At 43.5% G+C, this 144,179-nt stretch overlaps 2 protein-coding genes across 7 annotated transcripts; one reads left to right on the forward strand and one right to left on the reverse strand.

Moving 5' to 3' along the window:
- The first annotated feature begins 209 nt into the window (after positions 1-209).
- On the forward strand, positions 210-71,875 carry NTAQ1 (N-terminal glutamine amidase 1). Of its 5 annotated transcripts, none has more exons than XR_014255503.1 (7): positions 210-515; positions 5,599-5,698; positions 6,489-6,539; positions 11,056-11,204; positions 11,833-11,957; positions 14,118-14,269; positions 17,189-17,879. XR_014255503.1 is itself a non-coding variant. In XM_082433273.1 (7 exons), exons 1-7 carry the CDS (start codon positions 427-429, stop codon positions 70,979-70,981), a joined length of 672 nt encoding a protein of 223 aa, XP_082289399.1. In that variant the 5' UTR covers positions 210-426; the 3' UTR covers positions 70,982-71,875. The 5 variants fall into 5 exon arrangements, 4 of the variants coding, with proteins under 4 accessions (XP_082289399.1, XP_082289400.1, XP_082289402.1 ...); XM_082433273.1 differs by lacking the exons at positions 14,118-14,269; positions 17,189-17,879 and adding exons at positions 70,515-70,571; positions 70,881-71,875; XM_082433275.1 differs by lacking the exons at positions 210-515; positions 14,118-14,269; positions 17,189-17,879 and adding exons at positions 1,206-2,906; positions 70,515-70,571; positions 70,881-71,875.
- Positions 55,491-90,169, reverse strand: FBXO32 (F-box protein 32). Of its 2 annotated transcripts, XM_082433225.1 has the most exons (9): positions 88,752-90,164; positions 82,788-82,900; positions 81,880-81,929; positions 80,610-80,702; positions 69,077-69,170; positions 68,049-68,233; positions 62,352-62,534; positions 61,269-61,412; positions 55,491-60,860 (listed from the first exon to the last, which is right to left on the reverse strand). In XM_082433225.1, exons 1-9 carry the CDS (start codon positions 88,865-88,867, stop codon positions 60,771-60,773), a joined length of 1,068 nt encoding a protein of 355 aa, XP_082289351.1. In that variant the 5' UTR covers positions 88,868-90,164; the 3' UTR covers positions 55,491-60,770. The 2 variants fall into 2 exon arrangements, with proteins under 2 accessions (XP_082289351.1, XP_082289352.1); XM_082433226.1 differs by lacking the exons at positions 68,049-68,233; positions 69,077-69,170 and having other exon boundaries at positions 88,752-90,169.
- Positions 90,170-144,179: the final 54,010 nt, after the last annotated feature.

Genomic DNA, 144,179 nt, shown 5'->3' on the forward strand with positions numbered 1-144,179 from the left:
GTCGCCCTGGCTCCACCCTCACGGGACCAGCACTGCGCGCCTCGAGCTCCGCCCACCTCGTTCCAAGCTTCGCACGCCGGGACTTTGCGTCGCTCGCCCCGCCCAGGCTCCGCCCAACAGGACTTGCCCCACCAACCCAGGGCAGCTCGCGTCCGCCCACTGACCACCACCACCCCCGCCTCCCCGCCCCGGCTCCACCCTTCCGGGCGCCTCAAACTCCGTGCGCGGGGATCCTGCGCGCCTGCTCGCCCAGGCTCCGCCTACCCTGCCCTAGGCCCCACCACCCGGGGACGCCACCAGCGGCCTCGAGCTCCGCCCACTCCGTCCCCTGAACCCTCGTTGCGCGTAGTGCGCCGACGCCTTCGCCGAAGCCCGCCCGCGGGGCTGGTCCAGTCGGTCCGCCTCAGGCCTGTGCCGAGGCCCACCATGGAAGGGGACGTCTCCGCCGCCGCAGCCGCCCACTACCAGCCGGCCAGCCCCCCGCGGGACGCCTGTGTCTACAACAGCTGCTACTGGTGAGGGGGCGCGGGGCCGGCTCCCGGCATCTCCCTGGCCCGCTCGACCGCGGCGTCGCAGCCGGGCCCCGCCTCTTCCCGGCCCCTCCCCGGGGGCGCTTGGGGCCTTGGCTGGCGAGTTTTCCGGTTTGAGGGGAGGAGGGAGCGGGAGTTGCAGCCCTTGTTCCTTGAGTCGAGTGTGGGCGTTTGGGTGGGTGAGTGGGTATTCGCTAGAGTGGTAGGGTCGGTGGTGCGTTACTTCTGCCCGGCTCCTTTCGCTTGGACGTTTGTCAGCAGATCTCAAGGCTTGGGCGACCAGGAAGGGGAGTTGGAGGTGGAGGGTGGACCGCAGAGAGCCTTTGGAAATTATTCTGCTGAAGCCTGCGTGGTTTCACACTGATGTGAAGGTCATCTTAATTTTGGAAGAGAATGAAAGCGCAAAGATCTTACAGTAACATTCCCAAGATCACCCAGCTAATAGCAGCCCGTCAGGCCCTTTTGTACCAGAAACCAGGATCTGAACCGCCGTGTCGTCATTATAATAGTGATTACATTTACACGTAGCACTTGATGTATGCCAAGCATTGTTCTGAGAAGTTTATGTAAACGAAGTCATGTGAGCCCCACAGTTACACGAGGAGGTCGGTACTGTTGTCCCCATTTTAAAGGTGAGTAAATTGGAGCACAGAGGGATGCAAGTAATTTGCCTAAGGCCACATAGCTTGTGAGTGAAGGAATGGGGATTTACACGCAGAGTTTGGCTCTGGAGTCCACACACTGTACCCCTGTCCTAGGCCACCTCTGTGGCTGAATCACCACTCTTATCTTGGTCCTTTTCACTCTCACACCTACCTTTCCCTTGCTTGAATAATGACTTCTAACCCCACTTTCCAGTCCCTGCACAAAAAACCTTAGGGCCCTCTAAAACTACTTTTCCCTCCTTCAGATGGTCACCAAACCGATGCTATGAAGAGCTCCCCATTTGTTCAGCTCTGACTGCATGTCAGGCCTAGTGCCCAGTACTTCCATCCATGCTTAGGAGATAGGTCTTTTGTTATCATTCTCCTCATGAAAAGACTGAGCCACAGAGAGGCCTGTTGTTTGCCCAAGGTCACACATCTAGCCAGTGGTGGTGCTGAACCTGGAACCTCTGCAATGGTGGGACCATGCTTCTTCTGCACTTTACTTCTGCCCTGTCTCTCACCTCAGTCCTGTTAGTTCTTGTCCCTAACATCCATTGATTGTTTTATTCATTCATTCAGTAAGTGTTTATTGGAGCATGTGATGCATGATTCTAGGCACTAGAGATACAGCAGTGAAGAAAATAGACATGTTCCCTGGTAAGATCTCGTACTTCTTACATTTTGGTTGGGGGAAAGCAGACAAAACCAAGTTTAACCATGTTTGGGAGTGTTAAGTGCTATGAGAAACATAGAACGAGGTAAGGGATGATGACTCACTATATTATTAGGATATTTAAAGATTTTATTTATTTATTTAGTACTACAGTAAAGATGTTAATGAAAAAAAAATCCCTAAGAAATTCTTTTGTATTCCAGAAACCACAAAAGATATTATTTATAAAATGACATTTGAACAGAGAGCTGAAGAAAAAGAGGGCGGGAGCTTTGTGGGTATTGGCAGGAGATCATGCCAGGCAGGGGGAACAGCAGGTGCAGAGGCTCTCAGAAGGAAGCGTGCGAGAGTATTCTAGGAACGACAAGGAGGCCTCCACGATTCGAGTGGAGCAGTCCGGTGGAAGAATAGGAGGAGGTGAATGTCTCTTTAATAGAACGTCTCCTTATAGTTCCTTCAGCCATGGGCCAGACCCTCCTCAGCTGGCCGTTGGGGCCTGTTTCAGTCCTTCCTAACAAGCATCTCTGCCCAGCTCTCCACTAGCCCATTAGGTCTTTAACTTCAGCTGGCTTCACACTGCTCAAAGCCATTCTAAATATGAACGTTCCAGAGAATCACCTGGAGCTTGTAAAACATGCAGATTTAGGGTCCTACCCCAGAGAGTCTGGATATGTGAGCAGCACGGTAGAGGAGTCTGAGTTTGGTCCATCAATCACGTTTCAAGGAACTCAGGCCTAGACAATAAAGTCTGTCATCTGAGTGTAGCAAGCCGTCTGAAGATCTGGTCACCACCTGTTCCTTTGACCTCATTGTGAACCTGCCGTCTCTGCTCTACCCGAGGGTTTCTCAGCCTTGCCTCTGTTGACATTTTGAGCATGGAAATTCTTTGTTTGGGGGCCTGTCCTGTGTATGGCAGGCTCTACCCACTAGATGCCCATACCACCCTCGCCCAGTCTATCACAATCCAAAATGTCACCAGACATTGCCAGATGTCCCCTGGGGGGCAAAATCGCCTCTCATGGAGAACCAGTGCTCTATCCTGTCTGAACACATTAGGTAGGTGCACCTTTCTACGTTTGCTCCTGCGGATGCTTCTAACTTGAAATAAATGCCTCCCCTCTACTACTGTTAGCCTCTGTCAGATGTTACTTATCTTTTAAGACCCAGCTTAATGATAATAGTGGAAGCCAATGTTTGTGTGGCTCTGTGCAGTTTGCAAAGCATTTTTGATTCTCTTGTAATTGTTCTGGATTTTTTCAAACATTTGTTGAGCACTTGCTGTGTGCTAGGGATTCTCCCCTTCTGCATGCTTCTCTGACCTCAGCCCATCACCGTTAACCCTTGCAGAATCCCAGCCCTAATACTGCTTTGTCAGCATTTCTGCTACCCAAATAATCAACTGACAGCCTGGGGCATTATTATTATCACCCACTTTTTTTGTTTTTTGTTTTTTTTAACCAGTTAAATGAGTTCCAGGACTCACACCCGATCCAGGGCACTTTCTATTCCAACAGTGACTCCCAGCATTTCCAAAGATAAGGCCCTCTTATTTTTATTAGCATCAAAAGTCTCGAGATCCTCCTCCATAATATTGATTGTACTCTTGCAAAAAAAAAATCCAGAAAAAGGGATTGCAAATTCAGTAACTCATGTTTAATTTTGCTTTTTCTCTGTGTAACATTCACACATACTTGAAAAGTGATAGCAGAGTATGTCCAGGCTACATGTGTATTCAGCCTGCCACTAGTGCTTGTGGTACATATGGATTCAAGAACTTTTTGGATTAACTCTGTGCCCATTCTTGGGAGGGGGAAGGGGAACATCAAGGAGCACCCACTGACCTATACCTCCTCCATCTTCCTGTATCCCTCAGAATTAATGACTCCCTCCTCTGTGTTTGCTCTATGCATCTTCTGTGGCCTTTATGACGCTTACTTATTTGTGGATCTGCAGGGCTCCTCTGAACGTCTGTGAGCTCTAACTTATCATTACATCCTCCAGGCACTTAGCACAGTGCTTTGTACATCACAGGCTCTTTGTGGTCAACTCTGCAAAATGTCTATAGGATGGGCAGACAAGTGTTTTCTCAAAACTTGGCCTGAGAACATCCAGATTAAAAAAATTTTAGCTACTACGTGTTACATGTCACATTGAAGCAGTAAAATTTTGTTACTCCGTGCTACACATCCTGTAGAATTAGTAACAATCTCCTGTTGGTACCTCTACCACCATTTTTTTCTGTTAAGGCTTCTTAGGTGTTTTAGGGAAAAACAAAATCATAGAAAAATACAGACGCTCAACTTCGGTACTTTAAGCCTAGTTGTATGGAGCGTTGAGACAGGTGGACGAGAGCAAGACTGAAGGGAAAGTGTGTCTTTCCACAGAAAGGTGCCAGTCCTCAGTGCCGTTTGTGTCTTGCCTCATTTTCGGGTAGCATGGTGTAGGTGGCTGGAAATTAGGTTTTGACAAATCGAGTCAGTTGTGTGAGCAGGGTGTTGGTGTAGCTCATTTTGAGCGGAGGTGCTGTGTGACTCATTAGAAGAAGACAGGACCCCAAAGCCTGGGCTGTGAATACTGCCAGGAGTGACTGGGCTTGCCCATGCTGGAGTGTGGCTACCAGTGTGGCTTGGTTTGATGCACTGGACATTGCTTTACTTGGAGGGCTCTACCACTGCTTCAGATAGCTGAAGGCCTCTCATATAGAAGAGATTCATCTGGGGCAGAAGTATAAGGAAGGTGGATTTCAGTTCAGTATGAGGAAGAACTTTCTAAAAGTCAGGACCTCTTCCGTACCGGAGAGGCTCAGGGAATACCACTCACAAGGGGCTCCATCCAAAAGAATTCCTGGACATATCACATCGCTGTCCCGATACTTTCCAGTCAGGAGTCCTCCTACAAAATACCCATCCTGCCCCATTCCAAAGGGGAGCAGGAAACCAATGTTAACTAAGATTTCTTGAGTGTTTATGATGTGATTATACCCATTTTACAGAGGAGAAAAGCAGACACTCAGGGAGGTCAAGATGTCCAAAACTTCTTACCTTGTGAGTGGCTGAGTTGGAGTTCCAGCTGTATCTCAAGTCCCTGGACTCAAAGCTTATGGAATATTGCCATAGCATTTGAGTAGTTTATTAAATGCCTCCATATCCTAGTACTGCTGACAGAGGTAACGAGCTCTGCGTCTGCAGAGGGGTCCATGCGCAGTTTAGGTTGGTAACAGCTTACTGGGGATTTATTTTTTTAAAGCTTTTTAATTTTTTATTTTTAATTTATGTTTGGCTGCGTTGGGTCTTCGTTGCTGCGCGCGGGCTTTCTCTAGTTGCGGCGAGCGGGGGGCTACTCTTCGTGGCGGTGCACGGGCTCCTCAGTGCTGTGGCTTCTCTTGTTGCGGACCATGGGCTGTAGGCGTGTGGGCTCAGAAGTTGTGGCTCGCAGGCTCTAGAGCGCAGGCTCAGTAGTTGTGGCACACAGGCTTCGCTGCTCCGCGGCACGTGGGAATCTTCCCAGACCAGGGATCAAACCCGTGTCCCCTGCATTGGCAGGCGGATTCTTAACCACTGCGCCACCAGCAAAGTCCCTTGCTGGGGATGTTTTTGAGAAGGTTCAACTGTTAGCCAGTTGTTGGATGAGATGGTGTTTCAGGTCTCTACCAATTTTTTTAAATGTCATTATCAGTCTTTTGTTCAAATTTGAAAGACATAGAGCGTTCTTGCTTAATTATATTGATTAAACAATTACTTTATTTCAGTGAAGAAAATATTTGGAAGCTCTGTGAATACATCAAAAACCACGACCAGTATCCTTTAGAAGAGTGTTATGCTGTCTTCATATCTAATGAGAGGAAGATGGTAAGTTGGGGAGTGATTGTGGAAATTTAAGATTACATTAGAAGCTAAATAGACCATGGGTTTAGCACTGTTCTAAAATGTGCTTTACAAAATACAGCAACATTTTAAAGTTTGTTTTTGAATGAGATTTTTTTCCTACCAGGACATGGTTGAGTTAGTAGAGCTTAGTCCCTTACTTGCAGATAAGGAAATATGTGATGGTATGTTTATGCAAATAAAATCTACTTTCTTTAGGTATTAAGTTAGAGCATTTTAAATTAAACTTAATTTTTAAATTAAGTTAGAGGCACATATTCTCAGGTTTGAAGTAAAGGTTTCTTTGTTTCTGGAGTTTTAATGGAACTGTAGTAAACGTCTATGAAGTATTAAGAAAAGTAAGCCCTTAATATTTTGTAAAGCACTTTTGCGAGCATCATCTTGTTTGATCCCAATGGAAACCCTGTGAAGTAGACAAGGTCCAGACAGCTGTCTCCGTTTTATAGATGAGGAAATAGAGACTCAGGGAGGTCCCATGAATAATTAAGTGGGAAAGCAAGATTTGAACCTGCCAGGAATTCAAATTCCTAGTTTAGGTCTCTTTCTACTCTCCAGAAAACATATTGTAATTAATTATTGCTCCTTCATTGTTAAGGACACTTGGAAGGATTTGGATTTCTTCTTATCCATTCATTCTTTCACCTTGATTGTTGGTTGCCTAGAAATATTTTATTTTTCATGTATATATTGCTTTAAAGAATTTAGTAGTGGTTTAACTGAAGTTGTGGCTCAGGAGAGTTATTGTATTTTGTAGATACCTATCTGGAAACAGCAGGCAAGACCTGGAGATGGACCTGTGATCTGGGTAAGATGGTCAACACAGACAGCTTCTGATGCAATATTACTTGTAATCCATGAGTGGTCTTTATGTTTTGGTAGAGCAGAAATGATGGGGCAGTAGAGAAAGACTATGATAATTATTAATAATTTGACTTCTTGACGATAGATGTTATTTGGTCTAAGGTAGAAGCACTTATGGGCATGTTTTCTTTTAATTTTGAAATTATTATAGGAATGATTTTTTTTTTTTTTTTAAATTTTTTATTTATTTATTTATTTTTAATTTATGGCTATGTTGGGTCTTCGTTTCTGTGCGAGGGCTTTCACTAGTTGTGGCAAGTGGGGGTCACTCTTCATCGCTGTGCGCGGGCCTCTCACTATCGCGGCCTCTCTTGTTGCGGAGCACAGGCTCCAGACGCGCAGGCTCAGTAATTATGGCTCACGGGCCCAGCCGCTCCGCGGCATGTGGGATCTTCCCAGACCAGGGCTCGAACCCGTGTTCCCTGCATTAGCAGGCAGATTCTCAACCACTGCGCCACCAGGGAAGCCCTATAGGAATGATTTTAAATGGCTGATGTAGCAGATATATTTGTTATCTAGACTCTTGTCTATTTAGCACTGGAAGGAACTTGAGCAGTATCTAGTCCAGCTGCACAGTAGAATTATCCAGAGACTGTTAAAAATACAGGTTTCTGGGAATTCCCTGGCAGTCCAGTGGTTAGGACTCAGGGCTTTCACTGGCAGGGGCCTGGGTTCAATCCCTGGTCGGGGAGCTAAGATCCTGCAAGATGTGCGACATGGCAGAAAAAAAAAGAAAAAAGAAAAAAAAAATAAAGGTTTTTGACCTAGTCGATCTAGAGGTTCAGGAATTAGTGTTCTTAGTAAACTTCTGAGTGAATATGACTGGCATTTGGAAAACATGGATCTGCTCCAACCCCTTCATTTTTCAGGTGAAGAAACAAGCCAAGAAAGGCAAAGTGAATAGCTCAGGGTCATTTAGCTGATCATTGTCAGGGCTGGGTCCTTTCCAGTACACATCCATATGTCACCTTAAACTGGTCCCCTGAAGAATGGAATTGTTTATGCTAAGAAACATGAAGATAAAGTAAAACTCCATTCATGATAATGCAACAAACATCGGGTTTCTGATGCTTATTTAGAATAAGGTATCATTTGAATTGGCTTCATTCATTTACTTAACATATATTTATTGAGTGCCTCTTATATGCCACGCTCAAAATAGACTGAAATCCTTGGCCTCATGCTCTTGCTTCCTTCACCAGCAGGGGATCCGCTGCTCTAACATTGAAGCCCAAATCCAGCAGTGTTGGGTTAGGAGTGCAGGCTGAGTCGGACACATTGGGGTTAAACCCCAGTCCTCACATTGGTGGGCTGTGTGAGCTGGACAGGTTGTTTACGCTCTTTCTTCGGTGTCTTCCTCTGGTCACTGGAGGCTTTGGTGAGATAATGCATTTGAAGCATTGTCCTGGTATCTGGTACCAGTGCTCTAGAAGAGTTAGCTGTTATTGTTAGCAGAGCTACAATAACCCCAGTTGCGTACTGTCCATCTGCTCTAGCAATCATGCCCATTGCTGAAGTGCTCAGCTGATTTTGAGTCACGGTCTTGCTTCCTGTCTTCAGGAAACTCACAGGGAAAGGACCTGTCCCCCTTTACACAGCAGCTCATGGCGGCTCAGGGTGGGGAACCTTGTTTCAGGAAGTGTCCCCACAGATTTTCTATGTGGAGTAAGTCTCTGGCAGATTGATCTGGGTCTCACTGCTGTTCTGTTGCAGGGAATGGGTAGGCTTCCCTAAGTGGGTAGAGGCACGATCCCCGAAGGAACAGATCACTTTCTAAGTGGACATCCCTGCCTCTAGCCCCACTGGGTCTTTTCCAGGCTTTTGGACAAGCTCTGTACCCAACTCAGAGAGTGAGGCTATTGCTGGAATCTGCATTCCTTGGTTCCCCATCTCTGCTGTGAAGGTGACTCCTAGTTGAGACCTGCTTTCCCTCTCGAGTTCACCAACCATCTGTTAAGTAGGAATATGGACCCGAGCTAACCAGAAGGATATTCCTTGTTTATGCTTTTTCCTCTCTCTTTTTTTTTTGGGTTGCACCTCGTTCCCTGGTCTTAGTTCCCCGACCAGGGGATGAGCACACGCCCCCTGCAGTGGAAGTGTGGGGTCTTAAACGCTGGACCGCCAGGGAAGTCCCTGTTTGTGCCTTTCCACAAGTTGTGTCCTCCTTCTGGGAAGCTCTCCCCTTCAGGCAAGAGGCAGTGACGGCGGCCTTTCCTCAGTGAAACGCTCCTTAGCAGTTGCCTGCCTTTTCCTCCCCGCCCACACCCACCCCCCCACACCTTGGTTGGCTTTTTATAAGGCTGATTATTTACATAGTAGTCTCATTAATTCTCTCAGCAATACTGTGAGTAATACTGTGAGGTAAACACCGCAGTTATCTCCGTCCTGTAGAGGAGGAAGCTGGCTGGTGGTGGGGCTGAAGCTGAGCCAGGTGGCCCCGCTTCAGGTGCCTTTGCCTGCGTGCTCTCCCACCTCCGCTGAATTACCTCATCATCTCGTTGGTCTGCAGCAGTTGACTTGTGTTTCCCACTCGCTTCTCTAGGAACTCCTTGAGGGTAAGGACCTATCTTTCTCATCTTCGTATCTGTATTTTAATAGCATAGTTTCCCACAAAAAAATAGGGAGTACATATTTCCAACAAAACAGTAATACAGCATAGAAGACGTCAAGAGAGAAACAGATTTTGGATACGGCGGAGACTACTTCTGGCAGGGGTGGGAGAAGATCAAAGATGGGCTCATGGGGAAGAAAGCATCTGAGCCGGAGCTTGAGTGATAGATGTGCGGAGAGCGGAGGAGAAGGTGGTGCAGATGGAGCCGAGTAACGAGCACGCCTGGGGGAAGGGAGTCGTGGACTGTTACCGGGGGAGCGGCGCTTAGTTCATGTATCTGGAGGGTAGGATGCATTAAGGGGAGGACAGGGAATAAGCTTTCGTTTCCGATGCTATTCTGCTTTCTAAGATAGAACTGGAGCCAAAGGAAGCACTTTCAGCTCTGATGGTGCAACATCTCCAGTCTCAATTATGTTCCCCACCTCACTGGGTCAAATGAAACATCGTTTGAGAAAGTGCTTTGTAAGCTCTGAAGTACTAGAAATGTAAGATGGTATTTCTAACATTGTATTAATGTGATTGAACTTTTTATCTCGCAGTGCTGTTCTCTGTGAGCGCGTTTTTCTTCTGAGGAGCTCTAAGCATCATACTGCCCTCATGTCCATTGATAAACCTCCCTGACGTCCCTTCCAGCCCTTAGCTGGTTTGGGCAGTGCCCCATGTCCGGGAGTGAGAGTGAGAATTCACATGTGCGCTGGGACCCAGCTGTGCAGGAGAAGCTGTCTGTATTCTTCTTCCTTAATGGCTACAGATTAGGGCTTGGCTGACTTAAAAACAATAACAACCACATTTTAAAGTCCTTCCCCTCTCCAGGCTCACCTCAAGCTGTCCCCTTTGTTAATGGTTTGGAGAATATCCTTGTAGACTTGTTTCTCTGTACTCATATGCATGCATGTGTACTTCTGAATGCACATGTCTGTCTTTATATACACATAAATTTAAAAAATAAGGTATAATACATAATCTTCAATTTGCTTTTTCCATCCAACTGTGTAACATGGACTTAGTCCAATTTCCACAAAAATTTACCTACTTCTCTTTAGCAGCTGCGTAGGACTCCGTCCTATGGCTGCATCGTGGTTTGTTAACCATTCCCCTCTTGGTGGACTTCTGGTTGTTTCTGAATTTGCAGTGTTATAAACAGTGCTGCAGAGATTTTCTTTGTTTATATACCTTTACATGCATGTGGCCATACTTCTATAGGCTGGATCCCTAATGGTAAAATTGCTGGATCGAAAGGTGAACATTTAATGTACATGAACATTTCCACTATTTGACTGTTCCCTGTCACTGGACATTTGGTCTGCTTTCAGGGTTTTGTGTTTGCTTTATTTTGCTATTATAAGGAGGACTGTCTTAGTCTTGTATATGTTTTTTTGTTTGTTTTTAAGGCTTCAACTTTTTTTTTTTTTTTAAGATTTATTATTTATTTTTGGCTGTGTCGGGTCTTAGTTGCAACACGTGGTATCTTCGTTGAGGCATGTGGGATCTTTTGTTGGCGCACGCGGGCTTCTCTCTAGTTGTGGTGTGCGGGTTTTCTCTCTCTAGTTGTGGTGCCCGGGTTCCAGAGCGCATGGGCTCTAGTTTGCGGCACGCGGGCTCTCTAGTTGAGGCGCGCGAGCTCAGTAGTTGTGGCGCGCGGGCTTAGTTGCCCTGCAGCATGTGGGATCTAGTTCCCTGACCAGGGATTGAACCCACGTCCCCTGCATTGTAAGGTGGATTCTTTACCACTGGACCACCAGGGAAGTGCCTTGTATCTGTTTTTGATGATATATATGCATTATTACTATAACCTTGGAATACACCATCATAAGGTAACCTGGTTAACTTCAGCAACTTTTACTTCTAGGATTACCATGTTGTCTTGCTTCATGTTTCAAGTGGAGGACAGAGCTTCATTTATGATCTTGACACTGTTCTGCCATTTCCCTGCCCCTTTGATACTTACGTGGAAGATGCCTTTAAGTCTGATGAGGACATCCATCCACAGTTCAGAAGGTGAGGAAATTCAGGGTGGATTTACCTACTTTCTGAAGTTGGACCTTGACAATTAGACAGCGTTACTTTGTGTGTTTGTTTTTGCATTGGTTTTGTAAAGATCACTTGTCTTGGCTTCACCATTGAGTTGATGTTTGAGAATCATGTGCTCTACAGAAAATTCAAAATGTTTTAAAGTTTTAAAGGTTGTCCGTTGTATAAAAGGTTGGCAGTCTTTAAAAATTTGTGTGATGAGATCCAGAACATTTTCTAACAGTCGTTTTGGGGATTTCTCTCATACTCTTCGTTTTGGGTGGGTGGGTGGTGGGGTGGCGGAGCTGGATGCCTGGTGATGACAGAAGTCTGAGGGCTGAGATGGCAGCACCTGGAAATTACGCCCTTTGCCCCTCATATATACACTGAGTAAGTAAAGGCAACCGGGTACATTTCCATGCCTTTGTAGTTTGGGATTTCAGCTGATCATTTCTCATGGCATCTTTAACAGGTATTAAAGCTACATATATACTTGTGTATCACTAATAGTACAAAAATGCCTGTCTAGTTTTGTGCATGTCATAGAAAATGAGTCTATATGAGAATTGAGTTAGAATTTCAACTGTGATATAAACGAATGTTGGTTTATGTACAGGAAATTTAGAGTGATCCGCGCAGATTCCTATTTGAAGAACTTTGCTTCTGACCGATCTCACATGAAAGACTCCAGTGGAAACTGGAGAGAACCTCCTCCATCATATCCCTGCATTGAGACTGGAGGTGAGCCAAGGACGCCCTCTCACAGGGGTTGCCCATCACTGTGCAGATGAGCGTGGCCCCTTAACCAGGGACGAGAAGCGCGTTGTTCTTCGGGTAAGACTCCCTGAGTGGTGAGAGGTAAGAGGGAGTGTAGTTCTTACATTTATCAGATGCAGAAATGAAGGCACAGGGCGCAGGACCGGAAGGTGCCAGAACTCATGGGAGAGGAAAGGCGTGAGGGAGCCGAACCACGACCCCGTTGCCGGAGTGCTGGGTGTACCTGCTGCTCGCGCCCTGGACTTGGGGAGATCTGCGTGTTTGTGCCGCTTAGCGGTGGGACTGGTAGCGCCTTGCCATGGTGGGTGTCACGTGATGGTGAAGGAAATCCCCAGTGCATCTTTGGGATATGTGAAATGTCGTTTCACTGGCTCTGTGACAAAATCTGCATTAGAAGGAGGTGAGAGCTAGCAGGTTTTATTGCCCCACTCATCTCATTTATGTGCTTTCTCGAGACTTAAGTAGGTAAAAGATTCTTCACCATGTTACTATTGTTTGGCATTCACCTGAGTTGGAAACATTATTTATGGTGGGAATTAATTCGCAACGTTGCCATTTATTGGTGGAACATCCCCTCACAAGGATGATACCGTCTGAGTGAAAATGCTCTGTAAGCCGTGAAGGATGCCAGAAAAATAGGACATTAGTGTTCAGAGTTCAGCACGGGAGAAAGTAAAAAATATATTTGGTGTATTTGAAGTGAGTGAACACTGAAAGAGGATTCCAACTCTGAATTTTGAGGCTCTCTGTGAAAAGCTCTCATGATTTTTAAAGTTTATATTGGAGTTACTTTGGGTTCACCAACCTGGTTCCCAGCCTCAGCATTAGAATTGGGATAGCTCAGGTCAGGAAAGGGCATCATGGGTCTTGCTTTCAGTCTCACAAACCCTGCTATGCGGCGTGGTCTGGACAATGCTTGCACGGCTCCCCGTTTCTCTTTTACACGTGAGCACTAACGCAGAGCCTGACACGTCGCGGACCTTCAGTAAACACCACCTTGTCAGCCCCGGTCGTTCCTTTGGGTTTTAATGACTGCTTCCCAGGAGGTGCCTGGCAAAGGTGCCAGGCTTTGTGCCAACCCCTTCACGTCTTATTTACACTTACTCTTCACTTGGTAGACGTGCACTGGAGCGCGTGAAGGTTCAGCCCTCCGCCTGCCCCCGGTGCCCAGCTGGAAGGAAGTAGGCTCCATTAGTACCCTGTGCTCAGGAGCGGGGAGCGCGGTATCTTTTTTTGCCTTCTATGTACTAGCTCATCAGGGGCCTCCTGAGGTTGACATTGGGACTCAAAGGAATCTGCTCTGAATGTGGGATAAACATACTGGTTTCTCGTGTAGTAATTTAACCACATGTTCATGGTCTCTTGTGTGGTAAATCCATTACTTCAAGCCCTGTATTTATCAAAGGAATGTATTTGAAGTTAGGAGACGGGAATTACCTTTAGCTAATTAGTATTGCTTTGTAAAAAAAAAAAAAAAGGTTAAAAAAGAAAAAAAAATGGTTCAAGAAGACATCAAACTTTAAACTGATGCAGCTTTGTTTTTTTCATAGCAGCTTTCCTTGGTCCCCTGCATTTAGTTATGGAATTGGCCTTTAGGGCTTAAAATTTAGTACATTTGATGTGTTGCACATTACAATTAAGCCTATACATTTAATAATTTTGGTGGTCATGTGTCGGCAGGCCCACTATTTTCAATTCAGCATTTAGTGTATTTTAAATAAAGGAACTCTTTTTTTTTTTTTCTCCCCTCCCTGAAAAAAGAAGGAAACGGAGATTCACAGTTTTGCAGCCTTGCTCTGAAGGCTCAGTTCCAGTACCAGCCACAGATGGTTCAGTTCTTAAGGACATTTCCCAAGTCTTGGGCTGAGTTATAGGGTCTACCATATTTGTTCCCTTCTCTTTCTGAGCCCTTTGCTGCCTTTTGTCCGCGTTTACCTCGCATCTCCTTGTCTCAGGTGACGTGTTATAGTAACACTGGCTAATTTGAGCCCAGCTGGAGGACCAGTGTTACGTAAACAGAAATGTTGTAGTGCCTCTTGGGGAGATTATAGGCAAGTGCTGATCTGTTATACGTTGATCTTTAAAAATTAAAAAAATTCTTATTTTATTTTTATATGTTATTAGGTAATGAATGCCTGCAGATCGTAATCATCTTTATTTACTTACATTAAAAAGCCCTAGAAAATGAATACAGTTGTATTTCAGAAGTTGAGGTTTCATTTAGCCATTTGTTAAAGATTTTAGCTGACTTGCATGGAGTCTGGCATCTACCCCAGGTAAGCAAGAACTTTTGCCCCATCTCTCCTGGGAGGTGCCTGTTTTTCCTTTATTTTGGATTCCTTGGTCATCGTGCATCCCTGGCTCTCTGATGACTTCAACAGAAGTCCTGCTTTTGCTGATTACCTAGCTTTTCTTGTTGTAAGGGTGGGAGTGACTCTGTTTCTAGTTTTCTGTATCCTAAGTGCTTACCTTCATTTTTGAAAGATATGTTTGTTGGGTAATGTATGCTAGTTTTACATGTTTTTTCTTTAAGTTTTTTAAAGGTGTCTTTCTCTTGTTCTCTGCTTGCTTAGTTTCTGATCAAGGAGCATGCCATTGTTCTTGTGTTTGTTTCTCTAAATGTAGTGTGTGTTTTTTCCCTGCTCCGGCTGCTTTTTAAGGTTTTTCTCTTTATCTCTCGATTTCAGCAATTTGGTTATGATGGACTGTAGCATAGTTTTCTTTAGGCTTATTCAACTTGAGGTTTGTTAAGATTCTTAGATTGGTGGATTTATAGTTTTCATCGAATTTGGAAACATTTGGCCATTATTTCTTCAAATATATTTTCTGACCTCTCCCCTTTTTTAAAAAAAATTCTTGTCCTTCCCCTGCATGTATGTTAGATGGCTTGTTACTTCTCTTAGGTCAATGATGTTCATTTTTTTTCAGACTTTTTCTGTATGTGCTTCATTTTGAATAATTATTTTGTCTATAAATTTATTGATCTTTTCTTCTTCATTAACTAATTCGCTGTTAATCCCATCCAGTGCTTTTTTTTTTCATTGTACATATTTTATTTTTTCATCTCTAGACATTCCATTTGGGGCTGATTTAATATCTTCCATTTCCCTCTTTGTCATGCTCATGTTTTACTCTACCCTTTTGAGTATACGGAGCATGTTTATAATAGCTGGTCCTTGTCTGCTGATTCTGTTATCTCTGTCGTTTCTGTCTGTGAATGTTGATTGATTTTTCTCCTGGTGTTGAGTCATATTTTCCTGTTTCTTTGTGTGATTCGTAATACTTGGTTGGGTGCCGGGCTTTGTGAATTTGAGGTACTTTTAAAAACAGTGTTGGATTTGCTTCTGGCATGCACTTAAATTCCCGGGGGTCAGCTGGATCCTTTCAGGGCTTGGTTTTAGGCTTTTTTAGTTCAAAGCAGCCTTTCACCCAGGGCTAATTTAGCCCCACTGCTCTGGTGTGACCCTTCTGAGGATTCTATCAAGTGCCCATGTGTTATGAGTTCTCTCTACCCTGGCTGGTGGGGACCATGGAAGTTCTGGGAGTTATTAGACTGACTGCTTTTTGGTGCTTCTTTCCTGGCCTCATGAGATTAGTCCTTAACCAAAGACTTAGGGGTAGAGGAGTGAGTTCCCTCTGCAGAAATCCGGGACACTCTCTGCGTAGTTCTCTCCTCTCCCACACTGTGTCCCTCACATGTAGCTGCCAGGCCCTCCTGAACTTGGATCTCTGTCTTCCCATCAGCGGGAAACTCCCATGCTGTTTGTGTCCCTGCCTCAGTGCTGTGGTCTGGAAACAGCCCCCCGGGCAGTGAGCTGGAGGGATCCTACAGCTCCTGCCCTTGTTTCTCTTTTCTTAGCAGTCAGTCGTGTGTTGCCCATTGTCTAGTGTCTGGAAACAGTCGCTAAATATATTTTGTCCACTTTTCTGACAGTCTGTGGTGGAAGTGCAGTTCCCATAACAGTTCTTTGATGAGTAGAAGCATCTCTGTACACACTTAAAAATTTGTAGTATGGAAAATTTAAATCATATACAAAACAAGGCAGAACAGTATATTAGACTTTCAACGGTTATCAGCTCACGGCTGATATCCCATCCACGTATATCCCATCCACTTTCCCCCTTCTTGTATTATGTTGAAGCAAATTCCAGATATTATATCCTTTCAACTCTAAATATTTCAGTATGAATCTCTGAAATATAAAAATTAGTTTAAAAAATATATGACCACAATGCCATTATTACATCTAAAAAAATTAACAATAATTCTTTAAAATCAACCTATATCTCTGTAGTCAGTGTTGAGATTATCGCAGTTATCTCATGAAGTCATAATCTTTTTTCATGTAGTTTGTTCATTTGAATCAAGGTCCAGATACAACCCCCCCATCGTGCTTGGTTGGCATGTCTCTTTAGAGTCTTTTTTAATATGTAGAGATTCCTAGTCCCACTCTCTGTTTTTTTTTTTTTCTTGTAATTTATTTGTTGAAGAAATGAATCTGGGAGAAACGGTCTGGATTTTGCTGATTGTATCTCTTTTTTATCCTCTGTATTTCCTATAAATTGGCAGCTGTATCCAGTAAACTGGCAGTTTGCTTATTTATGCATTTTTTCATTTAACTTTTTATTTTGAAATAACTTTAGACTGCTAGGGAATTGGTTAAAACAGTACAGAGAGCTCCTGTATACCTCTTACTCAGATTCCAGGGGGATCTGAGAAAACCATAGTGTAATTATCTAAATCAAGAAAATAATAAATCAGTATGAAAATATTGACACAGTACTGTTAACTTACAGACCTTACTTAAATTTTGTAACTTTTCCCCCTATTTCTGTTTTCTGGTCCAGAATCTAACCCAGGATATTACATGTAGTTGTCATGTCTCCTCATCTCATTCTCCTTCAATCTGTGACAATTTATTTATTTTTATTTTTATTTTTTTTCTTTACAACTTTTACCCTTTTGAAGGTACTGATCATTGACTATGTATAGTGTCCCTCAGTTTGGGTTTGTGTGATGTTTTGTCATGATTAGATTGATGTTATGCATTTGAGACAAAAATACCAGAGAAGTGATATTGACCCCTTATGAAACATTTGAATAATTTTCCCTACTTTCGGTCTTCTGGGTTGTTTTATTGCTGTTGAGCCAGAATTGTGCTTTCAGTGGACATTTCTTTCATGTATTTTTGTAGATTCCAAAATGAACCTGAATGATTTTATCAGTATGGATCCTGAGGTAGGATGGGGAGCCGTCTACTCACTGTCTGAATTTGTACATCGGTTTGGCAGTCAGAACTACTGAAATTGACCTCTGGATGTAGTGCCATGGAGAAATTCTAGGACGTGAACAATCCACCCCTTCATCTGAGACAGCAAACATTATGGTACATTTGGCTTGGAATTATGCTTTCCTCTTTTAATTCAATTGAGTTGAAGCATAAGTGAACAAAAGAATAAATAGAAACAATTTCTTTTTGGTATGTGAGGTTGAAACTTGATGTAGTTGCTCAGATATTCCTACTGCTCATTTGTTAAAAAAATGTGAAGACTTATGCCAGTAATTGCTTTTGTTATGATAAATGTGTGGACTTTGTGTCTGTTTTGGATGGTTCATGTCTCTCCAGCTATACTGTAAGCTCCTTGAGGGCAGGGCTGTGGCCCGTTGCTCTGTGAATCTCTAATGCCCATAAAAGGTGCCCATAAAATGTTTGCTAGTGACTGTGCTGCTGCCTGAAGAGGGCTGACGTTGGGAGCTCAGTCAGCAATAAGTATTAGTCTTTCTGGACCATTCATTCTGTTCTTAGCAAAGATCGCAGCCCTCTCAGGCTTAAGTGTTGTTTGGCCTATTTATATATGTTTTTAAATAAAATTGACCTAAATTAATTTTGTTTTGAAGATTTTGTGTCCCTCTTTGATAATCTGGGATACCCAAGAATGTCTCAATTATTGATGGGAATCATTGCTTTAAAATACATTGATCAGTCTTCCTTCCTGAAGATGTTTTGGAAATTTGGCTTTCATCATATAATTCCAGATAAAAGATGTTTGGTATTAAACCAGCATATAGCACTAGCTCTCATTCACGTCCTCCATGGTTCTGTTGTAAAAATGAGCAAATTTCTTATAACAGGGCTGCGCAAACTTTTGCTCTTAGATGAGTCTTCTGCTTACTCAGAAACTTCCACTCAAATCCTCTGCCTTGTGCTCTGGAGGGACACCTGCAGTCATTTCCTCAGGAGTCAGTCAGTCAGTCAGTCAAAGGAAAGACCATATATCCGTTTGGCTCGGCTGACCTGGAAGATGCTGGGAGAAAGTGAATCAACTTCGGTAAGAGGAATACAAATACAACCTAAATTATTTTTATAATTTAGAGTTAAATATAGACCCTAAACTTAGATAACTTTGTTGAGTTTCTGATGGTCATTTAAAAAGTATGTGACTACAATAAAGAAGATAGATTTTGGCAGGTTGTACCACAGAAATACTTTGCCCTGAGCAAAAAGAATTCAGAGACCCCAAAGGATTATGATCTGATTTACAAATTGCATTTTTTGGAGCTTTGGTTTTTGGTTTTTTTTTTCTCCTGCCAATTTATGAGCAGGTTTCCAATCTGGTATTCAAAATTATGTCTAGTGCAGACCAATCAGACAATCTTGTGTGTGTAAGTTTGAACTTTCCAGCCACCTTGCCTTGAAGTTGAAAACCCCCTACTTCTAATCAGTGTGATGAGCAAGGTTTATAGTTATGTTAACATATCCAGTGGCTGTTGTCATGACTTGTTAGAAGCAATAGAGGACATCTGTTATTTCTACCTACCACTCCTACAGTGCCCTTTGGGGAACTCTTCTTTGAGTATATCATATATTGTATATAGTCCTAGTGGCCCATAAACAGAGGCATGTAGCCTAAACCGGGCCAGGCTTGGACCCCACCCCTGGACAAGTCTAGGAATAGCCTGTCACAATGTTCTCTGGAATTGCTGTATTGACATTAAGAGAGGATAATTCTCTGTCCATCAGGACTGCTGGGCTAGGGCCCCTGGGAGTTTGGGGCTGCTGGTGGGTATCTTGACTGCCACAGAAGAAAGGCCTGCCTGCATAATGCACCCAAGCAGAGCAGGAGCCCCAAGGACATTTCTGAGTGCCTGGCTCGCTCTTTGCTTTCAAACCCCAATTTTCGAACTTGCCAGTTATACAAACCAGTGGGTTCCTTTTTCTCTTCAGTTTGTGTGAGTTGGATCACTGTCATTTTTAACTGAAAGGTAAGCTCCCTTGCAAGATTTTTCTTCAGAATTGTTGATTTTATCAGGAACTGTTTGTCTCTCTGTGCTTAATTTTTCTCTGAGGTCAGATTTGCTTCTCTTTATACTCAGTATGTGTGAGAGAACTGAATAAATACTGATAAATGCTGTTTGGAAAGAGGAACTTTCAAGAAAAGCAGGAGACTAAAGTAGAATTTGTAGTTGACTATGAAAATAAGAGAAATAAGGTATCTCTGAGAATCTGACGGGAAAGCAAAACACAATATAAAATGGCTCCCAGGTCAATAGAACTGACTATACCTGATTGTGGGTATTACCGTGGCTTTTACAAGTGATTGTGTCTTTCAGAAGAAGGGGTGGTTAGCAGTGGAAGTAAAGACAAACGCTTTTTGTGTGTGGTTTTTCTCAGTTTAATTTTTAATTATTTAAAAATAGATGGCACATGTACATTGTACAAATGCAAAAGATATAAAAAGGTATATAGTGAAAAGTACTCTTCCCTCCCATTCTTACCTTCAGTTTTCTGATTTCCCTACCCAGAAACAACCTGTTTTCAGTTTCTTTTCTATCCTTACAGGAATTTTTTTATGCCCATGGAAGCATATAGCATTATGTATTAAATTCTGGGGTTTTTTTCTTCCCACAAATGGTAACACTCTAAAAGTATTGTTCTGCATTTTACTTTTTAAAGTTAATATATTTGGATATTTTCCAATCAGTACATGTTGAATTTCCTCTTTCCTTTTAAGGGATACATTGTATTCTGTGGTGTGCATGGTCCATAATTGAACAGTCCTGAAGTTGTTGTAGTCTTTTGTTATGACCCAAAAAAAAAAAAAGGTTCCAGGAGTATTTTTGGCCATGTGTCTTTATAGCAATTTCTGAGATAAATTTTGGAGGTGTAGACTGCTAATTGTCCCACTGAATCCATTCTCCTTTTTTTCTAGAAAAAGGGATACAAATGTTTTCTATAAAGGGCCAAACAGTAAATATTTTAGGCTTTGCAGGCTATAAGGTCTCTGCTGTAGCTGCTCAACTCGGCCTTTGTAGCTAGTAAGCAGCCATAGACGATATATAAATGAATGGATGCGGCTGGGCTCCAGGAAAACTTTGTTTATAAAATGTGGGGGCTCGAGGATTTGACCCTTGGGCTACAGTTTGCTGTCCCTTGTTTCAGAGTCACAGAGGTGCAGCTGGCCTTGTGGCTGCTCTGCCAGGGACTACATTTCCCAGTGTCCTTTGCAGCTAGGTATAGCCATGTGACCAGGTTCTCACCGTAGGAAAGTAAGGGGAGGGGTGTGTGTCACTTACAGGGCTGACTTGTGGGACGTTGCCCACCCACTCCTTCACACCTTTCCCCGCTTTCCTACTGGATGATATGATGGTGACTAGAATGACCTTGGAAGCCACCCACTGAAGATGGCAGAGCCACCATCAACCTGGGTTCCTGAATGACCCTATGGAGCCGAGCTGCAGGCCTGCCTGAAAAGTATATTGTAGAACTGTTCCATAAGAGACACACTTGTGTATTTTTTTAAGTCACAGAGTCATTGGTGAGTCTTGATTCTGCAGTTTAGCCCTCCCTAGTTAATACAATGCCCATTCAGGACTTGTCACAGGGTATTTCTACTGGGTTGGAAATGAGACTTTGTGATGTTCCATGTGGAGTTAGATCCTCGGTGTTTTCGTGCAAGCTGCCCCGTAAGTGTCCTGGAGTGTTTGTGGGATTATTGCCCTTTGCAGAATGTTCAGGAACACTGAACACAGATATCCATCCATACCTCTTATTTTGCATGAGGTTCGAGAGCCTTGTGGGAAAGAAGCCAAATGAATCCTGTCCTCATTTACAGTTCAGACATGTGTGGGCCTGTCTGATGGACGAGGGGTCCTCAGAGCTAGCCTAGCTAGAGGAGAGGAAAACAGATTCCTGAGGGAAAATCACTCTTGAGTGAGGAAGACACCTGGCTGAGTGGACCAGATCTAGCAACGAGGCCTGGTGGTTAGAGGGACCACCGGTGGCAGGTACAGCGTGAGGTGTGCTTCCTCATTGCTCACCCTTCATGCGGTGCACCCCTTTCCTTGCTCTCTCACCCTCTTGAAAGCCCTGTCCTCTGGGAATGAAGGGAAAGAACTGTGTCACTAGGGGCCCAACACGGCTCTCTGGGAACCTTGCAAGTAGCTGGTCTTGGGCATCAAAGGAGAACAGTGGAGGCCAGTGGCCTGAGAGGTTGGAATTCTGGTGGTTGAGTGGTTGGCTCAGAGCAACAGAGCAGAAGCATGATAAAGCCTGAAGGCTGTGGCTCTGATTTTCTGTGAATCCCCATTTCATCAGGACTTTTTTTTGGTTGCTGTTCAATTCAAATAAACACTTATTAAGCCTATGTTAAATGGGGGCATGGTTAAGAGAGGCCCCTCTTCTGTCTGTGTATAATTCCTGCCACTCTGTTTATCATCATATGTCTCACTATTCTTTTATAGTTATTCAAACTCCTATAATGGAATGGTAACCTTGTTCAGAAGCTCAGAATCTTCTTAGAAAGTTGTTAGTAGAGTGATGGTCACAGCTAGTGGAGAATCTGCTTCATTTTCTGAAAAAAAAAAACAACACTGAGCTGGACTCGTTGCTTCCCATGAGGATGCTGGGCTCATCTGGGGCTTCAGTCATAGGCTCTTCAGAAACACCAGCAATGACGTCTTCTTTACTCCGAAGTTCTTTACTCCAATCTTTACTCTGAAAGTTCTCTGTGGGAAGAGAATGATAATCAACGGTGGCCTCAGTGACTTCTTCCTCAGAGCTCAGGGTGTTTAATTTCACCTCAGTAGATAAAGCAAAAGTCTGCATGTTCTCCAAATACAAGTCAGTGGTAGTTTCTTCATCTTCAGTGAAGCCTGCCTTGATCAGTGGTCAAGGCTAGTCGGTCAGTGGTCGACTCTAGGTCTGTGATGAATTCCGGGAGTCGTGTGGGGTTGGGCACAGCCAGGGTGAACCAGGCAGAGGGGAGGAGGGCCTTCCTGAGCAGGATGCTGATGCCAGCGGGGAGCATGGGGGCTTGTGAAGGTGAGGAGGCTGAGCGTGTCTCCATCTCATCAGGACTTCGAAGTAGAAAATGACCTTATATAGGATTCACAAGCTAGTGGGGGGCTTGCATACATTCAGTTTATAATAGCAAGCACCCCTGACAATTCATAGAAGTTCTTGGTGAAGAATGCTTATTAAAAAGCTGGACTTAGTTTTGGTGAATATGTGCTTAAATCATGAAGAGTTGGGATTACTATAAAAGTGAAAAGTTTGTACTCACTGGTGGTTGGAAGCCTGGGACATAACCAGGTACTTACCATTCGGGGAAGGGGAAGTCATAGTCATTTGCCTTGAATACATTTGGAGAACGGAGTTAGAAGATACAGGCAGGTTGCCTCCCTCCCTCCCTCCCTCCCTCTATCCACCCACCCAGCGTGTATTACATGCCTACTATTTGCAAAGTTAGGCCCTGATGAATAAGGCAGAACTGTCCTAAGAGAAGACATGCAGAGTGCTCAGGTTCAAGGGACAGAACCTCTGTCCTTTATTAGTATGTCTTTTATTACCTCACTTTCATTAGCATGTAAAGCAGAGGGCCGGCCTTGGAGGAGCCTGTTGTATAGAAATCTTTTGGTAAAGACATGGCACTTAGAGATTGCGCTTTGAACAAATATATAAGCCAAAATGAAGGACTTTTCTGTAATTATTTAAAAGGATCTTGAAGGAAGAAGTGATTATTCCAGTACAGAACCAGAAAATTTGGAAACACATGAGCATCCCTAGGACCAGAAAGACCAATCCAGCCTGAACCAGAATTATTCACTTAGAGTCAGTAGGCAGTCTTTCCTGTGGTTTCCATGGGGATCTGGTATTTTAGAGCAATTTCTGGGAAGAACATTGGAAAGAAATTGAGGGGCAAAATGTTAATAACGTTACTGTTCTGGCACACACCGTTTCTAGAACCACGGGCAATGGATGAGTCACTTCCCACCCAAGGCCCACAGGGTGCAGAGCTGCGTGTGACCTCCTCGGGGCCAGGTGTGGAGGAGACCTAGTGCCTGCACTCAGAATACAGGAAAAATCAGATTTGAGTCCTTAGTCCCCATTGTAGCTGTGCTTTTGTTAGTCACTTGCTGTGTGACCTTGAGGAAGTCACTTAACCTCTCTGGGCCTTCATTGCTTCACTTAAGAAAGAGTTATTTTGAGGCTCAGATGAGGTTGTGTGTGTGTGTCTGAGAGAGGGAGAGGGAATTTTTCATAACTCTGAAGGTAACATGTTTTGAATAGCTAACACTTACTGTGTGCCTAGTAGGTGCTAGATAGGCCTTCTAAGTCCTGTATGTGTATTAACCCATTTAATCCTTAAAACAACAATGTAAGGTAGATAACTGTTACTCTCCCCATGTTGCAGATGGGGAAACCAAGGCACAGTGAGTTAAAGTAACTTACCCAAAGCCACATAGCTAGTGAGTGGCAGAGGCAAGATTTGAATCCAGATAATCCCACGTTAGGACCAGGCTGCCATCATCTTTACCCAGTTCCCAGTTCACCTCCACATTCTGTAAGCAAATTCCAGTCGCTAGAGAGGTGTTCTCTATCGTGGGGCAGGAATGGGGCATCCAGTTTCCCCGTGGCCTGGGCAAAGTGTGTTTCAAAGCTATCTACCTGAATTAACCAACTTTGTAGTTACTGCAAACAATGTTTATCAATTAATTTCAAACTTTTTGAGCTTAAGATTTGTTGGCGAGTTTGTTAAAAAAAAAAAAAAAAGGCAGATGCTCAGAACCCTCCCTGAGGGATGCTGATTCAGTAAGCATACCAGTCAGGCTTCAGTTGCAGGTAACAGAAGTCACTCTTGCTGCTTGAAGCCGAAAAGGATTTGATTCAGAGTCACAGAGAAGGGAAACAAACATTTGGAGAGCAGGGTCATTGGGTGTAGCAGCCAGAGACGCTTCACTACTCTCCCTCGGTGCCTGGACCCATGAATTCTGGCAGCACCGTCATGGCTTACTGCATTCTTGAGGACAGGACCTCAATATCACCAGGTGGTGTCTCCCAGCTGGTACTGTGCCTCAGCCTTCAATAGGTCATCTATTCTACCATCCAAAAGATCACCTACTTCTGGGTTATGGGGAGCGTTGTAAAACCGGAGAATCCTGGGGGCACCACTTCATTGACTTACTTCTTTTGCTGTAAATAGATTCGTGATTAGAAGTAATGTTGGCTTTGAGTAAGTCACTTTAACTCACTGTACTTATTTACATGAATCTCCAATGCCAAATTCCAGAGGCTGTGACATTCCATTTCATAGTTTCCTATAATCTGACAGTGGTTGTATTTCCAGATAAATACTTTAGTTAATAGTCATCCTGCTTGTTCCTGATGCTATTGAATGTCAAGAGAACTTATATATCACAGGGATTTTTATTTCAAAATTTGGAACCCAAGATGTACTTCTTAAATATCTAAGGCATTAGGCTTTTTTTTTTTAATTAAAAATTTTTAAAAAAATTTTTGGCTGTGTTGGGTCTTCGTTGCTGCCCGCAGGCTTTCTCTAGTTGCAGCGAGCGGGGGCTACTCTTCATTGAGGTGCGCAGGCTTCTCATTGCGATGGCTTCTCTTGTGGAGCACAGGCTCCAGGTGTGAGGGCTTCAGTAGTTGTGGCTCGCGGGCTCTAGAGCGCAGGCTCAGTAGTTCTGGCGCCTGGGCTGAGTTGCTCCGCGGCATGTGGGATCTTCCCAGCAGGGCTCGAACCCATGTCCCCTGCACTGGCAGGAGGATTCTTAACTACTGCGCCACCAGGGAAGCCCCGCATTAGGCATTTTTTAGTAAACAAAATTACAAAGAAGTGTTGCTGAACTTGATTACATAATTACCTCATTACGGGAAATAATTATTTTGGTCAGTTCTGAACAATATTAATCCTTACAGGAATTAAATCAGAATAAAGTATATACTTGGACTCTTTACTGAGTATTGAAGGAGAAGCCAGGACTTGTTTTATATGATTACCTCAGGGTGAAACAAAAAAGATATTTAGTGCATCCTTTAAAAAAAAAATGTCACTTTAAAGTGACCCTTTCGCTTTCCCATACTCTTAGCTCTGTCACTTAAATGATGTTGGCACTTATTAAACTTCTAGGCATCTTGGAAATTTTCAAAAATAAAAAAATCAATTTGTTTCAAACTCTGTGGAAGGCAATCCAGATAATTTATTTGTAAAAATGACCTATGCGCATACCTTTGGCTTAGTAATTCCCCTTCTAGGAATTTATCTTACAGATATACTGTACATATGTAAGATGATGGATAAACAAGGCTACTCAGTGTAACAACAAAACATTGGGAACCACCTACCAGCTCACCCACTGGGGACTGATGAAATGAATTATAATATAGCTATGGAAGAAAACGCTATGAAAACAAATGAGGAAGGTTATGTTTCTTAAGCTGAGTAGTGGTGTTTTTATTCTTTATCTTAAGCTTATGTTATATTCTTTTGCCTGTATTAGATATTTAGTAAAATTAAATTTAAAAAGCAAGTGAAAAAGTGTGTACTAAAAGAGAAAAAATATGTATCTGTGCAGAATATCTGAAAGAATATCCAACATCCAAAACAAACTGGTAATGTTAGTGGCCTCTGGACAGGAGAACTGGGTGGCTGGTGTCAGAGGAGGGAGGGAAACTTCATCGTATATCCCTTTGTGTTTTTAAGAGTCGTGAGCCCCATGAATATATTACTCATTAAACATAAAAAATATATAAACCACACCTTGCCTCACTCACACATTTACCCACATGACTAGTTTTTTAATAAACAAACACAGCTTTTAACAGATAAAGCCTCAGATGCTCTCTGTAGTGAAAGCTGCATTGACCAGCAGCACAAAAAGCCGGGATGTGTGACACACACTTACAGAAATTGCCGGCAGTATTCACATGACGAGAGACTGAGGAACGAGGAAGAATTCCCCAAATTGTTTTTCTATTATACTGCTCTTAGCCTTTTGTCCAGCGGTTCTAACCTTTGATTTGACTGCTGTGAGTAAAGGTGAGACCTTTAAATGACTGGCTGACAAGCTGTTTGTGCACTGGTGAGGGGTGTTTCGGTGCCTTATATGGCTTTGAGCTGCAGTTTGGGTGCAGGAAGGCTCAGGAAGCGTGAGCTCATGCAGAGAGAAAACCTTCTTAGTAGATGTCTCTTGATTTCTCTTAAGAATCTTAAAATTACCCCTTGCGGGAACCCATAATGATAGCCAACATTTATTGGGCACTCTTTTTTTTTTTTTTTTTTTTAATTAATTGATTTATTTTTGGCTGCGTTTGGTCTTCGTTTCTGTGCAAGGGCTCTCTCCAGTTGTGGCAAGTGGGGGCCACTCTTCATCGCGGTGCGTGGGCCTCTCACTATCGCGGCCTCTCGTTGCGGAGCACACGCTCCAGACGCGCAGGCTCAGTAGTTGTGGGCACTCATTTTGTAGCAGGCACTGGTCAAAGCTACTGATTGTGTATAAAATGATTAATCCTTGGACTTCTCTGGTGGCGCAGTGGTTAAGAATCCACCTGCCAATGCAGGGGACACGGGTTTGAGCCCTGGTCGGGGAAGATCCCACATGCCGCGGAGCAGCTAAGCCCGTGCGCCACAACTACTGAGCCTGCGTGCCTAGAGCCCGCGAGCCACAACTACTGAGCCCACGTGCCACAACTACTGAAGCCCACGTGCCTAGAGCCTGTGCTCCGCAACAAGAGAAGCCACTGCAATGAGAAGCCCACGCACCACAACAGTAGCCCCCGCTCACCACAACTAGAGAAAGCCCGTGTGCAGCAACGAAGACCCAACACAGCCAAAATTAAATAAAGAAATTTATATTAAAAAAAAAGAAAAGATTAATCCTTACAACAGCCTTATGAAGTAGGGATTATTATTATCTCTGTTTCTCAGATGAGGAAACAGGCGTGGACAATGTTTCCAAAGGAGCACAGTTACTACTCAGACGAACGTGATCTGAACCTGGGTCTGACTCCAGAATTACTACCCCCTAAGATGACAGTCTAGTCACATTGGAATAAATCCAAAGGCGAAATTAGGGCATTGCTTCTCAATCTCTGGACTGAGATGCTGGGTGGATTATAGAAGTGAGAGCCTAGGGAAGTAATGGGGTGACCTGTCTTTGGAATGTGGGGTGTCTTTACTGCATGAGAGCCTCGAACCTCAAGATGAGATTCAGGGCTTAATCTTGTAGGAAAAAAAGGGGCCATGGGGACAAGCTCTTAAACAGGGGAGAGATGTGGGGAAACTAGCATTTTGTAGGGTGTCCTTGAACTGTGATTGTCAGGTGGGGGCTGGCAGAGGGGAGACCAGAGGGAAGAGGCCTCCGCATGCAAACAGATGGGGGTCAGGACTATGGAGACCATCATGGAAATGGGAGGAAGGATGGGTCTGGGAGATTTTGTTTTGGGGATTTGGTCGGGCTCACAGCAGTTGAAGGTTGATGAGGAAGCAAGGAGATAAGTGCGTGCTTAAGATGCCCTATCATGCAGGGGTGCGTAGAGGAGATGCTTCATCGTACTTTTACATTCGGGTGCGTTTAATGCATCTGCCACATACTCTGCTCAGGGCTTCCCGAGTCTCGCATTTGTCCGCCAAAACAGTTCTTCTAGAAGGTGTAGCAGATGCTGTCAATCCCTCCCTCCCCTATAGTGCCCATCTCCCCTTACTCTTCCTCACCCGAGTGAAGCCCTTGTGCGTCCGTGAAGGGCTTTCCCTGGTCCTAATGCACTTGGCCCTGGCTCAGGCAGGCTGGAAGCAGGCAGGACTTAACACGCCCGGAGCAGCCTTCAGCTGCTGATGTGCTGGAGCTGGTGGATAAATGCTTCTGGTTTTTTTCTCCTCAAAGGGTAGAGCTCTGAGTGGGGTGCTGCACCCTCTCCCAGGGGTCCCCAGCAGGGTCGAGCCCCTGCTACCCACTCAACACCTGCTCAGCAACCTGCTTCCTTGCCTCTCCTGACTCACTTCCCCACTCCTTGCTGGTGCTTCCTGGGATCCCCCGTCTCAAGGTCTGCTTTGGGGGAACCCAGCCTGAGGCAGTTGACAGATGATACTCGCTAGGCCCAGAGAGGTTATTTCACTTCTTCAAGCTTACAAATCCAGTCTGTAGGAAATCTAGGATTTTAATTCAGCTCTCCTAAACCCAGTGGGCTCCTGATGTTATTTTCTGCTAACCATGTTTTGTATCTGCTGTAACAACTCCCTGAGTCTTTTTACATGTCTGGCTTTCCTACTAGAGTCTGGCCAGTTAGACTCCAGTATAAACTAATAACAAGGCAGAAACTATGATCCCGATCATTTTGTAACCAAGATCAACAAGAACAGTGTCTTTCACAGATAGATGCTCAGGGAGGATTTGTTGAAAGGAAGAGATGGAGCAAGAGGAAGGAGGAGGAGGCAAAGGCAGTTGGGTGCCTGACACTGAAGCGAGGATGAGAGTCTCCAGGCGTCTTGGTCTGGGGCCTGAGGGTGACTTGCCTCGAAGGAGACCATGGTGAGAGGGTCAAAAGCAGAAGACCCAGAGGAGGCACAGCGGTGAGCAGAAAAATTGGTGGAGAACTAAAAAAATACTTTTTCTGGAAATCACTTACGAGGAAAGATAAACCTAACGAAATAGTCCTTTTCAGTGCATGTAAGGGGAGTTTCTTTTTTTAAATTTATTTTTTGTTTTTAATATGAGATGAGTAACCTTAGCTTTGTAGGAAAATCATAAGATGGGTTCTCGCCCCAGAGTAAATTCTACAAATGAGATACTCCAGTGCAGTATTTTTCAAACTGTGCTTTACAAGGCAGTAGGACTTCTAAGGATCTCTCAAGAAGAGGTGAGTAGATCATAAAAATTGATTAATACTTATACTGAACTTTAATTAGACCATGGGCCAAGCCCTAGGCTATGTCTTGGGCTGCATTATGGCATTTAATCCTCCCAGTTACCCTTTGGTAGGTACTGCTGTCATCCCTGCCTCACAGATGAGGAAGCTGATGCTCAAAGCGGTCACCCAGCTAGGAAGTGAACCAAGTGGGATTTAGCCCCCGGGTTATTTGACTCTGGAGCCCGTGACCTTCACAGGCAAGGCTGCAGGTACCCTCCTCCCCACCCCTTGGCCAACCACACTCTCCCTCCACCAGAACTGAAGCTCAGATTTTGACACGTGGACAGCAAACTGGGGAATGGGAACTACACTGTTGGTTAGGGGTTTGGAGAGAGTGCATTAAAATGTGCCCCACTTTGATTGCCTTCTCTAGAAGTCTTGGAGTTTTGCCTTCCCACTGTGCAGGGGCGTTTTAAAATGCATTTTGATGAATGCATTCTGCTCTCTTGGTACACAAGGGGGAGCGTTGAGCACAGGAATGGGAATAACACTGCTACAGGGAGTGAGTTCTTGCTCTTCACCGGAAAGAGCTTCTCTCTCTTTCTCTTTCTCTCTCAATAGGATTTCCTAAGAACAAAACCAGTTTTCTGCCTAATCACAATACTATTATTATCATGTCCAAGAAGTTAATATTGATGAAACCGTATTATCTAATACATTGTCTATATTCAGATTTCCCCGAATATCGCCAAGATGTCCTTTATTGCTTTTTCTTTTTCTTTTCTTTTGATCCAGAATCAATTTTGTATTCTCTTAATATTAGATCATGGTCATTTTCTGAAATATTTTGGTACAAAATGTTCATAATTTTTACTGGCTGTTTACTATCCCATGAAGCTGATTTGTCATGATTTATTAATAAATTTCTCTTTGGTTATTCCTGTTATAAGCATAACATGGTGTTAAGCGGGGCTTTTCCTTTCTCAATTTTGACTCAGGCACCAATTCAATAGATATCAGATTGCAAAGTGAGAGTGAAACTGATAATCATATATGGCATTCACCACGTGTCACAGGTCAGGTTCCCCGGAAAAGCCTCCTGATGGAGATTTTTGTACAGGAGGTTAATTGAAGAGTGTTTGGGGATCAACACCTATGGAGGAATAAAGGAAGTAGCGCTGGAAGAAGGAATAGTTGAACTTTGATGCAGTCACTACAAAGGCTTCAGCTGGCCCTCTGTTAGCTGTGGAGCTGAGATGGTCTTGCAGAATTGTTCCCTATTGGGGCAAGGAGATTGGGTCTTTTTACCTCTACACAGACCAGTCATTGGATGCAGATTGCCCCTGGGAAGTGGCCATGACCTTGGGTGAGATAGCTAGCTTAGACCAATTTTCAAAGAGACTCAGGGTGGCAGTGAGGGCCTCAGTCCTGTGGGGAGATCTGGGCAGAGAACACAGCATCCACTACACCAGGGGAATTCTCATGGACCTGTCGTCTAAGTCCTGGATCCCTGCAGCCAGACTGAATACACAAGTGGGCGTGTGGAAACGGGCGGAGGGTGGAGAGATGCTGTTGGAGAGAGCATTGCATGTTGGGACTCCTCCCTCCCTCCCCAGGGGAAAGGCCAGGGTGCTACCTCCTTATCTGAAGGTGTATGATGGGGGCTTCCTCAGGACCACATATTGAGCTTGAGATATTTTTTTCTACTGTTGGGGGCAAAGAGAAGTGGCTAGACTGGCCTGTGGCAGCAGGACACAGAGGGTGGTGTTTGGTTCTGCCCTCCCAGGGTTTGTTGGGGCAAAGGATGAGAGAGTGTTTCCTAGGACTCAAATGTGAGTCACTTGGGAGAGAGAGTACTAGGCTAGAGCTATTTTAAAAAATATATTAAAAAAAAATCCTCTAAGACTCACAAGAAGTTGCAAAAATAAAACAGAGAGTTCCCGTGTGCCCTTCACCCAGCTTTCCCCAATGATAACATCTTATATAACCATAGTGCATTTTCAAAACTAGGGAATTGACATTGACATCGGTACAGTGTCTTGGTTTTTATCATTTTTTACATGCACGTGTGTATGTGTTACTATGAAATTTTATCATGTGTATAGATTTGTAGATTTATGTAATTACCACCACAGTCAGGATACATAGTTGCCCCATAACTAGGAAGAAACTCCCTCACACTCCATCTTTGCAGTCAGACCCTCCAGTGGACCCTGTTCCCTGGCAATGACTAATCTCTTCTCCATCACTATAATTTTATCATTTCAAGAGTGTTACATAGTAGAATTATGCAGTGTGTAACCTTTTGAGATTGGCTTTTTTCACTCAGCAGAAATAACAGCCTTGAGTTCCAGCCATGTTGTTGTGCATATCAATAGTTCATTCTTTTTTATAGCTTAGTAGTATTTAATCGTATACCTATATATAGTTTATCCAGTCCCAGTGGGAGTCATTTTAAGTCCTGCCCAGCAGACTTTCTGGGAGGGTGAGAGGAAATCAAATGATGAAGTCTGAATGGAGAGGATTGCCAGGGAGCCCGGGGCAGAGCGGGTAGTGGCAGCTGGGAGGGAATGCTTCTCCTTTGTCCTGAGAATTAAAACTGGAGAGGTCCCCAGAGATGGGGATCTCCAAAGATCCCATGAAAAGTGCACAAGCAAGAGGCAGTTTTTTATAGCTTCGAAGCCCAGAGAGCACGAAGTCGGCTTACGACGGTGCCAGTCACAAGCCAATTAAAGTGTTTGCAGACGTAACCATTTACCTCTACACCATTGGTACTTTGACATGGGATCCAAAACAGCAGCTAGTGAGTGGGGGAGGGAATGTGAAAGAGTAGTGGAAGAGAGAAGAAGTTGCATATGAGACCCCCTTCCCCCCGACACCTGTCACTGAACTGCTGGCTCTAGCTGGGAAGGGGGAGGAAAGCGTTGGGATGACACTGAATTGTTGATTAATATAATGACCTGACACATTGAATTACTCTCTTAAGACCATGTTTGTGACTTGATGTGACATCAGACATCAGACTGTCATTACTTGGAAGCGACCAGAGCGGGCAGGGTCCTGCAATTGTTGTCATCTGGAGTCAAGGACAAGCTCCTTTTTCCCTCCTACTGGCACTCCCCCTCAAATGAATAAATTTTTGGAGGGATGGTGGGAGAAAAACAAAGTTTGTTTTGATTATGTCCACCAGCAGTTACATAAATAACTTGGAAATAAACATCTCTTATACATAAGCCTTTGTTTTCTTTTATAGTATACTTCGAGCAAATTCCTGGAAATGGGGTTAATAGGTTAAAGGGCATGGATATTTTTATGATTCTCAAAACATATTGCCAAGTTACTCTTCTAAAGGTTTGTACCAATTTACATTCCCACCAGATAATGCGTGGAAGTTAATATCATAAGATTGTTAGTATAATGGAGTTTAAATGCTATTTCATGTTTGGAATAATTTTTAAAGTGCTTTCGTAATATGGCACTTTTTGCATTAGGTGTTTTATCAATCTCTTTAAACTTGACATTAATATCTTGAATACAGACTATTGTTAAGGGTCTGATTTAATAAGTTGATTACTGGCTATTCACATTCAGCTTCCAGGGGGTTCCCGGGCGTACTTAGAAGAAGACCAAAACCTGTAGGATTTGTGGACAAGAAAGAAAGGGAGAGGTGAAGGCCAGATGATCAGTGAATACAAGAGACAGGTTCAAGGGCTATGAGTGAGAGGTAAACAAATGAAGCAAGGGACCAGGAGCAAGGAGATGGCCATGAGGTCAAGAGATGATGTGGAAATGGACCTTGGGAGACAAAGATTCTAGCACAGGCCCCAAACAAGGAAATATGCCTTCTCCCCAACCCCCAAATACCAATGAATTCAAAATTTATTTTTTTAAAAAACCGTAACATTTACTATCTTAACCATTTTAAGTATACAGTTCAGTAGTGTTAAGTATATTCACACTGATGTGAAATAGATTTGTAGAGCCTTTTCATCTTGCAAAATGGACATTTTTACCCATTGAAGAACAACACCCTTTTCCTTTCTCTCCCCAGCCCCTGGTAGCCACCATTTATTTATTGTTTCTGTGAGTTTGACTACTTTAGATACCTGATATAAGTGGAATCATGCTGTATTTGTCTTCTTTTGTGACGAGCTTATTTCACTTAGCATAGTGCCCTTGAGGTTCATCCATGTTGTATAGCACTTGACAGGATCTCCCTCCTTTTTAAGGCTGAATAATATTCCATTGTATGTATATACCACATTTTGTTCATCCATTCATCTATCAATTGATATTTGGGTTGTTTCCATTTTTGGCTATTGTGAATAGTGCTGAAGCATGGGTGTGCAAATACTTCTTCAAGAACCTGATTTCAATTCTTTTTTTTTTTAAATTTCAATTCTTTTGAATATATATCCAGGTGTAGGTTGCTGGGTCACATGGTAGTTCTATTTTTAATTTTTTGAGGACCTGCCATAACTGTTTTTTATGGTGTTTTACATGTTTTTTACCATTTACAATCCCATCAACAGTGCACAAGTGTTCCAATTTCTCCACATTCTCACCAACACTTGTTATTTTCTGGTTGTTTTTTTTTTTAATAGTAGCCATCCTAATGGGTGTGAGGTGGTATCTCTCTATGATTTTGACTTGCGTTTCCCTTAAGATTAGTGATGTTAAGCATCTTTTCAGATGCTTGTTGGCTGTTTGCGTATCATCTTTGGAGAAATGTTTATTCAAGTCCTTTGCTCATTTTAAAATCAGGTTATTTGATTTTTTGTTGTTGAGTTGTAGGAGTTCTTTATATATTCCGGATATTAACTCCTTATCAGATTCATGATTTGCAAACATTTTCTCTCATTCCATAGGTTGGCTTTTAACTCTATTGATTGTGTCTTTTAATGCACAAAATTTTAAAGTTTGATGTAATCCCATTTGTCTACTTTTGCTTTTGTTGCCTGTGCTTTTGCTGTCATATCCAAGAAATCATTGCCAAGTCCAATGTCATAAAGCTTTTCCCCTGTGTTTTCTTCTAGGAGTTTTACAGTTTTAGATTTTTAAGTCTTTAATCCATTTTGAGTTAGTTTTTGTGTATGGTGTAAGATAAGGTTCTAACTTCATTCTTTTCCCTTTGGATATCTAGTTTTCCCAACACCATTTGTTGAAGAGACTGTTCTTTCCCCTTTGATATTAGTAACCTTGTCAAAAATCATCAATTGTTATTATTTTTTAATCAATGGAAAAATAACAAGATCACGGAATTCTTTTGTGATGTATATTTGGGACATATAGTGACTTTTTGAATGAGGTGGAGAGGTCCAAATAAAAAACATAAAAATGTGAATAAAACTTTGAGACTGTTGGATGGGGACCTTGTAACACCTTTTTTTAAGATGTCATCAGTGCCAAGGGGCAGCAGTTGATTGATAAACTAATTAATTCACCCAATAAATGATTATTGAGTGCCTACTATACAGACACTAACCAGGCCAAGGGAATACAGGTGTATATAGGAGACAAGTCCCTGCTATGTGTGTTTCTGTGTAGAATCTCATTTTCTGTTAGCAGCATCAACAAAAATGTGTGTGCTGGCCCTACCTCTGCTAGGAATTTGGAGAGGTAAAAGAGACTGTGAGATGCTGTCCATGCTCTGAAGGGCCCGTGTGAGCTTATTCTTACCGTGGCCCCAGATACACTTCATGCCCACTGCTCTTTGCTAAGGGTTAATACCTGATGAGATGGACCCATTTTGTAGCTTGGAGAATGAAAGGGATGAGGGCTTAAGGCTGGGGCTTACGTCCAGATGTCTGAAGGAGTCTGTGTTCCATCTGAAGCTGCTCTCCGTAGGGCTATTTCTCAGGGTCTCCCCAGACGTATCCCACTCTGGTTGAAACCAAAGGTTCATTTCAATAACCTAAGTGCTCCATTCAAGAAACACAGAAAATAGAGTAATGTCCCTTTTCTGTTCTACAGTTCAGTTTAGGATACCACCACATTGAATTAGTTGTTGTGTCTCTTTAGTCTCCTCTAGTCTGTGACAGTTTCTCAATCTTTGTTTGTTTTTCATGACCTTGACAGTTTTGAGGAGAATTGGGCATGTATTTTGTAGAGTGTTGGGCCCAGTCACTTTTTTAAAAAATTTTTGTTGGCATATAGTTGATTTATAATGTTATAATCATTTTTAATGCATTATTTTGTGGCCTTCCTAGAGCCCAGAGTTAAAGCACTTCTCGAGTTATTCATAAAGGTAGTTTTCTAGGTTGGATGGACCTGAGTGGACCCTTGTAACTCATACAATAATTTAAAAAATCCATTTCCCAGAAGGGAAAACTGCAGGTATGAGTCACCCTGACAGAGTCCAGCATTGGCCAGGTTTATATCTGTTTGGTTTTACATTATGGCCGATCTGTTAGTCAGGGTCTTGGAAGGAAAATCTAAGGTACACTCAGCCAGGATTTTGAAGACAATTTAATGAAGAGACTGTTAACCCAGGTGAGTCAGTGTCTTAGCTTGAGCTTCTATAGAAGTATCATAGATTAAGTGGCTGAAAGTACAGATGTTTATTTCTCACAGTTCTGGAGGCTGGGAAGTCTAAGACCAGAGCCTTGGTGAGGGCTCTTTTCCTGGCTTGCAGATGACTGCCCTCTTTCTCCTTGCATGGAGGCAGAGGAAAGCTCTGGTCTCTCTCTTTTTTAAAAAAATACTTATTTATTTATTTTGGTCGTGCCGGGTCTTAGTTGCAGCACATGGGATCTTCGTTGCGGCATGCGGTATCTTTTAGTTGCAGCATGCAGACTTCTTAGTTGTGGCATGCAGACTCTTAGTTGCAGCATGCATGTGGGATCTAATTCCCTGACCAGGGATCAAACCCGGACCCCCTGCATTGGGAGTGCGGAGTCTTACCCACTGGACCACCAGGGAAGTCCCTCTGGTTTTTCTTGCTCTGCTTAAAAGGGCACTTATCCCACTATGCGGACCCCACCCTCATGACCTAATCTACACCTAAGTACCTCCCAAATGTCCCACCTCCAAATACCATCACATTGTGGGTTAGAGCTTCAACATATGAAATTTGGGGGGGGGGACAGAAAGAAGCAGCCCGTAATAGGCAGGGATAAAAGGAACCAATAAGAGTGTTGAGGCTCTCAGGGGCTGGCAGCAGAGGGAAGCTGTTCCACGCCAAGGCCTGAAGGAGCAGGGGAGGAAGTTGTATCATGGATCTCAGAGCTGCAGGTGGCAGTTGTGAGTTGGGCAGGGGGCCCAGCAGGAGCTGTAGTAGTAGAGAGATGAAGACATTGCCAGAACACTGGGGCAGGGAGAGAGCAGGAAATATCCAACCTTCCATATCCTTTCCTCCAGTTCCCAGTTGTTGTCACCCTTTGGCCAAACCCAACCCGAAGCTAAGGGCAAAGGAGCCTGGACACTGCAGTCCTTCAGAATCAGCCCCTCCAGGCCACACAGAAAGGTAGGGAATGGAGGAGAGTGTGTGTAAATGGTGAATAGCCAGCACAGATACTTAAAAGTGTACCTATGTTGACTGTATCTGTTTATTTAGTAATGCAAACTTTTGGAGGGCAGAAACATGACCTTTTTGTAAACTTAGCCTTGTTAAAGCAATTGTATACATTTTCTAGGGCTGCATGCATAACAAAGTACCACAAACTCAGTGGCTTAAAATAACAGACACAAATTCTAACAATTCTGGAAGCTCGAAGTCTGAAATCAAGGTGTCATCAGGGCCACGCTCCCTCTGAAACCGGTAGGGGAGAATCCTTTCGTGGCTTTTCTAGCTTCTGGTGGTTACATTCCTTGGCGTGTAGATGCATCATTCTAGTCTCTGTCTCCAAAGTCACATTGTTGTCCTCTCCCTGTGTGTTTCTGCTTCCTCTTCTTCTAAGGAGACTAGCCATATTGGGTTAAGGGCCACCCTACTCCAGTATGACCTCATCTTTTTCTTTAAAATTTTTTTTTTATAGTTTATGATGAGCACATCTCATCATATGTATAGAGAATTCCTATATATGCTTCACTAGCTTTCCCTAATGTTAACATCTTAATTAACCACAGTATGATGATCAAAACCAGGAAATTAAGATTGATATAATACTATTAAGTAAATTACAGATCTTACTTGAAATTGCTTGTTTTCCTGTTTAACTTTCCAATTTCCTATAGCAATCCAGTGAATTTATGAGACGAGACTAGCTTAGTCTTCTCTAATGTAGTTTTTTATTGTGTTTCATGATCTTGACACTTGAAAAGAACTCATCAGTTACTTTGTGGAATGTCCTTCAATTTGGGTTTGTCTGTGTTTTCTTTGATTAAACTGAGGTAATGCAGTTTCGGCAAGGATACCTCAGCAGTAATGTTACATCTTCCACCATATACCATATCAGGAGGTACATGACACCAATATATTTTATAACTGGTGTTGCTAACCTTGACCTCTTGGTTAAAGTGATACTTGTCAGGTTTCTCCATTTTAAGTTACTGTTTTACCTTTTGTAGCTAACAAATATCTTGGGGAGATACTTTGAGACTATGAATATATTCTGTTTCTTGTACTTTTGCACACTAGTTTTAGCATCTGTGGAGGATTCTTGCCAGCAACAATTACTAATGTGGTATTTGCTTACTGGAGATTTTCTGTTTCCTTCATGACTATATTTATTAATTGGAATTCCTCTCTAGGGAAGAGTTGTTCCTTCTCCCCCACTTATTTATATTAGAATGAGCTTATACACATTTTATTTTATGGGTTATAATCTAATACTATCATTATTAATTTTGTTGCTCAAATTGTTCCAGTTTTGGCCACTAGGAGCATAATCAGGTTGGCTCCTGTATCCTTTCAACATACTCTATCATTTGTGTGTACCTTCTTACGTTATGGCACTTCCTTCTTTTTCTAAGCTCATCTTGCATTTTCCTTGCCCCAACCCTGGAATCAACCTTTTTTCCGAAAAGTACTAGTTCCTTCTATTGGAGAATGGATTTAGAAACCACGATCTTGGTGGTGGGTGTGCTCATTGCTACTGGGGTGTCATTGTTTCTAGGTCCTCTCAGTGGACAGAGCTAGGAAATATGTGTATGTACACTAACACACACACATCTACGTTTATTTCAGTATGAATCTGTATAAATATGAAAAGCCATAATGAATATTTTCATTCTAAAGTAAATGCATGAGTATCTGCAAGCTACGCTTCTATTCGTCTCCCCCAAATAAGGAGAACATTACAATATTGCTTGTTTACTTGAAATAAAGTCAGTAGTACTTGTTTACTTTCAGTTTTATGTTATGATTCACATAGCTGAGGTTATTAGAGAAGAGACCTAACCTCATAGAATTCTGAAAACAGAAAAAAAAATCATAGAGGTATCCAGTTCGTGTTTCCTAAACTGGTATTCCATGGGATACTGTTTTGGGAGGTGTTAATAGGCTCATCAGGATGCAAGGGCTCTGTGGTCCAGTGAATTTGGGAAACTTGTCACGGTAGATCCCCCCACACCTGTGTAGCACTGCTCAGGGATTATTAAAGGAGTTTTCTTAAAAATACGTTTTCCAGAAAAATTATATTTTATAAACAAAATATCAGACAAACTTTATAGAAGCAGAAGATATAAAAGAAGAAGAAAACGTCAAATTTATATGCAATATTGTATACATTTATTTGGGACTAAATGTTGGTCTGCACAATAACATGAAATTTTTAAAGTAAGTGTGACCGCATTCCTTGTTAAGAGAAGCTGCTATAAGGTATGTCTTCAGATGGCTTTTAAAGATCTATGGGGAAAATTACATTTTCTTCAACAAGGGGCAGATATATTCTTTAGAAAAAAGGTGTTCTCCACTCCTGCTTATTGAAATACAGCTCAACAGAACTTACGGAAAAACTAACAACAAAGACAAAATATCCTGTTTCAAAGTAGTCATTTTGCGGATGAAGGTAGAAACCTACAATCTTTCCCCTCAAGAGCATTTCATATTTAAACCTTCTATTTTTAACCTGATGGTGGGATTCATGGCTAATGCTTATGAGATCTGCGTCTAGACAGTTGAGAAAAACAGGAAATGAGTTACATTGTTGTAGCTTAAGATAATTTAACCTTTTGTCTTCTAGCTGCAAGCTGTGCCTGCTTTAAAAAAAAAAAAACATTCCTTCTCTCCTGAGAATTTCAGGGCATTTAGGGAACTATAATAATCCAAGGCCTCTTCAGGGACCAGAGATAGCTATTTTGGTGGAAAAGGAAATGAGAACATGGGTTTACTGGGCTTGGCCTATGAAATGAACAGCCATTTGGAGGAACATGTTGCTCTCTTCTGAATTCTGAGTGTGTGCTCACAGCTGTCTCGGATGGTGTGCTTCTAAAGGGCAGGAACTCAGCCTGGCTAACCCAGTCTCCCTCCCTGTGTGCTGGTCGCATCGTGTGATGCTGTAGGACATACAGTGTTCCCCAGAAGAGCAAGTTAAGAAGAAGCAGCTGGCATCTGTAGAATGCTTTCTATGTGCCAGGCACTGAACTAAGCACATTCACATACGTGATCTCGTTTAATCCTCTCAACGACCCTAACAAGATGTGGCTATTACTATTACCCCGATTTTACCCATGAAGAAATGGAAGCACAGAGAAGTTAAGGAACTTTGCAAGAGTAGCAAACCTGGCATTTGAACCCAAATCAATATGATTCTAGACGCTATGTTCTTAGTTGGTATGCTATACTGTAGTAGGGCTGTTTTGAAGATTAAATGAGATGATGTATGTAACAAATTTATCATGGTTTCTGGCCCATAATAGGCATTGTAACTAATTCCTGCTATTATTTACATGTATAAGTAAAGTAATGCTCTTCTTCATTACAAGTAGATGATGACAGGGGACTTCCCTGGTGGTCCAGTGGTTAAGACTCCGTGCTTCCAATGCAGGGGGCGCGTGTTCGATCCCTGGTCTGGGAACTAAGATCATGCATGCCCCGTGGCGCGGCCAGAAAAACAACAGCAGCGACAACGGCAAAACAAACAGGGTTCGCTGCACTGAGAGGCAGGAGCCAGAACCTCATGGCCATGAGCCCATTTGGCAGTTCGGAATTCTTTAATAGAAGAAATGTAAAATAACTCGATGATGGAGAAGATGAACACTCTGTTTTGCGGCCATGAAGTCCACAGATGCGCGCTGGTTGATAGCAGAGGAGAGGCACCGAGTTACACTTGACCTTAAAGCAACAGGATGGTCGGAACTAAGAGAGAGGCCATCTACAAAGAGTTCTTTTTCAAAAATTTTAATCAGGGAACACAGCACTTATCTCCTTATGCTGGTCATCGAGTCACACAGTGGGTCACACACATCACTGGTCCACCCCCTTCCTCCCATGTGAGGAAGCTAAGTCTGAGAAGGAGGAGTAACTATCCAAGGCATTTGGCTTTATGTCCTGAGTTGCCCTACAAACAGAGAAGATGAATCATCACCTGGAGTGGTTCAATGTGTACAACAAGGTCCAGATAACTCTCAAATCACATGACTGTGGTGGACTGACGAAAAGAGATGTGAAACTGGCCAAGTTTTTATTGAAAAAGGCAGCTGCTTCTGTGTGATTTCTTCCAAAACACACGTAAAATCTTATATACACATCTAGCTCCAATGTATTTTGAAGGCAATTTACATGAACAAATTAAGTTGTAAATTTAGTTCACCTTTTGAACTATCTATCACATTTTGTAAAATCAGTGCTCAAATAAAAATTATTTAAACTTGAAAAACCCAACAAAAAACAAGTAGATGATGACACTCACCCTCACCCTTCTCCTTGTAAGATACACAGTGTGTAGTGCTTCTAAGTAGCTGTTGAATCGAGTGAATTGAATAGTGATGGTAAGGATTTTTATTTAATGTATTTATTACCTGCAGCATTATAGTGGGGCTGGGGATACAATGATGGCATCAGCTGGTCAGGTTAGAGAGTTCGTAAACAAGTAAAGGAAACTGGCTCACACAGCAATAAAGTCTACAATTTTGGCTTTATTAACCATTGCTTCTTAGAGTCTGAGAAATGGCCGTATACCACACACAGCAAATATTACATTAAGGGTCTGCTTTGTCACACTCAAGATGTTAGGGATACAATATTAGGTAAGACATAATCCTTGTGCTCATGGATTTACAATCTAGTAGAGAATACATTAAAAAGACAAACAGGGACTTCCCCGGTGGTCCAGTGGTTAAGACTCCGCACTCCCAATGCAGGGGGGCCCGGGTTCGATCTCTGGTCAGGGAACTAGATCCCGCATGCCGCAACTAAAGAGCCTGCATGCCAGAACGAAGATCCCACACGTGGCAATGGAGATCCTGCGTGCTGCAACTAAGACCCGACCCAGCCAGATAAATAAATAAATATTTTAAAAAAGACAAGCAAGTGAAATCATTACAAATTGTAATAGGCACCACCAAGGAAATAATCGAAGGGTTGAAATATAGAATAATGGAGTTGGGATGGGGGAGGAAGGTCAGACCCTACTTTGCATGGGGAACTAAAGGAAGGCTTCCTTGAGTACGTGACATTTAAGCCCTGATGATAAGAAAGAGCCTAGGAAGAAGAAACAGTACAAAGGCTTTGAGGTGGGGAAATAACTTGACAAGTTCAAGGGCTTGACAAGAGAGTGAGTGTGGCTGGAGTATAACAAGGAGAGTGGGATGAGATGAGTCTAGAAAGATAGGCGGGACAGATCATGGAGGGCCTTACCAGCCCTTGGTAAGAAATTAGGTTTTATTCTAAGTGTAACGGAAACCCACCAAAGGGTCCTAAATACACAAGTGACATGATCTGATTTGCTGCTGCGTGGAGAATGAGCTAGACAGGATGAGAGTGCCGTTGGGACCAAGCATCCTTTCTAGGGTGGAGGATGGACACTCAGAGGCAGAAAAGGAAGTGCGACGGTGGAAGCAGAGGTCAGAGAGATGTGGGGCTAAGAGCCTAGGAAAGCAGGCAGCCTCTGGAAGCTGGAAAAGGCAAAGGAGTGGATTGTCCCTTAGAGCCTCCAGGAGGAACCAGCGCTGCCAGCCCATTCTAGACTTGTGGCCTGCAGAACACTGTGAAATAATGAATGTGTGCTGCTCTACGCCTCTAGGGTTGTGGTAGTTAATTACCACAGGGAGGTGTTGGCAGGAGTAAATAAGGTGCCTTCCACCCTGCCTCCGCCTCCAGATCTCTGTCTTCCTTCCATTGGCCGGATCTAACTAGAAGCCACAGGCAAGAGATCCACAGATGCCGTTCGCACGGGTCAGCCTTTCAGGTGACAAAGAGGGTGGAGAGGAGTGGAGAGTGGATCTGGAGCAGCAAATGGAAGATATCCAGCCCAGTACAGGTTGTCAAGCTGAGTGGTTTGCTCCTAATCTGGAGCTTATAATAAAGTAGGACGTTTGGCATGCTGCCCTTGCTTATCTCAGCCCTCTCTTTTGTGAGTTCTCTCTGGCGTAGCCTTCAAAAACTTCTTTGGTTTTGCCTCATATCTTTATAGTGCAGATAAATGATGTCAGTGCACCTGTTTCTAATATCTGATTTGCCCCTCAGTGGGATGCAGCAAGTTTCCAAAGCAAATGATGTGAATTAAAAGTTAGTCCAGGGCTTCCCTGGTGGCGCAGTGGTTAAGAATCCGCCTGCCAATGTAGGGGACACAGGTTTGAGCCCTGGTCCGGGAAGATCCCACATGCTGCGGAGCAACTAAGCCCGTGCGCCACAACTACTGAGCCTGTGCTCTAGAGACCGTGAGCCACAACTACTGAATCCACGTGCCACAACTACTGAAGCCTGCGCGCCTAGAGCCCGTGCTCCACAAGAGAAGCCACCGCAATGAGAAGCCCGCGCACTGCAAGGAAGAGTAGCCCCCGCTCGCCACAACTAGAGAAAGCCCGCGCGCAGCAACGAAGACCCAACGTAGCCAAAAATAAAAAAATAAATGAATAATAAATAAATAAATTTATTTTAAAAAAAATAAGAGTGAAAGTCCCCTTTCACTGCTCTCTTCTGGGTCCATTGAAGTCACGCTCACCCACCCCCGTTCCCCCCATCCCGAGGTAGCCATTGTCAATAGTCTGGGTGATGCATTACAAATTTTATTATGTATGTTTTCAAACCTACTGCAATGGGCTGGATTGTGTCCCCCCCTGAAATTCACATGTTGCAGCCCTAACCCCCAACATGACTGTATTCGGAGATAGGGTCTTTAGGAGGAAATTAAGATTAAATGAGGTCAAGTGTCTGTCATCCGAGGCCACAGTGAGAAGATGGGTGTCTGCAAATCTGGAAGAGAGCACTCACCAGAAACTGGACCCTACCAGACCTTGATCTCGGACCTTCCAGGCTCTGGAAATGTGAAAAAATTAATTTTTGTTGTTAAAGGCCCCAGACTGTGTTATTTTGTTATGGCAGCCTGAGACTAAGACACCTACCTAAAATCAGAAGAAGTGGCAAAAAGAATCTTCATTTACCTATTATTCAGATTCGACAATTATCTGTTGAATGATTATGAACAGGGAAGTGCTATGATTAGATAATGTGTTCTAGAAAGATCTCTTGGGCAGCAAGGTAGATATGTTGGAGGGGTTCAGGCTGGAGATGGGGAGACAAGTTAAGCACCTCTTGTAAATTTCCAGGCAAGCGATGCTGAGGGCCCTAGTCGGGGGGAAGGCAGTGGAGAAGGAGAGGAGGGGCTGACCAGGGAGAGATTTAAAAGTAGACTTGATGGGCTACATGTTTTTCAATCATGAGTCTGTGTTTCATTATATCTAAGATGCCGTAGATTGTAAGATGCAACCTGAATTCAAAGATATGAAAAATGAAAAGAATGTTAATCTTAGGATTGATGAAATGCAGTAGAATTGAAAGCTGGGATCGCCAACCCCCCATGGGAACAGTGAACACGAGCTCACAATTTAGTGCGTAAAAGAGAAACAAGATTTCGATATCTGGAATCCTGATGCATAGTGTGGGTTAATGAACTTTTTTTTTTTTTTAATACTTGTCAAGTTGAACTCTTTTCTTGCTGTTCTTGATTAAAGAACATGTTTGAGGGGTGGGTTTTGTGGCTAGGAACTTTTATCGGAGCCTCTCAATTTTAACAAAATGCTACCCAGATGAGATGATATCATTTTCAATGCTACAGCCATGCTCAGTTTTGGGGCAGCCAAATTCTGTTTATTTAATAAAAAAGGATGTTTTGAATGGTGGTGCTATTTCATGGAGCTTTTCATGGAGCTTTCTTAGGCTTCCAGACAGAGTTTGGATCCCACAGGCAGATGGAGCTATAACCCATGTTTTCTCTCCCCAGTGAGAGGCCTGCAAGCCTGTAATTACAGAGTACCGGCATCTCTTGTTTTGGAGCTGGGATGGTTATATAAACATGGAGAGCAAGCCTAGCTTGTCCAGGCTGCATTTTGAGGACCTGAAATTCCCCTTTGGAGGGCTTGGCACCCAAATCACAACAGGCACCTGGCCGAGGGGCAGCATGCAGCTTTCTGCAGCAGAGCCAGAGGCAGTGTTGACAAATCAGCATGCCAGGAGGGGCTCCAGCCATATCGACCAGCGAACTCATGTCTGCATGCACAGGACCCCATGATAATTTTTGCCTTTTCAAATTTAAAATTGGATTAAAAATTTGTGCGAATGTTTTTAAAGAGTCCAGAGCCAGACTTTTTTCGTTGCAAGTTATTTTAGGACTACATTTTATCGGTTGCTGTTTTGGAAAAAGTACTTTCGCCTTTGCATTCTTGGAAGTGCCCAGCAAAATCGGCCAGTCTTAACTCCTATGTTACACAGTGAGTGCGGGTTCTGGATTTAGACAGCCTAAGTTTGAATTCCAGTTCCACTGTGTGTCCTTGGGCAAGCTGCTCATCCTCCTTTGCCTCAGTTCTCTCTGGAAAATGGGAATAATAAGTAGTACCTGTTTCATAGAATTGTTGAGATTAAGCAACCATTTAGCACGCTTAGAACAGTGCCTTGCTATTCAGTATAAACAATAACTACAGTATTGACTACTAACAAGTGTTCAACTTACTCTGTGCCAGGCACTTTTCTACATAAAATAGCTCATTTAATCCAACCAACCATCCTATGAGGTAGGTGCTGTCACTGTTCCTGTTTTATAGATGAGGAAATTGAAACACAGAAAAGCCTATTCAATATAAACATTCTTGTGTCTTTGCTGAACCTCATGTATACCTGGCTGTAGAATATTAAAATTACTGGTTTGTATGCCGGCTCTCCCCTGTAAGTATGTGGGCTCCTCAAATACAATGACTCTAGCTGTCTTTTTTGCCTCAATAGACCTACTACCAGGCATACAGTAGGCGATAATATTGAATACATTGGAAGTAGCTTAATGAGAAGTGTCACTTTGGGGCATCAACATGAAAATACATATTTTTTCAGTATTGGCTCCCAGCTGTTTTATATGGCTCTTTCTGAGGCTTCATGGGAACAGCTTCCTTGATGACCTTCAGGCCAAATTCTGCAGCTTTTCAGTTCCTGCTGGTTATTAGCAGTTTCAGTCCAGTCCTGAGCCTCAGCCTGGTTTATGTGATAACGTCTCTCTCAGACTCCCTGCGTAGCTCCCCTCCCCTCCCCGCCAGTGCAGGGGAGGCTGTGGCTGCAGCGGCTGCTTGTTTCCCTGTAGCTGTTTCTCCTCCTGGAGCTTAGGTGGGGGGTAGGAGGGTGGCATTGGGGAGTAGGCAGAGATTTCGCCTTACTTAGCAGTCCAAGACGAAGTTTCCGTCCTCTCTACATGGGTTGTTGCTGTATCTCCAGCTGATTTGCAGCTGGTCCTCTCTGCGGCAGGTGCCCGAAGCTGGGGCTCCCGTGGCTTGTGAGAGCCAGTCCTTTGGAATTCCATTTGGGAGTCTGTCGCCCCCCACTTCCCGACGTGGAGAGCTGCCTCCTGTGCAACCTCTTCCCCTGACCCCGCTTCAGTCCCCGCCCCCTCAGTGGCTGCTGCAGGCACTGACGTGGGAGACACCCTCTTAACGAGTTGCAGAGGAGTTGGCTCAAGCCCAGCTACCTTCTTAGTGTCCACTCCACCCAGGGGAAACTTGCACACCCTTGTATGCTGCTGGGGACATGGCAAGATGCCTCGCTGCCCTTTCATCTCCCAGCCCAGTGTCCTCTCCAAGTCTCTCTTCCGCTGCCCAGGTAACAGTTGCAAGCCTGTTGCCCAAGCAGCCATCTGTAGGGGAATGAAATGCCAGTCTTGCAGATCACTGGAACTCCTGGGCTTTATAAATGATTCTCCTGGAGTCCCTGCTGTGATGTAGGCGAGGGGATAGGCTCTTTCCATGAGCACTGTCCTCCCTTCTCTTCACTCCTCCTATTACACTGATTCAGAGGATGGAGGGAGTCGAGTTGATTTTGGCCTCTCCATAAGCCCTTCAGGTTGGTGGCTGGCTCCAGCTCTTGAACTTAGAATGTCAGGATACTCGGCACCGTTTGTCCTCTGCACTGGGTTTTATCCCAAGTTCTGGGACTTCATTGCAGGATTGTTCACAATAGCCAAGACACGGAAGCAGACTAAGTGTCCATCAACATATGAATGGATAAAGAATATGTGATATATAAATATATACATATATAATATATATATTACATATGAAATATATATTTTAATATAATATATTTAAAAATATGTAATGGAATGTTATTCAGCCATGAAAAAGAAGGAAATCTTGCCATTGGTGACAACATGGATGGACCTTGAGGGCATTATGCTAAGTAAAATAAGTAGACAAAGAAAGACAAATGCTATATGATCTCACTTATGTGGAATCTAAAAAAGCCAAACTCATAGAAACAGACAGGGGCTGGGAGGTGGAGGAAATGGGGAGCTGTTGGTCAAAGGGTACAAACTTTCAGTTATAAGATGAATAAGTTCTGGGGCTCTAATGTACAGCCTGGTGACTCTAGTTAACAATGTATTATATACTTGAACGTTGCTCAGAGAGTAGATCTTAAATGTTTTCACCACAGACACCAAAAAATGGTAATTAAGTGAGATGATCAACTTAATTGTGGTATCATTTAGCAATATATGTGTGTATCAATTCATCATGTTGTTTTACCTTAACCTTACATGATGTTACATGTTAATTATATCTCAAAAAAGCTGGGAAAAAACCAAAACAAAAGTAGGGACATTTCCAACTTAAAAAAAATCTTCCAGGGATAATATAGGAGACACAACACTTTATGTCATAAGTGATTCTGTGAAATAGACCACAAAGTTTAATGTGTTTCTTTAATGTATGTCCCTTCACCCCTGTACCTATGACTCTGTGAACTGTGTTCAGAAATTAAAAAAGAGTGACTAGAGTTTCTTCCTCAATTATATGCCCAGGCGACTGCTCTTTGAGTTAAGGAATGTGGCCCCTGTGAGAAGTACTTGAAAAAAACAGTTGTCCCCTGAACTAGGAAGTGAGGTAACCTGTGATAGTTAAACTAGTTAAAATTAACACATAATGGGAAAAAAAAACCCACAACAAAGTTCTGGGACAAGAGATACTCAACATCCTGTTACTATAATTAGCAAATTACAGAGTAGGGTCCTGTTTTCAGCAGATAATTAGCATTTCTAACCCTTAGTTGTCTCATCTGTAAAGCCTTAGGAAGGTGGTAGAAGCGGGACCAGATCACATCTTGAGATCTCTGTTAGGTTTGATGTCCTTAAATCTATGAAGTTCATGCTTTTAGGGTTGCCTGAATTCAGGGTTTCTCCCGTCTCTGTTTTTTTCAAGTTAAAATTATATTAATTAGGCACAAAAAATAATGAAATATTGCCATTTGCAGCAACATGGATGGACCCAGAGATTATCACACTAAGTGAAGTAAGTCAGAAAGAGAAAGGCAAATAGCATATAATATCACTTTTGATAATACAACTGAACTTATTTACAAAACAGAAACAGACTCACAGACATAGAAAATAAGCTTATGGTTACCAAAGAAGAAGCAATGGGGGAGTATAAATTAGGAGTATGGGATTAACAGATGCACACCACTATACGTAAAATAGATAAACCACAAGGATTTACTGTATAGCACAGGGAACTATATATTCAATATCTTGTAATAACCTATAATAGAAAAGAACCTGAAAAAGAATATATATATATTTATATGCATAACTGAATCACTTTGCTGTATACCTGAAACTAACACAATATTGTAAATCAATTATAGTTCAAAAAAAATTGCACTCATGTCGAAGCACTTCAGAGTTGTGAAATGCCCGACCTAGAAAGAGGGGCGCATCCTAACTGGGAGAGGGGAAGAGGGGGCTGTGTTCGTACATAGGAGGGAAACGGACGCAGGGCTGTGCTCTGTACGTGATCTCTTCCCGTCTACTAGGGCCAGGGTTATGAACACAAGCCAAGCAGTCTTTCAGCTATTTGCTGGCAAGTCTTCCTCTAAAAGAAAGACCATTTGGATGGCAAGGCTAATGAGGGTTTAGCCTGGAGACCCCGGGGCACCTGGTGCAGGAAATATGTATTTCACAAAGACTCTTCACAAGATATCGTACTAGATGCTGTGTGGGAAAGACAGCTGTAGAGTCATAAAAGGACACCAGGTTTAGGATCAGATCTGAGCTTAAAACCTACCTCTGTGGTTTAGTAACTGTGTGTCGAGAGTGGGTGATAGTAAATGTTTAAAAATCAGCTCTCTCTCTCAAAAAAAAAAAAAAAAAAAAAGCTCTGATTTGTAGCTCTTGCTGATTTCTGAGGTATAAATATCCCCACTATGGCTGATTTTAATTTACCAACATGCCACTGAGTGTGAGGTTGGAAAAAGATGAATCCATTCAGCTCAGCTCTCATGAGCCAGCTCCAGCCTGCCGCACTGTGTGATATTGAACACATCATATAATTTCTCTGAGCATCCCCAGTTTCCACATTTGTCAAGTGAGGATGATACTTGTATCTACCTTACAGGGTTGCTATGGCAGTTAAAAATGTATTTGAAAGCATTTGGGAAAGGGTAGGATTCAATTTATTATTGATGTTGCAGCTGGGCTTCCTTTATTTCTTATTACCTTGGAGTTTATAAAATTTAAAGGACTTTCACCCAAGAAAAATTCTAACTGATAAAGAGTGTATATGTGCCTGTTGTGGGAGTTGGGAAGGGATGGAGAGAGTGTTGAAGGAAAAATAACAAGAAATAAAAAGACAAAATAACATCGTTTCCTCTGAACTATTATATGATTTCCTAAAATCACGAAAGGCTATATGAGCTAAAAGGGACCTAGAGACTAGCTAATCCAACCCACCTGCCTGTTAAAGATGAGGAAACTGAGTTAAGAGAACAGAAGTGACTTCCCTGAGGTTCAGCCCTGCTGTGACAGCCCTGAGTAGAAGCTGAGTCTGCTGACCGGCTGTCCGGGGCTCATCTTGTGAGCCCACCTCTTTTCAGCCTGCATTTGTTGGCTTGAGCAAAGAGTGATGGGAATCTAAGGCTTCCATTCACACTGGTCAGGAAAAGTGATTTGGCTCAGTCATCAGAATAGCTCTTTAAACCAGTGGTCTCCAAAGTGAGGTGCTGGAAGGAAAAAAAAAAAGAAAACTTCCATTGATTTCTCTGTTAAAGAGTAAGAAGTAAAGAAATTATCTGTGAGGCTTCTGGCAGGAAATAATCTCGTGTAATTCCATTGAAGGGACTACTCAGACAGGTGTGGGCAGGGTTAAGGGAACACAAAAGATGCTGAGGCCCCCAGAGATGAGCAACAAGGAAAATTACTTCTCCCAGGTTTGAGGAGGGGCCTCGTGATGGCTGGAGCCATAAGGAGGGTTTATGTGGAGGAGGGCTGCAGCTTCTGCCAGAGACCAGGGGCCAGTCAGGAGAGAGCAGGCAAGAAGGACCCTGAACTCTTTCTCTTTCTGCCCTGGTCTCTGCCAGCACCTCCCATTGGACAAACCCAACCAGATGCCAACTGGCAAGAGAGTCTGGGGGACGCAGCCCTTTGTGGTCAGTCTTCTAGGGTGCTGAGCTAGGCAGAGGAGCGGAGAATGGATCTTCGGGGACAAGAAGAGAACAACCAGCACAAAAGCTTTACAAATGTTTAGTGTCTGGATTGACAGTGGTCCTTTCTGTCCATCCATCAGAGGTCAGTCAGTACCCAAGGCACCTTGGCCTCAGTGGGGAGCGGAGGCCAGTGGTACCCAAAGTTGATCGTTTGTTTTCAGTGTACTGTGACATATCGTAACTTCTGTATGCCTGACTAAATGGATTTATGGATTACAGTATCTAGTTTTAAATAAACAAAATCTCACAAAATGGACAAATGGTTTAAGAAGTTTCCTAGTTTCTCGCAAAGAAACAGCAGAATGACGATACTACTATTGCAGATGCAAAGGAACAGACAAATGTGAGCACTAATATGGCTCTTCACTGGCTGCATTAGCTTAATGATAAGCTAATGAGATCTGACTAAAATGTGGCCAAAAAGTTCATAATGATCACAACTACTTGAAACATCGATTTACGTCCATTATTACTCATGATGACTGTCCTCCTATGTGTGCATTATGCTTTGAAATACTAATGATAGTAGTGCCTGCCAATGCTTCATAGATAGATAAATAAATACACATATATTGGGTTCATGCTTAAAAAATGTTTATTGATGGGATGGTTGGAGACCACTGGTTTTAAACAATAAGCAAAGGCTAGAATTGTGGGGGTCATTGATTTAGTTATTATGTTTCTCTTTAGAGACAGTGAAGGCTACATGGTTTTTCTGCCTAGAGCACATAATGCAAAAAAAAAAAAAAAGATAGTGGGCTTGTGAATAATAACAAATGTTTATGTAAAGCTTCTTATGTGTTAAGCACTGCTCTGACCACACAAAAGGTATTAATCATGTAAAATGCAGCAACTCAATTACTCCTCACAACAATTCCATGATGTAGGTACTGTCATTATCCCCATTTTACAGATAAGAGGACTGAGGCAGGTCAAGGTTTAGTACAGTGCCTGGTACAGCCAGGAAGAGGCAGGGCAGGGTTCAGACTCAGGCAGGTTGGCTTCAGATTCTTTGCTCACTATGCCTTGCTGCCTCTCTGAAGGAAGTAGGGGCTCCTTGGAGTAATTCTGAAATTAAGAAAAAACGAAATTGCAAAGTAAAATTAAAACAATTGAATACAAGTTTAAAAAGTACAAAGAAAGGGGAGTCACTCAAGTACTCTTATGTGGGTTAAGAGTGACTGTTTCCTTGCACTCTTTGGCATCTGCCAAATGTTATTTCTCACAATGTGGTAGCTGGCTAACTGCCTCTTGTAGCCACTAGATTCTGCTCTCCCTCTGGTTTTTCTCCCTTGCCCTCTAAAGCCTTCCTCTAGACTTTCCTTGCCCTTGTTCTCTTTCTAGGAGCTTGTATTTATTAGTCAGGGTTCTCCAGAGGAATAGAACCAATAGGATGTCTCTCTCTCTCTCTCTCCATCTCTGTATAGATATATATAGTACCCCCCTTCCCGAGATATAGATATATAGATGTTGCAGGAAAGGGGACCCCTTCCAGGCCCCGAGAGTGGGCTCTTGTCTGACACTCAGAAATGAATTGTCCGAGGAGACACATGTGCTGACAAAGCAAGAGACGTTATTGGGAAGGGGCACCCGGGTGGAGAGCAGCAGGGTAAGGGAACCCAGGAGAACTGCTGGGCCACGTGGCTCGCAGTCTCGGGTTTTATGGGAATGGGGTTAGTTTCCAGGTTGTCTCAGGCCAGTCATTCTGACTCAGGGTCCTTCCTGGTGGCGCTTGCATCACTCAGCCAAGATGGATTCCAGCGAGGAGGATTCTGGGAGGTTGGTAGGACATGTGGACTGGCGTCTCCTCTCTCCTCGAGACCTTTCCCGAATTCTTCCGGTTGATGGTAGCTTGTTAGTTCTGCGTTCCTTACCAGGACCTCCTGTTGTAAGATGACTCATGCAAGTGGCTACTATCTTGCCTGGCCAGGGCGGGCGGCTTCGGTCAGTGTTTCCCCTAACATAGAGATAGATTTTATTCTTTAAAATAAAATATTTTGTTCTTTAAAATCTGTCTATCTATAGAATTTATTTATTTTAAGGAATTGGCTCATGCAGTCGTGGTGGCGTTGGCAAGTCCACAATCTGCAGGGCAGGCCGGCAGGCTGGAAACCCAGAGAAGAGCTGATGCTGCAGTTTCGAGTCTGGAGGCAGGATTCCTTCCTTGAGGGGTGGGCGCAGGCTTTTCCTCTTGAGGCCTTCAGCTGATTGGCTGAGGCCCATCCACATGGTGGAGGGTAATTTTCTTTACTCAGGGTCTACTGATTTAAATGTTAATCACATCTAAAAATTACCTTCACAGCAATATCTAGATTGGTGTTTGGCCAAACAAATGAGCACCATGGCCTTGCCAGGTTGACACATAAAATTCCCACTATAGGGCTCCTTGAAGAGATCTGGGGTTCATTTGGGCTTCTGTTAGTTTTCTAGAACACTGGTGAGGCTCAGGCACTGGGACCCCAGGGAATACATAGAGCTTTAGTTCTCTCCAAAAGGGAAATCTGCCCAAACTTCAGTGTTTTGTGTTTTGTTTTTTGTTTTCAAGAAACCATTTGAAACCACCAAATGGGCTTGGGTGGTAAGTCTTGGTCTCTGGCTCTTAAGCCACAGTCCCTGGCTCCCAGATTTCAAAGGAGGAGGCCCTGTTCATACTGATTCAGGAAGAGCATACAGTAGGCTTGTGTCTGATGCTGCACTGTTCTCTTTCTCAGAAGCACGAACTCAGTTCTTCCTCTCTGAATTCCTCTGGTACTTTGTCCCTCACTAGGGCACTCGGAACTTTGGATCGTATGTTGTGGTTGACGTCCACTCTCTTGCCCGCCTGGGGACCAGGTCGGTAAAGTTCTCTGAGGGCAAGTGCTGGGTTCACACTTCTGAATGGCTGTTCCGGTGCCCAGGACATTGCTGTTTCATAAACATGGCTTAAACATTGGCGAGAATTTGAAATGCTGCTTCTCTGTGATGCTTCTTGGGTACAAACATGATTGGCGTCAGCCTCAATGAAGCCCATGTAGAATGGGAGGGAGGCAACTTGACACCTGTCCCCGACAGGCAGAGCCCTTCTGTCCAGTTTTTGCAGGTCCGCGTATCAGGGCGGCCAAGATAATTTGCTGCTGATTTAGGCCGTGCCTTTCATTTGCAGACAGACCCTCACTCAGCATGGGATGGGGGACATGCAGAAGGATCCGTGGGAGTTTGTCTGAAGGGGCAGAGCTAGAGTGTCTGTCTGATGCACTGTCCTGGCTTCCTGTATGGCTGTAGCAAGTTACCACAAATTGAGTGGCTTAATACAAATTCATTAGAAGGTCAGAAGTCTGGCACAGGTCTCACTGGGCCAAGGTCAAGGTGTCAGCAGGGCAAGGTTCCCTTCTGTAGGCTCTAGGGGTTGATGGTTTCCTTGCCTTTTCCAGATTATAGACTTCGATCTCATTCCTTGTGTCTTTGGGGAACCATTATTCTGCCCATCATAGCAGCCTTGTGATTTCCATTTTAAAATAAGTTATTAGTGTAAGATATGATTTTTAATGGAAAGGTATAAAAATTTCACTAACTTTAACAATGTTAGATTTTTTTTAGAGAATTTGAGATATATTTATGTTTACTAAATTTATAAGTTATTAATTTACTTGGGAATGTTTTGCTTATTAGGGTTGAAGCTTCTTTGAGCAGGTATTTGAAGTGCTTATTTTTAAAAAAAGCAAATGCATTAGAGTTATAATTGCAGCTTTAAAATGTTTAAAGGAATTTTTATTGTTTGTAAAAGGGACTTGTTTAGTCTGTCCAATGTGAGTTTATCAAACAGTAATAAAAGGCCCTCTTATTTCGTATGAAAATTTACTAGACTTGTAAAGGTTTAGTTGAACTTAAAAGAAACTTTAATGAACACTAGGTTTCCACATTTGTTACTTTTTCAACTACCATTAATTTTTAACCAAGACACTATAAATAGTTGCACGTAAGCTCACGCTGATTCTTATTCTAGCCCAGGGTAAGTTTGTGGTCCTGAGACTTTCAAAAGCATTTCATGAATCTGTGCATGGGTTTATTCATTGATTCAGCCCAGGCATTGTGCTAGGTACAAATAAGATTACAGTGTAACAAAGTCCATATGCAAAAAAGTGATACAGAAGATGAGATTTTCTCAGTTGGAGGAAGCTTCAGCCAGGAGGTGGTCCTAAGGAGCAATTGATGCTTATCAGACAGAGGGGCTGGGAAAAGCATTCTAGGCAGGTGGAACGGCCTGAGCAAAGAATGCATGGGATATGTAGGGAATGGTGAGATTTTGTGATCCTGTTGGGAGTTAAAAAAAAAAAAAAAAAATCTCTAGTTATCCTCAGGTGCATTTTATGTCATTTTCTGATGGAGAGTTAGTGGCAGGATCAGGGCAGGTTCCAGAGTAAATGTGTCGAGGAAGTCTGTCATCCATGAGTTAGTCACCTGAGCATATTATACCCAACTAGGAATGCAGTGCAATTCCTAACCCGATTCTCTCTCTTGCTGCTCAGGAAATCATAATTATTAACATTTACTGAGCTCATATTTTATGTGCCCAGCTCCTAGCACTTTACATGTATTAGCTCGCTTAACCCTCACAGCCATAGCAATAGATTTATTATCAACAGAGTCGAGGAAACCGACACAGAGAAGGGTGTTAAGTAAGGTGACAAAAGTCACACTGCAGGTAAGTGACAGGACCATGATCTGAACCTTGCACAAGCCGTTTCCTCTTTCTGGAATGCTCATGCCCTCATCTTCTGAGGCTGGCTCCTTCTCACCTTTCAACATCACTTCCTCAGAGAGCTCCCCCCTACCCCCAACCCACCTTGTTATTCTGCATCTCAGTCCCTTGTTTATTCCCTTCATAGCACTTATTACAAATTAAATTCATCCCCTACTTGTTTTTTTCTTTCCCACTAGAATCTAAATTCCATTAGGATAGAGACCCCATCTGTCTTGTTCACCATCCTATACCCAGTGCCTTGCACAGTGTAGCATATAGTAGCTGTTCAATAAATGTCTGTTGATGAGTATAAATTAATACTGACTTTAAAGTTCATTATTCCCAAAGCATTCTATTATATGAATAGTAAGTGGAAATACCCCATTTGAGCATAATACTGTATTTCTGATTCAGGTTGGCACTCAGCAGCAAGCTTAGTTTTCTATGTATTCCTAGAAAATTTTACAACGATGATAAGTTTCTGGGAGAAGGAATATAACTTTCACTCAGCAAAAGATAAACATACTCAGTTCGATAAAAAACCAACTTGAATTGACATGCACCAAAAATGCACCAGTGTGTGTTGTTGGAAAAACATTTATTGCAATTCAGTGTCAAAAAATTTTTACAAAAATACGCCACCGTCTGGTACAAACAACTATAAAAAAAGAAATCAGTTCATCATGCAAGAAAAGAGTGCAAATAATTTATACAGAAGGACTCAGCTCACACAATATTAAATAAACATCTTTGCATGTAATTGGTCTAACCTTAAACTTTTAGTTAAAATGTTCAATCCCCTATTGTATTTTTAATTAAAAAAGTACTTTAAAGCTTCTAAAGCTTAGGATATGGACTTTAATATACACCCCCTCTGGCTAGGGTGATTGGCACTTGGTAGAATAAAGATGGCGCCAAGTGTTCTCAAGTGTAGAGCACTGCTTGGAGCCTTCTGTTTAACAGACTTGTGTATCCTTAGTTAAACAAACATTTCTACACTCAAAGACAGAAAATGTCATGTTCAAACTCCAGAAGTAATGTTGTAGCAGATGGAGTTTCAAGAAGTTCAGAGTTTTGAAGCAGCCATCCACTTTTGGCCAGACGGAGCAGGGCCTGAGTTTTGAGAGATCTCTCAGAAAGCTTTGTTTGCTGAGTTCAAGGACACTTTGAAAAATGTCTAGCAGACAAAGTCATGAATATCGTGGTCCCTTGCTCCTTGCTGCCTCATGGAACAATCCCCCTTTGCTTGTGAGGTTTAGCAGAGAGTGATCTTCCACTGGGTAGAAGCTTATTGGATCTCACAGCAGGTACCAGGGAGATGGAAGGGATGGATTAAGTGTACCTTTTAGTCTAAGGGGAGAGGAAATACCTGCTTGGTTACCATCAGAACCTCAGTTTCTAGAAAGCAAGCCAGCTGCTCAGCCATTATCTGTCTCAGGGGCCACCTTTATAATTAAAATCTAATTTTCCAGGGCAAAATAAATTTGTCAAAATATGCTGCTTACTTTGTGGCAAGCAGATTGTACTCACTAGTATGCCGTACTCACAGCAGAGTCAGAGGTCTGTAACAATGTTAAGCAACTCCTTAACTTCTCCAGGAAGAATCAGGGACTTAAAATGTCTTTAAAAGTTAACGGCCAGACACCGAACACTGGACATGAACGTGCCTTCCACAGCGAAGGTCTTGAGAAGAATCAGCTCAGCTGTCACGTGTGTCCAGCCACAACAAAAGGTGCTGGGGCAGGGGGTACAAAGTCAAGGCCTCAGAAAGTCCCAAGTTTACGCTCAGGTCCACTGCTGAGCGCCAGGTGGGTTGAGGCATGTCACCTGAATATTCTGGACCCACTACCTCATTTTGAAAGGCAGAAGAAATGCCAGACTCCAGCGTTTCTAACCTCCCTCCCAGCGCTCAAGTCTGGGGGAGGAGTTTCCTTCCTTTGAAAAACCACGAGGGTTGACTCTCCTTAACAAAACGGAGAAGAAAGCATCTACAGAAAACATTGAATTTAAAGGAATTACGATCTTGTTTGTTGAAGACATCAAGGGCCCAAGATATATCAAAGAGCTCCATCTCTGCGTTTGCCTAGAGGTTCAGGGTATTTCTGAGGTCTGTTTAAACACTAATAGGATTTTAGGCCAGCATCCAGTCAGAGGATGGTTCACAGACTCGGAGAGTTGGAAACAGATTAAAACAAAAAAACACAAAAAACAACAGATGTCAACATAGAAAATGATGATAGAGTTTAGTTTAAAAAAAATTCACACATAAAATTACTGTTAAAAAAATTCACACGTAAAATAGCGTGTTTGCATAGCAAGACATAATTGCCCTTCAGCCTGGCAGGAATATATAAACTCAGGTGCCTATTTTATGATAAACATTGTATTGAACACTAAGAATGATATACTTTTGAAATGATTGAACTTCTTGTAAATCACACCACTTGCTTAGACAAATGAAATTCCAAGCTCTTTCTCTTCTCCCACATAAAAACAACTGGAAACAAGGAGCCTCTGTTAATTGCAAGCTCCCAAACAGTTTTTGAAGAGAGAACTGTGGCAATAAGGCAATACACACTTGTTACCTTCCTTCACCATTGCCAAGTGAAGCCCGTTCTTGCCTTGACAGTTTTGCAGCCCGTCTAAAATATCAGTATCGCCTCTGAGCCACTTCAGTATAAAATGGGTCATCACTAAACATAGGTCATCTTACAGCCGACCCTTTTGATCTCAAAACTGGGGATGTTTTCACATTGTAGTTTCTGCCACAATCCTCCCACATGACTGGTCCATCCACTAAAAGTAACAGCGTTGAGTAATAACACCATCTAGTTTAAAATGTCTGATCTTGTTATAAGTTGAGCCCTCCTAAGCTTCGCATATTCTCCTTTCCTCAAATGCTGTGCATTCGTCTCAAGAAACTCTAGGATCGTTGCTCGGAAACCTGCGTGTTGAACCAAAGCATAACATCCCCGTGGCTCGGCTTCCACTGTCCTGGACAAAACTCTTTCCTTCTCTGGAAGTCCAGATTACTTTCATATTTGACATCAATTTTAAATTCTCCTCTACAGAGCTGGGGTGGGGGTAGGTAGGTACAGCAAAGACAGTAGAGCATTCTGTCTCTTCCAGCACTTTCCATTATCATGTCCTTTCTGGCTTTTAGAACAGCAGTTCTGAGACAGAGATTCTTTGTTTTTGTTTTTTAGGTCACTTTGTCCTGGGAGGGTTTGCCAATAGAAATTCTATAGACGATTAGTGCCCAGGGAACAAGCATTTTCTTTTTAACTCGCTTTACTTATACGTGAGGCTCTGGCCATGCTTCACAGCCACCCAGTGGCACCAACACAGATGCTCACACCCGCTGTGCTCTTTTTCCCCACTGCCCTCCCACAAACCACAGCATCAAAGACACGCCACTTCTATTCCTTCCCCTCTCCCTCTCCACCTGCCATTTCCTTCCTTATTCTCTCCTCTTCCAATGAAAGGGAACCACAAATGTTGGTTTCTTCTTTTCTTTTCCTTAAAAATTTTCCTTGACTCTGTCACACACCATCTCCAATTATGCCAAAGGAGATGATGGGGAGAGCCCCGAGTCACCATCTGGGTAGACATTTCAGAAGACCGTTAAGCCTATCCCTTGTGGTAGGGTCGTTTTGCACAGATGCTCCTGCTGCCTGGGGCACGCTATGTGGTTGTGAGCACCACAGACAGTCCAAGTGACGCTGGTTCGCCAGTTTCGTGCTGACAGTCAAAGCGGGCGACATTTCTGGGACTGCAAACCTGAAGGTGCCGCGGAGTCTCCATCTGCTCCATCAGCATGGAGGGGTGGAGGTCATGAGTTGGGGGGAAGATGTGGAAGGCCATGAACGCCAAAAAATGCCAGAGTCAAAGGTTCCAGAGCCCTCACAGCAACGACAATCCCAGCTCCACTCACATCTTTAAGGAAGCTGAGACCTTTGCGAGAAACTGCCTGAATTATGGAAGACAGAGCTTTTTATTCCATGGTCTGGACCCTGCATTCTCAGTGTGACCTTGACTCGGGGGGAGAAGAGGTGTTACAGTAGTTTGTGGCCCTCCGAAGCTCAACCTTACCCAACAAAATCTTATTCTTCAGTATTTACTTTTGCTCAGAATTGAAATAAACAATTTACTTTTTTCTTCTTCAGGGGGGTGGTGATGAAAAAAGATATTAAGAAATCCTGGTGTAGGCACAGACCTTGCAAAGTGAGGAACATCAACTAGTGGTCGAGTTCCCTTCCGGATGCTGGTACTTGGGTTGTGCTTTGAGGGAAGGGTGTGAAGGGGTCCTACATCACTAGTTGGTCCCTTGGCTTGTCTCTGTACATTCTTAACCATCTCTCCCCATTTCAGGTCACCCCAAATTCAACCGCTAAGAATACACTGCTCCTCAACGTAAATGTGAACCAAGTTCCTATTTCTGCTTCACTTATGTGCCAAGGTCATGCTGGGTGGCCACTTTGTTTACCAGAAAAAAAGGAAAGCAAATACAATTGCAAAAATATGTACATTGTTGTAGATAAGCAAAGTTCTATAAAAAGTAAAAAACGAAAACATCCCCCATTCCCTCCCAGGAATATTGACTCCTTAAGTCCTGAGATTTCCTTCTTCCACATAGTTACCTGCTGGTATTGGCCTAGCAAGTTCCCCTGGGGTTTGGAGCAAGTTTAGGATGAACTCATAGTACCTCTGGCTCCCTATCTGGCTGGAACGCCAGGCTTTACTTTATCATCCTTACAAGAAGCCCTACCTCAGGTTGACTAAAGTTTGGTGTTGCATGTAAAGAAAACTCCTCAACTCGTCACCCACCAAGAGGAACAGCAGCTGATATGTAAAACCTGTTTTACAAGCCTTTATCAGTACTCTGGCTCCAAACAGTCCCCAGGGATAGGCTTATCCGTGAAGATACCCCAGGAAGCCCAGACAAGCCAAGAAGTTAAACAGGAATAAGAAAGTCTTCACAGCTATTGGGTGACTAATTCCATCTTTTCTGTGGCAGGATTTCCTCTTGAACTGTTTTTAATTGGCCTTATGTTGTCCCGAATGAGCTACAACATGGAAGGAAAAAAGGCATGCTTTGGGGTTGTTCTAGAAAAGAGGCAACCCCAAAGAGTGTCCCATTCGTCTAAAAAGGAAGCCTGAAGCATGATGAGGATTGCCTCCAATATCTCTTCCTGTTTTAAATCACTTTTTATATGATGAAGAAACAAGAAAAACAGAGACTGCCTACTGGACCACGTGCTTTGTCAGAGCGAGTATTGTAGCTTTCCGAGGTAGACTATTGTGTGGTATCTTCAGAAGATAAGGCCCTATACCCATGCGGGTTTAAGATGAGTGGTGCTTCCTTTGCCTTTTCAAAACAAACCCCAGATCAAAACCCAAAGCCCAGGGATCTCTCATATGTAGTTTTTCTTCTTTTTTCTTTTTTTCAACACATTTTCACATTGTAAACAAAGAGCATTCTATCTTGTATTTGAGTTTTGCCCCTTTCTCCCACATCTCTAGGGAACTATACAGGAGTCTCAGTGAACGTCAAGAGAATTCCATTTTCACTGATGAAATAGAATTCCTGCCGTATAGTCTTGCTGGCAAATCATTAGGAAAAATAGTTTATTTACAGTATTTCTGCTTTTCCATACCAATTCTAATGAGAAGTCCGTATGCTTAAATTCACAGCCAGCAACTGCATCTCTCCCCTCCATCGTCCTCTCAATGGCTTATCTCAGAAGTTTTGAGCCAGTGTCTAAAATGTACACTATTTACAAATGAAGCATCCAAACTCTGTATTTCCAACCATCCAATCAGCAGGGGAACCCTTCTGAAGTGTTGTCATGTGCTGGGATTCAGAACTTGAACAAGTTGATAAAGTCCTGGGGTGAAAGTGAAACGGAGCAGCTCTCTGGGTTATTGGCTGTGCACGGGTGATCGGTGCCCTAGAAAGGAACATCATGGTTAGGTGGGCATTCTCGGCAGCACCTCATTGGCTTGTAGCACCCTAAGTAAGGCACTGCCCAACCTCAAAACAACATTCCTCTGTCAAGAATGCCCTGTGTTATGGAAAACTAAAGAGCTGTGTGTGTGTGCGCGCGCGCGCGCACCTGTGCACAGAGCGATGGGGGAGTTTGGGGGGGGAGTTGCAGAAAAAAATAAACACAGCGGGGTGAAGGAAATGAAGGTCTTTGAAAGTTTCTTTCCCCAGGGGCTGAATCAGTTTTACCTTCACCTTCAGCTGGGGGCTACAACAGTGAAGAGCAGGAAAGCACTTGGCGACACAGTGCTGGCGCCATTGGCTCTTAGGGGCTGGGCTGGGGATGTGTGGCAACGACCTCCAAGACATATACCTTCCAGGAAAGAATATGGCAGTGTCTGCAAAGCTGAAGGGTGTCTCCATACTGCTCTTTCCGTGGGTAACAGCGCACAAGTTTAAAATACATCTTCTTCCAATCCAGCTGTCCTTTATCTGACAAAATTAATCGCTTGCGGATCTAAATATCAAACAAATAAAAGTAGTTCAGAAAAGTTCTGCTCCTGCCCCCTTTCCACCTTTTTCATCTATACCCTGGCAACAGCTAGGGAAAAAGTAGCAAAGATATAAAGAAGTAGCTTCTGAGCTCTACCTAGTGAAGGAAACAATAGCTTTTAACCAGTCTTTAAAAGAAACAGGTGGCTGATGACGCCTGACTGGTGACCTGTACTAAATTGCATTTGGATGGTCTTGAAAGTTTAGGTGATCTCAGTAAACCACTTCAATCTTTTCTTTGCTGTAGACTTGAGTGATTATTTCCAGGGAGATGCAGTGACTGCTCGGCACAATGGCTCTATTTTATATCGAAATATTAGTGGTTTCGTGAACAGAACTTGTTGAGCTCACACTTCTGTATAAAGAAGTTGGAAAAAAAATCTGAGGCAGTGTGCGGAGGGGAAAGAGGCCTAGAGCTGGTGTCAAAAGGCCCAAATTCAAATCCAAGGCCAGTTTCCCCACCTAGAGAGCGCTCTACTAATTTGGATATGGCACTTAGTCACTTGTGGCCTTAGTCCCTCCATCCGTTTGAAGTGGGCATAATGATATCTACCCTTCCCTGGGCCATTAACACAAAATGAAATAACATCAGTAAAAGTCCTTTAGCTGTAAAATCTCATAAAAATGTAAGTTATTGTGTTAGAGAAAAGAAGGACTGGTGCCAATTTATGAATTTTTTTTGGAGCAAGTTGTAACATGGGACTAGGTTAAGAATATAAGGTGGTTTTTTTTTTTTCCTATTGAAACACATAAAATCTCACAGATACTATTTAGAAACTCCTTGAACTGTTTTCTAGTCAAACCAGGGAGCTCTGGAGAGTGGGTTTGAGAAGGATGCCAAGGCGGCTTGAGGGTGGCGGCCAGAGAGGAAGAGAAGGAAGAAAGGCCACTGGGCTGCACCGACCTGCCGCTCGGAGAAGTGGTACTGGCAGAGCTTCTTCCACAAGAGCCGGTCCTCGCTGAGCACGTGCAGGTCGGGGGCCACCTGGCCCAGGCTGACCAGGTCTCGCCCATCGCTCAGCCTTTGCATGATGTTCAGTTGTAAGCACAAAGGCAGGTCAGTGAAGGTGAGGCCTTTGAAGGGAGGCTGTGGGGAGAAGGGTTATGTTAAGTTGCAGGGCAGAGAGTAGCTATGCACCAGGTGACACCCAGGATGCAGCTGTCCCCTCATCCTCCAGCCTCAAGGTGGTTTATTGATCAGAGATCAAAGCAGCAATTCTCTCTACTCTAAGTACAGACACAGGACCCATGACTGAGACCCGCAAAGAACAGTCTGGAGCGGCTCCAGCAGATGGTGCCAGAGGGATTTTCCTAAGTTGCACAAGGCTTTACGCTTTCAAAAAAATGGAACTGTAGTTGACATACAATATTATATTAGTTTCAGGTGTACTGCATAGTGATTTGACATTTGCGTGCATTATGAAATGATCACCACGATAAGTCTAGTAACCATGTGTCCCCATATAAAGTGATTACAGTTTTACTGACCATATTCTTTATATTGTATATTACAGCCCCAGTGGCTCATTTATTTTATACCTGGAGGTTTGTACCTCTGAATCCCCTTCATCTATTTACACTTTTGCTCTGAAAGATTCCCCTAATAGCGCACGTTGGATTCCTGTGCTTCACTCAATTACAATATTCGCTACCTTCCCAAAGGACTCACTACCCTGGACAGAGCACCTCCAGCCTCGGGTCTCACTGCCCGCCTCCTTGTGACCACTGATCTCCCCAAGTAGGTTTTCTCACCGGCCCCCAAACACGCTGCCCACAAGGCCCTCACTCTGCCCGGGCCTCTGCTTGTCCATATGTGACTCTTCTTCACATCCAGTTCAAACTCACTTCCTCTGAAAGGCCTTTTCTACTTTGGTGACTCCCTCAAGCCTTAGCCACTACATCTTCCTAGAATTCCTAGGATCTCTTTCAGGTGCCTTTTGCAACAACTTCTTATTGTCATGTCACGTAACCCATCTGCAGAAGGAAGCTTGAATGGAACACTCCTGCTAGGATCTAAGCTCCACGGAGGCAGAAATTTTTGTGTGTTTTCGTTGCTATGTCTAGAAGAGTCTAGAAGTGTGCTAGCATATAGTAGGCACTCCGTAAATATTTGTGGAATGATGAAAGTCAAATAATTCGATAGGTACAAACAGCAACAACAGAAAGACTCTATACTGATGTGTGTGTGTGTGTGTGTGTGTGTGTGTGTGTACACACGTGTATGCACGCTTTGGGAATGGCTGGTCAAGAACCTTTCAGCCTAAGATCCATCATCCATTGAGGCATCTCTATTCAAACCTAGGGCTGCACAGAACATTTTGATAACTATTGGTCTGTGGAGAACACACTGGCAGTTCATCGTGAGCTTCTGCAGAAGTTGCTTCTACATATCCTTGAATTTATATTTAAGCTCTTTAATGTTTAAATTATGATGAGCTCATGTTATTCCACCCAGACCCAGATCCTCGAAGGCAAGGTCTAAGCTTGTATCCCTTGCAGACTAGCCCAGCACAAAACCCCTCTCCTGAGTACCTATTATGCCTGGCACCGGAGCTGCTGCAATGGGCGAGAGACCCAGAAATATAAGCAAGTCATTAGAGGACAAAGGTTAAATGCCATCAAGGATGTAAGCGCCAAGTGCTATGGGAACAATCTGTACAGAAGGTCCTCAGTAGTATTTGTTGCTATTTCTTGAACAGCAACTGGCTGCTGCCATCTGGATAAGAAGTCAGCACAAATCGCTCGAGACCATGGTTCTTTGTCCTTCCCATGCTAGTCCTGGGTGAGCTCTTGAATTTGAACTACTGACATTTTTAGCTCAGTGTTCTATCACCTCTGGAGGTCACACAAAAAAACAAAAAAAACAAAACAGGATGAAGAAACCCTTCCTTAGCCGAGGGGAAAATATCCTGGGAATGAGTACTGAGCTCCCTCCTCGAAATTTTAGGGAACTAAACTCTGTACGAGGCACATCAAGGCTGGAACACACAGGATTCCAGGGGGACACACAGTCTCAGCAGTTCCCTCCCGCTTCTCCGCAGAGCAGGACAGGCGTGCAGAGGGAAGGTGGGCAGTGGCAGGGCGGCTTGGGAAGTTGGACGATGGAGAAGAATGGGAGGTGGCATGGGAGGGACACGGATGCACGAGCAGCAGATCCGGATCCCAAGTGCCCTTGGGAAATCTGGGTCTCAGTTTCCCTGTGTCCAAAATGAATTGGCTTAGTAGAAGTCTCTGAAGATCCCTTCCAGCTCCAACAATCTCAGACTTGGAGTAGCTTCAGCCTCCTAACTCGTCAGAAGTGTCTATGACTCGACAATTTATATTGTTCAGGCTGCTGGGCTGAACTTTCAATTGTTTGCAAAATTCAGGACTTTGCCGGACTGCAGAAGGTCCTAGACCTATTTGTCATTTATCATCTGCTGCTGATCGTATGAGCCAATAAAACTGCCATGAGATTTTCTTTTTGTTTCCAGCACTTCAAAGCATCTACTTTTTTGGTTAAAACTCCCAGGCCAATTATTACATGAACTCCTATTAAAGTCCACTTGGCAGAATTCACTCTCAAATTTTCAAACCTGAACTTTTCCAAAATCCTTGCCCAGACCCCATGCTGAGTCCGTACTCCTGATAAATGATTAACTGCTTGCATGCCTTCTTCTATTTGAATATAAACATATAAAAGAAAAAGAAGTTACTCTTGCTCCCCCTATCAAGTGTTTTGCTGAAAATCTTTTTATATTCATCCTGCCCACCCCCCATGCTTCCAAACTCTCTCTGCCTTGCTCACAGGACACTATGATTCTATTTGATTTTTTTTCCCCTACAAGCCAGTTCTCTTAGTTTTTTTCCCCCTTCATTCTTTATTATATAAATTATTTTTGCCAATAAAAATTGGCTCCATAGAATTAGATAGGAAATTTTGAAGGAAAACAAGATTATCTGCTGGGAAAATACTGATAGAACTTTGGCAAATAGAAAGCAATTACTGTAAATGTCACCTTAACATTTTCACGTTAATAACATACTTCTCTTTGGTCCAAACTGTTAAAAAGTAAGTTTTAAAATACCGTCCAGACTGAAGTAATTAAGTTCCTTCTCTCTCTCTCAATCTTTCCTTCCAGCACTGCTCTCAAAATAATGTAGCTCAGAGCCAAGGAGGGTTGGGAAGGAGGGCATGAGGGAGTAGAGTGTCATGGGTAAAAGTAGAGCCTCTGCAGACAGGCCTGGGTTCAACCCACATCTTATTGGTGGGGAGGGCCCGGCCAGATTGTTCTTAACCACTCAGTGTGATTTTTCTCATGAGACAATGCCTGGAAGTACTGAGCACAGTGGCCAGTAAATATTAGCTATTATGATGACTCCTACTTACAATTAGTCACTAGATGAGTTAATGAATACATTAGAGGACTTAGAAGAGTGCCTGCCACAGAGTGAGCCCTTCATAATAGTAACAGCTGACGCATTTACAATACTTACTATGTGTCAGGCACTGTTCTAAGTGCTTTCTATATATTACCTGATTAAATCTCACACCAGGGCATTGAGATAGGCATGACTGCCCCCATTTTCCAAATGAGGAAATTGAGGCACAGAGAATTTGAATCAGTAGTCCCAGACCCTGCAGTTGGTAAATCTTCATGCTCATCTGTAAATACAGGGCAATATTTTCCAACTGTATTCCTCTGAACATTGAACAAGTTTTAAGATGGAAGGAGCGTCCCCTTCAATCATTTATTTATTCAACTAAAACTTACTGACTGCCATCTGCTCTGGTCCAGGGACAAGGAATAGAGCAGGGAACAAGACGGTGATGTCCTTTCTTTGTGGAGTTTATAAGCCAGTGGAGGAGACAGGGAAGTGAATATACATATGCGATGATTTCAGATCATAATAGCGGCTCTGAAGAAGGTAAGATGATAGTGGCTTCAGTAGATTGGATGGTCAGGGAGGGAGGTGGCTTAAAAACCCTGAGGCAGGCCCAAGCTTAGAGTGTGCAGAGTGGTCTGGCTGGGGTGCCGTGAGCAGAGGGGAGGATGAGATGAACTTCAGTGTTTGATCTGTCCTGCATAGGATTTCACTGGATTTAAAAGGTTTGCAAAAGGCTGGGTCATTGAATAAATAGTTGGAAGAAAGCTAGATTGAAAAAAAGTTTGGAAACCACTGATGTTAAAAGCTTTGCTGTTTTAGGAATAAGAAGCCCAGGGTTCTGGCCTCAGCTCTGGCCCCGATTGCTGTGTCACTTGGGGAGAGTCACTGGGCTTCTCTGATCCCCCTTTACCCTCACTCCATGAAGAGTTATAGCAACTACAATGGGTACCTCCCAAGAGAGTTTGTAGATCAATAGAGGGGGGCTTTGGGGAAGTAAGCCCATGGAAGTGCAAGGTATGTGGGCAGATGTGGCCAAGGGGGGCCTCCTGTGAGGTGGACAGAGAGAACAGAGGCAAGTTCTGGGCAAGTGTGACCATCTAAATGGGTGTTCGAAGTTGCTGGAGGGAAGATGCCCTTGGGACTAATGGGACTTGCTCATTTATATCGCTGGTTGGGTATCACTGGGGTGTGTGTGTGTGTGTGTGTGTACTGTAGCCTAAGTGATTCTAAGGAAGTCACAGAACTCTGAGACTTCTAATTATTCCCTGTTTCAGGGTTAAGAAAAAAACAACTAAGGCACAGAGAGGTTATTAACAGTAAAGTCAAGGACACTGCATTTTGCAAACTTCATATAGTGAAATATTTAAAAGAGGTCAAAGAAGTTTTTTCATGTTTCTTTCTCGAGAGACGGGGCAGACCCAAACTTTATCAGCCTGGGTCCCGGAACCACTTAAAACAGCCATGGTCAGTGATTAGATAAGTCAGCCAAGTGCTACGTGAGCTGCCTAAGTGTGTCTGTCCATTAGGGAGCCTTGAGAGATTACACCAGCGTCTTTCTCACATTTTTTGTGTGCCTTAGTCCTCCTGCTCACTCTTAAGAGGCCAAGAGCTGGGGGCCAACTTACGTTTTAAAAGCCAAAAGAAACTACTGGTAGTAGTTTAGCTGGTAATGTGGGGTTTTTTTGGTTTGTTTGTTTGCTTTGAGTGAGAATTGCTCATGTCTTTTCCTACCTGTATGTTTACAGCCTTTACTCAAAGCCTTCCTTTATCATAACTATTAATAATTGGAACTAGAGTTTTAAAAGGCTGGTGCCAGTTCTCCAAGCCACTGCCATCACAGCTCTGTTGTATACAAGGCAGCATCCTAAAGCTATAAACAAACTCGTACTTTAAGAGGAAATGGGCAGAGATCTCCAGATCCCACTAAAGATTTCAGTGAAATAGCCTACATCGGCCCCAAGGTCAAGTTTCTAGTTTTCCCACCACGTTTCCACTGGCTGTCATTGTTCATATACTCTGATCCTGCTCTGCCAAGTTCTTCTTCCCACCCTCCCTGTATCGGAAAGTCCCCCAGCCCACCCTCAGCACCCAACTGAAAGCATCCAATCAGAACTGTCCAGACTCTTCCATCACCAGAGAGGATTTAAAGTCCTGGCGAGGCTGCCCAGCATCCCAGCAGAGGAACCAACTGCAGCCGTTCCTGCTAGGAGGAGGCTGGGCTGCTCCAGCTTACCCTGGTGATTTGGATGTTGTTCAGCTGCTGCTGCCAGTGTAGAATTGTCTCCATTCGATACACCCACATGTTAATGTTCCCGACCAGCACAGACTTGCCGACTCTTTGGACCAGTGTACATAAGGACGTGTAGAGGGTCTGGAGTAGTTCCCTTATTAGTCTAATGTTTTGTTGGTCTTCCAGGACTTGAGTGGGGAAGAAAAAAAGCAGTAACGTTTATGAGACTAGAACACTCCATAGTTTACAAGTGGTTCTTTCTTCTTCTCTACTCTGCTCGTGTTACCTGGGTACACCCACTGGGGATATGGTTTTCTTTCTCACTGGTGTTTATTCTACACTTGGCCAAGCTTCTGCACTCGAGGTTACTGGGTAGAGTTTCCATTATCTAGGTCCCTCTTTGTTCTCTTCTCCCCGTTTTCTACAAAGACTCTTTCTCTTTTCATTGTCCTACCAGCACCAATAGCTCACCTGATCTGAAAGCAGCTTCTTTTGCCCAGCAGTGATGTCTCTTTTAGATGATCAGTGGCAGAAGCACAGGTCTGGGGGTCAGGAGCTTGGATTCTCATCCAGTCTGGCTGACTCTTTGTGTGATTATGGATAAATCACTCTTTCTCCCGTATACACAATGAGTCAGTTGAGCCAGAGACGTAAAGTTCTTTCTAGCTCAGAGAGTCTATGGATCTATTCTGCCTTGTACACAGCTCAATTTTCTAGGAATTTGGAATCTAGAGGTTCGGCAGCCAAGGTTGGGACACGTGCCTACGCCAAGAGGCTTGAGAGGCTTAGAGCAGGACAAATGGATGATCCCAACACAAGGACAGGAGGGTGATGGTCTCACCCTTTGTCATGAGCATGAATGGCCCTCCTTTCTAAACTGGAATCCAGCACCCCTGAAATGCATCTGGAGTCATTCATTTCCATCCGCTCACATTCTCTTAAATCCAATGACATGTCCACTGCATTGGAAAACCCATCTGCCCGGCCCCAGGTCTATAAAAAGGGGCGAGAGAGTGAGAGAGAGAGCTCACCTTTCAGTACCACTTTTTCCAAAATGTTCATGAAGTTCTTTTGGGCAATGCCACTCAGGGATGTGAGCTGTGACTTTGCTATCAGTTCCAACAGCTGTGGATAAAAATAGAAGTTGCCAGGCTTAGACTACAGAGATATTTTTCTCCTCTAATCTTCACTTTTGAGTCACATGACACGTAGATACAGACTGACGGGGAGAGATAAATGGCAGGCAGGGCCACAATGCAATAAAAAGCAGATGCTCTGAGTAAAAGACAAATGGGGGTAATTCAAAACCTAGGCATCAGGCTGAATATTTAATTGCTTTTTTTCTTTTAAATATAAAGAGGTTGGCTTCAGCCAGGGCTAATTCATTCTACTTGTCCTACTTCAGCAAGTGAAGCTGCGGTTCTCCAAAGGGAACAAAACCTCCTATGACCTGTGATGTTGGAGTTGTACATAATCACTCCCAGCGGGAATTCTTTTACCCCTACTTGAACTTCTCCCCACTGGCTGGGACTGCTCTCAAGGCACCTAAAAGCTCAAATTCAGCAACGATGGGCACTTTTCAAGGAAGTGTCAATTCTTATCCAGATATCTCCTGCTTATGTAGCATTCAATAAAAATGTCTGTTAATTAGAATCTTTCACTGCACTTAACTTTCTGTAGAAAGAAGCCAATAACAGGAAGAAAGAGACATTCAGGGATGTACAGTGTATACTCATATTTCTACTTAGAGGCTAGGAACCTTGTAGCTCTTAGACTTATGTGCAAGTTTTGCTTTGACCACTTATCAGCTCTGTGACTCTGGGTAAATTCCTGAATGTCTTGGTGCCCCAGTTTCTTCATCTCTACTTGTAATACTTAGAGTCTCCAAGATTGGTGAGAGTGTTAAATGAGGGAATGCACATAAAACTCTTAGCACAGTGCCTGGCATAAATTAGGTAGAAAGTAAAGGTTGGTTGGTTTACTGAAGGAGTATGTCCCATTCCCCACCACCCATGTTATCACCAAAGAAAAAGAAATAAAGATAATAATTTAAGTTGGTGCACCCTTAGCATAATCTTTCTTCCCTTCAAAAGCAAAATTCTTTATAGATGTGGCAAGATTTAAAAAAAAAAATCAAAGATTCTATTATTGAAAAAATGAAACTTTAGACTGGAATGGGGTCTTAGAGATCATGTGGTTCAACCCAGTTAACAGATGAGCAAAGTGAGGCTCAAGAAACTAAACTTTACCAACTATGCCACAAGGAGTGACAGGGCTCAGCGGGATCCTTCTTAACACACTTCATGCTTTCACAGAGTTATCGAACAAAAGAGGTTGATATAAAGTGAAAATAATTAATTGCACCAGAACCCACCAGGCTAAGTAAAACTCACTAGCCTTAGAGCCAGTAAACTAGATTTAGAGACCCAGGACCTCCCTTTATGTTAAAGCTTGTATCTCTGCTCCTAGGAAACCTTCCAAGGGAGTTTCATCTCCTGGCCAGGCCCCAGCCCAACTTCACTTCAGGTCAGTAAACACCAAGTATGACACTGTGCTGGGTGCTGGAATCAAGGCTGAGGGAACTAGCAAAGTGACATTTTAAAAATTGGGCTGCAGAGAAGAACTGAAACTTTTGGACCAAAGCCCCAGGCAATTCAAAGAACCTCTGCTTCCAAGGCATTTGTTTAAAAATTTTGTCCCCATAGAGCCCCTTAGGAGCCTGTCAAACCATGGACAGACTTTTAATTTCCTGAACATAATTTTGCTCTAAGTTAAAAAAAAAAAAAAGACCCCAAATCTTTTCCTGCCTGGCTTATGTATCTCTCTCACACACAGGGAGAGATGCTGTCATCAGGCTGGGGGAAGGTGACAAAGAAAGACTGAGGCTGGTTTTTAAGATTAGTACTGGTGATCCAAGGTTGGACGTCAGGAACTGACCAAATGCCCACAAAGAGAGGCAAGAAGTCAAAACATCAGCAGAGGCCACGTCCACAGGCGGTGACCAGACGCGTTGTCCTCTGCCTTTCCAGTTCAGCTCTGTCACCAACCAGCGCGTGACAGTCAAGAGAGGAGTGAAAAATGGCACAAAGGGACTGGCCAAACCGTTCATTTATCTTCTTGACCAACAACAAGATTCAGAAGGCCAAGCCCAGGGTCTATTAATACCCTGAGCCTCACATGACCAGCACAAAGCAAGATGAAAGAAAACAAAAGTCTTGAGTCGGCTCTGGGAAGGGTAGTGACTCATCATGGGGTGGGAGGAGGGCGGGCAGAGCTCTGCCTGAAATCCATCCAAAACCCCCATTTCATGTGACTACCATCTCACGAGGGCATCAGTTTCAATCTTGTCTAAAAATGCACCAATCACAGGGACACAAAAATTCTCAAGGCTGTGACCATGCATTTGAGGGGAAACAAAAAAGCCCTTTGGTCTGACTGAGATGATCTTTGACTAAGGAAGAGAAAGATACAGAAGCAAAACTCGATCAACTGTCAGGAGAATGACACGTCAACCACCTTCTGTTTATTCCGGTGTCAAGAGAAAGTCCTTCTTTTCACTGTCCGGCAGCCTTGGGGTCAGGAGAGAGAACCCCAGAATAGGAGGAGACCCGGATGCTCTAGCTGGGTGACCTTTACAGTTGTCATTCACTTAGCAAGTATTTTCTGCATGCCCATTCTATCCTAGTGTTGTGATAGGTGATGCAGATAAGGACACACGATCCCTAGACTCACTGAGTTTACCATCTAGTCTGTGGTGTAAGTCATTTAACCTCCCAGAACCCCAGTTTCTTCATTTCTAAAGTGGAAATAAAAAAAGACTACCTACTTCACAGGGTTGTTATGAGAATTAAATGAGATCAGTATGTAAAAACCCACTGGAAATACCAAATACAAGGCATTATTATTATAAGGTATTATTTCTTCCCCTTCTGAACCCCAATCTTTTAGTGAAATTTAAAGTGGATATCAAGGGTTATCTTTTCTGTAAAGCTTTTTCTGTAAAGGGCTAGATAGTAAATATTTTAACCTTTGGAGGTCATAAGGTCTCTGTTGCAACTAATTAACTCAGCAACTGTAGTACAAAAGCAGCCTTGGACAGTATGTAAATGAATAAGTGTGGCTGTGTTCCAATAAAACTTTATTTACAAAAACAGGCATGGGGGGCAGATTTGGCCCTTGGGCCATAATTTGTCAATTTCTGATAGAGAGAGAGTGTGTCGGTGTGTGTGTGTGTGTGTGTGTGTGTGTATATGATAGGGTTCAAGAGTGAGGGCTCCAGAGCCAAACTGCCTGCCTCAGTTTCCCCATCTGTAAAACATACATAATAATAGTACCTACTTTAGAGTTGCTGTGAAGATGAAATGCATTCATAAAGCACTCAGAACAGTGCCTGATAGCAAGAATATACTCAATAAATTATTATCATTCATTTTAATCATAGTACAGAGACTATTACTAGGTAGAATTACTGCCAGGGAAGGCATAGTGAATAGTAGGGTAAAGTACAGCTGGTTTAGAGACCTTTAGAATCCCTGTATTTCACTTTTATGTATTGTCAACCAAATGCTTAAATGCTTTCAAATTTTCATATTCCTCTCTGTCATTTTTATTATGTTTCTGATATATTTAGTAGCTCCCTGTCTGTTGATAAAAGTTAATGTTGATACATTCTGTGGCTTACATAGTTGCATCTACCATGAAGTCTAACTTTGCTAGCAATAATGGGTGTTTACTACATGCTACGCATTTTACATGTGTCATCTTGTTTAATCTTCAGAGGCAACCCACTGAAGTGGGTTCTCCACTAGTCAAAAGAGGATTTTGTGGCTCAGAGAAGTTAAGCAACTCACCTGAAGACATATAGCAGTAGCAAGTGGTGGAGCCAGGACTTGGACCAAGATATGTCTAACGGAGAACATATATTTTGATAGTTAAAGGACTTCAGTTTGTCAAGGCCAATCAAATTTGCATCTAGGTCCAAACTTTACTCTAAAAATAGTAGCAATACCATGTAGTGTTATGTTCTAGGAAAGAGTCTGGAAATCTTAAATCAGTATTACACTGGGACCGGTAATCAGCTTTCCACATTAAGGGAGAAATAATACCCAGAAAGGGTTAATAACGCATTTAGGATGAGGCAGTTGCTTTGGGTAAATCATTTAGGTCTACTTTCCACATCAGCATAACTCTACAGACCCAGAACCAGTATTGTGTGGAACTAGTGGTAAAGAAGACAGAATTTATTAATTTTACTTCAGTGTCAAGAGAGCTGTGTGCCTAGGGGGAGTAGGGCTGTATCTAGCAATTTATTTACCAAGATGACTTAGCCAGTTGGATTCTTTGCCTCTAGCCACACGAGAAAAAGCAGAGGAAAACGGATTGTTTGAAAATGGCTGTTTGTTTTCTGCTGGGCAAAGTTTAGCCCAGGTGCCAGTAATTTGTGGCTGTGTTTAAGGAGAGGCGGGGTGGGGGACTGGGCTAGGGGTTGGAGAAGAGGGTTCTCAGCTCCTCCTGAATTCCAGGCTATCATTACCGTGGGGGCCGCCTGGGGATCCAGCACGACCCGATCCGCAGTGACTAGCTGTGCAGTAACAGGACCGGTTCTGGGCCACGGGAGGAAGGGCTGCTGGTTGCCGCATGCTGAAACCACATCCTGCCCTTCAGCTTTGGCTCGTGCTAGTCTTAGACACACTGAGTAGAGGAAAAGTCTCGTTGCAAGCAATATCCTATAGTCAGTCTCGGAGGGATATCAACCTCAGCTTGAAGTGGTGCGTGGAAGATGAATGGGGAGAGGAGACTGCCCTCTTGTCTCACTTTGCCCGCAGAAAATGCGCGTTTCCTGTCATCTCTTCCCTTCGTCATAGCATTCAGACTTTTAAAAATAAATTAGCTCACGTCACTTCTCTGCTTGAAACCCTCAAATGGCTTCCCTTTGCCCTTAGAAAAAAAATCCAGACTCCTTACCATAACTGGCAAGGTCCTCCCTGACCTGGTCTTCGCCCCTCGTCCAGCTTCATTTTGCCCAGTGCTTCCCTAGCTCGCCCTGCTCTGTCCACACAGCCCGACTTTGGTTCCCGGAGCAGGCTCAGCTCATTCCCACCTCCCAGCCTTTGTCCTGCTACGTCTTCACATGCCAGCTCCATCCCACCCCTCAGGTCTCAGTTCAAATGTCACCTGTTCAGAGAGCCCTTTGTGGACCATCCTAGATCTTACTATGGTTTCAGTGTTCTTCACTGTTTCATTTATACATGTCTGAAATGATCTTGTTTACTTGCTTGCTGACTGTCTAATTGGGATGGAAACCTAAGACAGAAGAGGTTATCTTGTTTACCACTCTACCCCAACCTGGCACACGGCAGGCACTTAACAAATACATATATTTATATCTATATATATATGTAGATATATATATACACACACACACACATACACACACATATTTAAAGAGATTTAAAGGGACACTAAGCAACTGGGGCTTCAGAAGCATCAACAAAAACAGCAGCTACTCTCCCTGTTAGTTCAAGGTTGCCCATGCAGCTGTTACCCAAGCATACTCTATCTTGCATAGAATATTGTTAAGAATGTAACTTATCCCTGATTATTCTATCTCCTATGACAGTGAGCTCTGCAGTTTAAGGTATATGTCTGATTAGAAAACAAGCCATAGGATTATCAAAGGTAGGAAAAAACTTCAAGAAGCCCCTGCCATTTCTCACATGCTCGATATGCCAGCTGGGTGCCCATAGGAAAATTATGTCTTTTGCAATAAACCTTTGGTTACATCAGGCAGTGCCTCTGCCTGCACTGAGCGCCACGTACTTCCAAGACCCTTATTTACTCAATGGATAACACAGATTAAAACCTGGAAAGTTTTGTCCTGACTTTGAGCCTGAACACTGACAGGTTGAAAGAGGGAACATTTCTGCTACATTAATAATCTCCAGGCATGTCAAGATTGGGTAAATATTATTTGCAAGTGAAACATCCCTCTAACTGAGGGCCAAGTTTACACAAATTAATTGTGTTCTTAGCCGAGAACAACTTGCCTGTCTTCCATCCATTCCAGAAAATTCTGAACTTAGAATGATGCCCTATTCCCTGTCGCATTGATCTGAGCAGCTCTGTCTGCCTCAATGAGGCTGCTTAAATTGGGCTCCCTGTCTGCTCTAGCCTCCTTACCCCCACCCTACACTTCTACAAGGTTGGATGTCACATTGCCCTTGGCCCCTGGCCCACCATCACTCCCCTCCACTTCTGTTCTTTCCAGCTGCAGGTTTCTGCTCACGCCATTTGTCCCTGCAAAGCCTTCTACCTGCCTCTCCACCTGGCCAAATCCTGGCCATCCTTCAAGGAAGGAGAATCTCAGGTTCTACCTCTTCCAAGAAGCTGCCTCCAGTGCTTCTTCTTCCGTTCTCCTAGACAGGACCAAACCCAGTTTGCTACTGCAGTACCTTGTACCTTGTCTCCCAGAGTAGCCCAGAAACTCCTGGCCAGCAGAGGCCAGGTCTTAGTTGATTCTCAAGTGACTGTGGCAACACTAGGTATATGGTATGGACTTAATATAGAAAACACCTGCTTAGGGATTCGAAAACATTCACCTGAAGCAATGTTGATGTATGGGGACCTAGCAGAGGACGTTGTCACCTCCTTGCCTTTGGAAAGCCCTTCCTTTAGAAGACTCGAGGGGCCTTCAGATCCTAGCTCACAGATACGTAAACCTCTGTCTCACACTCAACCAGAGCAACTTAGAGCAATGTCACATGCTCTCAGGAACATCCCTCCTTGGATGGGAAAAAAGTCTGCTGAACTGGCAATTAAAATGCAGCTCACCTATCCAATTTAGCATATCCCCTGTATAATAAGCACCTAACTTAGCCTAGAAACAAGGTAGAGTTTTAGTATAAAATGTATTTCTGGGCTCATGGTGGGATATATTTAAATTCTGAATCCTCAAGAAAAAAATTTATACAAAATGGGCACATTTTTGATCTTCTGGTCTCCCAAGTCAGATGGGAAAGAAAATCAGGTAGAAAAGTGGTAAAGTAATCAATCTCTATATTTTATTTCATCTTTAATTTCTATTTTCATATATTTTCTAATTCCTGTAATTAGGACCCTAAAGATGGCAATAGTTACAGCAACAACTGATGCTCACCATATACCAGGCACTGTCTAAAAGCATTTCATGTGTTTCAACTCAGTTTAATTCTATAGCAACACGATGGGGTAGGTACCATTATCAGCACCTTTTATAGGTATATGATTTACAAATGAATTCATGAATATACATAAACTGAGAACACATGCTTAAATTATTAATGTACTGTCAGGTGTCCATGGTCGAAAATACCACTATTCTGGTCTCTCAGCCTTCCTCCATTTTTTTGGGTACCCCCTACTTCTGCAAGCACTCCCCCAATCCTGTGGTCATACCCTCAAGGTCTGTGAGTGTCCCCCACTTCTGTGGGCACCCAGAAATTGCAGGATCTGCTGCTTGCCTAAAGGCTTAGTGTGACTGAGAAGGCTCGGAATTCCAAGAGCTGCAGCATTTCTTTGGTAAAATCACTAGCAGCCTAATCACCATTCATTGCAGGGACCTGCTCAGGGCCCTCACTGTTAATACCCCACAGCGAATTCTCACAATTCCCAACCATTTCTGCCAATCACTTTCAAATGGGCTTGTGCCCTGTTCTTTTGATTTTGTTGCCATTGGAATGGCTGGCCGCCTTCCCTCCACCCCAGCTTCTTAGCCTCAATGGAAAAAGATACCCACCAGTTTTAAGACCCAGGTGGCAGGGGCCGCATTCCATCAGAGGAAAGCTGTGCAGCACCAAATTAATCCAAGGTCACTGCGGCAGAGGGACCTGGTGAAGGGGCCAGGCAGCCCATACACATCACAACCCATCAGGGGCTTGGCAACAGCACGCCCTTAATTTAAGGCATTGGGTTTGAATTTGAGTCATCGTGCCATATTTCAGCCTTTCATTTGCCAAACCACCAGTCAACTTAAACTAAAACATGTTTTTGGAAAAGACTTTTAGGGGCGGTAGGAATGCAGTAACTTGCTGGAAACATTCAAATGGACTTAGGGTGGTAATGCAGAAAAAAATTAAAATGTGCACTGGTTTAGGTTGTGGATGTTCTTCTTTGCTGCAGAGGGACAGAGAGAGTGGGGTTGAAAACTTCTGTTTGTCCTTCCTGATCTGATGTACACAGGGGTCACTTCATTCAGGTCAGGAAACGGCTATTCAAGGTTCTTCCTGGTCTGAAGACAGCATCTACAGTTACCACGTACTTGGCCACATTCTCATCCCATAGAGAGAGCCGCTGGGAGGACCACATCAAAGAGCATTCTGGCATTAAAGCGTTAAAGCCCTCTCTTGCACTTGTGCCTCGGTGTGTCTTGTTTAAAAACTCATTATGCAAAATACAACATTTGGGCTCCCAAGTAGTTTCTGAGCTGGTTTACAAACTTGAAAACACACTGGGATCACCTGGTGGATAAATTTAAGTAGCAGTGCCTGGGCATCACCTTCAACTAATGAACTCGGATGCTCTAGAGGTGGGCTTCCTTAGAGGAACAAGCTTCACAGGTGATTCTACTGTGCAGATGTGATTCTAATGTGTTTACTGGAGACCCACTCTCTCCGCTGGCCTGTCTGTGCCCTGGGTGGGTTAGTCAGCACTTGCTTTCTTGTGGTTACGGTTCTAACCCCACCACTGGCCCAGCCCCTGGAATCCTCGCTGGCTCCCCAGGGGACTTTCCAAAATGTGCTGGTCTTGAGGCATGGTGTAAACCCATTTTTTAAAAATGGCCTTTCATAAGTTACTGCTTTTAAAGATTTAAAATCATCTTTAAAACCCAGTTAAAACTATGTTTAAGCCATTGGAGGTGTGTAGAGAAGCAGGTAGAGGCAATGAGTGTAGCCTGAAGCCAATTAAAAAAAGGTACAAAGGCTGCATAAAAACCTCTCCAATTTATATTCAGATTTTGATTCCAAAAGTTCCACAAAATTTTCATGCTGATAAAACATCATAACATTGAGATAGGAGTGTTGGCTATCCCTTTTATTCCCTCTACATGTCTCTTTTATTAACATTGACAGCTAGCATGAACATGACACCTTTTTAAAAAATGTACTTTGTCTTTAAAGAGGTTAAACAGATTTTAAGGCTTCAAAGTTGGTTCGGTTTCTTACTGGGACTGAGGAATCATTGTAGTATTAAAAAACCATTAAGCTGAAGTAGTAAGATGAGGATAACATACTGGCAAGCTACTTTGCAAAGTTGGTTTAAGGATAAGAAGAATATTTGAGAAGTGTCTTAAGTTCCTTAGAAGAAAACCCTCAAAACGTGGTGCCTATCATTAAAATGTTTGAAGCTCTTTATAAAAATGACATTTCTCAAATTACAGAGGACTCTTAACAGTGAAGGGGAAAAAAAGATTGTTCTTTCCAAAATGGAAATATCCCCCCTCTTTCTGAACCTAATAGCTGAAAGCATTCAGTAGTTTCTTTAACTTAAAGGTTAGGAGAATGTGCTCAGGATGTATTTTACAATCAGATACTGTCAGACACAAGTCCTCTATGCTGAGTTTTAATCAAGGGCAAAGGGCATGATTCCCCAGGTAATTTTTCTTTTTTTAAGTAGAAAAACATTTTTTATCAACCAAATTGAAAAGACTTTTTAGGGAGAATAGACAACAATTTTGATAAGTAGGTAATAATAAGTATTAGTAGCTGACTCTGAATAACATATTCTGGTCTGCGGAGTATTTCCATACATGTTACTGAGTTTCACAGATACCCTGTGAAGTTAGGTTATTCTAAGTCCATCTTACACCCGGGAACGTGAGTGTTGGAGAGGCTGAAACAGCATGAAAGCCGTGGAGCTGGGATCTGACCTCAGGCCATTTTACTTTCAATCCTCTGCTTATATGGAACTCATTGTAGCAGCTAAAGAGTGTGGACTTTAGACTGCCCAGGTTTCAGATCCGGATTTCTTCCCTTCTGTAGCTTCGTGACCTTGGACAGGTCATTTTCAGCTCACTGTACCTCTGTTTATGTAAACAGAGATGATAAAAGTACCTACACTTTACAGGGTTAATGGAAGGCTAAAAGGTGTTAGTGCACATAATTGCATGAAACAGATTTTCACTATCTGAATCCTTGTTCCTTTGCTTTATTTCTTGTGAGAAGGAGAACAGGTAGGAAGGAGAACCGTCTTAAAACTGACCAAATGCTGATCAGTTTGGAATCAAGACATCAGATCTGGGTGTCTTCCTCTAACACCTAGAGGATGGAAACTATTCATAGTCTTAGCAACAAGTTTCCAGATCTTCCCGGGCTTGACTCCAAACAGCCTGCACTGGGTGGCTGGCCGCAGTGACCTCCCAGAAGCGGCAGGGTCTTGATGAAATGACATGAACATTTCATCAAGAAGGTCTCTTATTTTCATCCCTTTTGGACTGGAATAAGGGCTCAGCTGAAGACTAGACAGGTCTGGTCATGGGCTCAGCTCAGAGCTTCTAACCTACAAGAGGCCTGGATTTTTTATCAGGTCAGTTGGGACGGCCAGCCCTACATCTGCCCAGATGACAGGTGAATGATCCAGGCCTCAAGGGGGCTTGAATGTCATCGCTCTGGCTGAGCCTTCGCAATCATCTGACTCAATGACATGGCACCGAGAAGCACAACCCAGGAAAAAGAAAATAAAAACCCAACCAACTAACACCCACAGCGGGTAAATTCCCTCCTACTTCTGATCCTAAAACCCAAACAGCTGCTACCCCCCCAGGTGGAACCACTGACAAAAACACACAAGGGAGCTTAGGGAGAAAAACAACCACCAACCAACTAAAAAGAATCAGTGACTTGAAGGTCATGGTTTGACTTCCTTGCTTTACTACCTTCATCATTAATATTTTGCTAAAGCTCATTAAAAAATTATTTTTTTCCAACATAGGGTTTAAAATGGGAAGCAACTGAGCCAAACAGGTAGTTTCAAGCTTTAAGTGAACCTGGGACTGAATATTGTTACTACATGCGGGTGGGGGAAGGGGGTCACGAGGAAGTAGTTCTGGGGTGCTTTGAACTCATCCAGTTTTGAGGCTTAAACCAAGAATGGCTTAGGGTCACCTAGAGTCAGCTAAAGCCGGGCAAGAAGAACAGTGAGAACAATCAGAGGTGCACAGAGTTTTTAAAACAAGCCAAGGTGCTTTACAACTTGCTTTCTGCTGAATTCTCTGTTGCTGATCTCACTGCCAGAGCCTGTGCTGCCTGCACTGTGGCCCACGTGAGGTATTACGGCGGCCCCTGTCTGCGGGGGCCAGTCTCAGGGACATCCATATGGATGGATCCATCCTGTGTGGCTCTCAGTACCCATATAGGAACCTGCAGTACATCGGGGGAGGGGGGAGTTGAGGAATCCATTTTCTGCTTTCCTTAAAATCCCCAGGGTCCTAAAAAGTTGTTTGTTTTTTTTTTTGGTGGGGCGGGGAACTACTTCAAGACAACCTGAAAAGACAAATCAACTTGAGAGTCTGGATAATCTACAGAGACTTACCCGTACGACGTAGTTAAATCTTCTGGAATCCAGAATGGCAGTTGAGAAGTCCAGCCTGTTGAAGGCTTCCCCCAAAGTGCAATATCCATGGCGCTGAATGTGAAAACAGGGGGTGCAGAGGTAATTTTCCAGAAAAATCTGCCTGGACCCTGCTGACAAGCTTGGTGGCTGTGTTAGGTAACCTATGGCCATCTGCTGCTTTCCTGTGCCATGATCAGCCCTTTCTGGGCCCCTGGGCCCCTGGGCCCCTGGCGCCCTGCCCCACCATGAGCCACAAAGATGGGTAGTACAGCCGACAGCTGCTTTAGTCAGTGACTAAAGTCGTGACGTGTACCATTTGGGCCCTTCTTCTCTGCACGCACTTGTACTTGCCTGCCAAGGAAAGGTTGGGAGCTGGGTATGTGATGTGTGTTGGTCACTGTAACATACTCCTGGGGGAAGAATTAGCCCCATGTGTGTCAACTCTGTCTGCCATATCTCTAGTGCTTTTCTCTCTGTGATCATCAGAAGCGTTTTTAAGGCTTCATGAGGAAGCCAAAGAAGTTTTGGTCTTTTCTCTGTGAACACACAAGGCACTGGGTGTAGAGAGCCCTGACTCAGTCCCAGCTCTGCTCCTAGTACCTGGGTGGTCTCGGGTGTATCCCTGGCCCTCTCAGGGCCTCAAGTCACAGAGCGAACTAGATGTTCTCCAAGGTCCCTGACAGCAATAGAAATTCTATCAATCTGTCATACTGCCTGTATCCTAGTTATCTGAGCAAATGCCTGTGCAGCGGGAAAATGTACATAAAAGGGTTTTATAAGGTGCCATGCAAATTTAGATATTACAGTGTCTTGTTCTCTTCTGCATCTAGCTCATGCAGCCTCACACTGGGTGAGCACGAAAACTTCTCCTGTATTTAGTGATTAACCCTTCCAGGGCTAAAATGAATTGAGTTGAAGTCTAAAAGAGGTCTTAGAACAAAAGGGAGGCACTGTCCTGAGGGAAAGGCTAGAGCTTTATAATAGTGTGTTTGAGATGGGAATATTAATCTTTATAAAGCATTTCTACATACATCATCTCACTGAATGATTGGGGAGCCCACCTAGTGACTTTTGCATCTCTCTCTGTAGCCCCAAACTCTGATGCCTGGCTAGGCAGTGGGCTGCAGGCCTCCACCACCCACATCCAAGAAGACAGTCATGATGTGAAGTAGTTTCCCAGTCTCGCCCCTACCCTGTCAGGGGAGGCATAAAGCTAAGCATACTCCTTAATAAACTGATGCGTGCTCACCTCTTTAGTACTTCCTTTGTGAACATAGATCCATTTTTCTTGGTGGAAATCTACAAAGACAAAATAAAAACAACCCAAAACCCCACAGCTTTAAAATTTATAACATGCCCAAGATTTTAAACTTGTTTTGTTTTCATTTATTCCAAAGTGTAAAAAAAGTTTTGACAAAAAAGTACAAAGACTCTACTGACAATCTAAGGGGAGGCAAATGCCTAACTTCTGCAGTGCATAAATACTGGAGTTGTAATTTACTTTGTCAGAAGCACTTCAAGTCTTTGATACTCAGATTGAGCATACCAAAGCTCCAAATTAAAGAAAAAAATCTAATACCCAAGTACGAGTTTGTGTTAAATGCCAAGCTTACAAGTTAAACAAGGCCATAAAAAGTAGAAATAAAACAGATAATATGAAGAAACCATGCAGTACAGATGGAATAAACTAAGGATCAGTAATTCCTGCTTATTAATAGAACTTTATACTCTCTGTTCATACTTACATCCAGCATCTAGAAATGTTACTAGTATTTATACAAGGGAAGAGGGAGAAACAAATCTATGTTCAAAGCCTCAAAACACAGTTCCAAACGAAAGCACACACTGGAACTGGTTCAGCTGACCATACCACTGAATAGTAACTAAATTAACTATGTCAAATATAAGTGACAAGCAGGGAAAAAACACCCCAACTAGCAACTGACATATAAACACGACTGTAAAGAATACATTAATCTCACTCATAAAATGCACAGCCAGGTTTCTGAGTGCAAAGATCCGGGTAACCTCTGTGAATGACACAGTCAACATGAAAGCGGATGCCAAACATGTGAGGTGTGATTTGTTCCCCTGCCAAAACCCAATCATAATGATATTCAAACAGCTTTCTTCTCAAGTTCACAACAAACGGCTTACATTGAGTTTTGGTTTTGCTATTCAGCATGTCCTTCTTTCTCTTCTTGGCTGCAACATCATAGTTCAGGCTGTTGAAAAGATTCTCCTTATTGTATACTTCCTTGCTGCAGTAACTAGGAATAACAGACAAGAGGGGATGAGCGCTAACAACTAGACTTTAACATGAGCTGTTTCTATAAATAGCTTACTGCGTTATAAAACACAAACATACATGCTCCTCAAACAAAACAATGAAGTAACCACTCAAAAGAAGTCTGTACGGGCCCAGTCTTCCCTCTTCGGGGATGAAATAGTGTCACATCTCTGTGGAAGGCAGGGACGGGGGCTTCTGCTTCTTTTGAATTCCCAACAGTGTCCGCCATTGTATTTGACACACAGCCCTGCACTCTTTAGGAGCCGCGCAGGGTACAACAACATTATTTTAAGCAAAAATGATGAATGGATGGGGAGGGAGGGAGGGAGAGGAATGGTTACTGGTATCACTATAATACACAATACTTTCATTTTGCAAAAACATCCACCCCAAGCTGCTTTTCAAAAATACTGCTTTATGGAGATATAATTCACATACCATACAATTCACCTATTTACAGTGTACCCAAGCTGCTTTTAACTAGCATGCTCCCGTGCCTTTAAAACATTTACAAAAATCTGACTTACAGACTGCATTTCTAGGAGATGTTTAGTGTACAGTACTAGTTGTTTAGGTTTTATATAATTCCTTGACTAACACTAGGCATCATGCTGTGAGGTGAAGACCTTGAGTCCTAAATGAAACAAGCTGTATTTACAACTTATACTTTATAAGAGCTGAAAAGACAGAACTGGCCAATTCACAGGTCACTAAAGATGTGTAGTTCAACTTGGGTCAGGGGCATATTTCCTTCAGTAAGCTGAGCTGAGCTGTCATTTGGGGGGCTGACTGAGTTCTATTCTATTATGCAATGGGACTTCAGAGTAAATCTCTGAAGAGCTTCCACAGAAGGAATGCAGGAGAAATACTGAGGTACAATGAGAAGATAGGTTCCCCGATCCCCCCAACCCCCGTGGGCATGCGCCAGGCAGGATTTATAATGCCAACCAGTAAAACATCAATTAGGGTTTGTTTCCCCTTACATCAGCCATATATTAGAGGCCTTTACTTTTCTGAGTTCTTCTGCTGAATTTAAAATATGATTTAATTTATATCTTTTTTGGACCTACATCTGTTGGATAAGATGAGGTACACCTGCACTTCTCCATTGTATGGATATTATGTAAAAGAAAAAAGAGGGGCTGAGACAGTTTCCAGTATCCTGTTGCTACAATGGTCTCTCCAGTAGCACTTCAATAAGTACAATAAGTATCTTGCTAACATGCTTACACGTGACATTACCAACAATATACTCAGTGTTTCTGGACCCATAGGGATAGGCTTGATAGATAATCAGTCATTTGTTAATCTTGCCTCAGAAGGCCATGCTTAATACCATTTACTGAGTTTCCTAATATCATTAGCCTTCTCCTTTTCATTGAGGGAAACAGGATATTTTTAGGTTTCAGGAGCGATTACTGCAGAAATGCGCTCTCTTAGAGGCACTTTCTTAAGTGAGCCCAGGGTGAATGTTTTGGGTCCAGCTTTGTGTCACACGTGAGTGTGTGTTTGTCTGCTTGCACAGCTATAGAGGCACAAAACCACCGACCAATCAGTTGACTTGCACCAAGGTCAGCAGGAAAAGAGGGGCAGAAGAAAGGGAGAGCAGAACTCTGAGCCCTTAGAGCTAACTTAAGAAATTTCAATCAATGCTGAGGAGAAGGGAGAACGATGGAAAGTCACTTGATTGGTCCATGATGTACCAAAGCTGAGAACAGCTTTAGAAAACAAAGTTAGGCCATTTTGTGTAAAAATACCACACGAAGCCTTATTTTTAAAGGAAACTTGCACATGCACCATGAACAAAAGCCTACAGCCTGAGTTCCACATAGAGAGAACCATAAAATGAAGCTGCCTTATTCTCAATCACACATTTAAGGTTTAGCAGAACGTTTTCAGAGCCTGGGCCATAGATTGTGACCATTCCTTAGCAATGTTAAATATTTATATTTCATCTTATTCTTTTCTAATTGAAAACATTCCTCAAAGGAATTTGAGCACTTGCTTTCCTCACAGAAACAACAATAACCTGCTTTAAGCCCAAGTGACTCATTTCCAAAGCTAGTTTAAGAAGAACTTGACATAACTGATGATGCTCTCCCACTGGAGAATGTGGAAAAGCTTTAACCGAAGAGAAACCCTGCACTTTTCACTTAGACAATAGGTTTTGGACTTCAGAGGTAGGGCCTGGAAGGAAGGGCTATGGGGTTTATTTGTGTTGCCTGCTTATATGTTTTCTTTTAAGCAATAATATATTTCAGTTAGAGGCTATTTTGAGAGTTCAATTATGTCCATTTCAAGAAAATGCAAAGCCAGTGGAAAATTACAACTGAAATTTTGAACAAGAAAAGCCACCACCATTTAGGAACCACGACATTTTTTTTTTTCAAATAAGCAAAACCATTTAAAGAGGCTGCTTTCTTCATTAAATTCAATAATAACCAGAAAGTTGCTATATTATAGTCAGTTCTTACTAATCTTGATTTTTATAGGCACAGGCCTAGAATAAGAAAAAAGACCTCGTCCAGCCCTGTACTGTCAACACACACATACGAAGATACTTAAAGACAACTTTAGAAAAAGTGAAAGATTTCAAAATAAGCCCATTTGGCAGCAGAGATAAAGGGAGGGAAGGAAAAAAAAAAAAAAAAAAGCCCTATTTCTCATTTCATTTGTAATAACAGGCCATTTAAGAAAGCTGTGGCCTACCCCAAAGGGCTTAGTTGTAGATTAAGGCCAATGAGTTCTATGCTAATTTGCTCCAATACATACCCAATTTGTCAAGCTCACATGGCTAGTAACCAGATTGTTCTGGCAAAACAAACAGCCTAGTGTATGTAGCTCTTAGAACAGTGCCTTGCACACAGTAAGCACTCATAAAATCTTAACTATTATTTTTATTTGCTTATGCACTAACTCATCCAGGGCACTGAAGTAAACTTCCTGCTTCCTGGTTCAGCCTTAGCTGTACTGGAAAGCAACATTGGAGTTTTCAACTGCAGGCTTGCAGAAGAGTGGCCCAGGCTCAGGGAGCTGAGATTACTCATCCTGGAGGTGGTCTGGGGCGGGATTGGGGGTTGTTGGTGAGGAAGACTGCATGCGAGGTGGCTCAACCATCACTTCCTTGAAGCATTCTTGGATCGCTCCAATTCATGCCGAACTCTTTCCTCGAATGTAACACTTGCCATTCCTCTTCCATCTTATGTAGTTTCAACTTTTTCACAAGGGGCCCTGCTTGAAGCTTATCTGAAATCCTCCCATGATCTCAGTTCAGGGCACTTAGCTGTGATGGGGTTTTGTAACATTCTGCTGCTGGAAGAGGACAGGGCCCTGGACCACAGAGAGAATGGCCAGCAGAGTCCAGAGAAGGTACGCTGGGCAGACAAACTGTGGTCAACACAAAAACACTGTCCCCAGGCTGCACTACACCAAGTGCACCCTCATCCCTCTCTCCTGTTCAGGCAGCTCACAGAATGGTAGGTGGAATCAGAGTAAGTGCATGAGGCCCCTGCAGGCCTCTGTTTTACATCCACCCGCTCCCTCCCTTTCAAAAGGGCCTGCCTTCTTTGCTCCTAACAGGGGAGGCATTCAACTTCACCTGAGTAGGCAGGCGCTCAGCCCAAACCTGACATCACAGGGAAACATCACCAAGACTGAAAACAGTGGGGATATTCGAGACTACAAAACCAGGTCTCAGAAGGCCAACTGCTTTTAAGAAGTTGGCAGACTTCTCATGCTAAGTAGGGAAGGAATTGTTTACAATTGCTGGGGGAAAAAAACACTCTGCAAACAAACAGCCAGCTGCTTTGCTAGGAGCTACCAAATGATTCCTCAAATGACTCATCAAAGAGCCACAGGTGGTCACTATATCGATCACCGTTTGTGATGATGGTGGTGGTGACAGTTCTAGCTCAGAAAGCGTGAAAATGGAGGAAAGAAAGGCGATTCAAGAAGGGGAGAGGGGGTGGGAAGCTACCTGATTCCAGCCTGGGTTAAACTTTTGTGGTAAGGTAAAACCTTCTCCAGGTCTCCCCTACTGTGGAGGGAGAGGCACCACTATTTACTTGGATATAGGAGTGATACCCGCTTATCTCCTGGAGCAGATACAGTGTGAATGTTTATGCGAACCAGAGGCTCTGCATTTTGAGCCTCTCCTGCTGAACCCCATGGTCTGTTTCCTGCTGAGGAGCATCCTACAGTTGTATCTGGGTGGGCCACTGTGACACAGCTCAGCAGATCATGACTGCACCTCCCTAGAAAGAATCCAAACTGTTACACAAAAATAAAGCACTAAAATATTAGATCCTCATTTCTTAGGAATGAGGAGGAAGGAAGGAAGTTTCTACTCTACTAAAATAAAAATAAGCTTTTAGTCTAGGGAGAATAATTTAGGCCTAATTGGTAACTAGAGTCCCTTAAAAGAGTCTAGTGACAGCAGTTGGTCTTTTTATTTTCCTGTAAATTATCTGGTTTTCCATAAATAAGATTTCTTTATAGTGCTCCCCAAACACCCCAGGGACTGCTTCAAAGTGTCTTTAACATAAAGGTCAATGTGCTCTTGTCTCTCCTGGCAGACGCACAAGGTTAAATATTTTTTCCCATTGGAAGACAAAAGGTGATGCTTTACAAATCACAAACAGGTGTGGGGCTCTGGAGGTCAGGACAAGGCAATAACGATTTTTCCTTGATAGTTTTCGTGTGAGTGCCAGGGGCTCAGCCAAACAACCACTGGTAAATCTGAGTGGGAAGCTGGCCCAGGTACAGAACTCTCCACTGAAGTCAATTTAAGGTCTGGGGGTGTGGAGCAGTGGTTTTCAGCAAAGGCCCGGGATAAAGGCACCCAAGGGTAAGCGGTCTGCACTGATCCCCTCTGGGCCAAATGGCAGCGATCCGGAAGCCATCTGTGGAGATCATGACAGACGGACTCCAGACCACCTAACTCATTAGTCGCTGCTTCCCTGTGTTATTAACGAAGCGGAGCATCAGGCACGGTGGACCTCGGATTTTCGACCAGACTGACAGAGCTCAGGTGGAACTTGAGTCCAGAGGCTCACCCAAGCCAGGTGGGCTTTCTGCAGGTGATAGGCATCAATTGAAATGGGGGCGCACTCACTATACACAGAAAACTGACCGAAAGGGCCACCGAGGAAACAGGTGCAAAGACGCCGTCCTTCCAGAAGTAGAAGGCTTGTGGTATCCATGCCCCGCCTCCCTTCCCTCCTCCGCGGCTCTGTTTCTGAGTCCTTACCATGGCTCCGCAAGTCCGCCCGCAAGCGCTGGTGCCCCAGGGACCATCTGGCCGCCCCTTCCTGGTTACTCATCCTCTCTGCCCACTCTGTGGTCGCCTGTGCGTGGGAAGAGCCTGGAGGTGCTCCGGACGGGACCCGTGTGCAATCCCGTCTCCAGACTTGTGCTCGGAGCCCCGCCACCTCAGAGTGAAAGCTGTGCAGCCCACTCGCCGGCGCCCCGACCCGCAAACCGCGCGATACCGGTGTCCTTTAAGGCAGGGGACCCCTGAAGTTGTGTGTTTAAGCTTTAGCGTTTGGGGACTAGATCCGCGTTTGTCGTCAGATTCTCAGAGGGACACGGGGTTCTGTAAAGAGTCGTGCCCACTTGGAGACTCTGACCTTGAACCATAAGAGAAACCAAATACCCCGAATCCCGTGCTCTGGCGACCTCTGCAGAAACCCGGGCAATTCACTTCCATCCTTCTGGTCAGGGTCTCCCTCCTCACCCTGTTCCAGCCCGGCCTGCGTCCCAGTCACCCGACCCGCTCCCGGAGACCAACCGGGTCAGTTCTGCGCAGCTGAAATTAGTGGCGATCCCCTCACCTGCTGAGGTCGTTCACGAAGCTGCCGCTCTTCTCATCCAGGAAGCGCTTCCAGCCATCGGCCGTCTTCACCCAGCTCTGCCCGGGGGACCGCCAGTCCTGCCCGAGGAATGGCATGGCACTGCCAACGGACGCGACGGATGGACGCGACGGAGTGATGGACGGGACTGGCCCGGCGGCCTTGGGGACGCGCCGCCCTGGGCGGATGCTCGGGGTGCCGGGGCCGGTGAGGGCGCGGCTGCAGGGAACCCGAGTGGAGGGCTGCGGGATCGGGGGTGCGGAGCGGGGTACCTGCGCTCGCGGGGGGCGCTGTGGAGGGTCGCCGGGCGCGCGAGACTCGCTGGAGTGCTGCGCTGCTCTCCCGGCCGCCGTATTTATCCCGGGCCGCTGGCCGCGGCTCTTTGTTGCCGGAAGAGGCGCCTGCTCTTAGCCCGGCCCCCCCAGCCCGGAGGCCACGTGGCTTTGTTTATAGGCTCGGCTTGTTTTCCGAGGCGCCCTCGGCTCCTGGTCTTCTGGCTGTTGCACAACCGCTTGCTGGTGGAAACTTGAAGCCGCGCCGCGGGGCCGGGGCTCCCACTGCCCCTTCGCCTCTGGCCCTTCTGCTCCCACCCCGCCCCCAGGGCGCAGCTTCTGCAGCCGCGAGATTGAGGCCGGGCACTCGGGAAACTGCGCCCCGTCCTCCTGCAGCTCCCGGCCTGGCGAGGTGCAGGGAGGAGGAGGCCCGAGTGGCGTCTGGATCGCTGCGGGGCGGGGGGTGGGAAGAAAGGACGGCACCCTTCCCAACCGCGAGCTGTCACAATCGAGCCCCGCGATCCAGAGCACCCCTGCAGGAGCCGGGGCCCGGCACAGCGCGGCCCGGAGCCGGGTAGGAGGGCGCAGCCTCCTTGGCCTCTCTCGCTGCCTAGACCCGCTCTTGGGCGAAGGAGGGGACCCACCGCGAGGCGGGAATGGGGCGGGGGGACAGCCCCCCCACCTCACCCTGCCCCAGGACTGTTAAAGAGTCGGCTGTCAGGCCTGTCTCCGAGGTGGCAAAGGGAGGAGAAGGAGGCCAGGCGGCAGCTGGTCCCCGCGCGGTGGGAGTGGAGAGCAGGGACAGTCCTCCACCCCACTGTGGGCACCCTAAGCGAGCAGCGCTGGCGCCTGGCCCGGGTCTAGGGCGCCGGGGAATGGGATTTTATTACGAAGAACCGCGAAGCCCCTTTCCCCTTACTGCTGTTCGGCATCCTCTGGGCTATTAGGCTCTCCTGGGAAAATAATCAAGCCAGGAGTTTTGTTTTAGTTTTGGTGAGCGTTTAGGGAGAGGGGCCCAGAATGCGCCTCCTCCCGACTGCTGGGGACTAAAGGAAGTTCGGTAAAAGTCCACAGTGAGGAGGCGATGCCCGGGAGTCCGAGGCCCTCACAGACCTCAGTTTATTAACCTAATCCTTGAAACCGCGGCGGGGGGCGGGGGCGGGGGCGGGAGGGGGGCCCAGTGTGGCAGTTCTGGTTTTCCAGATGAGGGCACCGAGGGCCCCTGAGAAGGGTTAAACCAGTGACTTACTCAGGGTCACAAGGCTAGTTTCTTCACAATCCACAGTACAATCGGAAATTATCCTGTTTGCTTTTTGGTAACAAGCTACCACTCTCTGCAGAATGTAATCTCCAGGAGAGATCAACCGTCTTGTTTTGGGGGTATCCCAGCTCCAGCACCTTGCAAGGCCCAGAGTAGGCCTTAGATAACTATTTGTCCAATGAGTAGGTGAATACATACGGGAAGCTGCTGACATCAGGGTATCTTCTTGTTCTTCATGACTTCTACTTACGATGCTTTGCAGTCTGTTCCATTTGTCAATTAGATTGCAAAGAGTGGTCACAGCAGAGTAAAATCTGCATGCTCAATAATTAGCTTCCACTTGATTCCTTGATTCTTCCACACCCCTTCCTCTGCAGCCATCAACATTGTCCCACCGACTCTGTGCAATCTTTAAGGCTCAGAGTAGACAAAGGAATTGTGTGTGCCTTGGGAGGGTACATGTTGGAGGGGAAAGGAGGTGTTTTTAATAAAGTCTGTTTTCAAGTAGCCAGAGTTTTCTGATTCAGGTTTTCCACCATAAATAATTTATTAGCATAGTTATAGTAAAAATATCTTGTAAAAACACTGCAGAAGGTCCCAAATAAATGATAGTCACTAAGATCATGCTGACAGATGAGACAGTGTTGGGTCTGGCCTTTGTTGGAGAGAATTGATTCCTGTAAGGGAGCATAATTAAGAGATGTGATTATTAAAGATGCATGCTAGTTACATGTCAGCAAACTACATCTCTGTAGAAACTATAGAAGTCAGAAGATTTGAATTTTATTTCTGCTAGAGCAACATACTGTCTGTCTGACCTGCATGAATGACAAATTCTGGAGGCACAGTTTCCTCAGCTGTCAAGAAAGAGTAGAGCCTATAAATGCCTACCTTTCAGGATTGTTTAGAAAGTGTGTTAAATGGGATTATTGTTGCCAGTTCTTTCCTCTTTGGTAGTGTAGTGCACTCACATGGCCCATGGCCTCTTAATAATATGTAACTCCCTGATTCTTTTTTTAAAATTGAAGTATAGTTGACTTACAGTATTATATTAGTTTCAGTGTAATGATTCAGTGTTTTCATAGATTATACTCCATTTAAAGTTATTATAAAATAATGGCTGTAATTCCCTGTGCCGTACAATATATCCTTGTTGCATATCTATTTTGTATATAGTAGTTTCTGTCTCTTAATCCCCTACCCCTATCTTGGCCCCTCCCTCCCCACTAATATCTATTTTTTTGTTCTCTGAGTCTGTTTCTGTTTTGCTATATACTGTATATTCATTTTTATTTTTTAGATTCCACATATAAGTGATAAAGTAAAATATTTGTCTTTGACTTATTTCACTAAGCATACTACTTTCTAGGTCTATCCACCTTTCTGCAAATGGCAGAATTTTATTCTTTTTTATGGCTGAGTAACATTCCATTTGTGTGTGTGTGTGTGTGTGTGTGTGTGTGTGTGTATCACATCTTCTTTATCCATTTGTCTGCTGATGGACACTTGGGTTGCTTCCATATCTTGGCTATCGTAAATAGTGCTGCTATGAACATTGGGGTGCATGTATCTTTTCAATTTAGTGTTTTCATTTTTTTTGGATATATTGCCAGGAGTGGGATTGCTGGATCATATGGTAACTCTATTTTTTAGTTTTTTGAGGAACCTCCATACTATTTTCCATAGTGGCTGCACCAGTTTACATTCCCACTAACAGTGTACATCCACAACCTCACCAACATTTGTTATTTGTAGACTTTTAGATAATAGCCATTCTGACAGTTGTGAGTGATATCTTATTGTTGTTTTGATTTACATGTCTCTAATAGTTAGTGATGTTGAGCATCTTTTCATGTTAGCCATCTGTATGTCTTCTTTGGAAAAATGTCTACTCAGGTCTGCCCATTTTTTAATCAGGTTGTTTTTTTGATATTGAGTTGTATAAACTGTTTATATATATATTTTGGATATTAACCCCTTGTCGATTGTATCATTTGCAAATATTTTCTCCCAATCAGTAGGTAGTCTTTTCATTTTGTTGATGGTTTCCTTTACTGTGAAAAAGCTTTTAAGTTTAATTAGGTTCCATTTGTTTATTTTTACTTTTATTTCTTTTGCCTTAGGAGATAGATATGAAAAATATTGTTACCATTTATGTCAAAGAGTACTCTGCCTATGTTCTCTTCTAGAAGTTTTATGGTTTCAGGTCTTATATCTTTAATTTTGAGCTCATTTTTGTATATGGCATGAGGAAATGTTCTTTTCTCATTCTTTTACATGTAGCTATCCAGTTTTCCCAGCACCACTAATTATTGAAGAGACTGTCTTTTCTCCATTGTATATTCTTGCCTCCTTTGTTGTACATTAATTGACCATAGGTGCATAGGCTTATTTCTGGGCTCTCTATTCTGTTCCATTGATCTATGTGTCTGTTTTTCTTGCCAGTACCATGATGTTTTGATTACTGTAGCTTTGTAGTATAGTCCAAAGTTGGTACTTCCCTGATTCTTGGCATTAGCCTTGGCCATGTAACTTGCTTTGGCCAATGGGATGCTAGTGGCTATGATGTGAGCAGAGAATATAGAGGATATGATGTGTGTGCTTGTCTGATTGGGCTAGTCCTCTTGTACTTCTACCAGCACCCTGGCAAGAGCATACCTGGGGTAGCCACTGCTCCTCAAGCTTTGGTCCTAGGATGTGACACATGGAGCAAACACCCCAGTTGTCCTACAGTTATGTTAGCAAGAAATAAATGTTTATTATGGAATGCTACTGAGATTATTGTCATCTTTTATTATACAGAATTATTGTGTCAATAGCTGACTACTACAAAGGGTTGAGTAGATAAAAGTTTGTGAAAGTTTTAATTTGAAAGATTCAAGATTCAAGCACAAGTAGGAAATCACAGTTTTTGGGTCCTTGTCTTTTTGGGGAAGAACTAATCTCAGGAAGCCTCAGTGTTTGTCTCTAGTCCTTTGGTTTTCTCCTTCTCAAAAAAAAAAAATGTGGCTATCATATCTTAGCTCAGCCTTTACTGAAGTATGAGTGACTGCTTTAGATTTCCCACACCATTAAAAATCCAACTTGACACTTCTTCCAACACATGGTTTCTAACTAGGAAGCCTTGTAATGCTGAGCCCTTCAAGATAAAGAATGTGCTAGGCCATGTCTAGACCAGTTACCTTCACATTAGATGTTGACTTGACTTTGCAAAGCCTCTGGAATTGGAATCCTTATCATGGCTGAGCATTTGAGAACCACAAAGACAAAATATCAGTGTAATGGCTTTGGACTCAAGATATAGAGGCAGAAGGATACTCTGAGAATTTCACAAGGCACAGACTGGGGAGGACAAGTGAGGCCTGATGGTTTGAGCAACGCACAGGATAGTTTGGCCATGAGTTCCATTGCACGGATACCGAGCCTCTGCCACTCCTGAACAGCTTTGGGCAACAGATTGACCAGATCACATGCTGGGTATTTGATTATTTACATGTGCTTCTCCCCTATGGGACTGTGAGCTCCTTGTTGTCAGGGCTGTTTCTTAGTGGTTTAGTCGTCACAGTGCCTAGCATGGTGCTTGGTACATGACAGATAAACCATAAATAACACAATAAATGTTGAACTACTGTGGGATGCTGTTAGTCCCATGTCTTTACCTATTGACATATTATTTCTAAGGACATCGCAGAATAGGGAGGTGGGAGAGTTCAGATATGCAGTCCTGCCCTGCATATCTGAATTCTCCAAAAATGGTGCCTTACCAGTCGGTGAGACAAATAGAGAAGGTGGTCAAAATCCTAGAAAAAGATGTTTTAATGTGCTTGTTACCTTGATGGCAGATATTAGCCATGCTAAAGATGTGTGCCAAGCACTTTGCAAACATAATCCTGTTTAACACTCCTCACAAAAGCCTGTGAGCTAAGTATCATTATTCCCATTTTATAGATGAGGAGACTGAGGCTCAGAAAAGTTAAATAGCTTGCCTAGGATAACTCAGCTAGTATGTGGTGGAACCCAGGCTGGTACCCAAGTCTACCTTCAACCCCAACTGGAGCCAGATTGACTGGGTTCAAATCATAGTTCCCTACTTAAATAGCTGTGTGACCTTGGGCAAGTTACTTAACCTCTCTGTGCTCCTTTTCCCTCATTTGTGAAATGGGAATGATGACAGTACCTACCTCAGAGGGTATTGTGAGATTGAAGTAATATGTATAAAGGTACCTATAACAGTGCTAACATCAGTAGTAGTTATTCTTATTTATCTTTATGCAAAACTTGCTTAAGTCCATTTATGTCTTCCCCACCAGATTTTAAGTTTTGAGGGCATGGAGCCCAGCTCGCTTAGCTAATTTCCAGATATGGGAAAATGTGTCTATTGGAGGAAATTGTACAATGAAATGATAGTTTACATATTATTAGTTATTATTTGTTGCACTTGAACTATGGAAGTGGGCTTTATTCTGTTCCAAAGACTACATTTTCAAAGGTAAAGCTGACAAAATTTTAGCCTGGCTGCTACCTCATAAGGCTGTTTAGAGAAATTGTTTGTAGAAAGGACTGTGAAAAACTTGATAAGTATAATAAATATGATAAATACGTTTCTAATCCAAAACGACATTTGTTTATAGCTTTGGCCGAGGGACTGACTACTTCTCACTGAAATGTAATGATATTTTGTTTTTTCATAGTTTCTCTTTCTAAAAAGGTATTTTTTGGTGTGAAAAATACTTAACAGCAGTAGTTGTAAGTTAAAAATAACTTTAGCTTGTTGGGTTGGGCGGGGACTGGAATCAACCAAATCTGTTGGCTCACCCTGTTCAAGTCAGAGTAAATTTGATAAAGGAGGAGCTAGTGTATTCGCAACCTGCTAGTGCTGTCACGAGGAATGTTTAATGCCACAGCAATTTGCATATGACCTTGTGCCCTGGCTGTCTAGGGTAGGGCATCCTTGAAACAGTGTGAAATACGTCCGTTAGTTGTGTTTGAGCAGGAACTGCCAGCTGTGTGTTATTTCTGGGTCTCTGGCTGCCAGGAGTCCTGTCAACTAAATTAAAATCAGTCAGACACATGTCACTGAGAATATTCTCATTACTTTAATGAGAATCATTTGCTATTCCTCAAATGGGGGCCTGGTTCTGTTTCTGAGAGAGGGTCAAGGACATTTTGCTATAATCCACCTCCTTTTATAGCTCAATGGCTCAATTTTAATGAAAATTCTTTTTTTTCTTTTGATAAGTAACAAAAAGGATTTGGAGACAAAACTACTAACTTTTGTATAATATAGGGAAATGAATAAAACCACAGCATTTACACCAATAGCCCAGACTTCTAGTGTTTTTTAAAAAATCCACAGATTTTAAAATGTGAATGTTAAATTTGTTATATTAAATTTTTGTTACATTTGTTATAGATGTAAAGCTTTAAATACAGTATTAGTTCCTGAAATTGGTTAAAACTAGCCTATCTATAATTCTTCAAATGGTATCTTGAATGCCTGAGTAGCAAATTTTAATTCTGAGATTTAAAAAAATAACAAAAATAGCTCAGACTGAAATTCATCTAGACATTGTGTCTTGTGATTTACTTACTTATATTATCACTCACATTCACATAACTTTGAAAAATGGTGTTTTATTCCCAGTTTACAGATGAAGAGACTGAGGCTCAGGTATGTTAACCACTTACTTGAAACTCTGCTTATAAAAATCAGAACAAACTTTTAGAGGTTACCTAGTCCAATTCCAAAGAAGAAAAACTCACTCAGGAACACAGAGCTGGTTAGTAGCAGTCCTGGGAACTGGGTACCGTGAGACCAAACCAATAAGGTTAGAATATTCCATTAACCTTTTCTACTGACCAATGTCCCTGAGAAAAGTAAATTTCAAAGTAAAATTCAAACCCTTTGTTTCACACATTCCAATGATTGGATTTTATCAGGACTTCTCATCAGTGAGTTTGGTCCAAAGGGTAGAAGAAAAACAGTAACAGGTATTTGAGCCCTTAAAGAGACTCCTCTTCAAAGTCAACGAGGATCCTTAGAGGAACAGAAGATTTGAAAAATCAGGTGCCTTGTAAGTCCTTACCTGACCGTCAGATTGAATGCAGATCTACAGTTTGTTGTTTTTCTTTTTTTAAAATTATTTATTTATTTATTTATTTATGGCTGTGCCGGGTCTTCGTTTCTGTGCGAGGGCTTTCTCTAGTTGTGGCAAGCGGGGGCCACTCTTCATCGCGGTGCGCGGGCCTCTCATTATCGCGGCCTCTCTTGTTGCGGAGCACAGGCTCCAGATGCGCAGGCTCAGTAATTGTGGCTCACGGGCCCAGCTGTTCTACGACATGTGGGATCTTCCCAGACCAGGGCTCGAACCCATGTCCCCTGCATTAGCAGGCAGACTCTCAACCACTGTGCCACGAGGGAAGCCCCAGTTTGTTGTATTTTGACAAATTGTGATAACTGCATATTTGGACTTGTCAACCCTAGTTATTGGAGAAGAAGTTTGTTAGTCATGTTAAGTGTGTTTCCTCATATGAGTCAGCTATTGATTTGTCAAATCCTGGAGAAGTCACTTAACCTACTTGGTGTTCAGTTTTCACATTTATGTACATGTACATGTTATAGAGATCATTAAATTATTCTATGACATCATTGGTTGAAAGGTGATCAATAACAATAATTACAAATTTTCATCGGGAAATAGAAAAACAATTCTCTCCTGTCTTTTCTTGGGTGATTTGTATATCTCTGCCTGTCTTAGCCATTATTTTCCCCAGAAAGCTGAAGTCTGTAAGTGGATTCTGTTCACTGATGTATGCCCGATAGCGGGCACATATGGAGTCTCCATGTATGTGGAATTGAATTTCTAAGTTGTAGCCTAGAAACTGTGGTCTGTGACCTAAAAACCATTTTACTGTTAATCTCAGGTTATTCGATAAAAATAAAAATAAAATGAACCCACGATTTCTTTTAAACAACAGTACATTCATTTCAGGAAGAAGAAAGTAATTTAAAAAGAAGTACAGAATGTTCATCTTCTTTCCCATTCTGACTACTGCCTGAGAAATTCAGTCCCTTAAGGGACTTAATATTTTCAACCAGAATTTACTGTTGATAGTAATTTAAGAAATAATTTAGTCTTTTAAACATCTGCTTTGCTAAAAATGGTATTCCATAAAAGCTTTTGCTAAACATCTTCAAATTGTGTGTTTATTGAAGAGATGGCACATAAATTAGATTGTTTCTCTCTTCTGTCAACTAAGCAAAAGGAGTGGTTATCTTTCGTTCTGTTTTTGATCATTTTACAGGCTGTAAAGTTTATTATAGAACGTCATTCATTCATTGTTTCAGCAGGGATATATCACACCCTTGCTATGTTCCTGGTCCTCTTCTATCTAAAGCAGCTTAGGGAACACAGATGAACATTGACCCTCAGGGGTGTAGAGGCCATGGGGAGAGAGAGACACATAAATATGTTCTCCTAAAACTATGTGATGTGTACAGTGAGAGAGGTTTGCACAGAGGTCGTTGGGACACACACAGGGATAAAGCACCTAAGTCAACCTGGAACAGTCAGGCAAGGCTTCCTGGAGTTGCTCTTGAGCTGGGTCTTAAAGGATGAGTAAGAACTGATGAAGCAAATGGAGATAAAGATGGGAGTGGGGTGGCCACCCAGGTGGAGGAGACAGATGGACCAACGACAAGAGGAGGGGAACAGCACTGGGTGCGGTGAAGGTCAGAATGTGAGGCAGGGACTGAGGAGAGCTAGGGATGAAGAGGTTGCGGGCAGGCAGCAGAGGGCTCAGTGAGGATTGTTGGAAAGCCTGGGCTTGATCTGAAGCGGTGGGAGCCACGGAAGAGCTGTAAGCAGGGGAATCACATGGGTCAATTTTGCTGTAGGTACTTCTCTCTTGGGTGTCAGAGGGGTGAATGGAAGAAGCACAAGGACAGGAGACAGGACACAAGTTAGAGGATGTTGCTGTTTCCAGACAGCAGCTGATGAGCATCAGAGCCAAGAGAGAGGCAGCGGGGGTGTGAGGAGAAGAGGGACTTGAGATGTGTGTAGGAGGCAAACACTGCAGGATTTGGCGATCGGTCGGATGCAAAGGATGAAGTCAGGGAAGCACCAAGGAGGGCTCTCAAGATTCTAGCTTAGGTGAAAGGAGAAGTGAATGGTTGGATGGAAGACTGAGGACTAGAGTCTCATTGTTTGCGTGAGGCCTCACTTTCACTGGTTTTAGGGCCGAGAACAGAGCAAACTCTGTATTTCCTCTGCCTGGGGGGAGGTCGCCTGTGTTTCTGGAAGGACTTCTTTCTAATTGCCCAGACCTGCCCAGAAGGAGGCAGGAACTCTATTTGGAACAACATTTAGAGGGACCCTTCTCTTTTGCCCTCTTGTATCTGATCCATCTGAGATGGTTTTTCTCTGCCAGTGGTTACAGCACACAGCCCTGTAACCATGAGATGAAATGTTCCATTTTCAGGCCTTAAAAAATGTTACAAAATATATGTAGTGCTCTTTCTCACTACAAATAAGTTATAACAAACTTCCTTTTAAACAAGTCAGCCAAGGATTGTAAATTGCCTAAAACCAAGTGAATGAATGTCTGTTGAAAATTTGTTGTGTGTATATATTTACCATCCAGTTAGTAGCACCCTCCTACTAGCCCCCTGATTTAGGGGGAGGCCCCACTGTGTCTTGGTGGGAGGTAGTGCTTATTTCCAGATACAGAACCTAAGGGGACCAGATTTTCTTGCTCCCTGCTGTGGTCAGGCCAGGGACAGGCATGGACTTAGACTTGACTGATCACACTCTCCTGGGGAAAGATGGAAGGAAGCTGGTGGTTCCTCACTGGAAGGCGTTCCTGGCCAGCATCACTGGAAGGGGTGCTGACTCAGGTGGTCCTTGTGGCAGCAGCTTTGCATGGTCCTTGCTGTCTGGTCCTCTTGGGCTGTCTTGGTTCCCACCTGTTTTCCACATCTGTTTCTTCAGCCTCTTTCCAATGCTATGGACCCTGGTAGTCTGATTTCTGTTGCTTGCAAACAACAATCTTGACAGTATGGAACTCCCATGCAAGAAAGTTATTCAAAGACTGGGTCACACACAAATACACATTCTCCCCTCCACCCTTCTCTCCTCTAACCCCCTACAGTCTCATGTGCTTACGTGTATAACTCGGGCCAAGGGTTGAGTTAGACCAGAGGATGATTTGTAAGTATTAGGGCTTACCAAAAGAAATCATCTGCTGAGAAAACTGGACTCAAGCCCAGACAGGGGATTTTGGCTTGCACAAAACTGGCAGATTTAGAAACATTGAGACAGAGAAGAATGCTGAGCTGGCCATGTGTGAAAGTAAAAGATGAGGAATTGAAAAGCTGAGAGCTGTAGATTTTTATTATAAATCTATGCCATGCACATCATCAGGGCAGCAAGGCTGAGGCAGAGAAAATTCAACCGGTATTGTTTTATAAATTTCCCTAAGGTACATGTTTTGTTATAAACAGTTTCTAAAATGGATGCTTCAGATGTGGAGTTTAGTTTGAAGGCAGGAGGGAGGGAGGAATGTTTATTGAATGTGTATTGTGTGCCTGACTTTTTAATCTACATTAGTTTATTTAATTCACCCCAAAACCTGCAAGGTAGGTATAATATCCCTATTTTATTCACAAGGAAACTGCATAGTTAGAATCTCACAGGTCATATGGAGCAGAGCTGGGATTTGAATCTGGGACTTTTGACTCTAAAACTCATGTGCTTTCCTATGACACCATTCCGCCTCCTGAAGTTTACAGGAAACCAGCAGGGAGGATAAAACAGAGGGTAGGCTGCTAGACCTTGGGAAGAGAATTCTTCTTCCATGTAGAGGAGAATCGGGACCAGAGGCATAGCTGACTGGTTTTTAACACAGCTGCCATGTGGACTCTGAAGGGACCTCAACTGCCTTGGTGTCCTACACCATCTCACCTCTAAATAACCAAGGAACTCACGTTATGGCAGAGGAAGTACAGCACTGGCCTCTTGCTGACAAAATTAGCTGATACTACTGTGTGACCCACCACTCAGAAGCTTAATAGAACTGTAGAATGACCTAAAGACCACCGGGAAATAACGTCCTTAAAGTTTGGGGCTTCTGTCCTGTGAAATATAGTAAATACAGTGTTTCCCCCATACCAAAATACAAGGCCGTGGAACCAAGGGGGAGGTGGGAGTAACCCCATCTCATTTTTAGACTGTTACACCTAACAACCCACTTAGAGTGTTTTGGCTTCCCATCCCTGAAATCCCTGGTTGGTGAGTTTGGAGGTCCTGGTTTCCACCAGGGACCACAGGCATAGTTCTATTAGAGCTGAAGCTGAAAGTGTCCCTGGCCATTTGAGGCTCCTCATGCCACTGGACCAACAAGCAGATGGAAGCTTAGTGTGTTGACCGGGGAGGGGGGGGGGGTTGATCCTTATCATCAAGGAAAATTAGGTTACTGCCACCCAACAAAGGCAAAAAAAAAAAAACCATATCCAGAGCCCAGAAGACTCACTGGGTCACTTCTTAGCACTCTCATATACAGTAATAACGGTTAGTGAAAAACCATGACAACCCAGTGAATATTGAGTCACTAAGGGCTCTAATCCTATGGAAATAAAAGGTTGACTCATCCTATCAAGTAAATAAAACTCTAGTCATCTGCAGTGCTGAGAGTAGGGAGAAGGTGGATTGGGTGGTGGAAGAAGGAGGCTTGGTTGTCGATTTCAGTCCCTTGATCAGCAGGGGACCGAAAGGTGTGGATGGTAGTTGTTACACATGTCTTATCTAATCAATTACAGTTTCCTTTTTCTGCTACCTCACGTGAAGGGTGTGTTACAATTTAGGTTCCAAGTGACAGTGTGACTGAACTGACATCTCCTTTCCACGACAGGGCAGTTTATGGAATTTGGTGTCTCAGTAATGCTGGGGATGAGAGTTTCCTCATCTGAGTGAGGGGCAAGAAGGATGCTGAGAGGATGCAACAGGGTGGGTCATGCAGGGGACCCTCAGCATCCCTCGCCTTGCCTCCCCTCAGTCCATGTGCTGTCCTTCTCTAGACCTAGGGCTGAGCCCTGCACATCACCTTACCTGGGCTCCCTTGCCCTCGGGTTTCCATTTTGATTTGGTCAATGGAAGTTACGGGCAAAAAAATTAGAGGGTGGGAGGAAGTCATAATAGTCAGAGTATTTCTTCCTCACTCCCTCTTTGCTTTGGCACCATCAGCTCAACCCTTCCATGACTTTGATTCCTGCCAGGCAGCTCCTCCGCCCTGATTTCAGTTCTCATTGGGTTCTGCAGAATTGCTTTTCTCCCCTTGCCCTTGAAGACCCAGAGCTAGCAACAGCTTCCTGCTGCCCTCATCTCTTGAAGGCTCCTTTAACTCTATCCACACCTCCGTAACTGATCCCTTCATTAAAACCTCTTAAATTAAACCATTTGAGCAGAGTTTTGTAACCTGCTGGGTCCCTGTGATACAAATTGGGAGCTGATTTCATTTTACTGAAGCATAACATTTTCATTTTATTCATTTTATTGAAGCAGTCTTCATTTTCTCAAAGGATATGTAGTAGTGTTTCTTGAAAAAGAGTTTCTACAATATTTAAATCAATTTGATCTACAAGTGTTTGATTTACATGCAGCCATGCCAGGAATAATACAAAATAATTATATGGCCATTCTTCACCTTGCTCCTGCACTTACCGATGTATATTAGAGATACACATCAGTAAACACAGAGCTGCCTTATGCCTTGAGCAAGTCTTATTCCATTGCGGACACATGACAATATATTTCACTGACCCCCTGTTAACAGTTGGTTTCCAGTCCTCTCTGACCATGCCACGGTAATTAACCTGAATATACACCCTTTCCCCACTTACCAAAATATTTGTTGGATAAATTCCTGGGAGGATAATTCCCAAGTCAAAGGGTATAGGAATTTTAAATTTGACAGGGATGTCCAAATGTTATCCAGAGAGGCTTAATCAATGTGCACCCCATCAGCAGTGTGCCAGGGTGTGGGGCCATTATTAAGTACAATAAGGGTCAGTTGAACACAAGCACTGCGATACCATGACAGTTGATCTGATGATAACCCTAACGGCTACTAGGTGACTAAGGGATGGAATGCGCTGGACAAAGGGATGATTCACATCCCAGGCAGGATGGAGCAGGATGATGCATGATTTCATCACGCTGCTCAGAATGTGCGATTTAAACCTTATTACTTGCTTATTTCTGGAATTTTCCATTTAATATTTTCGGATGGAGGTTGGCCTCGGGTCACTGAAACCGAAGAAAGTAAAAGCGTGGATAAGAGGGGACTACCGTGATATGAAAAGTCAGCAGAATTAAACAGCACGAAATGATGGGGTGGATGTGTGTTGTTTTGGGACTCTTAAATCCATCGCCCTCCTTCTTTTGGCAACAGCATGCCGTCCTTGATACATAACTTACCTGTGTTTTATGGGACTGCCTCACCTACAGGTGACAGGGTGGGCACGTCGCCCAGGTGAAGCATTTCTCCACAGGACAGGGTTGCGGGCTTGACAAAACCACCCCGGAATCTTACAGATAGCACAGTTTCCTGTGACAAGCACAAAGGGTACAATCTCAGCAAAGTGGACCAGGAAGTTTCAGGCTGGAGGATGCACTGGGAGGACTGCTTCTTATTTTTTTTCTTTTAATAAAGTTTTTTTTTTTTAATTTATTTTTTGGCTGCGTTGGGTCTTTGTTGCTGTGCGCGGGCTTTCTCTAGTTGCGAGCGGGGGCTACTCTTGGTTGTGGTGCGCGGGCTTCTCATTGCGGTGGCTTCTCTTGTTGTGGAGCACAGGCTCTGTAGGCACACGGGCTTCAGTAGTTGCGGTGCATGGGCTCAGTAGTTGTGGCTCAAGGGCTCTAAGCGCAGGCTCAGTAGTCGTGGCACATAGGCTTAGTTGCTCCACAGCACGTGGGGTCTTCCTGGACCAGGGATCGAACCCGTGTCACCTGCATTGGCAGGCGGCTTCTTAACCACTGTGCCACCAGGGAAGTCCCAAGGGAGGACTGCTTCTTTAGGTCACCCCATTTCCTCCTAGGAGATACATTTGGATTTGTGGTGATGGGCTTCTGCCTGTCCAGGGTGAGGTCCGGTTGAAACTCCTGTAGCATCATTTCATATGATTGCAAAAAGTGCCTTTGTCAGGGTATGTCATCTGGATCTGAAATCTAGGTCCTGGGAACAATTTCTTACAGGGTCACCAGCACCATCTTGTTATACAGTTGCTAGGTTATATATCTTGTTATACAGTTGTTTATATGTTTGTCATCTATGTATCAATCATCTTTTATGTACACATATACATATATTTTGTTATGCAGTTCCAGGCATCGCACATGGGCATCAAATTACAGCAATGAAATGGTGACCAGTGTGTGGTCTTGTGTAGTCATTTCTCTACAAGGTCTAGGAGAAGCTGAGCACAAGCCTGACCTCTTGGATACAGTGAGGCATTCAGTGCATGTGACCCAAATCTGGCCAATCAGAGCGGATTGCAGGACTCCTGCTGGTGATACTCAGATAGCCCTTTTCTGCAGGAGTTCCTGAGAGGGTGGGACATAGCCCTGCAGCCATCTTGCCTCTGTGAGAGAAGATGGAGAGGACAGCACAGCTGAAGAGACAGACTAGAGTGACCAACTCATCCCAGACGGACCTGATTTTGGAACATAAAGTCCTGCATCCTGGGAACCCCCTCAGTCCTGGGCAGATCAGGACAGTCTCTACCTCAAGTAGAGAGTGGGAGTGTGTCGTGATGACGTCATCTGAGCCCCCAGTTCCAGCCCTGCCTGTGGACTTTTCACTGGCTCTGCCCTTTACAACCAAATGGGTCCTGACTGAGCCAGAAATGGACAGCTTAGGGGACAGGAGCATCTGTGTAGCTTTGACCAAGTCACTAAAATCTTCCAGTACGCCTTGATTTTTCCCATCCTTAAGACGAGCGGGTGGATGACCTTTACATTCTCTTCCAGCTTCATACAGTCTATGCATCGTATCAGTCCAGCTTTGCAACACCCCCACTTTTTAACATTAAATAAAAACCCCAAAACCCCGCTGTGCAGAGTTCCAAGATGCAAGCAATATGTTTGAGCTGACATTATCGACTGTTGTTGGCACAGTTTTACATAGATGGAAGTGAGGATTATGAAAATATCTGCTTGCAACCTTTATGTGGGAAGAGGGATGGAACACTAGGCATGAAATGGTGTTTATTTCGCTTATGACACTAAACAGAGAGTCTTCTAGAATCAGGTACGTTACTCACCAGCAGTGACGGATCTCAGGTGGAGCTTTCCACAGGCTACCTGAGGCAGGGTGTGTTCTAAGTCACAGCTCTCCAAAGCAGAAAGGAACCTAGTCTGGGAGTCAGGATTCCTGGGTCCTAGAGTGATAATTACTTAGTGGTTTAGAGTTGATGTATTTTAACATATGCAGTTGACCCTTGAACGACAAGGGGGTTGGGACGCTGGCACTTTGCGCAGTGGAAAATCTTAGTATAGCTTATAGTTGGCCTTTCTACCTGCAGTTCTACCCACCTGGTTCAAACCTGTGTTGTTCAAGGGTCAACTATATTATCTTCTCTTGTGAGTTGTTACCTCCACCTGTAACATTCTTTCTCAGGTACAGGTTTTATTTCACTAGTTTCTACTTATTCTCTAGGTCTTAACAGCGCTTAGGGAAGTTTTTCTGGCACCCCTAGAACAGACTTGGTTTCTGTAGTGATCATGGTGAAGCAGGATAGATATTGGTTGTCAAGCATACCATCTCATCCCCACCTCTTTTGGTCACAGCCCCTCCTTTCCTTTGGGGGAAAATTTCCCCCTTTATTTTTTTTATTTTTAAAAAACATTTATTTATTTGGCTGCACTGGGTCTTAGTTGCGGCATGTGGGATCTAGTTCCCTGACCAGGGATCGAACCCGGGCCCCCCTGCATTGGGAGCATGGAGTCTTAACCACTGGACCACCAGGGAAGTCCCTGAAAATTTCCCCCTTCATACTGTGGTTCTGGTGGGGCTGATAATCGCAGAGCCCACCTCCTTCCCAACAGGGGTTTCCAGGTAACTAAGCTGAGCCAATCATAGTCTTACCCTGCCCCCCTTCCCCACAGTGATTAGCCTGTAAATGGGCATGTGACCTAAGTGGGGCCAATCAGGGTCTTCTCTGGAATTGATTTCAAGAGACCTGGAGAGAGGGAGGATCTTTGTTTCCGATGGGCCTGCTAAGCCAGAAGCCTATGCATCTAGGGATACAGAGGCTATCTTTCTCAGCAGCGCTGAGAAAAACTATCTGCATTTGGAGAGAAAGAGGATAGGGCACAAAGGGAAGGCAGTGATGAGGAATGGAATAAGAGTGAGAGCCCTCTTTAGAGATATAATTCATATACTGTAAAATTCACCCTTTTAAAGTATACAATTCCGTGGTTCTTAGTAGAGTCACAGGTTTGTGCAACCATCGTCAATATATACTGTATAATTCCAGAACATTTTCATCGCCCCAAATGAAAACTTTCACACTCTCAATCCTCCCTGCCCCCCAGCCCCTGGAGACCAGCAATCTACTTTCTGTCTCTATGGATTTGCCTTTTCTGGACATTTCATATAAATGGAATTATACAATATGTAGCCTTTTGTGCTTGCCTTCTTTCATTTAGGATAATGTTTCCAAGGTTTATCCATGTTGTAGTGTATATCAGTATTTCATTTCTTGTATGGGTGAATAATATTCCATTGCATGGATATACCACATTTTGTTTTTCCATTCATCGGTTGATAGACATTTGGCTTGTTTTGGGCTATTATAAATTATGCTGCTATGAATTTTTCCAAAAATCTTACACAACTGTAATAAATTACTTCCGTGAAAATTTGTTAATGTCTGTCTTTCCCATCAGACTATAAATGTATGAGTGTAGGAGAGCTAGACAGTGCCTAGCACCTAGCAGGTGTTCAATAATTACGTATTTCCTGAGTGAATAAATGAAAGACATGAGTATGATCCCCATTTTACAGATAGGAAAGCTGAGGGTCTGGGAGATGAAGTAACTTGCCCAAGTCACATAACTAGTACCTCCATCAGAGTTCCTAGTTATAAACAACAGAAACCAACTCTGGCTGATTTAAGAAGAAAAATAGTTTGTTGAAAGGCTATTGGGGAGCTCACAGAATCACCTGGAAGACCCAGGCTTAGAAAATGAGCTGGAACAAAGGAGGCAATATGGCAGTGAGGACTAAGGCCAAAATCATGCCTGAGAAGCAGCCTAGTAAGGACACTGCTGACATCTCCCCTGAGCAGAGGACATTACCAGTGTACCGAGGTCACCATCACTGTTCCTGGATATCAGAGGTTGCTGCTTTGCTGCTGGCCTCACCAGAATGCCTTTCCATTGGCCCTACTTCTTTGCATCACCAGTTTCTGATTGAAAGCTCATGGGCCCAGCTGATTGGCTGTGACTTAGCTGCAAGGGAAGCTGGGAAAGTGAATATCTTTTAGACTTCTGCAGTGGAGATGGGCTCTGCCTTACCCCAGAACTCTCAGTGGGAATTCTCTAGAACAGGAAGATTTAGTGTTGGGTAGAAATTTTTTTTTTTTTACTCTAATAATAGGTGGCAAGCTAGGTCTCTCCAAATTGAATACATTGTAGTTGTTCAACAGCTTCTGACAAAATGCCCAGTTCTCTGAACCTTTTGAGTCAGTGAAAGCTTTACTGTGTTGTATTTCATCTACTCCCCACTCTCCAAATGTCGGGTGTCAAAGCTATGACAGGTCATCATGTACTCAAGAGGCCCATTAATTTCTTATCTATCCCCTACCTTTTATTTTAAAAGCAAATTCTGCCAGAACACAGTGCCCTTTTAAATGTAAACAGAATTGAGTGCCTTAAGAAAAGAAAAAAACAAAACAAAAATACCCAGAAAAACACTAGGGCTTCAGCCTCCGATCTTGCCATGCATATGTAATCGGGGAGTTTCCCTGATGCTTTAGACCTTGAGAGGCGCGACCTGATGGCCGTGTCCATCTCCCATGTGGCTCGTTCCTTGGGTGATGCCCCAGGACTTTTCATGAGTGAACACCCCGTGTCATTTCCTCAACATCACCTCAAGGGAAGCCGGCCCTAGACCATCCATTGGGTGCTCATGGAATCAGAATTGTTGCACATTCTGAATGAAGCAGGCTTTGATTAGATCAGTGTAAAAATGCAACCCCTCTCCTCTGCCCTTGGGTGCATGGATAGTTAAGTCGCATAATTACTCACAACCACTATGGTGGTGCCCACATGCCTGTATTTAAGCCAAGAGACCTCAGGTTTGCCAGACATAGGGGAAGGACATTCCAGAGAACAAGGCCATCTCTCTTCATTATCTTGGGTATTCCAGCACGGAGGAGGTGGGGATGGATCTTAGAGAGAGTCCGGTTCACCCTGACCATTTTACAGAAATTAGGGCTTGAAGAGGTAGAGTGCTTGCTCAAGCTTACATAGCTCAAAAGTGACAGGGCTAGTGCAAGCTCTGGTTCTCCTCCTCTAAAATGGAGGTGATAAAAATAAGAAAATTTTCGGGAATTCCCTGGCGGTCCAGTGGTTAGGACTCTGCGCTTCCACTGCAGGGGAGCCCAGGTTTGATCCCTGGATGGGGAACTAAGATCCCACAAACCACGCAGTGCGGCCAAAATAAATAAATACATAAATAAAAATAAAATATTCGTTTGTGAATCACAAGTTTGCTATGACATCAAATAAGAAAATATATGTGGAAGCAGTTTTATACAAATAGTCCATAAATTCAGCAGGCCCTGAGCAAGTGCTTAATCTCTCTGTGCCTCAGTCTCATCACCTGTGCAATGGAATAACATCAGTCCCGAGTCATCAGCTTGTGTGAGGATTAACTAAGTTAAAACATGTAAATTACTCAGGGTAGAGCTTGCACATTGTGTGCGCTCAGTGAATCCTGGCTATTATGTTGGCTTATTGAACCTAATACCCAAAGGAAACTTCAATTAGCTCCTGCTACTTGACTGATAAATTAAAAAGTTAATTAAGTGGCTAATTTACTCCCTTCCAAATTCTTGTTCGAAATCTATCGAAAAACTGTCTCACTGTCCTATATTAATGAGCCCCAGGAGCAGTAGAGAGGGCTGTCGTGGAAATTGGGGAACTTGGCTGTGCCATCTTTCTAAACATGCAGCCTCTGGGTACTGTCCTAAGGGCTGAACAGGGGTACTGTCCTAAGGGCTGAACTTGTTTCAAATCCTGGCTCTGTCAGTTGCTGGCTGGGTGCCCACAGGCTGACTCCTTCCTTTTTTGGGCATCCATTTCCTTGATTGTAAAAAGAGGGGGTAAATAGACTCCTGTTAATTTTAGATGTGTCTGTAGGAGGTGTAGACATTGGAACTGAATTTACTGATTTCCTAGAACAGTTACGCTTGTGGATTCTAGAGTCAGAATCCTGGATTTGAGGGCAGTCTTGTGTGACTGGGCAAGTTATTTAACCACTCTAAGCCTCAGTTTTCTGATTTGTAAAATGGGGACAATAAGAGTACTTCCTTCAAGGGTTGTTGTGAGGACTGAATTAGATAATGCATATGCACTACTTAGCCTAGTGTCTGGCACTCCATGAGCTCCTGGTAAGTATTGGCTATAATAAAAACAGCTACCGGAAAGGATTTGTTTCTTTTTTTTTTTTTAACATTTTAAAAATATGCTTTTCCATTATTGTTTATCACAGGATATTAAGTATAGTTCCCTGTGCTCTACAATAGGACTCTGTTTTTTATCTATTTGAAATGTAATAGTTTGCATCTACCAGCCCCAACCTCCCAATCTATCCCTCTCCCCCCCTCCCCTTGGCAACCACAAGTCTGTTCTCTATGTCTATGAGTCTGTTTCTGTTTTGTAGATAGGTTCATTTATGCCATATTCTAGATTCCACATATAAGTGATACCATGTGGTATTTGTCTTTCTCTTTCTGACTTACTTCACTTAGTATGATAATCTCTAGTTGCATCCATGTTGCTGCAAATGGCATTATTTTGTTCTTTTTTTATGGCTGAGAAATATTCCATTGTATATATGTACCACATCTTCTTTATCTATTTATCTGTCGATGGACATTTAGGTTGTTTCCATGTTTTGGCTATTGTGAACAGTGGTGCTGTGAACACAGGGGTGCATGTATCTTTTTGAATTATAGTTTTGTCTGGGTATATGCCCAGGAGTGGGATTGCTGGATCATATGGTAACTCTATTTTCAGTTTTCGGAGGAACCTCCACACTGTTCTCCATAGTGGCTGTACCAACTTACATTCCCAACAGTGTAGGAGGGTTCCCTTTTCTCCACGTCCTCTCCAGCATTTGTTATTTGTAGACTTTTTGATGATGGCCATTCTGACCAGCGTGAGGTGGTACCTCATTGTAGTTTTGATTTGCATTTCTCTAATAATTAGTGATGTTGAGCAGCTTTTCATGTGTTTGTTGGCCATCTGTATGTTGGAAGAGCTTTGTTTCTAAAGCTCACCCTCCAGTATTAGCTTCTTTCCTCTTCGTTCTTAGGCCTTTCTTTTGAAGTCAAGTACAGAGTTTCGGTTAACTGAGCGTTCTGGTTGATTGAATACTGGTTAATCAAGAGCTGGCTCCCCTCCTGTTTTGTGGTTTATGCATATTTATGGTTAGAATCTGCAAGGAGCCTGCTGGGCATCAGATGGCACTTGTCTTGAGCACATTCATTCTGAGGGAAGGAAATAGACGTAGGTTCCCACACAATGGCCCCCACCCTGAAACCATGAAAGCAAGCAGCCTCTGGGAGATCCAGGTTAGACGCTATCTTACCAGAAGTTGAAGCAACTTCTTCAGAAAAAGAAAAATATGTCTAATATCATGTTTTGTCTAAGTGCCACAGGGAATATATTTTTCTTGGAGATGAATAAAAAAGAAGCAACTGCCCCATCCACACAGAAGTAATAAATAGTAATAAAATCTCCTGTGAACAGCCACTTCTTAGTAACCTGGACCCAAAAATGTGAGTTCAAAGTCAAGAGTAGAAAGATATTAGATGCATCGCATAAAAACACAAAGAATGTGGAGAACTGGTTATGAATTTATGACATGTTTATGAAGCTGAATATTTGCTTTTTAAGAGCCTCCTACCCGTGGCTTTGCAGCGAGAGGAGGCTCTGGGGAATGTTTCCACTCGGCCTCCTGGAGAGTGATGGGGGGAAGGGTGGGAAGGGGGCAGAGGGGCTGTTTGTCTGGCGATGGAAGAGCAAGTGAGCAAGTGAACTTTCTTGAGTCTCCACCCCTTTGTACAGGAAGTCAATTCAGGGGCCTTGGTGTTCCTCAGCATGTGGACGAGTAGTCCTTCTGGAAGAAAGGTCCTACGGGGCTTCTGCCTCCAGCCAGCTCTTGGGCTCTAGGCCATGTCATCCTTGGCACCTTGGTACTAGAGCCATTTGTCTTCCGTGGCACTCACTGCTCCTTCCACAGTTCCTGGTCTACTCTGTAACTTTGCCCCTTGCACCTTGCTGTCTGGTGACTTCTGCCCTCTCCTGGGCCTTCTTTCAACGGGTTCTCTGCCCTCAACATCCTCCCATTCATCGAGCCCATCACTCTGTCCCAGATCAACCAATTACAGTACCTAACTACCGGTAAAACCATGCACTTACCATGTACTCACTGCGAGGCACTTTACAAATATTATCTCAAATCCCTACACAACCCCAGAGAGATGGGTATTCCGAGCTCTACTTTTCATTGAGAAAACTGGAAGCTCAGCTTGCTTACTTGACTTATCCAAAATTGCACAGCCGTTAAGCAGCAGAGCCAGAATTTAATCCCAGACCTTCTCTCTCGCCAAGAACTGGGCTCTTTCTACATGTGGTCTTCAAACGATGTGTCACCATGGGACTTTTCTCAGAACAAAGTCATACGGAAGACAAAGAAAGGAGGCGCTGTCGCCTGGGGAGCAGGGGCGAGTACTCCTATCAGATGTTGACAGCTGTACTGCTAGGTAAATTTTATTTATTAATTAATTCAGTGGCATTGAGTTCTTTTTGAGCACATACCTTCTTGTGAGTGAGTTCCTGGGCAACTAACTTGTAAATTGGGGATAATAAACCTCCTGGTAGGTTGTAGTTAGGTTAAGTGGAGTGTCTGGTACATGGGAGGTACTCTGTAAATGGCAGTGATTACTATGACTTCACACTTGATTTTAGTCAAAGTACAAGTTAATTTCTCATTTCATAAATGACCTAAGAGGGTGTTGATTTCTTTAAAGACACCAGAACCCAGATGGGTCTTATAGGCTCTCCTGCCCCATCCAGCTGGGAAAAGGTAAAGGGGGCTGGGAGATGTTTAAGTCTCAGAGAGGCTGCTCACAGCTGCTCCCATGAGCCAGCCAGGTGTACTACTGACAGGAAATTTTGAAATGAGACACTTATAATAGCAAAGCAGCTCTCCAGGTGCTTTGTAAACTTCTTCAGTTCCGTTGCTCCTTTTGGCAACTCAGAAGCGCTCTGATTCTGACCTTAGCTTGGACAGGGGATGGCTGGGGATGGCTATGTCTTCTAAATTCCTCCTCTGTAGCTGGGTTCCCTGGAGGTAGTATTCCTGCTTCCGGTTACATTTAAAGGAGTGTCTTTTACTTGGAACCCAGCCAAGAGCTGGACTGCGGGGAGGGACTCAGGCCAGGAAAAGCTGTGCTCAGGAGGGGGCTGCGGGAGAGAGGAAGAGGAAGTAACTATAGGTTCTCACAGCTGCCACTCAGAGCAAGAAAGTTGTTCTTTCTCTCTTCCTTCTGCAGCCATGAGTTTACATACGGATGTCCTACAAGAGCCACGCAGGTCTCGGGTTACCTCTGGACTCTGTTAGTGTTCCCAGCAGATGCAGAAGGAAAAGAGCAGTTGAGTGGCCAGGAAGGGCCCCTGGTTACATGGGGCTTTTTCCCAGGCAGAGTAAATGACTTGGCAAAGTCTCCACACATTTGGGCTGAGCTAGGCCGTGGGACGCCAGGCGTTTGAGTATCTGTGAGGGCATATAGAAGCTGGAGGGCCTCGTGGGTCCTGATCGTTGGCTTAGAAGCAGAGCATTGAAGAGCTGGGATTCAGGAGACACTCCAGGGCTCTGGGAAGTTGTAATTTGCCCCAACAGGTATTTCTTGAGCGTATTAGCTGAGGCATTTGGCTGCAAGTGAAAGAAACTCAAATTAGTTTAAGGAAAAAGAAAAGAGCAGAGAGAATTTATTGGCCCAGGAGCATTGAAAGCCCAGGGGTGGCTCTCAGGCTGTGGGCATGGCTAGAGGTCCCCTGTGCCTCTGTCTCTTTCTCCCCATTACCGGTTCTTGCTCACCTCTGCGCTGGCTTCAACACCAGGCAGGCTTTTCTCAGTGGTGACAAAGATGGCCATTGGCCCCTCCCAGCTTCCTTTGTCCTCCAAGCCAATGATCCTAGAACAAAGGGAGAACATCATTCCCAAAATTCCAGCCCAAGTACCGAGAATGACGTGACTGACCTGGCTTGGATCACATGCCCATTTCCTGAAGCAGCGCTCCACCCAGGAGCAGTCTGAGAGGGTTGGGGCCATCCCACCTGAACCACCTGAACTGCACATAGGGGAGCGGGATCCTTAAGAGATGCTGGGCAGACAAGAAGGTTGACCTCCTCCTCAGTGGGCACCTCCCATGCCATCAGCATGGCAGAACTTGGCAGTGGGTGGGTGGGGTGTCGTGACACCCACTGAGATCACAGACTTCTTGGGAGTGTGGCATGTCCTTTGCCCTACTTGTATAGTGATAGGAGTTTTGCCATGGTTGCCTATGTTAAGCCTCTCAAAGATGTCCACCTCTTAACCCCCAGAACCTATGAATATGTTATGATATATGGGAAGGGGGAATGAAGGTTACAGGTTAAATTAAGACTGCAAATCAGTAGCCTTTAAAATAGATTAGCATGGATTATCCAGGTGGGCCCAAGGTAATCACAAGGGTCCGTACATGGGGAAGAAGGTGGCAGAAGGGTCAGAACCGGAGAGATGGCATTGGGAGAAGTCTCGCTTGGCCAGTGCCAGCTTTGAAGATGGAAGGACGTCATGACCTAAGGAATGGGGTGACCTCTAAAAGCCGGAAAAGGCAGGACATGAATTCTCCCCTAGAGCCTCCAGAAGACAACCCACTCCTGATGACATCTTGATTTTAGCTCAGTGAGAACCATTTCAGACTTCTGACCTCCACAAGATAAAAATTTGTGTTGTTTTAAACATTAAGTTTGTAATTTGTTACAGCAGGAGTAGGAAACTAATATGTTGCCCAGAATAAAAGGGACGCTGCTCGGGCTTCTTTGCATCCAAGTGGGTACAACTGAGTTCTGGTTGTAGACGGAGCAGTTGTGTGGCAGCTCCTGGGAATCTCAGGCGGCAGGCAGCGCCCCTTCCCTTCTTCTTCTTCGTCTCCCTTTCATCCTACTGCCTAGACGTGGATGCCAGCTGGACCACGATGCTGAGGCCAGACCCCATAGAAGGTGGAGGTGTGGGCTGGAAGGAGCAGAGCCATGGACCAGCCTTGGAATTTCTACCTCCACTCTTTGAGTTGAGTGAGAAATTTCAACCTCGTTCAAGCCACTCTTATTAGGGGTGCTTTCAAAACTCACAGCCGGAGTCAATCCTAATTATTGTAGAAAGAAGAGGCATTAGCACTGACCTTTAAGGAGGTCCAACAGACCCAGGCTCTACAAGGTGGGAGCATCCCAAGGATATTTCAGTGATGATTCAGGAGCTTCTTTCCTGATCCCTGACTCTCCAAATCCAGCATCTTTTCCATCAGACGACTGCAGTCTTGGCATCTCAGCCTTCATTTCCATCCTGTCTCTTGCCCCTGCTGCTGATGTCTATTCTTAACTAACCAACCCTGATTCAGCTTGACTCCCTGGCTCTCTGGATCCTATGCTGCCTTGGTGAGCACCCATGATCCAGTTCTGGCCCCAAGGAACTCATTCCTTCCCTGGCTGGCTTTCCCTTTATCCCACCCAGATGGAGCTAAATAAGAATGCAAGTTTTAATTAGCATTGAAGAGCTTGTCTCTAGGTGCCTGTGTGTGACTTCAGAGCAAATCATACTTACAGTAATTAACATTTATTGAGCACTTACCATGGGACAGGAAATTAAGTGCTTTATGTTTTAACTGCGTTTAATCCTCAGAACAACACTAGGGGGTAGGTACTAGTGTTATCTCACTTTACAGGCAAAGAAACTGAAGCTGTATTGCTAGAGAAGTTAAATAATTTGTCAGAGGTCACTCAACTGCTAAGTGGCAGAGCTAGTATATAAAACAGGCAGTTGGATTTCAGAGCCCAGAGCCCATGCTGGGATACGTTAGGTAGATGCCTCCCAAGCCCAGCGACTGCCGTATTCTGCATAGCACTTGTCTCTGCAAAATGTTCAGGCAATCATGAGTAATGACTCAGGGCATGAGTAAATGACTCATGGCAGCCAGGGCTGCCATGTAAGGTTGTGTGGACTGTGCACTGCACAACTCAGGAGGTACCATTCACGTTGTCGTCGATGTAATTGTAACCCCTGGAGTTGTGCAGTGGACAACCTGCATGAATATATGTGGCTACTCCAAGGCTTTGGGGCCTGCATAAGCTGATAGCCAGAGGTCACATGGAAATACCAGGAACTCAGTTGGGGAGCTATTAAAAAACTGTGCTTGGGAGTTGGTGTTGAAGATTAGGAATCAGGGAAACAAGCCAAGGTAATGGGAGACAGGAACGCGGAGGACTCTTGCTGGAGCAATCTGACAAACTCTGCTGGATGGTTTCTTTCACACCCAGACCTGCCCTAGACGACTCTTTAAAAAGGGGGGAGGAATTAGTTGTGTTGAATCATAAAAGTAATACATGCTTATTGATGAACATTTAGAAAATATAGAAAAGTTTAAATAAGAAAGTCGTCACGCATTATCCACGACCCAGAGAAAACCACTGCTAATATGTTATTGGATTTTTTTCCAGTCTCTCATCTCTTTGTTTCTTGATGGGTGATAGATAAATAAATAGATATAGATGTCTCTCTCTCTCTCCCTCTCTATTTAGATAGATAGATAGATAGATAGATAGATAGATAGATAGATAGACAGATATTGGTTTGTACATGGTTGATCATGTTAAAAGTATTAGCTCATGATATTTGCGTAACTTTCACCAGGTCCTCTAGAAATGGTTCAGATGGGATTGGGCTGACTCTTGCTCATCCTGGAGCATCTTTTAAGGCCCCACCTGACTGCTAACACAAGCTACTGAGCAATTCTTTCAAGAGCTAGTGGACCATAGACTGGAAAGGCTGTTAATAGAACTGAAGGGAAGCAGGAGTGGTCTCTGGGATGACGGAGAATGCGTCACAGTCAGACCCAGGGGCGTTGAGTGTTGAGGGGCCATTGGAACCCGTGGGCCAGCACACAGAGTCGTGAGCCAGCTTGTACACTAGGGAGCTTGGTGACCTTCCAGATGATAAACTGGTCCTTCTGAAAGGGATCTTCAAGTTGATGTGGGCCAGCCTCCTCCCTCCTCTTCATCACCTTCTTGCCCCATCTTGACCACACAAACACATTTTCTGGATGAGGGAACTAAGACCTAGGGAAGTGACTTGACCTGCTTGAGACCATAGAGTGAGTCAGCAGCATCCAGGGACCAGAACTCAGGACTCCTGACTTCTTTCCAAGAATCCAGTATGTCTGAAAATATGTACTGGGAAAGCCAGACTTACCATATACTCCAGAATAAAGAAGTGTTCCATGGTTGAAGCAGCACTTTGGTCAAAGGTTGCACACTGTAATCCTCTCTGAGACTCACAAGTACCTTAGCTTACTAAAGCCTCTGAGAAGGCCTGAAGCAAGGAAACCTATTGAACTTGGTTCAAGGCATTGTTTTCTGAACTTGTGTAGACAAGGAACTCTTTTCTCATTGATCATCTAGTCATGTTTTGAGGAATATACTGGGGGAAAGAGAGGCTGTGTTACACTATACGGCCTGTCCACTTAGGCCAGAAGGGATACCTGAGGACATAAGAAATGTCACACTCGGTCAGAGCCACAGTCTTCCAGCCCAGGAATGTGCTCTGTGATAGGGCCACCAAGAAAAGTGTTGCAAGAGCGTGTGGCTGCCCTCTGCCGAGGCCGAGCTTAGAGGCTGGACACTGGGTTTTCTTAATGACCTAATAGCTTAATACGACACTGTTGTCCCCAAATGGATTTATTTATTTATTTATTTATGTTTATTTTTGGCTGCATTGGGTCTTCATTGCTGTGTGCGGGCTTTCTCTAGTTGCAGCGAGCGGGGGCTACTCTTCATTACGGTGAGCGGGCTTCTCATTACAGTGGCTTCTCTTGTTGCAGAGCACGGGTTCTAGGCACATGGGCTTCAGTAGTTGTGGCACACGGGCTCAGTAGTTTTGGCACATGGGGTTAGTTGCTCCGAGGCATGTGGGATCTTCCTGGACCAGGGCTCGAACCCGTGTCCCCTGCATTGGCAGGTGGATTCTTAACCACTGCGCCACCAGGGAAGTCCCCCAAATGTATTTAAACTTTTGAAAATTTCAAATAGCTTACACTAAATAAGTTTCATGGGAGCAAGTTCTTGTGTGTCTTGTTCTTTTCTGTATCCTTGGTACCTAGAACAGTGCCTGGTACATAGTAGGCATTCAGTAAAGACTTGCAGAATAAATGGAATTAAATTTCCAGTGGCTCTTGAGGGCTGCAGAATTCCACAGTTTCCTCTGAGTGACATAAAATCTTTAACTTTCCCCATACAGGCTTGGAGACTTACAACTTATGATTCAGATTTAACAAATACTTATTGAGTGCTTAATGTATGTTAACCCTGGGCTAGACGTGTTCCCATATAAGTAAGCTCTTACTTAATATTTTCAATGACCCTATAAAGTACTATAATCTCGATTTTTCAGGTGGGGAGGCTGAGGCTTGTGGGTGTTAGGTGACTTAGCTGAGGTGATGTTTTTAATAAGTGGCAAAGCTGGGATTTCAGCCCAGGTGTTCTTAATAAACGGCAAAGCTGAGATTTATGACCACATGGCCAGAGCCAGGTGTAGCTTATTCATGGCGCTCACATGCAATGATCGAGGCCGACTTGAGATGAATCAACAAGAGGTAGGTCCCGGATGAAGGCTCCTCCCGATTATAAAGGAAGGCATTTCCTCTTCTGAAAAGTTGTTTGCAGCGAGGCCCGGTCACTACGGCTTTCCTGGGTGCTATGTGGGGACCCCAGGCCAGCTGTCATGTGTCTTTGTGGAAAGTAATTCTGCCTAAGGCAGAGTAACTCTGAGAATTGAGAAACACGAATAGTTCACAGCTGATAGAACAGCTGAAGCCCTAAGCTAAGCCTCCCCAGCCCTGGTTACAGGAACACAGTGGCAGCAACACGCCAGCCTGCCTTGAATCAGCCTGTCCACTCAGCAGGTTGATATTTTCCATCCAATCCTTTGAATGCCCAGGCATTCATCTTATTAGCACTAGAGTAGCTTTTTTCAGTTTAATTTAAAAATTAAAGAAAGACCACCACTGTAACAGCTGGTTGCTCTCTGAAAAGTTCCTCTGAGCTAGAGCACAGAGAGGCTAATTAAACTGGCCTCAAGAGAAAGCGTGTGGTTGGATGGGAGGCCTGGCGGATGGAAGATTATGTCTCAGTAGATTCATGGGATGTCAGAGCTGGGAGAGCCCGGGAGATCATTGGGTTCCTCATCTTACAGAGGAGGAAACTGAGGCTCTGAGGTCGCCCAAGGTCACGTAGCTCTTGCCTGGGAAAGCTGCATTTCAAACTCAAGTCTCTTGATTCTTGGTGCAGCTTTCTTTAATCTACAACATCCTGCTGACTTGAATACGATCTTGGCTTCATCATCCATGCTTCATCATTACACAAGTATTTAGCCTCTCTGATCTTTGCTCATCTGTAAAGTACAGGCAATCATAATTACCTACCATGGATTTACGGTAAAGAATAAGTGGGATTTTACCTGTAAAGTGCTTTCCCAAGTGCCTGGCACACATAATTTCTTAGTAAATTAGAATTTTTAAAATTTAACACTATTATCATTATTGTTCTATATTCTAGAATGGCATAATCTCCCTAGTTGGGGGAATTGGCTTGTGAGAAGGAAGAGATACCTCTGTCTGCCTGCCCCTTGCAGTCTGGTAGTGTGGCAAGGACACATCAAGGATGTTTGTATTGGGGGGGTTTCCTGCATGCTCATTTCCGTGCTTTGCCAGACGTACAGTGTTGTTGTGAAACTTCGGGCTTTTCCTGCCACTGAGAAAAGTGATCTGATAAATCCACTCATACTAAGGTGACAATGATAATGTTTTACTCCTTTCAGAATGCCTGGGAGATGATACTTAATGCAGAGTAATTCATTTCCAAGGGGAGAATCTCAGGTAATGGGGCCAGGTGAATAGGAGAGGAAAGTTGGCCTCTGGGTCTTGGTCTTCCTGGAGCCCCCTCAGTCAAGCTAGAGGAGGTGGTCATCTGCTCGGCCCGTATCCGGGCCTCACCTCACCAACCTCTCCCCATCATCCTGACTGTGATATGCCCTCACATCGAGCTTCCTGTCAGGGAAGCTGGTTCTTGGTGGTGGGAGGGGAAGGACTGACCCAAGTCAAAGTGCCTGGGATGCGGGCTGCACTGCACAGGCTTGAATGTGCAGCTTATCTACCATTGTCTCCTAGACTCTGCCTGGGCTCAGGGTTCAAAATCAGAAGCTTCCCACAAGTGAAATTAGCTGAGCGAGAACCTGGTGCACTTTCTAGAACTATTAAGAAACAAAAACAGAGAAAGTATCACTGTAAGCACTATTAGTATAAACAATCCATTTAAATAGCACAAATAGGTTGCAGTTTTATGACACTGTGCTAGTTTAATTCAACATTTGAATAAATGTACTTTCTTTGTAGAAAGCATAACTCTGTACAAGACAGAAACCGAGGAGTGCATCTGTGTCCTTCTTCTTCTCCATCCCCATTTCAATCCGGCATTGATGTATCAATACTTCCAAATATCTCTTGACTCCATCTACATCCCTCCATCATCGCTACTGTCACCCCGTCATCACTCCATTCCATACTGGAGTGACCTCCTGGGTGTCCTCACTGGGCCCCTCCTGTCTCCAAAACTTTGCTGTGTCTCCAAAACTCTGCATACAGTATAGTCCACTGGGGTGCAGGCAGAATTTTGATTTTTATTTATTTTTAATAAATAAAAGCTATAAAAAATTTATTTTTAATAAAATTAAGAATAAAGCTTTACTGATATTCATACAAACTACTATATATAGAATGGATAAACAAGGTTCTACTGTATAGCACAGGGAACTATAGTCAACATCCTATAATAAACCATAATGGAAAAGAATATGAAAAAAATATATGTATAACTGAATCACTTTGCTGTATACCAGAAACTAATACAACATTGTAAATCAACTATACTTCAATTAAAAAAAAAGGCTTTACTGATATTCAACAAATGGATTGACCTGGGCTCCTCACCCTAATCCTTGTGCCAGACAGATGCATGTCAGGTTTGGTTCAAGAGGTATCCTGGAAGCCTCTAGAACATGGCAGGGTTCAGGGGATGCCCTCATGGTTTTCTGCTTGTTGTTTTTTTTTCCCCCAGCTTTATTGATGGTTACAAGTTGTACATATTTCAGGTGTACAATTTGATGAGTTTATATACATATGCATATGATTTTACATACATATATACATATACATTGTGAAATATTCACAACAATCAAGCTAATTAACATATCCATCACCTCATTTGATTACCTTTTTTTGTGTGTTGAGAACACTTAAAATTTACTCTCTTAGCAATTTCAGGTATACAATATTAACTATAGTCACATTGTTGTACAGTAGATCTCTAGAACTTATTCATCTTGCATAACTGAAACTTTGTACCCCTTGACCAACATCTCCCCATTTCCCTCATTCCTTAGCCCCTGGTAACCACCATTCTACTCTCTGTTTCTATGAGTTTGACTATTTTAGATTCAACATATAATTGAGATCATGCAATATTTGTCTTTCTGCATCTGGCTTATTTCACTTAGCATAATGTTCTCCAGGTCCATTCATGTTTCTGCAAATGGCAGGATTTCCTTCTTTTTAAGGGCTGAATAATATTCCATTGCATATATAGGTACCACATATTCTTTATCCATTCATCCATCAGTGGACATTTAAGTTGTTTCCATGTCTTGGTTATTGGGAATAATGCTGCAGTGAACATGGGACTGCAGGTATCTCTTTGAGATCCTGAATTCATTTCATTTGGATATATACCCAGAAGCGGGATTGCTAGGTCATATGGTAGTTCTATTTTTAATTTTTTGAGGAATCTCCATACTGTTTTTCATAGTAGCTGCACCAGTTTACATTCCCACAAATGGTGCACAAGAGTTTCCTTTTCTCCACATCCTCACCAACACTTGTTCTCTTTCATCTTTCTGATAATAGCCATCCTAACAGGTGTGAGGTGATCTGTCATTATGGTTTTGATTTGCATTTTCCTGATGATTAGTGAAGTTGAGCACCTTTTCATATTCCTGTTGGCCATCTGTATGTCATCTTGGAAAAGCCTATTCAGGTCCTCTGCCCATTTGTTCTCAGTGTCTTACAATGTACTGCATTTTGTATCTTCTCCTGGAGAAGCCACTTATGGATTACATTAAGTAGCTTTAATTAAAAAAAAAGTGGACAAGCAACTTAAAAAGATTCCTGCATCACATTTGTAGATTGAAGATAATACTAAAGACAAGCAAGAGGGAATGACAGGCTACTGGCTGAGCCATTACACCTCCTCGAATGAGTAAAGACACTGATGACCTAATCAAGTCAGACTCTAAGTTGGCCCCCGAATTCAGAGTGATCAAAAATATCACATGAAATACGGACAAACATCTACTAGTGTTGGTAACAAACCTCACCCTAACTGTACATTGTGCTTTGAGATATTAACTAATGATAGTATCTAGTCATTGTCGTAATTTGCAAGATTTAAAGAAAATCTTTTCCTTGTGGTCATTTCCAAACATACACAAGATAGAAAATATAATAATGAAACCCCATGTACCTATTGCTCAGCTTCAACAATTATCAACATTTTGCCAAGACAAGACTTTAAAAATTATTTCTTAGCTCCCTTTAAAAGCATTTCTATATTTGTACATTTTATAATGTACGTGAACTATACAGTATATATGAATATACAAATATACAATACATAAGTTTGCATAAAACCTTTTTACTCTTAAGGATGTGTAATCCAATGTTTAGAGAAGGCTGCTGCATGCTGCAGGCAGGAGACCTTTTTGATGTGCAAATCTGATCATCCCCCTCAAGGGCTTCTCATTGCTTTTAGGGAAAGTTCTACAAGGATCCACCTAAGTTTCTTGCCTCAGTCCCTTCCAGCCCCCTTTGCTCTCTCTGCTCTGGCCTCAGTGTCAGTCGACAGTGTCAACTTTTGCACAGTGCACATGTTGACCCACTGTTCCTGCTGCCCAGGGCCTTTTCACATTCTTCTTCATCTGCTCCCTGTCTCAGCTCCAGGGCCACTTTCTTAGGGAATCCTTTCCTTCCCTCCAGTCCAGGCTGGATCTCCTAAATGTGATCCATTCTCACTGAACTGAATTATTTTCCTTCATTTTGCTGTCTCAGTCTGTAATATCTAACTATAGACTCATTTGAGTGATGGCTAACGTCTGTCTCTCTCTGTCAACTGAAATCTCCAAGAAGTCTACCCTGTAAATCTCAGTTGGTAGATGAATCATCATTGCATGAGAAGTTCAGCCCTGGAAGAGATAAGGAACAATGCAAGACAACACTTCAAGTTCACGGACAGTGTGCGGTTAATTGCCAAATAAGCACAGTGGATGTCAAATGCCTCAAGTTCAAAGAAAGAACACTGTCTGTGGGGTGGGCTGGGCTAATTTCAGATGGTATTATCTTTTGAAATATAAAAACCACATGTGAACAAACACATCTTGACATCCTGGAAGCTGAAATCCTTGTGTGTGATACTGAAAGCATAATTTAATTTCAATGTACAAGAGTCTCTAATTCGACCTTGAAGTCATAATGATAATGTCATCTTCCCAGGTCATTCCAACGTGAATGAATCTGCCCTTTTCTCAGGCTCTGCATCCATTCCTGCCTTGAAGATGAGGCTGTGGTTTATCGGCAATAACATCTTTCCTTAGGTCTTGTAGCCATCCTTCCCAGTTTGACTTTTGACCGGGCTCTCACGTGGTGTTTTCTGTGGTTTTGTAATAAGGGGACTTGTTTTTATATAATCTGGTAAATAGAGAACCAACTTGGTATTAATTTAGAAGATTTGTATTAATTTAGGCTGATTTGTGAAGCTTAGCCTGACATTCATATGATCTGAGCTTGTTTTGCCCAAGAGAGGCTCTGTTTGCATCTGTTTTTGTTTCAACACATGCTTATTTATTTATTTTCCTTGTTTCTTACTTGTCCCCTGCCATTAGAATCTAAGCTTCGTGAGAGCAAGGACCTTAACCGTCCTGCACCCGTTGTAACCTCAGCACCTAGGACAGGGCTTGACACAGAGCAGCTACTCAATAAACATTTATTGAATGAATGACTATAGGGCGAAGTTCTGAAGCAGAGTGGAGTTCATGGTTGTCTTTGAAAGCACATTGGCCAGAAGGCCCTTTAGCATTATTTCAAAATCTCTCAATCTTGTAACGTGAGGGAAGGGGACAATTTTTTCCCCCATTTCTTTATTTCCTATGACATTGGCTACTACCAGGTACTTGTTCTACTTGGATTCTACTCGGATCTACTTGTATAGTAGATCCGAGGATGTCTTCTAAATGGAATCAACAAGAATTCTGGATAGTCATTCGACCGTGGTAATGGAGAAGAAGGAGGAGCAGGTGGGAGAGGATTGGCTTTTGAATGAGTGGACCTGAAGTCCCAGTGTCCCTTCTTGCTCACTGAGCAACCTTGGGGTGAATCACTGGATTGCTCAGCCTCAGTTTATTTACCTGTACAATGGGTATATTAATAGCAGTAGTTCTTGTCCCAGGGCTGTTGTGAGGCTTTCTGTAAGGGAAGGGCTCTGTAAACAGTGAAATGTCTAGAGATATGAGTTGTGGTGGACTCTGGCCAAGGCAATTAGGAAATGCTGGAGATTCCCATAGGGCTGTTGTCAGTGCCCTTGGCCTTCAGATGGACACCAGGCTCAGAAGGTGAACCTGCTGGGTCCAGATTTCCAGGTCTTTGCCTCTATAAGCTCCTCTTGTCATCACCTTTTTTTACTCTGCTCTCCCCCGTGGCTTTTTCCTCCCTCCCCCACCTCCAGTCTCTCTTTATGCTGGCTCATCTAGCCAGTTTGGATTGCCAGATGAAATGTAACTTGATAGATAGCCTGAGTTATCTAGAATTACATTCCAAAAACATCTCTGCGTTTCCTTGGGGGGAGGAAGGAAAACAGACCAGGGCACAAGAGGGCATAGAGGACAATCTGTAGCCATGTTCTACCTTTTCTTGTATGAAATCTGGCCTTTGGTTTCCTAAAGCAGTTTCCCCAACCAATGCCAGCCCTGTAGGTGGAATAGAGAGTCTCCTGTTGGGTGTAATTTGAGGGGAATTAGAAGACCCTGCCCTGATCTCTCTTATTGGCCTGACATTCTCCCATTTCCTGCACTTTGGGTTCTGAAGCCAATATATTCCCAAATGAAGATCATAATTATTATTATTATCGCTATTATCACGTGAGCTCCAGTTAGGGCTATCTCAGACTCCAAGGGCCTGAAACACAGAAGACAGAAAAGACATGATCTTTTGATAGAAAAGACACGATCAGGAAAGTACAACCTTGAAAGAACCAGATGGAAGGGAGTCCAGAGTAGGGTAGGGCATATGGAGCTTTAAGATCTGAACTGGGGGAAGGATGGAAAAATTGAGATGGGGGAGCAGGGGAAGGGGCTGGAGGTACTTATAAAAGAAACTGATGGTGTCATGGACCTGCACAGAGTAACTCTGCTCTGCCTTTAAAATTTGAAGCCTCAACTAACTGGTTCATTATTGATTAATTATTATGAATTAAGGTTAGTGGGAGTATGGTTATGTTTCCTTCCATTTTAAGGTGCTCTTTATTTTGTCAGAATGAAAATAGTCCTGTTGACCTTTCCGATTTTCATGATAATTTTAATCTCTTCATCTCATAGTTAAATTATTTTTATTTATTTATTTTTTGAGACTATTTTAATTAAGCTCTTTTTTTCTAGTAATCTTTATTTATTTTTTTTTTTATATTTATTTTTGGCTGTGTTGGGTCTTCGTTTCTGTGCGAGGGCTTTCTCTAGTTGCGGCAAGCAGGGGCCACTCTTCATCACGGTGCACTGGCCTCTTCACTATCGCGGCCTCTCTTGTTGCGGAGCACAGGCTCCAGACGCGCAGGCTCAGTAGTTGTGGCTCACGGGCCTAGTTGCTCCGCGGCATGTGGGATCTTCCCAGACCAGGGCTCGAACCTGTGTCCCCTGCATTAGCAGGCAGATTCTCAACCACTGCGCCACCAGGGAAGCCCCATAGTTAAATTATTATAAAACAATGTGGAGAAGACTGTGAGCTCCCGAGAATAGCATCTGATTTCTGTGCCTCAAGCTTCCTCTTCGTGCTCATGGTGCCACTCTTTACCCTGGTCTGTGCCACCTCTGCACCTTTGCTCGGGCTTTCCTCTTTCCCTGGAGCGCCCTCACTCTCCCTACATCTGTGTCTGCTGGAGTCCCTCAAAGCCAAGACCCGACTTCATCAGCCCGTGAAGTTTCTCATGATGCCTGTGCCACGTCCTGAGCTGCACTTATTTGCCTCTCATGCACCCACGTCACTCTCCCCATCACAGAGTTAAGGGTGTACCTGCTTTTCCACCCCACTCCCTGCCTCATGCCTCTGGCTGAGTGAGATGCATAGAGACTGTCATCCTCATCGGTGTAACCCTCAAAGGGTGCTTAATAATGTCTGTTGAATTGAATTTTATGCAGCTGGTGCACAATGCATTTCTGTAGTGATTTCAGGAGCCTCAGAGAGAAAATATCCAACTCCCTGATTGATGACTGAAACCCCCTTTCCTCCTTACAGTCCACGTAAGGCTTTCATTTCACTTCAAAACAATGCTTACCAAAAGGTACATTAGGTTTCCAGCTCTCCTGGGAATATCTGATCAAGCATCCTGACTACAAAGTTCTAAGCTGTTCTATATTGAAATATACACCGTTTCTCTAAAAAGGTACACTGCATGGAATATAGCCAATATTTTATAATAACTTTAAATGGAGTATAATCTACAAAAACATTGAATCACTGTGTTGTACACCTGAAACTAATATAATTTTGTAAATAAACTATACTTCAATAAAAAAAATAATAGAACGGGGCTTCCCTGGTGGCGCAGTGGTTGAGAATCTGCCTGCCAATGCAGGGGACACGGGTTCGAGCCCTGGTCTGGGAAGATCCCACATGCCGCGGAGCAACTAGGCCCGTGAGCCACAATTACTGAGCCTGCGCGTCTGGAGCCTGTGCTCCGCAACAAGAGAGGCCGCGATAGTGAGAGGCCTGCGCACCGCGATGAAGAGTGGTCCCCACTTGCCACAATTAGAGAAAGACCTCGCACAGAAATAAAGACCCAACACAGCCATAAATAAATAAATAAATAAATAAATAAATAAATAAATAAATAAACCCCAAAAGATTAAAAAATAAAAAAATAAAAATAATAGAACGAATAAAAAAAACTAAAAGAGACACTGTATTCCATGCACTTCACGGAGAGGTCATATAGTATAATGATCAAGCTTGGGCTCTGCCACCAGCCTGTCCGGCTTCAAATCAGTTGCTAATCTGTATAGTTCCTACTGCATAGGGATATTGCGAGATTAAATGGGTTAATATTCATAAAGTGAGTGGAGCAGACACAGGCATGTGGTTGGTGCTCCGCAAGCAGGGTTGTTACTGTTATTGTTGTGTTATTATTGTTATTTTCCATCTGATCTGAATGTGACTGTGTCCCTTCAGGCAGCCCCTTCTCTCACCCCATACCCACCTTGAGACCAAACTCAGCACCTTACAGGATCTCTCCTCAAATCGAATTGAACTCCAGAAGTTTTAGTGAAAAAAATGCAGACTTTACTCAAGATTTCTTGGAGAAATCTGGAAGATAATGTTGCATACTACAAAGCAAAACTTAAAAAGAATTCCCGTTTTAAGCATCTTTGTTCTTTTTCCAGCGTTCCTCTCCCAATACTAGCAATCTCATCTCTCCCCCCTACCCAAATATCCTCTCATGACTTTTGGCAGCTTCTGCAGCCATCCAGACACACCCTCTTTGGGATTCACGCTCCTTGGGAAGGCAGGGAGAGTAGAGTACAAGTGACCTTTTCCCCTCTCACATATAGAATGTTAATTAACAGAAAGTGCTATTTATTATATATGTCAAAGATTAAGTGTGGGGACTTCCCTGGTGGCACAGTGGTTAAGAAGCCACCTGCCAATGCAGGGGACATGGGTTTGAGCCCTGGTCTGGGAAGATCCCACATGCCACGGAGCAACTAAGCCCATGCGCCACAACTACTGAGCCTGCGCTCTAGAGCCTGTGAGCCACAACTACTGAGCCCAAATGCCACAACTACTGAAGCCCACGCACCTAAAGTCCATGCTGCACAACAAGAGAAGACACCACAGTGAGAAGCCCGTGCACTGCAACGAAGAGTAGACCCTGCTTGCTGCAACTAGAGAAAACCCGTGCGCAGCAATGAAGACCCAACGCAGCCAGAAATAAATAAATAAATAAATAAATTTATTTTAAAAAAAAAGATTAAGTGTGAATGCCAGGTACCCAGAATTCCTGAATGACCCAGCCTACAAAACTCATTCAGGTTATCTGCTTGGCCAGGGGGTGAGCTGGGGCTGGTTCAAGAGTGCCAGCGATAAGTGTTTCTTCCCAGCTCTGCTTCTGATAACTTGAAATCAGCCATGGTGGGAGTATTTACACCAGAGAAATGGGCAAATGCTACAAACCGGGGCTTTCCCCTGAGGTGTTTGTTAAGCATTGGCCAGGACACCACTGGTGCAGCCATTGATACACATCTTTCTCTGGCACTCATGCAAAACTTTTGGGGTGCCCTTGCTTTTCTTTCTGCCTCCCAAGTTCCTGATATTCTGCATCTAGGTGGCTTAGGAGAATTGTTCTTACTTCTGTAAGTTCTACCCTGGTCCAGCTGTCCTCCCTCCTTCTTTTTCTTTCCCTGGTATATGAGCTCTTCTTCTTCTTTCCTTGTTAATGAGCCTAGGTCATGCTTCAGACTGTTCAGGTCACTCTCCATTTTTTTTGAGGGGGGGGGAGATCTAAGTTCCCAGCATGCTCTATAGCGGAGGCCTCATTAGTTATGACACAGAGTGTGCATGATTTGATCAATGGAATGGGTCGGTAGATGATGCCGGAGAAGTTGTCAGACCTTGAGGATTGAGATTGCTAGAATGTCATGGTTTTGCTGTCAGCCTGACTCTCATCATGGTCCAGAAGTCATTGGTTTGCCACTGTACCTGCACGTTAGAATCACCTGAGGAGTTTAAAAGCTCTCACTGCACAGGTGCAGCCCGACTAAGTAAATCAGATGGGCCTAGGTATCTTAAGAGTAAGATAAGATTGACTTGAATTCCCCTTCCTTGGTCTGTGGAACACCCAGGATCCTCCCTGTTCACTGTTAATTTTATATTCTTATGCTCACCTCGTTCCTGAAACACTGCTTCTACTGCTTTGGTTTGGTTTAGGAATTATTTTACCATCCTACAGGTGCTTCTCTGTTTCATGAATTCATCCAAATGTCATTCCCTCAAGGAAGCCTTCCTTGATTCGCCAGACTAGGTCAGGTCTTCCTGTTTTTTTTTTTCCCTATCTATCTATCTGTCTATCGATTAAACAACCCTGTACTTTTCTTTTGTAGCAGTTAAACCAGTCTGTGATTACATATTTAGGTTTTTTTTATTATTTGATTAATTAGATTGTATACACTATGAGGACAGGGATTTTGTCTATTTTTTTCTCGTCACTTAGACCAAATGCGTAGGTCTTCATGCTCGGCACATAGTAGGTGCTTGATGGATGGATAATTGTTGAATGTTGAAGAGGTATCTATGGGAAGGAATGAGACTGGGCCTCAGAAAGGAGGTGCAACCAGGAATAGAAAAACCAATCCAGATGTCTGAATCTGGTGTCTCTGGTTCCTTCTTCTCTCTCTGCAGACCAGCCTTCTATGCTTCCCAGTCTAGTTAGTGGGTCAACATACAGGTCTTTAGTTTGCATCACCTCCATCTGAGAGACCAACTGAGACTGAACTAGACTCTCTTAGTCCCACATGCTCTGTGAGAGAAGTGATTAGCTCCAGTTGGTTCAGGTGTCCAGTCCTGGTCCAGTCAGCACTGGTGAGAGCACAGGGTATGAGGTGTGCTGGTAAGCAGTATGCTTAAGGAGTCATGTAAACTGGGCAGACACCCCAAAAGCTGTTCACCATAGCCTATACATAGAGTCTCCACCAAAAATAAAAAATTAACCTACAAATGGTGCTAAAGAACTGGGAGAATGAGAGAGAGACAGGTGGGCCCAGGTAGCTAAGTGAACGCAAGGAGTTCCCACCAATCAATAGGGGAAAGGGTTGTTAGCTTGTCTCCCTGGATCAGATTTTTATACTCTAATCCCAAGGGCCTGGAAAGGCCAAACATTCCCAAGACTGATTTCCTGGCTGCCTTTGGATCTCTCATGCCAGTAGAGGGGAGAAAATCAGATGGACTGGTGCCCAGTCTGCAGAGAGGAGCTGGCTGGCTCTGGAGTGGGTTGGCATTATCCAGATCTCATCTGACTAACATGGAGTTGTTGACAATGAAGGAGGGTAGAAATTCCTAAAGGAGGGAGAGAGAGAGAGCCATAAGAGGCCTGGGGCTGTCAGGGCGAGTCTGCTGTGGAATAAACATCCTGGGCTGTGAGCTTCCACACTGTGAGCCCTGAGAGGGCAGGGCTCTGCTCTTGTGTGTGATTCTGTAAATGACAACCTATCAAGTGCTTGGTGAGGCCAGGGGATATAACAGCAAATACGACATAGCCTCTGCCATCATGGAACGTAGTCTAACGTAGTACAACAGAAAGACAATCAAGTCATGATAGGACAGCGTGGTTGCTGAATGCTCTAAGAGGAATCAGGTGCCAGGGAGGCACATGAAAGGGACACCAACCCCTGGGTGTCAGAGAAGGCTTCCTGGAGGAGGTGATATTTATGTTGGGACAAAATAAATAGGATTAGCCAGGCGAATGAAGTTCATATTGTAGAGAGACATGAGAAACAGGATTTCAGGCAAAGGAAATAGTATTTACAAAGCCTACAGATGAAAAGAGCATGGTGTCACCCAGAAATTATAAGTGGTTGAGAAGTCCAGAGCACTGACCAGCAGGTCCTCCTGGGGTGGTCCTGTGCACGTGGTGCTATTCTCTCATTGTTTCATGGATGGGAACCTCGTGTTCCCCACACATGGAAGGCATACTCAAATATCATGGGCTTTGACTTCCATGAGAGCAGAGCATGGGGGAGTCACAACATCTCAGTTAACCTCTTTGGGCTATGGTTGTCTCCTCTGCAAGCCGTCTGGGACAAAGAATGTGAAAGCAATTTTCAAATGGAAGGGGATATCACTACTTCTCTTTCCCTCTGCACTTCTGTGTTTGAGGCTGTACCATTGATACTCTTTGGATGATTGAATTGTTCACCTGACCAGCTCTTGTTTTCTAGAGCTGCTCTCCGACGTCCTGCCCTGCTGTGTACGTGGCCTGCTCAATCAGTACCACTGATGGTGATGATACCATGGCCTCCTCTCCAACCCCATGACCTGCCAGAAAATACTTCTGGTAGTTCTTTAAACTAGGTGTGCACTGGAGCTTCATGCTCTGGATGTGCGGGATATTCCACACACATCAGTGGCCCCCTGGATCACCAGGGTTGGTTGGCTGGGCAGGTGTCCCCTCTCTCTCCTGCTGCTCTGTGCATGCTACCTCTTGAGCTACAGGACAGACATAGGCGGAGCCAAGGTGGAAAAAGACAACCTCTTGACTGCGGGAGGCACAATCTTCAGTCAAGGTTGAGAGAGGAGCTGTGTTCCCTGCTAGAAGCTCGTCACCTCCCCGGGCCCCTGTTTCCGTATCTATAAAACAGGAAAATTAGACAGATGCTCTTTGACCTGTTTGCCCACCTCCTTCCCAAGAGTCCAGGCCAGACAGATCAGAGGCAGCCCAGGTACAGTGAGGGGAGGTATACAAGTAGGGTGAGCTGAAAGTAAAGCTATGTGCAGACCAGGATGACAAGTCATCGGGATCAGGGTAATTGAGGCAAGTGGAGTGCGCCCCAGCTCCTCCTTCTAGATGGGACATGAGCTCTCCAGTTCTTCCTGGTCTCCTTCACAGCCCTCCCACGACTCCTTCGTTCCATCTGGCCTCCATGGTTGAGGATATACAGTCAACTCTTCGGCTTCAGTTTCCTCCCTGATGTCCTTGTCATTCCCTTGCCCAGTTTCCTCACAACCTGACTCTGGGAATTTTCCCAAGCCCTCTGAATCATAATGGTTGCCTCCATTTGTTGAGTAACTTCCATTTGTTGTGTCTGGTGCTGCACTAAGATTTTCCATACTTTATCGCACTGAGTCCTTATGAAATACCCTCTGAAGTAGGTTCTGCCCGAATGTGCTCCTCCTTATTTTCACGTGGCTGGTTTGTCTCCATGCTTCATCCATCAGCTCAGTTGTTTCTTCTAAGGTTTCACCGCCCTCTTTCTCCCACCACTTTCTATCACACCATCCTCCTTTGTTTCCTTTATAGCATTTGTTACGGAAATCATCCTCTGTTTTTCTGTATTGCTCATCACTCCTCCCTAGGATGTAAACTCCCCAAGAGCAGTGAACCATGAATGTTTTGCCCTCCATTGCCCACCCACCCCCAGCATCTACAAGAGTGCCTGGCATATACCAGGCATTCATAAACATTTATTGAATGAATCGGTGCAATTATCACCATTTCACATATGAGAAATTGAAGCAGAGAGAGACTAAGTAACTTGTAGTTAATACAGTGGCAGAGCTGGGGTTCGAACCCAAAGTTGCCTGTCTCCAAAACAGACACCCTTAATCCTCATGTGTTTCTGAGCCCATGATGGTGTGACCTTTTTTCACCTGATTTCTCCTTCTGGGCTGAAGTGGACTGGACTACTTTTCTGCTGTGACATGCCACCTAATTGGTGCTGGGCCTCACTTTTCTTAACATGGAAGCTGATTTCCCAGAACTGTGCCTCTCATCTCTCCCTGTCCCCTCTCTGTGTAAATAGTCCGCAGTGAGGCTGAGTGTTTTCTCCACGGGCCTGGAAACTGCAGGAACCAACATCATGTTTATCTCTCCGCAAAACTAACTTTCAAGAGGGCTTCAAATTTGCCATCACTTTGGGTCTCTCCTCCCTAGATATCGTGACTCCAAGGATGAATAAGAAGATTGAGATTTGAGTCCCTGAAAAATATTCTGGAGGGAAGAAAAGATGAAAAATCCAGGGCCCATTTCGCTCTCTCTTTTTTTTTTTTTTTTTTTTAAAGTTGAGAATTACGTTTTATTTGACGGTCTTGCTGAGGACTTAAGCCTGGAAGACAGCCTCTCAGATGACTCTGAGGGACTGCTCTAAAGAGGGAAGGGAGAGCCAGGCTATAGAGGAGTTTTTGCAAGAAACCAGGTAGTAGGAACATCAAAAGATTATTGTTAATTAAAGAAAAACAGGGACTTCCCTGGTGGTCCAGTGGTTAATACGCCAGGCTTCCACTGCACGGGGTGTGGGTTCGATCCGTGGTTAGGGAACTAAGATCCCGCATGCTGTGTGGCACGGCAGGGCCCATTTCTCTTAGTCATTTTTCAAGGAAATTGTAAAAATAGAAAATCTTGTTCTACTAGGAAACTATTTAAGGATGAAAGTACATGAAAATCACATATAGAATTGGGTAAGGAAGGCAACAGCAAAACATGAAATTCCATCCCAGTTCTGGGAAGAATCAGAGGAAAGTGATGTGTCTAGTTCTTTCCTTTCTCGGATTTTGTATTTATGGCACATAAATAAAGAAGGGATTGGACGAGGAGAGATGGGAACAGGAAAAAAATGTAGGCTTCTAAACGATACTGAAATGAGGTTAATGAAATCATGACGCAACCTCAGAAGTGTTTGTCTCAGAACATCCTAGGCCTATCCCAGCACTGTGACTTCAGAACAGACAAGGGAAGCTCAGCATTTCTTGAGCAGCTCCCTGCTGTGGTTTTTCTTCATCCAGAAGTCCTCTGTCCCCGCAAAAGTCAGTCTTGACACATGCTTTAAATGAGCCTTGATTGAAATATACTATATTTAACCATCCCCCCCACATTAAAACATGAAATCCCTTAAATAAGAGAAAATAAAATTCCAAGGGAGTCTGATTTAGAAATAGAGCCTCCCGGGACTTCCCTGGTGATCCAATGGTTAAGACTCTGCGCTCCCAATGCAGGGAACCCAGGTTTGATCCCTGGTCAGGGAACTAGATCCTGCACACCGCAACTAAAGATCCCGCATGCCGCAACTAAAAATCCTGCGTGCCGCAATGAAGATCCTGTGTGCTGCAACTAAGACCCAGTGCAGGGACTTCCGTGGTGGCACAGTGGTTAAGAATCCGCCTGCCAATGCAGGGGACACGGGTTCGAGCCCTGGTCCGGGAAGATCTCACATGCCGCGGAGCAACTAAGCCCGTGCACCACAACTAATGAGCCCCTGTGCCACAACTACTGAAGCCCATGCACCTGGAGCCCATGCTCCGCAACAAGAGAAGCCACTGCAATGAGAAGCCCCGTGCACCATAACGAAGAGTAGCCCCTGCTCGCCGCAACTAGAGAAAGCCTGCGTGCAGCAACAAAGACCCAACGCAGCCAAAACAAACAAACAAACAAACAAACAAAACCTGGTGCGGCTAAATAAATAAATAAATAAATATTTTTAAAAAAGAAAGAAATAGTGCCTCCCATGTCCCCCACCCCCAATTTCTTTTCTTTCTTGCTAAGAGAAATTTCTTAAGAAAAAAAATCTCAAGAGGCAATATTGCTTGAAATGAGCCATTTGTTGTCTTTTTTTAAATTGGTTTACAACATTATAGAGGTTTAATGTATACAATATTATATTTCAACCTCTGTATACACTACAGCGTGCTCACCATCAAAGGTTTAGTTTCCATCTGTCACCATACAGTTGACCCCCTTTAACCATTTTGCTCTCCACCCATCTCCCTTCCCCTCTGGTAACCACTACTCTGTTCTCTGTATCTTCGTGTTCATTTTTGCATGGTTTGGTTTGTTCATTTAGCTTGTTAAAACACTTTTTTTATTAAAAAATTTTTTAAATTCACATATGAATGAAATTGTACAGTATTTGTCTTAACTAGAATTCTACTGGAGGCAGAGAAGGCCTAGCATGTCATTTTCTTGTCTGTGTTGCTACTGGAGCTCATCTGGGGCAGGAGCTGTGAGCTACTCATTACAGGCAGCCATGAAAGGGCTTTCCTTGGGCCTGGGAGCGTTAACAGTACACTCACGGAGGTCAGAGAGATGCACAAGGCACCCTAGAGAAAGAAGACTCCCCAAGTAACTTCAAGCTCATGGAAATATTCTCCTTGGATGAGATGAGGGAAGAGCAGGAAGTTGTGTATTCTTTATACCTTGGCAGGTGCCTGGGAGTGCACGAAGCCACAGGGTAAACTTGTGTACCTTCCCAAAGTTTACTATTTAGGGTTTAGGAAACGCATTTGCTTTTTGTTAAAATAAATATATACATATAACACAGAGCAGAAGGCAAAATCACATGGAGTTTTAAGGTGAAACACAATTTCAGAGAAATGATGTGTTTGTGGTGGTGCATTTGGGGCTCTGCTGCCCTCAGAGGTCACCTGCTTCTGTGGGTTTATACTCCTCTGCTGTTCAAGGTCATCAGCATGTTTAAGGAGCATTAGCAAAATTGATCACATTGGTTTCTCTGGGGGGAAAAAGTGCTGATCAAAAGTGCCCAACCAAGGTACTGTATAGGGACAGAGATTTCCCTGGAGTATGCGTGTGCGTGTGTGTGTGTGTGTGTGTGTGTGTGTGTTGGGAGTGGGGAGGGGTGCCTCAGGCTATCCCAGGCTAGAGTCATCAAATATTTAAATCATATATTTTTTTAAAAACTGCATTTGTTCTGACTTCCTGCTCTCCTAGCAACCTTTCTTTGTAATTGGTTGCCCATGTCATTTTCCTGCAGTGCAACATCTGACTGTCTTGGCAGTTATATTTCTCACTGTAAATCAGTGGTTCTTAACTGGGGACAATTCTGGCAACATCCCCACAGGGGACATTTGGCACCATCTAGAGACATTTTTAGTCGTCACAACTGGGGAAGGAGTGTGATCCTGGCATCTGGAGAGTAGAGGCCACGGATGCTGCTAAACGTTACACAATGCCCCCGCCACACACAACAGTTATCCAGCCCCCAAAAGTCAACAGTGCTGAGGTTGAGACACCTCAGCTGTAAATGACAAGTCGATATTTCTCTATCAGTCTCTTGTAAGCTAAGCGAGTTTGAATTTGCTGCTGGGAGACTAAACCACTCTCAGGTTTGATATAATAAAGTCTCTTAGCCTGTCAGGCTGAGGACCAGCACCTGGACTGAGATGAATTCACCAGTTAGAGCTCTGTGCAGCCCGCTTATCTCCTGTGACTTAAAAATTCTTTCCACTTTCTCTTGTCATATTTTAAAATACTCTTATTTTTCTTTCACTTTAAAAAATGCAGTAAGTGAAATATGAATACATGTTGTAAAATTTTAGATAACAAGGGACAGGCAACCACTCTCTTTCTTGGACATTTGCATTTACACAAACACATATAGATTTTTAAAAACACAAGATCACACTCTGTACTTTTATCATACTTGCATTCTTCACTTACCATTCTACCCATGATAAGACAAAGAGATCTGCCTGATTCTTTCAAATTGTTGCACATGGTATTCCCTAAGATGGATAGGTTGCAATTGAGTTAACCATTTCTTTATTGATTGGCATTTCAGTTGTTTACAGTTTTCTGCTATTATAAGCATCTACGTGAGCATTTTGTCCATATATCCTTGTGCAAGGATGTCCTTGTGGGTTTACATGTGAACTTTGTGTAGATGCTTCCACTCGTCCTCCCAGAGGTTAAGCCAGTTTCTACTACAACCAGCAGTGAATGGGTGTGTCCTTTATCTTGCATCCTCAACAACATAAATTTGCTCAGTCTTTAGAAATTTTGTCAATCTGATGAGTAGAAAATGGAAGCACCAGATTGCCGTGTCACTGGTTACTAGGGCGGTTTCCACAACTTTTCGTATGCATGGGGCCGTCTGTTTGCATCTTGTTTTTAGAAGCCCTCAGTTCCTAAGAAAGAATAGAACTCACTCGTTGGCCCAGATTTCCAGGGATCTAGGCTCTAGGGAGACTAAGAATGTCCTCTAGTTCCCTGGCTCCTAAAATAACCTGGCTCTAGTGAAGCAAAGGCAGGGAGAGGATTTCTCTTTGTGTCTGGATCCCTGGACTCTGCTTTACCTTGATCTGGCTGGAGCAGGATGATGAATGGGGAGAAGTGAGTCGGGTGTCTTCCGGGTCCCAAACCTCTGGACAAGAGGAAGTAACTTCTGAACACCTCCCCGCCAAGGAAGAGTTCACACCTGTGATTGGTGCTTCTTTTGGCATCGTCTTGAGTAATTGCCCTTTGCTTCAGTTTTGCCACTTACTGCATTCGTGTTGTCTTCATAGTTAGCCATTTGCATTTTTGACCTTCTTCTTAATCAGAAACCTTTGGAGTTATTCATCCCTGCCTCTCGAGGCCTAGCACCTTGTCTTCTGGTAATTGTAGCTGCTCTATAAATGTTAGAGGAAAGGGTGTTTTTCTTTCTTCATCTAAATAGAAGGATCTTTGACTAGAAGCTCTGAGTCACTCTTTTTTTTTTTTGTGAAAGCATACAGATCTTGATGAAAAGACAGCATTGACTGTCTGAAAATAGGTACCCATATGAGCTTTACAAACACCCTTAAGGGAAAAAGAATATTTGAAAGGATAGATGTGTATATATTTATGTGCATGTATTCATGATATGCATGTTTCCATGTACACATGTGTATGTACATGCACATGTATACACATATGTAGATAGACATATGTATACACACATTTTTATAATTTTTGGTCCTTTTATTTTTCTATTATAGCAATAATACCTATTCCCTATTTAAGATTTCAAATAGTATAGAAGGGTATATATGAAATTAAAAAGTTTTTGCTCTCCCCTGACCTTACCACCCCACTTCCTAGAGGGGCACATTACCCCATCTTCAAATGTTAAGTTTTACAAATTAATGGTATAGTTACAACTATAAACCTAAATGTTGTTATACCTTTATTTTTTGATTTGTCAATATTTTATCAATTGGACAATAGCTCTTGGCATCTTACTATTGTGGCTGAAATTTAGCAATTACATTACCTAATGCCGCTCTTTTCCTCTCCTTTTCCTGTCTCATTCTTCTTTTTTCAGAATCACTTCTTGATTGTTGCCACCTTTACCACAGCCAGACTCAGGAGGGCAACCCTTTGTAAGCAGACAGAGCAAATTCCTGGCAGGTCAAATCATTAGGTAGAAATTTTAGTGGGTTGCCATTTCCCAAGCCTGGAAAAGCTACAAGAAAACTAGTTTCTGTTTTGATTTGTTTTGCTTTCCCCGGGAAGGTAACTCAAAAATATCTTCTTTAGCAGACTGTCGCCAACAAACCAAATTCCACCATCAGGTGTGCATACTCTCAGTTTCATTAAAACTTTTCCCTTTATTAAAATAACATTTGCTTACCATCTACCCAGCTCCTAGAACGATTCCACTCTGCTTCCTCTAGGTAGCCTTTTTACAATTTTAAAACATTTTAAGAGAGGGGATTTGGCACTTTAAAAATGTTCTGAAAAAGCAAAAACTAATGCACAAGTATCACATTAGAAAATGAGACAGATACTTAAGTTGAAAAAATAAAAATACCGGTTGGAGACATGAAGGTGTAAGGTTTTAGAGCAATTACTTCTGAATTACAAAACAGGGAGAATCTCAGGATGCCAAGAGCAGAAGTTCAAGAGTGCAATTTGTTGGAGGGTGTTAAGAACCATTTCTCCTTTGGAGACACAGCTGGAGCGATGGGATAGAACCGTATGGAAGGGGAAGGGAGTACACAGGGCGCTCTGAGAAAGACTGCCTGGGTTCAAGCCCAGTTCTACTGTTATTAGCTGTGTAATTTGGGGCAAGTTATTCAGCCTCTCTGTGCCTCAGTTTCTGTGTGGGTCCTTGTGAATATTAAAGGAAATAATGAGTTTGGTACAGTGCTTGGCACATAATGAGCCATTACTATTCTAAATGTTATTTTTACTGAGGTGATTAACACCAAAAATCTATTTTATGTACAATTCCGAACAAGCTGGAGCAGACCTGAGGAGCAGTTGAACTTGGCTGTATAACAGTTTAGTTACAAGAGTATTTCAATTAATTATATGAGCTTTGTTCTAACATTTATTATGTTGTTGCCAGAAGAAACTGAGATTAATAAAAAGGTTACACTGTTTACTGAGTAAAGAGCAACTCTATATTTGGTGAGAAAATGTATTAATTCTGTGACAGAATGCACATACCTGCTTCTCCATGTTAGATGTGCTAAGGTGCTGGACTTATTAGCAAATAAGCCTGTAGCAACTGCTCAGGGTTCAGACAGAGAGTCTAGATGGAATTGATGAGCCTTGGTAAGTCATTGGTTGTCATCCCAAAGTTTTCAGGTGGTGGATGATCACAACACACGCCACACATCCTATTCACTGAATAGGAATTATTTTGTCACATCCTTTCAGAGACACACCTACCTGAGAGAGTAGCTCCTTAGAAGAATTAGCACCCATGGGTCAGGTGTAATGAATCTGTGCTAAGGAGTCTCTGAGAAGGTGGGCGTGAAGTTGGAGTGAGAGAAAGTGACTGGAACCATGAGGGGAAAGGAAGGGACTGCATGCCTGGGGCCAGGAGATAGCAGATCTTCCTTCAAACTTCACCTGAGAGGAGGAGGAAGGTGGGAGGTAAAGCGATTGGGCAGAAGGTAGGGCTTCTTTAGCTTCAGAATCAACCAAACGGGCTCTGAATTAAAGAACAAAATATGGCACTGGTTATCTAATTTTCATTTTTACTCCAGCATTTTGCTGTATTTCCTTTTTCTTTTCCTTCTTCTTTTTTTTTTTTCTTTTTTTTCTGGCCGTGCCATGCAGCATATGGGATCTTAGTTCCCTGACCACAGATCAAACCCATGCCCCCTGCAGTGGAAACTCAGAGTCTTAACCACTGGACCGCCAGGGAAGTCCCTGCATTTCCTTTTTCTTGATCAACAAATTAATATGGACCCATTGTAGAAAACTATAGAAAAGTTACTGAAAAGTTACATAATTCCATCATGTAGAGACAACCCCTGTTAACACTTTGATAATTTCTCTTCAGCCTTTGTTCAGATATAGACATTTTTCTTTATTTGTTTGCAACCGTGCTCTATATTGATTATTTTACATATATCTTTTCTTTTCTTTTTTAAATTGCATTTTATTAGTTTTAAAATTGAGATATAATTGACATATAACAGTATGTAGTTTCAGGTGTACAGTAGGATGATTTGACATTTGTATGTATTGCAAAATGATGAACACAATAAGTCTAGTTAACATCCATCACCATACATAGTTACAAATTTTTTTTTCTTGTGATGAGAACTTTTAACATCTACTCCCTTAGCAGCTTTCAAATATGCAACACAGTATTATTAACTATAGTCACTACGCTGCACATTACATCCCCGTGACATTTCTTTTATAACTGGAAGTTTGTACTTTTTGACCCCTTCATTCATTTTGCTCCTCACCCTCACCTCTGGCAACCAGCAATCTGTTCTCTGTATCTATGAGTTCAGTTGTTTTTTGTTTTTTTTTTTAAATTTCACATGTAAGTAAGATTATATGGTATTTGTCTTTCTCTGTCTGACTTATTTCACTTAGCACAATGCCCTCAAGTTTTATCCGTGTTGTCACAAATGGCAAGATTTCCTTCTTTTTATGGCTGAATAATATTCCATTGTAAACATATGGCACATTTTCTTTATCTGTTCATCCAGTGATGAACACTTTGGTGGCTTCCATGTCTTGGTTTTGCAAATAATGCTGCAGTGAACATGGGGGTGCTTATATCTTTTCGAGTTAGTGTTTTTGTTTCTCTTGGTTAAATACTCAGAAGTGGAATTGCTGACATATAACATTATAGTAGTTCTATTTTTAGTTTTTTGAGGAATCTGCATAGTGTTTTCCATAGTGGCTGCACCAATTTACATTCCCACCAACAGTGCACAAGAGTTCCCTTTCCTCCAAATCCTCACCAACAATTGTTATTTCTTGTCTTTTTGGTAATAGCCATTCCAATAGATGTGATCTATTGGAATAGAGGTGATCTCCTTGTTTTGATTTGCATTTCCCTGATGATTAGTGACATTGAGCACCTTTTCATGTGTCTGTTGGCCATCTGTATGTCTTTGGAAAATGTCTATTCTCTGCCCATTTTTAATGGGATTGTTTGTTTTTACTACTGAGTTGTGTGAGTTCTTTATATATTTTGGATATTAACCCCTTATCAGATATATGATTTGCAAATATTTTCTCCCATTTGATAGGCTACCTTTTCATTTTGGTAATGGCTTCCTTTGCTGTGCAGAAGCTTGTGAGTTTAATGTAGTCCTACTTGTTAATTTTTGCTTTTGTTGCCTGGGCTTTTGGTATCAAATCCAAAAAATCATCACCAAAATTGACATCAAGCTTACCACTTATGTTTTCTTCTGTGAATTTTATGGCTTCAGGTCTTACATTCAAGTCTTTAATTTATTTTGAGTTGATTTTTGTGTGTGGTATAAAATAGTGGTCTAGTTTCATTCTTTTGCATGTAGATGTCCAGTTTTCCTAACATTGTTCATTGAAGAGATGCTCCTTTCCCATGTCTTTTCTGCATAACATTATGTCACCACATTTCCTCATAACTTTTAGGACCCCTTTGTGAACATTATTTTTAATGCCTGCCTAATATTCCATTGTATCGAACAGACATGTATTACTCAGCTATTTCCTTAAAGTTGGACATTAAGTTGCTTCCAATTTTTTTTCTAGTTATAAATAACATTAACATGATGGTTCTTATATGTAAATCATTGTCCATATTTCTTTTTGGCCGCGAGGCATGTGGGATCTTAGTTCCCCGACCAGGGATCGAAACTGTACCCCCTTCACTGCAAGCGTGGAGTCTTAACCACTGAAGTGCCAGGGAAGTCCCTGTTGTTCATATTTCTGATTGCTTTGTTAAAATAGATGCTTAGACGTGGAATTACTGGGTCAAAGGGGATGCCAGTGTGATTTCCGGAAAACTTACACCAATTTGTACTCTCAGCTGGTTTTTATAAAGCATGGGAATTTTACAAGCTCTATTTATGTGCCTTCCCAGACTCTCAGCTCGTTATTTTATTTCTCCCTCCATAATCATGCAGGTTCTGCTCCTTCCTTCCCTTGCTCTCCCTGCTCTGACTGGGAGTCATGTTGGAGTCACCATTTTACTTGGCTGTCAACTTACTGCCTGGAGGATGTTGAATCCTAGTGATTTCTCAGAGTTTGGGATGGTATATTTTTCTCACGCTTCCTAGGGATTCCCAGATACAGCCAGTGAAGAGGGAGGGGAATTCTAGTGCTAAAAATCAATCAATCAGCCAAACAAAACAAACAAACACAAATGCCCCCTGAGGCTCATATACGTATAGTCATCCCTAATTTCCCAACCTTTCTCTCCCTACTTCCAGGCTCACCTGAGAAGTAGTCAAAGGTTGAGAAAGAATGAGAATGGTTGTCTTTCCTCCTTCCCTCCCTTCCTTCCTTCCTTCTCTCCTTCCTTCCTTCCCTCCCTCCTTCCTTCTTTCCTTCCTCCCTTCCTTCCTTCCTTCCTTCCTTCCTTCCTTCCTTCCTTCCTTCCTTCCTTCCTTCCTTCCTCTCTTTCTCCTTTCATTCACCCCTTTACACATATTACCTGTTAGATACTAGGCACTCTGCTAGATGCTGGGGTTAAGGGGCAGGTAACACCAGATTTGGCAGTCAGAGTTCTTAGTTACAGCCCAGAAACGGACTCCAGTAAACTTATTAGTAAAAGGGATGTGTCACAAGGATACTGGTCACTTAGAGTGATGGGGAGCTGGAGAGCAGGACTTGGACGACAAGCAGGGCCAAGGGAGCCAGGCTGCAGAGGACACAGCCCGGGGCCCCCCCGGGGGCAGTCTGCTGGTTAGGGCTCCTGCTGGCGCCAACCCCCTGGGACAGCCACCACGATGGCTAGAGCATGAAAAAGCTCTGAATGAAGCTACCTCTTCGCTTTCCTCCCTCCAGCTTTTTATTCCTGGGTGGAGACCTCTGATTGGGTGAGGCCAGGTCATGTGATCATGAGTACAGGGAGGGTACAGTTGGCGCCCTTGGCTTCTGTTGGGGGAGTCGAGGCCCAGCCTCTCACCATTTCTCACTCAGTGGAGGATTTTCCACTGAGTGGAAATAAGAAAGGGGTATTCATCAGTACTCTGTAATGGCCTATATGGGAAAAGAATCTAAAAAAAGAGTGGATATATGTATATGTATAACTGATTCACTTTGCTGTATACCTGAAACAAGCACTGCATTGTAAATCAACTCTACTCCAATAAAATTTAAAAAAAAATTTTTTTAAAAGTCCCATTAATTGAGAACATCAAGGATAAAGGTGGAGAAAGAGAAAACTGAAGAGGTAGGAAATGTTAAGAAGATAGAACTTGGAGACTCATTGAAAGTGGGAGACAATGGAGAGCAAAAGAGATTCAGATGATGTGCAGATTACTGGACTTAGCAAGAAAATGGGTGGTGGAGAGAGTCAACAAAATGAAGAACACAGGATTTGAGGGGAAAATCAAGTTTGGTTTTATATATGCTGAGTCCGGGACAGTGCCAGTGGAGATGTCTACAGGCTGCCAAGTTCAGGTTCATTCATCAATTAATCACCAGTTACGTTCCAGGAGCTGTTCCACGTGCTGGAGCTGCAGCAGAGAACAGGAGGTGACCGTCTTTGCTCTCATGAAGCTTCCATTCTTGGGCAGCTCTGGTCAGGAGCACAAGAGAACAGGAGAGCTGGATATCTAGATTTGGGGTTCACCCACACGGGGGTGAAGCTTTGGGCATGGATGGGGCAACCTGGAAGGGTGTAGAAAGGAAGAGAAGAGGGCCATGGATGGAACACGTGACACACAGGACTTAAGGAGGAAGAAGAGACAGCAGTGGAGCTTGAGAATGAGCTGCGATCTCCCATCTGTGGCCTCTCTAGTTCCGAAAGCCGTGGCTGGTATCTGCCGGGAGTTGTTAAAGGAGAGCCACGAAACGGTCCCGGAGCATCCAGACAACAGCTGGTGTGGGGCAGGCACTTCTGATGCAGCGGTCCTCAGATGGATTTCAGTATCAGCCTGCTCCCACTCTCCCTTCTCCTCCTTCTCCCAAATTCTATCTTGCAGAGACAGTCTCGTCTCCTCTGCAGCAGACGCTCTGCTCTATAGCAAAACCTCATCAATCACAGTAAAAAAACCTGCTTCCTGCCTCTGGGATAACAGCGTCATAATGCGGCAAGTATCTGGGGAGGTCCTGACAGAAGATGGCAAAACCGGTGGGCTGTGAAGCTGCCTTCGTAACCTCCTATGTTGGATTCCTTTTGGCTGCATTCATATCAATTTATCTCTCTCCATAGCCCCACAGTACGTGGTGTCCCAGTTCTGGAACTACTGGTATTTATTGCTGTGCCAAGGAGGCTCATTGCATAAGTCCTCCTGAAAGAGGACATTGTCCTGATCATTTTGACATCCCTGCCCTGGGGAGCTGCAGCCTGAGAAATGGGCCCCAACTTTCTCCTCTGCTACTTGTCAGACTCCCAGCATCTTAAAACTGGAAACGAGTTTGGGGGGTGTATTAGTCAGGGTTCTGTAGAGAAACAGAACCAACAGGATGTGTACACATACACACATATACATACATATAATATATACACACATATACATACATATAATATATACACACATATACATACATATAATATACACACACATATACATACATATAATATATACACACATATACATACATATACACACACACATATATACATGTATACTTTTTTTAAAAAAAGGAATTGGCTCTTACAATTATGGAGGCTTGGAAAGAATCTAAAACAAATCTGCAGGGTAAGCTGGGAGGCTGGAGACCCGGGGAAGAGACGAGTTCGAGTCCTAAGGCCATTTGCTGGCAGAATTCCCTCTTGTTCAGGGGAAGTCAATCTTCGTTTCATTCAGGCCTTCAAATGATTGGATGAGCCCCACCCTCCCAACTACATTACAGAGGGCAACCTGCTTTACTCAAAGTCCACAGATTCAATGTCAATCTCCTCCCAAAACACCCTCACAGAAACATCCAGAATAACGTTTGACCACATACCTGGGCACCATGGCCCAGCCAAGTTGACACACGAAATTAACCATCACAGGAGTCATTGAGTTCAGCCCCTTCACTTGGCAAG

This window comes from Balaenoptera physalus (genome assembly GCF_965194825.1).
Source record: "Balaenoptera physalus genome assembly, chromosome: 17".
In the NCBI taxonomy this organism is placed as follows: domain Eukaryota; kingdom Metazoa; phylum Chordata; class Mammalia; order Artiodactyla; family Balaenopteridae; genus Balaenoptera; species Balaenoptera physalus.

What these genes read in the sequence shown, in the direction of transcription:
- FBXO32 (XM_082433225.1), bottom strand. Translation starts at nt 88,867, where the DNA reads ATGCCATTCCTCGGGCAGGACTGGCGGTCCCCCGGGCAGAGCTGGGTG. An exon ending in TTCGTGAACGACCTCAGCAG is followed by an intron (nt 82,901 to 88,751) that starts GTGAGGGGATCG and finishes TGTTATTCCTAG; the next exon opens with TTACTGCAGCAAGGAAGTAT. An exon ending in ACAAAGGAAGTACTAAAGAG is followed by an intron (nt 80,703 to 81,879) that starts GTGAGCACGCAT and finishes TTTCACATTCAG; the next exon opens with CGCCATGGATATTGCACTTT.
- NTAQ1 (XM_082433273.1), top strand. Translation starts at nt 427, where the DNA reads ATGGAAGGGGACGTCTCCGCCGCCGCAGCCGCCCACTACCAGCCGGCC. An exon ending in ATCCATCCACAGTTCAGAAG is followed by an intron (nt 11,205 to 11,832) that starts GTGAGGAAATTC and finishes GTTTATGTACAG; the next exon opens with GAAATTTAGAGTGATCCGCG. An exon ending in CCAGCCCAACTTCACTTCAG is followed by an intron (nt 70,572 to 70,880) that starts GTCAGTAAACAC and finishes TCTCACACACAG; the next exon opens with GGAGAGATGCTGTCATCAGG.